Source organism: Peromyscus maniculatus, chromosome 14 (assembly GCF_049852395.1).
Source record: "Peromyscus maniculatus bairdii isolate BWxNUB_F1_BW_parent chromosome 14, HU_Pman_BW_mat_3.1, whole genome shotgun sequence".
NCBI lineage: Eukaryota > Metazoa > Chordata > Mammalia > Rodentia > Cricetidae > Peromyscus > Peromyscus maniculatus.
Genome location: NC_134865.1, coordinates 58,734,083 through 58,853,918, shown reverse-complemented (window position 1 = coordinate 58,853,918; position 119,836 = coordinate 58,734,083). Strand labels below are relative to the sequence as shown.

General features: G+C 45.9%; 1 protein-coding gene and 1 long non-coding RNA gene across 20 annotated transcripts; one reads left to right on the top strand and one right to left on the bottom strand.

The window, feature by feature from the left end:
* Positions 1-57,390: 57,390 nt before the first annotated feature.
* On the bottom strand, positions 57,391-112,980 carry Gpatch2l (G-patch domain containing 2 like). 19 transcript variants are annotated; one of them, XM_076551123.1, is made up of 10 exons: positions 112,885-112,980; positions 110,278-110,949; positions 96,554-96,618; positions 92,756-92,932; positions 91,879-91,958; positions 88,207-88,274; positions 86,766-86,805; positions 84,599-84,684; positions 70,120-70,214; positions 57,391-62,501 (listed from the first exon to the last, which is right to left on the bottom strand). In XM_076551123.1, the coding sequence occupies exons 2-10, from the start codon at positions 110,937-110,939 to the stop codon at positions 62,350-62,352; spliced, it is 1,425 nt and encodes a 474-aa protein (XP_076407238.1). In that variant the 5' UTR covers positions 110,940-110,949; positions 112,885-112,980; the 3' UTR covers positions 57,391-62,349. The 19 variants fall into 19 exon arrangements, 16 of the variants coding, with proteins under 16 accessions (XP_076407238.1, XP_006990363.2, XP_015864089.2 ...); XR_013044425.1 differs by having other exon boundaries at positions 60,414-62,501; positions 84,599-84,625; XR_006063529.2 differs by having other exon boundaries at positions 60,414-62,501; positions 84,599-84,625; positions 112,907-112,965.
* LOC143268471 (uncharacterized) lies at positions 104,756-105,824 on the top strand. Its single transcript, XR_013044423.1, has 2 exons — positions 104,756-105,008; positions 105,496-105,824. It is a non-coding gene; the product is annotated as an uncharacterized LOC143268471 (long non-coding RNA).
* Positions 112,981-119,836: the final 6,856 nt, after the last annotated feature.

Genomic DNA, 119,836 nt, shown 5'->3' with positions numbered 1-119,836 from the left:
AGGCATGTTCTACCCACTGCCTTACAGGGTCTCCCACTGGGTTGAGAGCGGACTGCCTGCCACTCAGGGTTTATGGAGGCTCTGACCCTGCGGGACCCTAGCCTCATGAATGGAAAGGCTGATACTTCCAATGCTCACATATGGGGGTGCCCAGATGTTGTTTAGCAGGCTTGAGGTTTAGGTCAGGCTCCTATGGCCAGAGACAAGGGTCCAAAGCCCCTCTATGACAACATAAATCCCTGAGGTGGCCAGGCCATGACCGGTCCCTTCTTCCACACCTCTCCTTCCACCTCCTGCTCTCTGCTTGTTGTCTTTATTCCTTGCTTGTATTTCCTGGATCATGTAAATAAAGTAGTTGTATTGGGGGCCATGTCGAGATCTGCTTGTGATGGGCTATGACATCTCTGGGAGGGTTAAAATGCCCTGAAAACACTTTTCCTGGTGCACAGAGTGGAAGGGTCTGGTGGGGTCTGGGACTTCATTTGATGAGAATGTATTTCCTGTTTAATAAAATGGGTCGCTACCTTCACATGGGATTGTGTAACTGAATTGGGGGGTTGAGAACAATTTACCAAGAGTAAAATGTTTCTGAATGAACAAAGACCTGACTTAAGCCAAAGTTAAATGTGTAATGAATCCAAGGTATTTCTGGTCATGCTTGCTCAAGCTGCATGCGTAATGAATCCAAAGTTTTTCTGGCCATGCTTGCTCAAGCTGCATCTCATGCTGCCTCATGGCAGCCTTGGGTTCTGAACACACACATGCATGCTTTGCACTGTGCATGCTGCCAACATATACGGCCTGAAACACCTCATTCAGATTGAAGACTATTATATGTTATGAGTTACAGTGTTTTTACAGCATACAACTTTCTCCTCCTTACAGAAGCGTAATAGTTTAATTAGTGTAAACAAAGCCTTTAGAGAGTCTCCTCCAGTCATCATTCCTCAGCGTGATACACCAAATTAGTCCATCTCTGGATTATACTGTATTTAAATATCTCATTTATTGTAATTTAATATTTATTTACTTATTTATTTAGAAACGGGGTCTCTATGTAGCCCTAGTTGACCTCAAGATCACCAAGACCTGCCTCCTTCTGAAGGAATTAAAGGTGTGCACCACCAATATCCGGTTAATTTGTATTTTTAAGTGTGTGTGTGTGTGTGTGTGTGTGTGTGTGTGTGTGTGGTGTGTTTGAGAGAGAGACTGTGGGTTTATGCACATGAGTGCAGTGCCTATGGAGGCCAGAAGAGGGCATTTGATACCTTAGAACAGGCGTTACAGACAGTTGTGGACTATCTGATGTGGGTGTTAGTGATTTAACCGAGATCATCTTTAAGAGTAAGTACTCTCACCAGGTGGTGCACTCGCCTTTAATCCCAGCACTCAGGAGGCAGAGGCAGGCGGATCTCTGTGAGTTCAAGGCCAGCCTGGGCTACCGAGTGAGTTCCAGGACAGCCAGGGCTACATAGAGAAACCCTGTCGGGGAGGGGGGAACAAACAAACAAACAAACAAAAAGAACACTCACACTTAGCCATTTGAGGCACCTCTCCAGGCAGAATGCTTCATTTTTAAAATTGGTTCTCGAGTTGCAGATTTGAGTTGGATGGAAATTCATGAAAGGAATCTTGGCTTGAGATTAGGACAGACTTTCTAACAATTTCTACAACAGCCCTAATCATACCGCTGCCATTTTCGTGCTACGTACTTAAGCAAAGTGATCAGTTCTTTATGCTTTTAAGATTACATTTTTATTTATTTACTTTTGGGGGTGTGGCATGGCACTGGTGTGGAGGTCAGAGGGCAACTTGCAGGGGTCCCTTCTCCGCTTCCACACTGTGAGTCCCAGAGACAGCACTCAGGTTGTCAGGCTTGGCAGCAGGCACCCCTAACTGCTGACCCCAAGATTTATTTCATTGTGAAAGAAATGAATAAACTCATCCATCTCAATAGTCCGCACATTTGTTTCCAACTTTCATAAAAGGTAAAATTGTATGTATACCAAAGAATTTTCTTTTTAATTTCTCGAGTTTTTTTCTTTTTTTTAAAATGTGTGTATGGGTATTTTTTTGTCTGAGTATATGTCTGGAGGCCAGAACAGAGCACTGGGTCTCTCAGAACTGGAGTTACAGAGAGTTGTGAGCTACCATGTGTGTGCTAAGAACGGAACCTGGGTCCTCTGCAGAATCAGCCAGCCCTCTTAACCACTGAGCCATCTCCCCAGTCCCAAAAGAATTATGATTTGCTATCAATAACCGGTTGACTGTATGTCTGTTTTACACACCTGCATTCCTGGGATTACATAAAAATTTCTTGAACATAAAGGGGTTTTGAATGGGAAAGAATACACACACACACACACACACACACACACACACACACACACCAAGTGTGTGTCTCGTGCCTGTGGAGGGATTCCCTGGAACTGCAGTTACAGATGGTTGTGAGCTAACAAGTGGGCGCTAGGAACTGAACCTAGGTCCTCTGCAAGAGCAGTCAGTGCTCTTAACCTCTGGGCCGTCTCTCCAGCGTCCATTGGGTGAAACAGTTTAAGAAGTCCTGCTTTAAGTCACCTTTCTCAATGGGAGGACATCTGTGAATGCTGGGAGCTGCGGCTGCTGCTGCTGCTGCTGCGGCTGCTGCTGCTGCTGCTGCTGCCGCGGCTGCTGCTGGAGGGTAGGTAAAACCCTGTGCCTGGAATCCTGGTGCTTGCTTCTGAGAGCCCTTCCAGCAAGCTGTCTCTTGGGAGCATCTGACACCACCCAACACTTGGGCTCCCTCAAGCCTGCAGAACTGCTCGTTTAGTTGCCATGGATCTTGCTACTGGTAGAGGCTGAGCTCCTGGAAGTCTCGAAGGACATAATTTGGTCAGTGATTTGCAGCTCATGATAAGTGGTTATGAAAGGCTGGGGGTGGGGTTGGTGTGTCCAGCCACTGCTCTTCAAAGCTCTTGAACTTCCCATCTGTGAGATTTCTGGACTGGGGCTCTGGGGAATGAGGACAACCTCACGATCACATTTCCAAGTGTGTGTTCCAAAGCTGAACTTCTGCCATGCCCATTCCAGAGTCTTCAGACCTGCTCTTCTCATCGTGGTAAATGGATAGTCCATTCGTCCAATTCCTGGGCCAAACCCCCAGCCTGTCTTTTTTTCGAGACAGGTTTTCTCTGTGTATTTTTGGTGCCTGTCCTGGATCTCGCTCTGTAGCCCAGGCTGGCCTCAAACTCACAGAGATCCGCCTGGCTCTGTCTCCGGAGGGCTGGGATTAAAGGCGTGCCCCACCACTGCCCGGCCCAGGCTGTCTTTGACTTCCCTCTTTTCCCCACATGTCACCCTTCTGGCTCAGCTGGAGCTCTTCTTTTACACCTGGTCTTCCTACCTAGATGATTTTTGCCAGCTAATAAAGTCTTGTTGTCCATGCCACTGTCCTTCTCTCTGTTTACCACTTAGAGGCTCAAGGTCACCCCTGTACTGAACCCTCTAAAGAACCCCCCCCCAAAACTGCCCGCTTTTCCTCTGACGCCCTCCTCCTCTGCACATGTCTCATCTCTTACTTGAGTCCCTCCCTGCTGGTGACTTTTGCTCTTCCTGTCCCACTCCCCAGATACACTCTTCCCCATATACCTGCAGGACCGGCTGTCCGACTCCACACCACGCGGGTCTTTATACAGTATATGTCACCTTCCCAGGAGACCTTACTTAGCTGTCCTACATAAAATTACAACTTGTTCCCCCAAACATTTCTATTCCCCTTCTTGATTTCTTTTCCTTAGTGATTTTCATTATTTAACATTCTATACATTGTGCTTAACCCTCATTGACTGTCTATCTCTCCCAGTAAAATGTAAGTAACCACGTGCCGCCGTGTTCAGTCACTGTCTAATACTCTCTTCCCAGCTCTGGGACAGCATCTGTAACCTAGCAGATACTCGATTATGATTGCTCAGAAAACGTATGACTGCTAGCCCTGGGCCAGCACCTGCATCATAGTTCCAGAGGCTGTGAAAAAGAGCCCACCTGCGTCCTCTTTTGACTGGGATGGAGTGGCTTGTATCAGAATTAGTGTTCCCACCAAGAAGAAACAGGAACGCTGGATAAGATGCAAAACTACGGGGCTCTGGAGATCTGCCAGGACAGACGAGCGCGGATGAGGGGCGAGGCTTGAAAACACATCAAGCTTCCTGTTGGACGCTTTGAAGAGCTATATCCTGAGCGTAAGAGTAATCTGTGTTGTCTTCAGCCGCTGAGTCTGGGGCAATTTGTTCCAGTGTTAACAAGAAGCAAATACAGACATCATTAAGGAAATGAAAATTCAAGCCACAGGCTGAAAAGAAATCAATCTCTCCAATCTCTCTCTCTCTCTCTCTCTCTCTCTCTCTCTCTCTCTCTCTCTCTCTCTCTCTCTCTCTCGGTATTAAGAATATATAAAGAAGGCTTATAGCCCAATAAGGCAAACAATGCATCTGAAAATACACAAAAGATTTGAACCATGAAAAAAGATAAACAACTGACCCACACGGACACAAATGAAGTGTGTTATCAATCATCAGGAAAAAATGCTAAGTAAAACCATGAAATACTATCACTTGCCACTAGAATGGCTAACATTGAGAAGCTTGTTAAGTGCCCATGGCTGTAGAACCCTGGACCTTGCATCCATTGTTGGTGGGGCAGCAGAGTGGTCCGCCATCGTGGAAACTGTGGGTCTATTAAGTCAACACGCGTTTGCTACCTGTGTAACTCAACAGTTCTGTTCACAGAGGAGCTGTGAGAACACACCTGGGCAAAGGTCCTGGAGAGAAAGGTTTCTAGCAACTTCATTTGTAGTAGCTAAAAACTAGAAATCATTCCCCAATGCACACTCACCAGTGAAGTAAACCGTGACACACGCCACTGAGCAATAAGAAGGAATACGTTACAGGCACAAACCACGCCGCTGAATGGGTTAAAACAAGCTCAGAAAGAGCGTGCTCCAAAGAGACTGCATTTTATGAAATTCCAGGAGAGGCATGGCTGAGCTAGAGCGTCCCAAGACAGAGCCGTGGTTGTTGGAACCAGGAGTGGAGCGGGCAGAGGGCAGGCAGGGGCATTTTCAGGGTGATGGAATATTCCGTTTCTGGATTGTGGCAAGTTAGAGGAGCAAGCCCTTTTCTACAAAGAGCCAAATGGTAACTATTTCTGGCATGGAGGACCATATGATGTCACTCACTAGTGCCCAGCTCTGCCACTGTGGCATGGGAACAACCATAAACAACTGGTATGCCAATGGCCATGACTGAGTTTAACTCAAGGACCAGAGTTCACTGAACCTGGCTTACCTTGGACACTTAGGATGGGTGTGCTTTTTTATATATAAATTAAATCTTAATAAAGTTGATAAAAGAATACAGATTTAAAGTAACAAATACTATTTTTGAAAGTTTCCCCCCCCCCTAAATTTATGTATGGAAAACAGACACAGAACAGCCGGAGTGCAATGGATGAGCCTTATCCTCTTTGGCTTGCACAGTTTTAATTGAATTATTTAGTTTGTTGCTGAGTTTTAGGGCTTCTCTATATGTTGTGAATATTAATCCTTTATCAAATATATAGTTTGCCAAAAATTTCACTTTTTGTTCTTTTTCTTTCCCTTTCTCTCTCTCTCTACACACACACACACACACACACACACACACACACACTCACACACTACACACACACACACACACACACACACACACACACACACACACACACACACACACAGCAGGTTGTTGCTATGGAGCTCATGCTGGCCTGGAATCTGGAATTCACACTCCTCCTATATCAGCTTCCCCAAGCCCCATGCCCTGAAGTTTTTGTTTTGTTTTGTTTTGAAGTCATTATCATTGTCTACGGTACTCTTTTAAAAATGATAACGAGCTGGGCGGTGGTGGCGCATTCCTTTAATCCCAGCACTTGGGAGGCAGAGGCAGGCGGATCTCTGTGAGTTCGAGGCCAGCCTGGTCTACAGAGCGAGATCCAGGAAAGGCGCAAAGCTACACAGAGAAACTGTGTCTCGAAAAACTAAACAAAACAACAATAATAATAATAATAAATAAAATAAAAATAAAAATGATAATGAAGGGAAAAAATAGCTATGTGCATTAGTTACTTTTTTTCTACTATGATAAAATAGCCATGACCAAAGGCAAGTTAAAGAAGAGTTTCTTTAGGTTTAAGGTTCCAGAGGGCTAAGTGACCAAAACGGCAGAGCGTAGGGCATCAGATGTCCAGAGCAGGAAGCTGAGAGATCACATCTTAGGCACACACAGGAAGCATGAAGTGAAGTGGGGCAAGGCTATAAGCCCTTGAAGCCCACCCCAGAGACCTACTTCCTCCAGCAAGGCTACACCCCTACGGCCCCATGACCACACCAAGCAGCGGCATCGACGGGGACAATGTGCTCAGACACCTGCGTCTTTGGGGACATCTCTCGTTCAGACCTCTACACTCAGTGCTGTACAGGAAACCTACCTGCACCCGTCACCCAGCGCCAGCATCCCCGAGACACGGATTCTTACTCTGTTCTTAGTGTTTACAGAGGAGCACTGGGGTCAGTGAGGGGTGGAGCAGATTTAACATCTGGCACTTCCTAACTAGAATCCTTCCCTTTTCTTCAAAAAACACTATGGGTCCCTGCATTGGGTCCCACTATCTTCTCCTGTCCTGATCTCACCTTGCACCTACTTGACTCTCTAGTTGACATTCGCTAGGCACCTACTGTGTGTTTGGCTCTGGGCTAGGTGACTTCTGCATGGGATTCCATTTCTTCTCTTAGTGACAGAGACACACATCCACATATGCACACACACACACACACACGCTTCTCAGTGGAAGTCCCCATGGTGGCTAGGTCAGAATCCACCCACTATCAAGGGCCACCGAGTGCAGGTACAGCAGAGGGGGCCCCCAGGCCCTCCCACCAACACCTCAGGCCTCTAAATCAGAGGCTCCTCATTCTCTCAGCTCACCTGCTCGGCTGCTCTTGGAAGAGGCTGCAAAGGTCCATCTCGGGGTGGATGCTTTGGCCTTCTCCCCTGCCTTTCCATAGGTGTTCAGTCTTGCAGAGAGCATCTCAAGATGGATGGCCGAGGACCCATCCTTCACCATGGGAAAGCGATGCTGCTATTTTTAGGTAACCCACTTGCTCTGCCATCCCACCCTTCTGTGCTCAGGCAGGGCTGCTCTGAGCAAGCAGGTTTTCCGGGACACTCTTTCATTCCCAGCCACTCTGCTGAATGGCATCCTTGGCGTCATCATCCCCAGAGCTCACACCTGGGCATGGCTTCTGAGGTTTGGAGGTCACGGAACAGCACGGCACATCCATCTCCACCTGCTAGAAGCAGCTCCTTCCAGAATGTGGCCTCCACTCATCCCGTGTGGAGACAGAACCTGGACACACACCGGGGTAACGACGGCTCTCGAGTGATGTCACCTTTCCTCAGTGTTCAGCATTGGATACTTAGACACCCAGTATCAATGAGGTATTCAGTGGCAGTGTTAAAACCAAGAAGACATTTAGCAGCAGGCTGGACAAGATCAAGAGGCCTTTCATCCCAACACTTGGGAGGCAGAAGCAGGTGGATCTGTGAGTTCGAGGCCAGCCTGGTCTAGAAAGTGAGTACCAGGAGAGCCAGGGCTACACTGAGAAACCCTGTCTCAGGGGCAGGAGGGAGGAATTCTTACTCTGATCTCGAAAACATCCACGGGACAGTCATTACTCAGAATCCTGGTGCAATTTAAGAGCAGGGGAACACAAAATGATACGACACACAGTCCTTAGCCTTGAGCGACACATGCTGATACACACCCTGCTTGGGCCATAAGGAACCCTTGTAACAGAAAGAAGGGTGTTGCCAGAGAGAATTTTGAGGGTAAGAAAAAAATACAACACTAGACCAGGACTCCCTGAAAGGTAGGCTTGCCTTGGACAATGAGCAGTCAGTGGCCTCTGTCCACAAAGAAAGCACAGTGTTGGTGAACACACACTATATAGAACAGAGAGCAGGCAGGGCCAGGCTCGGGCAGAGCTCGGCTTCGAAACTCAAGCCTTTTCTTGGCTGTGTAATCACGGGCAAGTCAACCAACAGTTCTCAGGCCCAGTTTCTTTACCTATTAAAAAAAATGGCTAACCTGCTTTACCCAGCGTTGGGAGAACAGGTGAAGCAAATAGACACTCATTTTCTGACCTTCCATATACTTGAGAGAATGAATGAATGAATGAATGAATGAATGAATGAATGAATGGGATGCCTCGGGAGACGGTTCCTTTTAAAGTTATGATTACACTTTGTTGTATGTGTGCATGGCGTGGAGAACGCGTGGAGGCCAGCGGACAGCTCGCAGGAGTTGGGTCTCTCCTATCACGTGGGGCCGGGGGGGATCCAGCTCTGGATTTCAGGCTTGACCGCAAGCACCTTTACCTGCTGAACCATCTCACCGGCCCACGAAGATCGTTCCCGACCGATAATCATCAGCACTCAACAAGCCCGCTGTTATTATTAGCATCGTCCAGATCCTAACCCCCACCAATGCCCGTCCTCTCCAGAGATGGAGATCTGCGGGGAAGAGTGAGACGCACTCAGGACAGCGGCTCTCAGCCAGCGCCGTCACTCAGCCCCGAACCCCGCCCCCCGCTCCTCTTTGTGCCTTGGACCCCCTTCTCCATAATCCCAGCCAACCAGCTTCTGAACGGCATCGAGGAGACCCTGCTCTGCTCCTCTAGCTCTGCCTCAGCTCCTCTCCCCTCCTCCCCTTTTATTTTGGTCCAGGAACATGGCCCCAGCATGTCAACAGCAGTGGGATGTAACCTAATTAGTAGCTATTTGATAGACTGCCCACCCTCGAGTCCCACTGGCAATCCAGCAGCCTTTCTCTGCAGACAGGAAAATATTTCCTTGCTAATTAATCTGAGCACAGGGACTTGCGTTCGGGCCGAGGCAGGGAAACCCATCTCCAGGAGTCTCGCTCAATTGCATCTGTTTCTTCTCTAGCCGTCATTTCCTTCCGGCAGACTCCCCCTGCTTCAGCTCAGCCTCCCCAGCTTGTCTGGCGGTATTAAGGCTGGGTACCCCGGGAGCTCTCTCTGTACCCCGACAGTTCCTCTTAGGAAGAGCCCCCCTCACCTTGTTCAGCGCTGAGAGTCCTTTAGCACCCAGAGCGGCCCCCGGGATGGGGACATTCGGCTCTTCGGCTTGTGGCAGATGCCAGGCAATGACTTCTGCTCTGCTCCAGGCCCGATGGGGACAGCACACATCTCACCCAGTGCCCCCTGTCCCTGCACAAAGTGCTCCAAACAAATGCAGGCCTCTCTCGTGCTTTAAATAAGGTTCAGGGTCTGTCCCTGGGCCCTGCCCCGGGGCTCTGTAGATTCATCCAGCTGCATCCAGAGGATCCTCTGAAAGGGGCAACTGTACACAGTATTCCATAGCCATTTCTTCCTCAGACCAGGCTTTCAGATTTAATTTTATTTATTTATTATTAACTCATGCGTGTTTTGTCCGCATGTATGGATGCATACCATATGTGTGCAGTGCCCACAAAGGCCACAAGAGGGCATGGTATCCCCTGGAATTGGAGTTAGATGTGCGTCATGGAGTGTTAGGACCCCAACTCTGGTCCTCAGGAAGTGCTCTTAACTGTTGAGCTGTCTCAACAGCCCCAGATTTTTTATTTATTTATTTTTAGTTCAGGGGTTAGGTGACTTTGAAATGAAATCACTCCATAAGGGCAGAGAGTTTACACTCTCTCCTCATCACATCCCGTCTCTCCTTAGACTCTTTCCAGAACTCTCTCCACCCCTCCTAGGAGCCACGCCAACACAGAGGAGCCTCCTTTCTGTCACTGTCCTTGCTGTTCTCACAGAATGCTTCCCATCTGACCCACTCACTCTGGAGTAGTGGGCCAGGTCAGACAAACGACCAGAGATGACCATTTCTGCCCAGGCTCAAACTGGCAGCCATCCTGAAAGGGGCCAGGGCCCTGTGATGGACATGGGTCCTCCTGGATGGAAGTCCCTTCCAGTAGTTATCTCTGCTAACTAAGACAGAGGGAGGCCACCCGTCTGCTTTTGTCTGCTGGCCCTTCAGGTAGGCACCTGCACCACTCCCCAAAATAGATCAATTTGTGTGGGAAAAAAATCATATGCCAATTGGAAAGGGAAAGTGTTAGAGCCGGGGGTGGTGAGGCACATTTACAATCCCAGGACTTGGGAAATGGAGGCAGGAAGCTCAGAGCCTCCCCCAGCTACATAGTGAGCTTGAGGCCAGACACGGGGAACCTTGTCGAAATAAATATAAACAGTCAAATAAATAGAAAATGGTAATGTTTTTTATGTGTCAGCACGTGTTACCTTTCAGCTAAGATGATGTCCCAATTTATGCAGAACCTTTGCCCTTCCCTCCCACCGGGGTCCTTCCTGCCTCTGGACCCGGGCATCACTGAGGTAGGGTCAGACCACTTGGATACGGGTTCAAGCCAACAGAAAGCCTTTATTCCCCAGCCAGCAACTACACTGGGTGTTCCAGACCCAAGTGCAGTCCCAAGCCTTTCTCCGGGTGAGATTTTAATCATAAAACAACCTTCTGGGCTGACGCATCTCGGTTATCAAGAACAGTTAGCCAGAAGTGGAACCAAAGGAGCCAAAGAACAAGGTGAGTGCATTTAGGGGCTTTTCCAGAAGGACGGACTTGGATGGATTGGGTCTTTGTTCTTGTTTTTGTAAGATGTCTACCTGCTGGTTTCCAAGGCCTGAATGGCACTTCCATCACGGCGGGCGTCAGTTGTGCTGAGGCCTGGAAGCCTGTCACACCACAGCGGCATCCGCGAGGGCCTTTGTTACTCACTGATGGGCCCTGGACTCTGGTGAAACGTTTTAAAAGTGACTTTAAAAATTTGTGTATGTGTGGGGGAGGTGAGAATGTACATGTGGGGGTGGGAATGTACATGTGGGGGTGGGAATGTACATGTGGGGGGTGGGAATGTACATGTGGGGAGGTGAGAATGTACATGTGGGGGTGGGAATGTACATGTGGGGAGGTGAGAATGTACATGTGGGGGTGAGAATGTACATGTGGGGGGTGGGAATGTACATGTGGGGGGTGAGAATGTACATGTGGGGAGGTGAGAATGTACATGTGGGGGTGAGAATGTACATGTGGGGGTGGGAATGTACATGTGGGGGGTGGGAATGTACATGTGGGGAGGTGAGAATGTACATGTGGGGGTGGGAATGTACATGTGGGGAGGTGAGAATGTACATGTGGGGGTGAGAATGTACATGTGGGGAGGTGAGAATGTACATGTGGGGAGGTGAGAATGTACATGTGGGGGGGTGAGAATGTACATGTGGGGGTGTGAATGTACATGTGGGAGTGTGAATGTACATGTGGGGAGTGAGAATGTACATGTGGGGGGGTGAGAATGTACATGTGGGGGTGAGAATGTACATGTGGGGGGTGAGAATGTACATGTGGGGGTGAGAATGTACATGTGGGGGTGGGAATGTACATGTGGGGGGTGGGAATGTACATGTGGGGAGGTGAGAATGTACATGTGGGGGTGGGAATGTACATGTGGGGAGGTGAGAATGTACATGTGGGGGTGAGAATGTACATGTGGGGGGTGGGAATGTACATGTGGGGGGTGAGAATGTACATGTGGGGAGGTGAGAATGTACATGTGGGGGTGAGAATGTACATGTGGGGGGTGGGAATGTACATGTGGGGAGGTGAGAATGTACATGTGGGGGTGGGAATGTACATGTGGGGAGGTGAGAATGTACATGTGGGGGTGAGAATGTACATGTGGGGAGGTGAGAATGTACATGTGTGGGGTGAGAATGTACATGTGGGGAGGTGAGAATGTACATGTGGGGGTGGGAATGTACATGTGGGGAGGTGAGAATGTACATGTGGGGTGAGAATGTACATGTGGGGAGGTGAGAATGTACATGTGGGGAGGTGAGAATGTACATGTGGGGGGGTGAGAATGTACATGTGGGGGTGTGAATGTACATGTGGGGGTGTGAATGTACATGTGGGGAGTGAGAATGTACATGTGGGGGGGTGAGAATGTACATGTGGGGGTGAGAATGTACATGTGGGGGGGTGGGAATGTACATGTGGGGGGGTAAGAATGTACATGTGGGGGGTGAATGTACATGTGGGGGTGTGAATGTACATGTGGGGAGTGAGAATGTACATGTGGGGGGGTGAGAATGTACATGTGGGGGTGAGAATGTACATGTGGGGGGGTGGGAATGTACATGTGGGGGGGTAAGAATGTACATGTGGGGGGTGAGAATGTACATGTGGGGGGTGTGAATGTAGATGTGCCACAGCACACTTTTGGAGGTCACAGGAGTCCTGGGTGTCAGCCTGTCTGGGTCTCTTGTTCTCTACGTCATATGCCAGGCTAAGCTGGCCTGTGAGCTTCTGGGGACTCTGGTCTCTGCCTTCCACCTCGCTGCAGAAGCGCTGGCATTACAGACGTGTCCCACCATGCTTGGCTTTGCTTGGATTCTGAGGACCCGGACTCGGGATCGTACATTTCCACGGCAAGTGCCTTACCCACTGAATCACCCCCACGACCCCTCTGCTAAGCCCTGAAGTTCCACGGTCTCCCCCTGAGGAGCTGGAGGAAGCCCTTCAGTTGACACAAGAACGGAGGGAACGAGATCCTGACGACACATTTGTGTCATCCCTTCTCCTGAGGAGCAGGGTCCCACCATTTAAAGAGCACGTGGGTGAATCTGGACCTGCTCTTGTCATGTCCAGTCCATGGGGCAGCACTGGAGTACACTTCTGTGATAGACAAGGTCCTCCAGCCCCAAGGGGGCCATTCTGGACCAGACTTGCTTGGCCTGGAGGGAGGTCTCAAGGACACCGTCAAAGCCAATTCTTACCTGTTCCCAGTCCCCAACCCCCCGGTGGTACCACATCTCTTTCCACACCCAGAAGCAGCCCAAGAAGGCCCATGTGACTCTGAAGGATGGAATGGAGCCTGTGTCCCTCAGACAGGATTGGATTCACCTGCAGGAGAGACACATCCCAGGAGGCATTGCCAAGTTCCCATCACAGGACACACTTTAGATACATACATACTTATAATTTTTAAAAATTAAGCATGGATGTATGTCTGTGTGAGAATCTGCCACATATTTGCAGATGTGGGCCAGAAGAGGGTATGGGATCCCCTGAAGCTGGAGTTACAGTCAGTTGTGAGCTGCCCAGCATGGGTGCTCAGATCTGAACTTGGGTCCTCTGGAAGGGCAGCAAATGCTCTTAACTGAGAAACCATCTCTTCAGCCCCAACAGGACACACTTCAATCTCACTCAGTTTGTGCCTTGGTCTAAGATAAACGCCAACAGTCACCCCCCACCCCCCACCCCCCGGTCAGACATGGTTCAAGCACACTCTAGTCCCAGAGGGCTCTTTGGGGGTCATGGAATGTGATGTCCATGAGCAAAGGCTCACGTGGACCTAGGTGGGCTGTGTGTGTAGAGGTCAGAAGACAACTTGGAGGAATCAGTTTGTTCTCCTTTCTCCCTATGAATTCCTGGTATTGACCCTGGGTCATCAGGCTTGGTGGTAAGTGCCTTTATCCACTGAGCCATCTCGCCAGCCCAAGAATATTGTTTTGATGCATGTATAATCACACACACACACACACACACACACACACACACACACACACACTCACACACTAGCACTTTCTCCCTTCCTTTATTCTTCTGCTGAATAAGAACACAACAAAGGCATTCATTAGGAAGACCACCATGCTGTCACCCTGAACTCCATCCCTAAATCTGCAAGCAAGGGACACTTCTGTCTATAATCCCAGCCTATGGCGGTGCTCTGGCAGCCTGAGCTGGTGAACTGGGGCTCTTCGAGGGATCTGTCTTCACTGTGGGAGTTGTAGCCCTGCTCCTTCAGACTTCCTACCGCACTCGGCTGCCACATGCTTTCCAAAGTCACCTTCCCCCGCCCAACACCTTCACCTCAGACCGCTTCCTTCCGATTATCCTCATCCGTCTTGTTCTCTAAAACTGGCCTCCCTGACCCCGAATTCGTCCAACAACACAGGGTCTGTCCCTCCTGTCAATCATACTTCCAGTCCCGGGTCCCACCCCTCCACGCTGCCCCCAAAGACATGTCTCCTGCCCTGAATTTACTCCAGGATGGAAGAGAAAAAGCCAAACACCCGGAGAAGAGAAAAGAGAAGGACGGAAATCGAGGTGCCGGAGCGAGGGGAGATGGCGGGCTCCGGGGGGCTATAAATTCCCCTCTAATTCCAAATAATTCCGATTACACGGATGAGTAGTTTTCAATCAGGAAGATAATCTCAGAGATAGATGGCGGGATAATTGTTCGTAGCGCCGACGTAAATATTGTGTCATTTCTATTAATCTCCGCGAATCGGCTGTCAGAGGTGCCACTCATTCATCACAACAAATTAAAAATAAAATTTTAAGAGAGAAAGTCATGCCTGGGGGGTGGGGTGGGGCGGGAGAGGCTGGGGGGGTGCTCCTCGGGAGCAATGAATAAGAGGGAGAGGTGTCGCCAGCAAGCTGTTACCAGAAATAAATTCAGCTTACCGATTTAATGTATTTATTTATGAAAGCAAACGGGAATGAGGGCTGTAGATCTCTATTAACTTCCCCCCATGGGTGTGTGCACACGTGTGAGCATGCTCGTGCACACACGTCCGTGCAGAGTAACCTCCAGCACAGCTGGCGGAGGCTGAGCTGGCACCACAGGCCTATGGAACCAGCTTCAGACCCATATGGGTCTAGATCAGCTACCCATGTTGTGTGCACCCCAGACCCTGGTGACAGGGAGCGGATCAGAACAGTGAAACCCTTGTAGCCGAGCCTGGTCACCAACAGAAGTCACAGCTGCCTTGCAGGGATGTTTCTGGGACCAGCTGGAGATGGTCTGCAATGCTATGGTCTTGCAGGTTCCACAGACACCAAGGAGTTGAGGGGCAGAGTTGAGTCTCTTTTAGAGATGTCTGTAGCTGTGTGGCGTGTGTGCCCAGGGTCTGTAATGCCCGCATTTGGGAAACTACGATTGGAAGATTGAGAGTTTGAGGCCAGCATGGTCTATGTAGAAAAAAACCTGTGCATCTGGAGAGAGGGATGGGGGGGAGAGGAAGAGAGAGAAGAGGGGGGAGAGAGAGAGAGAGAGAGAGAGAGAGAGAGAGAGAGAGAGAGAGAGAGAGAGAGAGAGAATATGCAAACTAATACTTAGTGGTAAGAATAAAAGCTCACTCCTTTGTGTCTCACTTCAGTTCCCTGAGGCAAGATCCATGCCTGGTCTCCAGTCCCTATATCCCAAGCCATTTCCCAGAATCCTTTCTCCAACCCAGTTCCCTAGCAGGGCCCACAGAGGCAGGCACAGCATGCTTTCTAGCCCCACAATAGATGATCGCATCCATTTGCTCTCTATACACAACAAGTTGCACATGTACCTTATCCTCCAGCAATAAGTTGCAAGCCCTTCAGTGGACACTCGAAACCCTGGCTTCCACTGTGGCTCTCAAGAGGAGCAGCAGCTGAGGAGGAGTGGATGTTGTCATAGGCACTCAAGAGACTACATTTCCCAGGCTCCCTTGCAGCTAGGCAGGAGCTGTCAGTGAATTCAGCTTGAATGCTCCCCACCCCGGGTCTCATCCTCTAGAAGGGATCCATTTTCCTGCTGAAAAAAGAAACCCCATTGTGTACACATCTTCTTTATCCACTCCTCTGTTGTTGGACACCTAGGTTAGGCCCGGAAGTCAGCTGTTGTGAATAGTTACATCTGCTTTTCGTAGCATACTTCAGTTCTCCAAAGACAGGTAGATAACGGGGTAAAAGCCACATAGCCAAGCACACTGCTCTTCCTTGACCCCGCGGTGTACTGTGCAACAGTTAGAGGAACTACCCAACTGTAAATGCTCCCCATAGCTTCCTCGAGAATCACTTCTAGAAATGCAAATGTTTATGAGTTGCCTGGGAAAGGCTCAGGGGTTATTTTCCTTAGTAGGAATTTGTCATGCAGATATTATATCGTGTTTCCATTAAGCTCGAGACATATGCCTGGACAATGGGCCAGGTGAGAAATGGGATTAACATTCTCTTAGCAAAATGAAGTTGCTAACTATTTCTCTGCTTGAACAGAAGGGCAATTTTGAGGGCTCTGGTCTAAGGAACTGTGTCAAGCAGGGCCCAGGGATTCCACAAACAATACTCACAGAATCCTCTCTCTAGCTGGTACTGGAAGGGTAAAGGTCAAAAGACAAAGACACAATCAGAAACTGGGGAGAGAGCTCGGGTCACTAAAGTACTTGCCTCACAAGTTGAATTCCCAGCACCTACAAGAGGGAGGGGGAGGGGCAGGGGTTAATCCCAGTGCTGTGGAGTAGAAACTGGAGGGTCCTGGAGCTCACTCATCATACAGCTTTAACAAGAGACCTTGTCTTCATGGAGGTGGACCAGAGAATGACCCAAGGTTGTCCTCTGGCCTCCATACACAGGTGCATACATGTGCACCTGCACACATACCACACATCACACACACACACACTTAGGTGTGTGATTCATCACCTATAGAGTCAGCCATTCCCGTTGCCTTGGGAAGAATCCCTGGTTCCCATGTGAAGGATTTCTTTTCCTTCTCTTCTATCAGTAGGAGTGAAGTGTGGCTGACCTATGCTCTCCTGGACATGTGACCCATCGTTGGCCAATCAGTACCCTGCATTCCTTTGACTGGAGTAACATGTTCAATGGGAATAAGATTGAAGACTTTTGTGAAACTACTGGAAAGAACTGTGTTTCCCCTGGAGTTAGGCTCCTGGCCCAATGCCTGGAGATGCCCCAAACCCTGCTGTTACCTACTGGAAGCACTTTCCTGGGAATTAAGCTCCCCATAGGAAGAAGAGGGGGGAACTTAGTGAAATCCTATCCCTAACAACAACAACAACAAAAATACAAATACAAGGATGGCTGGGGGTGCAGTGCAGAAGGGGTGCAGTGCAGGAGGGGTGCAGTGCAGAAGGGGTGCAGTGCAGAAGGGGCGCAGTGCAGAAGGGGCGCAGTGCAGAAGGGGTGCAGTGCAGAAGGGGTGCAGTGCAGAAGGGGTGCAGTGCAGAAGGGGTACAGTACAGAAGGGGTGCAGTGCAGAAGGGGTGCAGTACAGGAAGGGTGCAGTGCAGAAGGGGTGCAGTGCAGGAGGGGTACAGTGCAGGAGGGGCACAGTACAGAAGGGGCGCAGTGCAGAAGGGGTGCAGTACAGGAAGGGTGCAGTGCAGGAGGGGTGCAGTGCAGGAGGGGTGCAGTGCAGAAGGGGTGCAGTGCAGAAGGGGTGCAGTACAGGAAGGGTGCAGTGCAGGAGGGGTGCAGTGCAGGAGGGGTGCAGTGCAGGAGGGGTGCAGTGCAGAAGGGGTGCAGTACAGGAAGGGTGCAGTGCAGGAGGGGTGCAGTGCAGGAGGGGTGCAGTGCAGAAGGGGTGCAGTGCAGAAGGGGTGCAGTGCAGAAGGGGTGCAGTGCAGAAGGAGTGCAGTGCAGAAGGGGTGCAGTACAGAAGGGGTGCAGTGCAGAAGGGGTGCAGTGCAGAAGGGGTGCAGTGCAGAAGGGGTGCAGTGCAGAAGGGGTGCCGTACAGAAGGGGTCCATGCTTTTCTTTGGCTCTCAGGCTAAATGTCGGTTTCTCAGAGAGGCCTTCCCAGATCCCACCCCAGCCAAACTGGTGCCCCTCCAACCTTTACTCCCCAGCACACCACAGACCCCAGATGACCACTGTCCATTCACCGAGAACCTTCCAGCTCCTGTCACTCACTCTTTGGCCCCAGACTCCACCCAGATGGAGAACAACCACTGTCTCCCCGCCCCCCAGTTTCAACAAACACAAGGCACACCACGCAGCAGGTCAGAGTGTTTAGCACGTATTGGTGAGTGAACAAAATCACTAAAAACAATTCAAAGTTTCTTCTCCCTCAGGCCTCAGGATCCAGAACGCACTCCAGCCGAGTGGGGAGCTGTGAGCCATGAAGTGTTTCCGCACAAAGGCGCATTCACAGAGAACCACTGAAGTGACATTCGTAGGACTTTTGTCCTGGTCTGGGTCCAACCATCAGCTAGCATCTAACAAAAGCATGATGTTACATTCAAATAACTTGTTTCCGTCGGTGGCATATGTCCGTAACAGAGCCTTTAGAAAAAACTCAACAAACCATTCCTGGCATCTTTAATGGAGATTAAATTAAATTAATACGATCAGCTTTTATTGTTATGCAGTTCACATTTTCAGCATTTGTTTTAAAGTAGTTCAAATTCTGTAAAAACTCAGGGTCTTTGAAATGGTCTAGAGTTTCAGGGTTGATTTCTGTATTAACTTAAGCTATAAACATGATTAGGTTGTAAATCTCTGCCATATATATATATATTCTGAAATCAAAGATTCATTTGGGATTATCAGTGGATATGGATTTCCACAGGAAAGGAACACTCAATTAATGTGGGTGGATGTAAAATCGCTATATTTTTGCTAGTTATGTTTTTTTTTTTTTTCCACAAAGGTCAGCTTTTGAAGTTCCATGCACCTTGTTAATTAGGAATTTCCCTTCCTTAAAACCATCCCTGGTGACTCGCTTCTTTCTGGATGTTTTAACTAAGCCCTCTTCAAGAAGGGCAAAGTCAGATACAACTCCTAACCTGCCTGTTCCACCAACGCTCACTGTGGGACACCCTGCTCCAAATCCAGTCTGCAGAACAGAAAAAGGAATAGTCCTCTGCCCACCAGGGAGGGCCTTTGCTCAATGCTCAGTGGCCCTGTCCAGCCGCACTTCTCAAGGTGGTGTTGAGGGAGCTGAGCTGCAGAGGCAGGGAGAGATAGAGTCCAGGATACCACCTCGGAAAGATGCATCCCCTTGCGGATGCAGAGACCATCAAGGCCTTGGGTCCAGATGTCTCTGGGAGTGGTAGGAAGGCTGTGGAGGCCTTTGAAGTCAGAGTTGATGGTGCTTTAGTGTGCGACCGCCTCTGTACCTGTCCAGAAGCCTCTATTCCCAACTGGTAGTCATTTTGTTTTGTCGACTTGACGAAAGCTTGACATTTGAGAAGAGGGAATCTCATCTGAGGGAAAAGCCTCCATTAAATTGGCCTGTAGGCAAGTCTATAGGGTAATTTTCTTGACTAGTGTGGGAGGTCCTAGCCTACTGTAGGTGGTGCTACTCCTGGGCAGGTGGGCCTGGGGTAGATAAGAATTGAAAGTGAATAAATCCCAGTGAGCAAGCCAGTAAGTATTCCTCTACAGTCTCTGTTCCGGGTCCTACCCCAGGTTCCTGCCCTGACGTCCCTCAGTGATGGACTGTGACATGGAAGTGAAAGCCAGATAAACCCTCCCCCTTCCCAAGTTGGTTTTGGTCACAGCAACCAAGAAGCAGAGTAGGACACCACTGTTGTGAGGCGCAGCTGGCTGCCCCTGCCAGTGCCAAGCGTACCCAGCTAGCCTACACCCCGGGGGCTGTCCACCTCTAGCATCCTTCTCTGTCACAGATTTCCAGTTCCACTAAGCCCCTAGTCTTTTGGATTCTGCCTATTGCAGACACTGAGGTCTGATACCCCAACAAAAACACTGCAAAGCCCCCTCCAAGCCCGGCCTCGATTGCGGGAGGGGAGTGAAATCTTCCTCCTTCTACGGTCCCTCAGCCTTCTGCAAAGCAAAAGCCAGAAACCAGCTAGAGAAGCCCTTACACCCGCTACATATTCCCTAGGCATCCAAGCAACTAAGAAGCCCTGGAGACACAGCGCAGAACTATGACGTGATCCATGCGGGAGTTCCTCAGGGACCATAGTGTGGTGCACGGATAACCAACTGGACCAACGGAACCAAAGAGCCCAGAAGCAGGAACTACATCCCCAGGAACACCCAAACACCCACAGGATGACTGACTCACAAAACCAAGTGGGCGATAGGCAGAGGTGGCTTTGGGATGAGTGATGTGGGGTCAAGGCAGTCTCAATAAGGGATTTATAGTCAACAGAGGTGATGGTTGGATTTGGTTGTCAACTTGATTAGACCTGAAATTAACTTAGGGACATGCAAGGTGTGTGTGTGTGTGTGTGTGTGTGTGTGTGTGTGTGTGTGTGTGTGTGTGTGTGTTGCCTGTGAGGGGATTTCCAGGAAGGACTGAGGCAGGAAGACACCCCCTACCCCCTACCACAGTGGGTGACACCTTCCCACTGCTGCCCAGATATGAGAGTTCAGAAGGAAGAGCCAGCTGCTTTCATTCACCTGCCTTCCCTTCCTGCTGGTGCCTGCGGTTACCATGGTTAGGATTACTGTGCCTGCTCCCACTGCTGCCATGGTTAGGGTCAGGGTTACTGCGCCTGCTCACACTGCTGCCATGGTTAGGGTTACTGCGCCTGCTCCCACTGCTGCCATGGTTGGGTTAGGGTTACTGCGCCTGCTCCCACTGCTGCCATGGTTGGGTTAGGGTTACTGCGCCTGCTCCCGATGCTGCCTTGGTTGGGTTAGGGTTGTTGCACCTACTCCTGCTGCTGCCATGGTTCTTGGCTGTTGTCAGAACCGCGCTTCATCCACTTTCCAATGTGACCTGAAGACTCGCTGCGCTCCAAGAATCCTCCCGGCCTTCAGTGCGGACCTGAGACTTCTGAGGCATCCAGTCTCATGGACAGAGCTGATGATGGGATTCTTTTGCCTCTCTAGAGTACAGACAGCCCTTGCTGGGCTACCCAGCCCATATCATGTAAGCCGATCTAATAAATCCCCCTTGGTGACGTATATTCATCCTTGAGGTTCTGGTCCTCTGGAGAACCCTGACTAATACAGCACATAAAACTTCCCCAAAGCAGTCTTAAAGGGGCAAACACACACACAGAAAAAGAGAAAGGGGCAGAAGACTTAAAGGAGCGTTTCTAAAAGGAAGATTCCAAAAAGCCAACAGAGAGATGAACAGGCTGCCCTCTTTCCTACTGGGAGTCCTGCGCGAGGGCCAGAAGGAGTTGCCAGGATCTGCACGAAAACCTGCGTTCCCCAGTGTTAGCCAAGCAGCAGGTACCCCCTCGCACTGCTGGCCGGAAGCCCAAACCAAAGCGCAACACAGGAACACACTTGGACCCGGCAACCCCACTCCTACATTCAAAAGACGCCGCACACGGGAACTGAGATGCGTGCGCAGCGCTGTCTTCCGGACACTCCCCAGTGGCCCCTGCGCACTGTCTTCCGGACACTCCCCAGTGACCACCAACACTAGAGTTGTAGGTTCCTCCCGTTGTACACTCCCCAGAGATGGAAATGAGTGGTGCCCGCTGCAAGCTCCTGTGTGCCAGATGCTCACAAACACAAAGCTGGGATGCAAGAAGCCAGACACGAAAGGAGGCTCTCCCTCACTACCCCGTAGAGTTCCAGCTCCAGCTCGGAACTGGTCAAAACTACCCGGCAGGCTGTTATTCGTGAGAATCGAAAGGGGGGGGGGGGCTCGGAAGGTTCTCCGCGGTGTTGGCTGTGTCTAGATGGTGAAGACACGGGCGTGTGCTGTGTTGGTGATTCGTTGCCCGTGTACAATCCTCCGTCTATGTGCTGTAGTCTACAATATAAAACACTAACCCATGGTACTGGTCAGCTCACAGCCAGCGGAGGAGACAGGAAAGTAAGTAAGCGTAGGTAGCCCAGTGGAACTCACGGCACCATGAGCCAGGCTGCCGGCTTCCTCTGCCGTCTCCACCCCAACCCAGCTATGTGATGGCCAACCATGTCTGCCTCGTGCGCATGGTTAGAAAATGAAATTACTAAGAAGGGGAGTACTACTTGTATATATGATTAACTGATTGATTTGTTTCCTTCTCTCTCTCTCTCTCTCTGTCTGTCAGGCTGTCTCTCTCACACTATCTCTCTCTGTCTCTGTCTTTGTCTCTCTGTCTCTGTCTTTGTCTCTCTCTCTGTCGTCTGGCTAGCTGCCCATCACAGTTATTACCCTTCTAGTCTACCACACCCACACACCCACTCCCCACGGAAGGGTACCATGTCCAGGAAAGAGAAGGTAGAAGCTCCCACATCTTTTCAGCCTTCTCCTTACATCTCCAGCCGGCTGGTGCACCCAGGAAGAAGGAAGCCATCGGGCTGCCCTTCCCTTTCCTCTCCTGGGCTCCTAGAATTGGCTCTGGCCACCTGTTCTCAGCATTTTGCTCAGAATCGGGCAAATAAAATGCTGGAGGAACTCCCAAGGCTCAAGCTCTCTGAAAGCTCCGGTGGCCTGTACATAATAAGTGTTTGTTAACGGACGTAAAATAAGGGGTGTGTGAATAAATGAAAAGTAACAAGGAAAAACTTTTACTGACAGTTATAGAGAGAAAGCAAGGCGCAACAGCCTCCTCCCGGTTTTTTTTTTCAGAGCCCAATCCTGGCTTTTCCCTGTCCTCATCCAGCCCAGACCCACCAGAGAGGTCACACTGTGATTCGCTGAGCCTCCTAGGGCCCCAGTGGCGATGGGAGGGAGTCGCGATTTATCTTTGTTACTGCTGCAAGTGTCCCAGAGAAAACAGCTTCAAAGAGGCAGCCTGTTGGGATAACCTATTGATTTGTGTCACATTTCTCCCAATCCCTGTTTTATTGTTGTTCGAGACAGGGTCAGGGGAGGTCAGAAATCACTCTCTCCACTGGAGGCGACAGAGTCAGGGATTCTAGGAAGAGTTCTACATTCTGTGTGGGCTGGGGAAGTAATGGAGGACCACCCTGCCCTGAAGCCCAATTAGAGACCGGGGGAAGGCCGAGGCTCAGAATGATGCCTATGATATACCAGCTTAGGGAGAAAAGAAAAAAAATTAAGAAAGCTAGAATAGATGTTGACTTATCATCAACCATCAGGATAAATTTTAGGAGAGTTTGCAAGTTGTTTCCCCCGCCACCACCCCCATACAGCGTTTCTCTCCTGGAAACTCACTCGGTAGCCCAGGCTGGCCTCGAACTCACAGAGATCTGCCTGGCTCTGCTTCCCGAGTGCTGGGATTAAAGGTCTGCGCCACCACCGCCCAGTGCAAGTTAACTTTTTTATCCTGGCCAAATCAGTTGGCTAAATATGTCTAAGAATTTGCCAACTGTTCTATGATTGATGACAGAGTTCACATTTCATTAAAAGTTTTTTTTTGTTGTTGTTGTTGTTTTTTGTTTTTTCTTTTGAGATATGGTCTCACTATGTAGCCCTAGCTGTCCTGAAACTTGCTATGTGTAGCCCAGGCTGTCCTCAAACTCAGAGATTCACCTGCTTCTGCCTTCCAGGTGCTGAGATTCAATGCATTCACCACCACGCCTAAAAACAATTTAATTCCATTTAATTATTGGGGGAGAGGCCAGGCACACGGCATGGCACCCATGTAGAAGTCAGAGGAACTTGGGAGAGCCAGTTCTCTTCTCCCATCATGCAGGTCCCATGGTTTGAACTCGGGTTCTTGGGCTTAGCAGCATCTTTTCCCACTGAGCCCCCCCAATGGTGGCAGCATTGTATATTTATGAATGGCAGATCACTTTCCAGAAAGTTCATCCACAGCAGACTTTGGCACACGCCAACCACATCCATCCACTGCTGTTTTTAATCAGTCAAGCTTTGTCGGAGCACACTGGTGCCCATTCACCAATGTGCATGGCCACTGTTGTTTCCCACAATGGCAGTCGAGTGTGGTAATAAAGACGGTTTGGACTGGACAGCCTTCAGAGGTGTGCAATCTGGTTTGTTACAGAAAACTGTTGCCCACCATGCCCTACAGGACCTTAATTTGTATATCCCATTTTTTAATATAAGGAAGATTTCGTGATAAGGGCTAATAATCTGCCCAGGATCGGATTCAAAGATGATGTTGCAATATGGATACAGTCTGCCAATGTAAAAATAAATTTCCAATATGATGCTATGTCCAAAGGAGACATTATGAGCACACTTGGTTTCTAAGCATCTATACAAATCAAGCCTCTATCTACAAGTCAGATTCCATCTAAACACTGTTCAAATATGTTCCACTAAAGCAATGGTCCAGTTAAGTCTTTTTTAAAATAATTATTTTATGTGTATGAGTGTTTAGGCTGCAGGTAAATCTGTGACCACATGTGTGCCTGGTGCCCACAGAGACCAGAAGAGAGTGTCAGATCCCCTGGGACTAGAGTTTTAGATGATTGTGAACCACAATATGGATGCTTGGAATCAAACCTGGGTCTCCTGGAAAAGCAGCTAGTGCTCTTCTTAACTGCTAAGCCATCTCTCCAGCCCAGTTAACAGTCGGTGGATTGTTTGTTTTGTTTAAGATTGGGCCCCTCTAAGGAACCCTAGCTGGCCTGGAAGTCCTCTTTATCTTGTCTAGGCTGGCCTCAAATTCATAGAGATCCTCCTGCCTCAGACTCCCAAGTGCTGGGATTAAAGGTGTGCACCACCATGCCTGGCCATTTAAGTCGTTTTTGAAGTTGGGTGAGATATCATCCCTACATTTAGAACTCTTTTGATTCTACCGAGACTTCAGGCTAAAGTTATTTGTCAGAGTTAACTTGACTTCATTTCATCTTGGTGGCATTGACCACTTCCTTGGTCTTGACCAAGCCGTACCTATTGGCTGAGGGAGCCAATGTGAATTTCCCCATACGGAATGGTAAGCAGAAGCGTGTGTTGTGGTTTGATTTTCCCCCAACCTGAAGCCCCAGGCTCACGTGATTGAACGCTCCATCCACATCTGGCGTTGCTGGTTTCAGAGATTGTAGAAGCTTTGGGACTTGGGACACAGGCTTAGCTGGAAGATATAGACCACTAGTGGTGGTCCAGCTCTTCTTCCTGATCTTCCAAGCTGTGGGAAGCATTGCTCCACCTTCCTGAGGCCACAGACCTGCTCTACCAGTCCTTCTCACCATGATGGTCCTCTACATTCATGAGTTAAAAACTTAACTGTCGCCGGGCGGCAGTGGTGCATGCCTTTAATCCCAGCACTCGGGAGGCAGAGCCAGGTGGATCTCTGTGAGTTTAAGGCTAGCCTGGTCTACAGAGTGAGATCCAGGACAGGCACCAGAATTTCATGGAGAAACCCTGTCTTGAAAAACCAAAAAAAAAACAAACAAACAAACAAAAAAAAACCAAAAAACAAACAAACAAAAAAACCTTAACTGTCAAATTTACATCATGGTAATATCAGGAAGGCTTGAGATCCTGGAGACCCTGGGTATGGCTGACACAGTAGTTAGGTGGATCTGCAAGTGTAATAGGAAGGCAGGAACTTTGGAAATACTGAGAGTGTGGTGCTTTCCATACAGTCTCTGATCCTCTGTGTAGGGCAGGAGGGAAATTCACCATGGTCAGAATTAAAAAGAAGAAGCCATTTCTGGATTCGAAGAGAAAACAGGAAGCGGGTGGTTTGAGGTTGGCCGGTACAGAGGGGCTTGGAAGAGCGTAGCACCACATTAGCGTCTCAATAGAGATAGTTTTAAGATGGGTAGGGAGATGATTCCCACAAATATGAACTTTGAGTAGCTCCTAGTTCCTGAGCGTTCATGTAGGACCCTGTTTCCTGGATCCTGGTGGCTCTGTGACTTTGAACCAACGTACTGTTACAAGTGGGCTGACAGGAACGTAGCCCTGAGGCTTGGGGAGAAGGTGTCTAGAGACTGAGAAATAGAGAACAGTTGTATTAATTTGTTGGATAACATGGGTCAAAATCCACCCAAATAAGTGATGTCTACCTTCCCAGTTGTACCAATCCTAATTCTCAAATACGACAATTTCAGGAACGGGGTGGTTCTGTCCACCTGGGACCTCAGGAGGCATCATGAACTTTGTCTGCCTTTGGAATAGGATCCCCCAGGTAAAACCAATTCTTTCGGAGGTCCAAATTGGACCCAAATTTCCAGGCCTTCTTCTCACTATTTGATCCCGTCCCTTCGGTGACTCTGGAATTCAGCTTCCCATCCATCCCCTGGGCAGATAGGCCTGGTCACATGACCTGACCATGGCCCATCCTTTCAGCTGACCGGAACAGGAGTCCTTGCTGCTGAGTGAAGTCCAGTCCAGCAGACCCCCCTGTCACTATGGAGACACCAGGAAAGCTTGGCTCCAGTGACAGAGAAACTAGAAGGCCTGAGCCTACAGACAAAGTGCAGAAACTGATAAACACACACACACACAGAGATGAAAGAGTGTAACACCCACTGCAGAAATAACCTCAATTTACTTTGTTTCTGCAGACTTCTGACCTTACTGCTAAAGGAGACCAGAGGTTGGGGGGAGGCAAGTAAACAATAGTCAAGATGGAAAATGATGTGTCCTTCCCATCAACCCCGACGTTAGCTTCCTCCCTCTTGGGGCAGCCCTTCTGTGGGTGGTTGGGTACCCAAGGAGCAGAGCTGGTCTCAGGTGAGGCACCTCAGGAGTTAAGCGGGTATTTATTTACAGGTTAAGGAGGCAAGCTCCAGAGTGAGGGCGGGGCGGGGGAGGGGGCGGTGGGGGGGGGGCGCCGCCGCGGAGCACAGCTAACAAGCGGCTCTCTCAGGCAGCATTCTGGGCGATTACTCCCGAGCACCCAGCCATACCAAAATCAATAAACAATTTCAGCGCAGCCCAGGAAACTTTGCCACACTTAATAAAAGTCTCCAGCTGCGGTTATGGCTTCATTTCACCTTAACGTCTTCTTTAACCGTCCCTTCTTTTCAAGATCAATTAGAGGAACATGCAAAGAGAATCAGAACACGCATGCACTCGCAGGAGTGTGTGCGCCAGCAAACGCCCCCTAAACAAACAAGGTCAAAACTAGTTACCTGTATGGAGCCTCCAGGCTGGGCTCCTAATTCATGGCTCCACTTTGAATGGACCAATGGGGGGTGAGGCTGGGGGCAGGGTTGCAGGACAGGAAGGAGGTGAGGGTGCGGCCTCAGTTCCTAAATGTACAGAAGGAATTCTGGTGTGAAATGCACCCTTATTTTCTTCCTGGGTTTCCTGGGGCCTCTTCCTGTCTGCAAACCATGCATATTTAAGAATGACTGGAAGAGGAAAAATGGAAGGCTGGAGAGATAGCTCACTTGGTAAAGTACTTGCCATACAAACCTGAGGACCTGAGTTCGGATCCCCAGGCACCCAAGTCAAAACCTAGTGTGGCAGCTTATGCCTGTAATCCCAGTGCTGGGGATGTGGAGATAGGAGGGTCCCCAGGGCTTGCTGGGCTGCAAGTCTAGCCAGTCAACGAGATCCAGACTTAGATGTGGAGGTGGGAGTGGGGGTGGGGGTGGGGGTGGGGAGAGACCCAGTATGAAAAGTTGCAAGGGGTTGAGGAAGACATAAGACATTGACCTATGGCCTCCATACACACGTGCACACACTTCAACAAACATACATGCACACACACCCATGTTGCACATTTAAAAAAAGAAAGAAAGAAAGAAAAGGGGAATGTATATAAAAGTCGCGGTTGGAGTCTTCACCAAACGGCTGAGGGATACTGCCTGTGCTGGGCAGGTCCTCGATCCACCGGCAGGCTTGGATGGTGGGTGTTGCTGGGTGATTGTGTGCTTACTTCACCTACCATGATGCTGGTTGTAGAGCTGAGACAAGCACAGGGTGTCACATATAGAGAAACCCTGTCTTGGAAAAAAAAAAAAAAAAAAAAACTAAGTAAGAACCTGCTGGACTTCCTCAAAAATGGTGTAAGCTATATTCTATACATTTGCGGGTCCAGGTCTGCATAGGGCTAAACCTTTCCGCCCACTGTGGAAAATGATCAGGCTCTGTGAGATGCGCTGCTCACCATTCAGGACGTCAATATCACTAACTAATTCATCACCTTCCTTGGCTTCTCAGCCACTCAAGTGGTAGGGAAACCCATCTATGAAGAGCAGAAAGATGAAGACCTCCCATAAAACACTTCACACAAGCAAAAGGCAGGGACGGAGAGCATTCTGGGTAAGCAAGAGAATGGTGAGCCTGATCCCTGTCCTTCCTTCCAAAGGAAACATCTCAGATAGAACCGAAAGCTCCGAGAGGGGAAAGAAGCAGGCACTTTCCTTCCGAGGAAAAGGTTCTTATTCAGTAGCATAGGCTGGCCTTAAACTCGCAGCAATCCTCCTGCCTCTGCCCCTCCACAGCGCTAAGACTCCAGGGCTGTGCCACCACAATCACCTTGCTTCATTGTTTTGTTTGCTTTTATTGAGACATGATATTTGTAGATTTTTATGGGGGACAGTTGGATAATTTGATGCATATAATGATCGAATCAAGGTAATAAGCGCTTCCTCCTCCTCAACATTAATCATGTTTATGTGTTGGGGACGTTCCTGGTGACAGATTATCGTGAGCGGTGGCTATCCTGCTGTGCGGTAGGAAGCCAGGGCTCACTGCTGTCTAGGCGTGTTTGGCTGCCTCTAACCTGCTCTTTTCTGTACACACTCGGGTCCCTGCCTTCCACGCCTCACCTAACTGATGCTGTCCCTAGAAAAGCTTTGCCGTGGCACAAGTGAGGTGTGCACATGGAGGAAGCAAGGCTTGCTGAAGGCCCAGAGTCCCAGCATCCTCTCTGCCTCAGATCCACAGTTCTGCTTCAGCCTGCCCAGGGCTGGACTCTGTCATCCCAGCAGCCCCGGGTAAAGCACTTCTCCACCCTCTGTCTCTGGATCCTCTCTCTAGCTCCCCGCCTGCCTCCCCAGTCACCTGGGGGGCCATTTACCGTTCAGTAGAGTTTCGGGAGAATCTAAGTCAGGGAGAAGACCTGAGAGCAGTATTATAGCAAAGTCCCCCTTGTCCTCCCCCTCCAGTTTAGAAAGTGGCTCCGTTTAAAAGTCCCGTTTGTAAGGCACGGGTCAACTTCTATACCATCACAACAGGACAGAGTGAAAAAAAATTAGTTTGTTGGGACAGTGTTTAACAGTTCAGAGTAAAGAACAAAGGCATATCAACACAGCAATAAAACAAGCTCTCTAAGTGGGTCCGGTTTTGTTCCAAGACCAAACCCGGTATATCAACAAGCCCCTGGCAAGGCCGCCCAGGCTCCAGGCTTTTCCTCGGGTTCGGGTGGCCCTCCACTGCTTCCTCCGAGGTGTGACGGGTTCACCACACCTAGCTAGCGCATTAGGTAGGCAATCCCAGCCCCACTGGGAGCTAACACAGACGAAGCCACAGGTCCACCTGCCTTTCTAAAACTGTCAATAAACACATTTGTAAAAATATTCCACAAAATGGAGACAGAGCCCCAGGATCCGGTAGAAAAAGGCAGCTACAAAGGTGTGTGTTCCTGTGCCTTCCTCATGCCTCCATCCTGTTTAATATTTTCATGGTGAGCACAGAGGGAGAAGCTCATGGCTAATTCTGTCTTTTGATTTCCGGCAGGGGCTCAGGATGTACAACCGTCTTTATAAGCAACCTTCACCAGCTGAGAAACACTCGCTTGAAAAAAAAAATCAACTGGGAATCTGGTTAGTGTAATGCTTAGCAAATGAGGGCTAAGAAAGGCCCGGTGAAGATTAATGCAGACTAGATCAGGAGCCTGGAAATGAAAGGCAAGTAAGTGGCCACGTGGGGGTCTGAAGACCTCTTTTACTTTGGGAAATGCTTAAGACTTATAGGATAATATACCATCAAGTGGCAATTCAAACGATATCATTCACCAAATCCACAGGTGAGAAGATCTGCCCTTTATAGGCTGCCTCATCTCTCCATGGCTCTGAACACCACGCGGAGCTTTGAAATATATATTTGGAGTGGGGTGACCCCACTAGAAACTGACTTCAGTTATAAATCAACTCCTAGCTCACTGATGGCTTTTTTCCACTCATTTTTTTTACTAATATATATTCATAACAAAGTAATAGGTTTCACTGCAACGTTTTCCTATGTGCATACGGCACACTTTCATTATCTCCAGCCTCTCCCATCCTTCCTTTCTGTGATCCCCTCTCTTCTTCGCTGAAACAGCACTCCAGTTTCCACGGCTTTTTTGTTTTTTCTTTCTATTTAAAAACCCAGATTACTCATGAGAGAAAATGGGATGCTCCCATGTCTAGGTCTGGCTTCGTTTGCTTATCACGATGACCTCCAGGCCCATCTGTTTTCCTGAAAACGACACAAATTTGTTCTCCTTTATGGCTGAATGAAAGTCCACTGTTTTAACACACTACGCTCTCTTTGTCCACTCAGCCATCAATGGGCAGCAGGCTGTTCCCACTTGGCCCTTGCGAATAGTGCTTCAGTGAATATGGCTGTCCCGACGTCTCCAGCTTAGATTCCTTTGAGCGGCACAGCTGGGTCATAGGGTAGTTCTATTTCTGGGTTTTTTGAGGAAACTCAATTCTGATTTCCATAGTGACTGGACTAATTTATACACATTCCCAAGAATACTGTATAAACTTTCCTTTTTTCTCATGTCCTTTTTTTTGCGTATGTTATTTTCTTTTGGTGATTACCTGCAAACAAACTGCATATAAGCCACACAAGGTGAACAGAAGTCTTGCTGGAGAGCAAAGATGACTAGAAATATACAAACAATGTACTGACCTAGCTTCTCTTAACCCGGGCCACCTCTAATATCCACCATCACCAAGACTGTGACATACATAGTACTTGGTCACCCCCAGTTTAGTCTCATCCAAATGCACGCATCTACAAGAATGCCATGCTCAGTACATCTATGGTTGGCATTCCATTCTGTGGCCATTTGTCCAGGTTGTGCACCTTGAACTCATCCTAGAGATCCCAGGTCCTGCAGGAAGAGTTAAAAACAAATCTGCACGAATAGACCATGTCTTAGTTCCGGTTACTACTGTTACCATGGGCTGGACCCTCCCACATCAATCCCTAATGAAGAAAATGCCCTACAGCCAGACAGAGGTGGCACTCACTCAGGAGGCAGAGGCAGGCGGATCTCTGAGTTCGAGACCAGCCTGGTCTACAGAGCAAGTTTCAGGACAGCCAGGGCTACACAGAGAAACCCTGTCTCCAAACAAAACAAAGCAAAACAAAAGAAGAAAAGAAAATGCCCTACAAGCTTGCCTACAGCCTGATCTTACGGAGACATTGTTTTTCTCAGTTGAGGCTCCCTCCTCTCCAATGACTCTAGCTGGTGTCAAGTTGACATAAAACCAGCCAGGACAACCGACCCCTTGTCAGCTTGACACACAAACATGTCACTGTTAAGCCACGACCTCTCCTTTCTTGTTCATCCTTAAGATGACATACTAATAAAGACATCATAACGTTTTACAAACTTAAAGATAGCACAGCCTTTAAAAATTCAAACACTTAAAAACTCAGTCTCATTAAAATATCTAGTCTCTTAAAATCTGAAGCCTTTTCAAATCTAATGTCTCTCAACTATGGGCCCCTTTAGATAAAAAATAAGTTAACTACTTTCTCACTTCAAGATGGAAGGATCAGGGTATAGTCACAAAGCCAAGCCAAGCCAAACTCCAACAGTGTAAATCACTCCGTGTCCAGTGTCTGGGATCCCCTCACAATCTCCTCCAAAGGGCCTGGTCACTTCTTCAGCTCTGCTCTCTGCAGCACACGCAGCTTGTCCTTGAGCATCGGTCAGGCTGGCTCCACTCCATGACTGCTGCTGTTCTTGGGGGTCCTCCATCCCATGGTCCTGGCATCTCTAGATTGTTGGGTCTTTGCTGCCTGCAACTGGGCTGTGCTTTCACCAGGAGCCTCTCATAGGTTCTCTTCATGGCGCCAAGTCACAACTTTTTTGCATGAGTACCACCTGGGTGACTCTTACATTACCAAATTCAGTTGCCAGCACAAGGTACATTGGCTGCCTCTGGGACATAACTTCTGTGTGTTGACTCTGAGGAAACACTTCTCAGAAGATCTCACCACAATGATGCTGGTATCTTCATAATCACAGCTAATTTCTCAGTTTCAGCTGACCAGCAACAACTGTCCCAGTAACACAGAGGTTTCACTTCAATAGTGCTGGTCTCTTATTAATCATGGCTGATTCTTCATCCCCATCTGACCAGAACCACAGATACTTAAATCTTAATTCAAAGTATGCAATAGCCCTGAGTCTTTGAATGTCTCTCAGACTTCCCTCTGGAACTTCACAAGCCTGTCCTCGATCATTTGCACTTCTCTCAACACTCTTATCTCCCAAGCTTCTACAGGACGCTCACCAAAGGTTGAAGACGCTATGGCTTTTCTAGCCCAAAGTTCCAAAGTCCTTCTACAAAGTTCCCAAAAACACATGGTCAGGTCTGTCACAGCAATACTCCACACTCTTGGCACCAGTTTCTGTCTTAGGGTTACTATGTGATGAACACCATGACCAAAAACAAGTTGGGGAGTAAAGAGTTTATTTAGCTTACACCTTCACATGATAGTCCATCACTGAAGGGAGTCAGGACAGGAACTCAAACAGGGCAGGAACCTGGAGGCAGGAGCTGATGCAGAGGCCCTGGAGGAGTGCATGCTCTTCATGGCTTGCTCAGCCTGCTTTCTTATAGAACCCAAGACCACCCCCCAGGGGGGACCACACCCAATGGGCTGGGCCCTCCCCCATCAATCAATCACTAAATAAGAAAATGCCCTACAGGGTTATGATCTTATGGAGACATTTTCTCAACTGAGGCTCCCTCCTCTCAGATGACTCGAGCTGTGTCAAGCTGACATAAATCTAGCCAGCACAGACCTCTGCTCCTATTTCACTCAGTGAAGAAAGCTTGCTGTATCCCACTGGTGAGTTGAGCAGGGTGCCCTGTTGGGCAAGAAATAGCATGCATCCTTTCTTGGTCCTTAAGAGCAAAGGATAGGGAATCACAAGGGCTTTATCTCTTCTTCCCTTTATGATTAAGGAGTTTGTACTAGTGACTTCCTTGAACAGTGGTTCTCAATCTCCGGGTCAAGACCCTTTTGGGAGTCAAACAACCCCTTCACAGAGACCACATATCGGATAGCCTGCATATCAGATATTAACATTATAATACTTAACAGCAGCAAACTTACAGTTATAAAGTAGCAATGAAAATAACTTTATAACTGGGGGTCACCACAACATGAGGAACTGTACTAAAGGGTCACAGCATTAGGAAGGGTGAGAACCATTGCCCTAGAAGGTTCTTAAGGATGGAAGAGTTCCATGTGCATCGTAAGCTTCCATGACCATATTCCCAAATATGTCTAGGCCAGGGTCTGTTAAGCCATCTAGCGTTTGTGCAAGCTCTCGGTCACGGTAGAGCACCCGCTGGATTGTCTTGCACACATTCAGATTTGCCATCCCTTTGGAAGAGGATACTTTATTGTCAGTGTGCCATTGGGCCCAGTGTTGGTGTGGGGCACTCGGAATGCTCAAGAGTTGTTATTCTTCATTTACATGAGCATTTCTTTAAATGCATGGTTAGTTTGCTATGAATCCTACAGAGTTTTCTGAGGCAGCTGCGCATTTCTATCTGAGGTTCTGTTTTCCCCAGCACTTGAGTTAAAGAACTGTATGTTTGGCATTTACATGGCACCCACCCACACCCTTCATGATGAGAAACGTTCACGGACTCATTCTCCCAGCCCTGTGCAATTTCCCTGAGACCCGAGATTGCAAGCACTGGTGGCAGAATTGAACCTGTGGAGCGGGGCTGTAATCCCAGCGCTAGGAAGGCAGAGGCAAGAGGATCACAAGTTCAAGGTCAGCCTGCAGGACAGAGTGAGTTTAAGGGCATCCTAGACTATGTGGTAAGCCTCTGTCTTTCAAAAAGGAAAAGGAAAAAGAAGCTGGGGATGGAGAGATGGTTGGCTGAAGCCATGGGTTCTGGGCCTTTCCATGAGCATGGGGGTCTTGGATATTAGTGGTTTAATATCAGAGATTTATCATCTGTGAGAAATTATATATTTCTGAACAGCATTACATTTTTCCCAGGAGGCCAATCAAGAGCAAAGCAAATAATATATATTTTAGCATCCTCCTGTGATTAAAAAAATACCCCAACACCACAATGTTTTCTTTTCTGGAAATTCTAAAGATTGATCCTGGTTTTGTGAGACAGTTCATAGAAGATCCGTGTTAATATCACACTGTAGCCCAAGCTCTTTCTAAAGGTTGAATGAGGAAGAGGCATGCAGGAAAAGGTGGTTTGTTGAAAACAAAAATAATTCTAAGAAAATCAATAGCACCTCGGAGACCTTGGCCTGGCAGCTTTTACTAGACAGTTCTCCCACCAAAGATTTTAGTCTCTGCTCCAAATAGCCTAATGTGGGACATCTTCCTCCAGTTCAATGCCGCACAGAGAGGCCTCTGCTCTGCCTGCTTACAGCTTGTCAAATAACCATAGGAGTAAGGAAATTGTAGCAACTTTCAGAACTCAAACTAAAGGTAAAAGCAACTGAAATATTCCTGGAGATGAATCCATCGATAAACCAAATCTCTGATGTCAGATGGAAATAGGTGTCCTTGGCTATTCTCAAAACTTTTTTTTTTTTTTTTTTTTTTTTTGGTTTTTCAAGACAGGGCTTCTCTGTGTAGCCCTGGCTGTTTTGGAACTCTCTCTGTATACCAGGCTGGCCTCAGACTCAGAGATCGGCCTGCCTCTGCCTCCCCAGTGCTGGGATTAAAGACATGAATGACCACACCTGGCCATTCTCGTATCTTTTGAGACCCTGGCATTGTTGGCTTGCTTGATATTTTATTATGCTATATATTCTATATATCATGTGTCATATATATTTTATACACACATATTTGTGTGTGCATTTGTATATGCATACCCATGTGTATGTATATGTGTACATGCAGTCATACATATAGACATACGATGGTGTTATGAATATCTGTTGTGTATATACTTTGTGTGAAGTAAGTTCTTTGAGTGAAAAGAGACAGGAGAGTATGTAAGGACACAAGGAGAAATAAAAAGCATCTGAGAAATCATTTGGAAATAAAGATAGTGAGTGTGAACATGTGCCTACTGCATAGCCCGTCAGTCCATCCCCAAGTGTGTGCATACACACTTACCAAGAGAACGTGTGCTTGCTCATACCAACACTATCGGTAATAGCTCCAAACGGGAATAGTCTGTCAATAGACTATCAATAACAAGCATGGTATATTTATGCAATATTCCAATCCACAACATGAAGAAATTACTGACACATCCAACAAACTGGATAAATCCCACAGATGTAATGATGAGCCAAACAGCCAGGCCAAAAGGCATGTGTATTGAGGTTCTACTTCATGAAATTTGAACACAGCTCACCCTGACCCATGCTCTTAGAAGCAGAATAAGATGGTGTGTGTGTGTGTGTGTGTGTGTGTGTGTGTGTGTGTGTGTGTGTGTGTGTAAAGATTTAAATAGAGAGGTAAAAGAAATTTCTTTTCATACAGAACCTTGGTGATGTGGCTTTCTGTGCACCCCCACCCTGTCTCCCCAAATACAAGGGGTGGGATTTCCTTCTCTTTCCATTCTCTCTCCTCTTCTCCCCTTAATTTCCCTTCTCTCCCTTTCCCCCCTTTTTATCCCTCTCGGGGGGGGGGGGGATCAGACCTTGGACCGTGTCAAGTTAGGCAAACAAACGTTCTTCACAGAGTTGAAGCCTCAGCTCTGTGTCTTGACCTGAACACTGCGGACGGAGGTTCCGTAAGGTTGATAATGTGTGAACATTCATAGTGCTAGAACTTGGAACCATACCTGTTTTGTTCTGTATCTGTCCTGTTTAAGACATTTCCATCTGTAAGGAGCAACAAAGCTCCTTCAACCTACTCTAGACTATTAAATACAAGACTTCATATACCATGAAGCCCAGAGGTAGGTAGTAACAGTGCTGGCTAATTTCTATCTGGACAAAATCATGCAGGCGGGGTGTGGTAGCACACACTTTTAATCCCAGCACTAGAGACAAAAGCAGGCAGATCTCTGTGGGTCTGAGGTCAGTCTTGTCTGCACAGTGAGTTCCAGACCCCAAATAAAAACAAACAAACAATGAGTCTTATGGTCCCCTGTTCTTTCTCTCTTCCACCCTTCCCTTCATTCTTGGGCTATTCTGTTTATACTAATAAGACAGCAATCATGATTCTGGAAATGAAATCCACATTCTGAATTTGCCTGGAGTCCAAGCAAGGCATGATCCCAGAAACTAGCAGACACATTAGGGCAGAGGAAAAGGTGCTGATGCTGAGAGCCCATCGGAAACCAGGGTGCATAGGGATGTCTGATTGAAACTCGAGTAATTTCAGGAGGATGGTAGCTTTGTCTATGGACCAAGAGGATGCAGGAAAATTGAAGAGGCAGGACCCAGGAGCTGATGAAAGTCTGAAAGGTGTTCATACAGAGCACACACTCAGATGTACTCTGTTTAGGGAACTTGAGGGAGATGATAAGGAGGACTGGTCTTCTGAGCTGTGAACCTTTGGTGCAAGTTAACAAGTCACAGAAAGTTTCTTTCAGGGAATGTCACATGATCAAAGTCTTGGCCGTGATGGTATCAAAGTCTGTCTAGTTCTAAGAAGTGTAGTCTATTATCATGTAACCATTTATCACCAAACTTGTGCCTTAAAAGAATTTTATAACTCATGGTTTCTATGAGTCAAGAATTTGAGAGTGACTTTTCTGGGCTGTTCTCTGGCTCATGGTCCATTTGACATTGGAACTGAGGTGTTTCCTAGGGTGGAATCATTTAAAGGGGTAACCAGTACTAGAAGTTCCCCACTCATTCATAGAGCTGTTGACAGGAAGCCTTGGTTCCACACACATGCTTTTCCATAGCTGAGTTTACACCTCACAGGGTAGCTGGTTCCCCAGAGAGAAAGATCACATGACATGAAGAAAGGAGAAAGCTGTCATGCCTTTCAGGACTCCACTTTGGGTGTGGTCAAGAATTGGGCAAACTCTAGGCAGAGAGAAGGCTTAGTGGTTAAGAACACTAGCTGCTCTTGCAGAGGATCCAGGGTTGGTTCCCAGCATCCACAAAGGGTAGCTCACAACAACCAGCTTCTAAAGCTCTGATACCAACCTGTTCCGGCCTCCAAGTGCGTGCGTGCGTGCGTGCGTGCGTGCGTGCGTGCGTGTGTGTGTGTGTGTGTGTGTGTGTGTATGTGTGTGTGTGTGTGTGTTCTGGAGGGTGCATGGTTTTTTTTTGTTGTTGTTTTGTTTTGCTTTTTAAAGAATTGGGCAAAGTAGAATTTCTACAGTGTTCTGTTCACTATAACCAATGGTGCAGCAGAGCCTACAATCATGAAAATCAATTATTGTGCTTGCTTCTTCCAGAAAACTCCAAAGCAAATTAGCAACTGGACACAGTCAGCTTTTGGTGTAAGAGACACATGTTCTCTGCCTTTCTTTCCTGCTTGGTCCTACTCACTTCCCTCGACTTTGCTCTACTTTGCCTTAAGCGGATCCATGTTAAAAGGGGAGGAAAGAGAGGCTCTATGCTCTCCTGAGTGGAGAGGCAGGGGTTCTGTAGGTCACAGGGTCCCCCCAGGAAGTCTCCTGGTGCAGCCAGGCTCGGTCTCAGGCACAGAGAGCTGAGGAGAGCAGTTACTGGTGGCAGAAAAACTCTTTGCACAGATACTTCCTGGAGTTGGGATCAAAAGGAAGTTGAGAGAGAGAGAGAGGGAAAAAAAAAAAAAAAACAACCCTAGCATCTGCTGTCTTGGGAACTGGTCACCTTTGAACTGCTCGCTTTTGAGACTAGTCAGGAGCCACATGGTATCGGCAAGCCTGCCGCAGCATCCCAGATCTAAACTCATCGCCTCACTGGTGTCATGCTCCTGCCTGGGCTCTAACCCACCCTGCTTCTCTCTTGCTTAGAATCCTGGACAAGATGAGCCAGTAGCACCCGGCTGAGGAAGTAAAAGCTCCCAGGAGCAACTGATTCAGTTTATTGCGAACCCCAACAACAAGTGTATTTTGGCTTCCTGTCTCCCTAGTGTGGAACAGGGTTGGCTGGAACGTCCTCGGGTTCCTACGGTGCGTGGCCCCCATTTCAGTGGCGGGTCAGTCTGCCTGGAAAGGAACAGGAGAGCAGCCACAGAGCAAGGCTGCCGAGGCGGGGTGCTCCTCCAGCCCGCCGTCTAGGAATGTTCCCGAGACGGCTGTCAGGACTACAGTGCCAACCTCGACCAGTCAGTCCGGAGCCTCGTCACATCTATAGTGACTCTTCTTCACTGACCCCTGAGAGCATGGCTGATGAGGGAGTTTTATGTCCCAGAGCTGTGAGGGGCCTCTGTCTCGCTCCACTGCAGGAAAAAACCAAAAAAAAAAAAAAAAAAAAAACCAAAAAAAAAACAAAAAAAAAAAAACAAAACAACAACAACAACAAAAAAAAAAAACAAATTCCCAAACAGCTGTGAGAAATCCTTCATTACTCAGCCACAGTCTTACACCACTCTTTCCTTCCTCTTTATATAATGAAAAATGAAAACAGACTAAATGGTATTTTCTGACCATAGTTTTCCAACACTCAGATGGGAGTAGGGGCCGTGGCAGAGGGAAGCCGAGGTCTCTCTGTGGGAGCCCTGGGCCAAGAATACCGCTGGACCTCCTGTGTGAAGAGAAAGGAGGCTCCCAGGGTTTCTTGATCACGAGGTGACCTCACAGGGTCAGCTCAAGGATAGATGTTTTACTTCAAAAGCTTCGCGGGAGCAATTTACAGTCATTCGGAAATCAGATGGGGGAGGCTGTGTGCAGGGGAACAGGGATACCACACCAAAGGCAGGAACCTCCACAGGGCGAAGGAGGTACAGACAGATGCCCAGTACCACCTGACCAGGGCTGCCCAGGGTCCGCAAGATACTGCCAGGTCTATTGAGTAGATAGGCGTACCCTAGGGTAGGTGCTCAGGATGATGCCTGCCTCACCAGAACTTCATCCGAGGGTCCACGGGGTCTCCTGAAGAGGAGATGCGAGGACAGGGAAGACAGAGAAGCAAGTGTTGGCTGTACCACGGTCAGCCAGGTGGGAAGGGGGCTGACCACATTGGTCAGTGATGATGTAGCTCACCAGACCACAGGCCAATGCGGTGGTGGAGTTTAACCTTCTAGTCGGTGGCTAGAATACACATTCAGCTTAAAAAACAAAAAATGAAAAAACAAAATAAAACAACAAAAACCACACTGCGCCTGACTAATTTTTAAGCAGCCTCTCGTTTGCTTCTGCAATCAATCCAGCACGTTTTAGTGAGCGCTACAAAGCACTTCAAACTTGGCAGCTGTAGACAGCGCGTGCTTATCTCCGATTTCTGCAGGTCAGGTGGCTACACCCAGCTAGTCTGATTTATCAGCTTCAGGTTCTCTTGGGGCTGCAAGCCAGATGTTGACCGGGGCTGCAGTCTCATCCAAGGCTCAACCAAAGAAAGATCTGTTTCCAAACTACCAAACGCGGCGGGCAGGATTTAGCCCTGCATTGTCCCACTCAATCTGCCCTCAGCGCGTAGAGACCGCTCACCACATGAGCTTCTCCAGCATGGCCAGGTTCGCCCTCCGCACAGTTCTCTCTTTCAAAGAAGGGAGCAGAGAGAAGGGCTGCTAGCGAAACGGACTGCTATAGAACATAACCACGGGTATGCGTCTTGTCACTGTTGTCGTTTTCTCTTGGTTAGAAGCACATCATAGTCAAGGGGAAGGGACTGCACAAAGATGTGAACACAGGGCAGGGACCATAGGTCTCTCTCTCTCTGCTGCACCAGGGCACGGGGGTCATTGAGTCATGTCTTCAAGGGAAGTGGGGGGGGGGAGGGGGCAGACTAGGCTAAAGGTTAGAAGATATGCTGAACTAAAAAATATTACCTATAAATTGCAAAGAATCTCAAGATCTCTCCCTTCTTTTTTGGATTATTTTAAACACGAAACCCCTGTTATTTATGAGACAATCAGAAATTTTGAGCACCAACTGGACATGACATCAAGAAATTATTTTTGATTTTTAATTTATGAAAATTTTATTCTGAAATTTTAATAACATTTATTTATTTATTTATTTATTTATTTTGGAAACGCACACTGAAATACTAAAAATAAAGTGTCCTAGAGACTTTCTTTCAAAGGACATGAGGAGACTGGGAGGTGGTGGGCAGCAGAGAGCAGGATCCCTGGGGCGGATGGTGACAGTTCTGGGGCGCTGTTGGGACTCATGAAGCTATTGTCAACTTCTGTGGATGACCAGTGTTTTAGCAACTGGAGCTCTTGTAGCCCAAGCTAGCCTGGCCTCCCTACTACGTACTAAAGATGACCTTGAACTTCTGATCCTCTAGCCTCTATTTCCCACATGCTGGGATCATAGGTGTGTACCACCATATTTGGTTTATTTATAGTTTTGGGGAGCACACTGTGAGCTTTGTGGACGCTAGGCAAGGACTCTGGCAGCTCAGCCACACCCCGAGTGCCGACCATAAATTTCTTCATAGTAAAACTTGGTTTAAAAGTTAGAAAGATGGCTCAGTGGTTAGGAGAGCTTGCTGTTTTCCCAGCCACCCAGTTCAATTCCCAGCACCCAGGCCAGCCGGCTCACAGTCTCCTGTAACCCCAGCTCCAGGGCAGCTGATGACCTCTTCAGGCACCTGTATGTATGCCCCACGCAGATACACATAAAGAAATAGTAAAATACAATCTTTTTAAAAAGTAAACCAAAGTATCTGCTCTTCTCAGTAGTCAGAAATGCAAATGAAAACCACGTGAAACTCTTTTGTGCCTACTAAATTCCAGGAAAACTGTGAAATGCTAATCCTCTCCACAGGTGAGGATGGGTACTCTGATCCTTGCTGGGTAGCTGGAAAACGCATCACAACTCCTTGGAATGCATGTCAGTGATGTGTACCAAATCCTTATTTAGGTGTGTGAGTGGACACCTAAAATCCTTAGGAGGCTGGGGTGGGAGGATCAAGTTTGAGGCCAGCCTGGCCGACCTGGCGAGAGCCTGTTTCAAAAGACTAAATAAGAAACGATATGCAGGCTGCTGGGGCAAAATCAAGACCAATAGTCTTGCTCACTGTGGGCCCTGTGCACTATGCTACTGTGGTGATTTGAATGAGAACAGCCTCTGCAGGGTCATGTGTTCGAATGCTTAGTCCTGGGTTAGTGAATGGAACTATTTGGGAAGGGTTAGAGCCGTGGCCTTTGGAGGAGGTGTGTCACTATGGGGTAGGTAGGCTTGGAGGTTTCAAAAGCCCATGCCGGGCCCATCTCCTCCGCTCTTCCTGCCTTGTGCTTTTGAGTCAGGAGGTAACTTCTCAGCTACTACTCCAGCGCCATGCCTGCCTGCTGCCATGCTCCCTGCCATGATGATCATGAACTCACCCTTGGAAACCGTAAGCAAGGCCCCAACTAAGTGCTGTATTTTATCATTTCCCCTGCCCATAGTGTCTTTTCACGGCAATAGAATCGTAACTAAGACAACTACTGCCTGGTCAGGCAAGATGTGCCCACTGGGGCCGTAGGGGCAAGTCTGTTACAGGAGTACCAGCTACTTTCTGACTGGACTGGGGGCCCAAACCATGGGAGGGAATCATGGCTGGTACTGCAAACTTGTTCAAAAGCCCATGCCTGGGGAGGCCGCAGGTCCCAGTATGGAAACTTCTGCCATTGTTTTGCTAAATGGACGTGATATGCCCATCCAATTGCCTCCTCAGTAACTGCACTTCTGTCCCAGGTTAGTGCTGCCATCAGCTTTGGCGAGAGACGCTTCCTTCTTTCAGTAGATAGTGGTTATTACACAGACTCATAACTGGTCAATGTGCTGGGAAAAGTCACTGATGGATGCTCAGCCGTGAACAGGATGTCTCTAGCAATCCTGGATGCTCGGCCATGAACAGGATGTCTCTAGCACTCCTGGATGCTCAGCCATGAACAGGACGTCTCTAGCACTCCTGGATGCTCAGCCGTGAACAGGAGGATGTCTCTAGCACTCCTGGATGCTCAGCCGTGAACAGGATGTCTCTAGCACTCCTGGATGCTCGGCCATGAACAGGAGGATGTCTATAATACTCCTGGATGCTCGGCCATGAACAGGATGTCTATAGCACCCCCTCCACACAACTCAGGGAATATTGTAGAAGAAGTGGCAGAAAGAATGTGGGATCCAGAGAAAGGGGAGAATTAGTGAAACACTGACCTCTGGGTATGACATGTCTGTACAAGACTGGACCATCACCGTCCTGTCATGGAGTGGGAAGGGGCTTCTAGGGCTCCACCCCTCCATGAGGATTTATATACAGTTGATGGTTGATGGGGGAGAAACATTTTCTTCAGTGGTATAGCCATTGCTCAGTCGTCCATATTCCTGTAAACAAACCATCGCGCATCCTGCACACAAGCCTACTGAAACTCATCGGGTCATTAAAAACAACAAAACAAAAGACACAGCGGAGCACAGTGGCGCACGCCTTAAATCCCAGCACTTGGGAGGCAGAGGCAGGCGGGTCTTTGTGAGTTCAAGGCCAGCCTGGTCTACAGAGTGAGTTCCAGGACAGCTAGGGCTATATAGTGAGACCCTGTCTTGAAAAGAAACAAAAACAAAAGACAAAAAAAAAAGCTATCCAAGTAGAAGGGACCTAGTTGGGAAGAAAAACAGTATCAGTGGGGAGGACAAGGGATGAGAACAGGGTGAATATAATTAAAATCTGTTAAGTACATGGATGAAAATGGCATAATGAAATCCATTATTTTGCATAATTAATATATGATAATAAAATATTAAAATTTTATCCCAGTATGAGAGGAAGTTATATAAAGTATCAATACAAAATATTTAATATACAGTATAATTACTATTCAAATGTAGATTTTCTCCTATTTGTCTTTTTGGGACAGGGTCTCTCTGTGTATCTCTAGCTGCCTGGGAACTTGCTATGTGGATGAGGCTGGTATCAAAGTCACAGAGACCCACCTGCCCCTTTCCCAGAGTGCTGGGATTCAATGCAACACTATGTGCAGCCCTCAACTGTAGGGTTTTTTTGTTTTGTTTTGTTTTTAAGAGAAAATGATCCAGGGGAGTTATGTCAAGATGCCCAACAAGAAGCTGTTTTAAGGTGGCAATATTATATAACTTACTTCCTGTGTTGTCTAGTTCTCTAATTTTTTAAAGTGGTCTACAATATGCTAATATGCATGATTTACTTTGTTAATGGTGTCTTAGTCTCATATACATACATGAGACTAAAAGCAGGGTGGCAGACAGGGAGCCCAGGGCAACCACACTGCATGATGGGAGTGTGTACAGGGTTCAAGAGTCACACCAGAGGGGAAACAAGATCAAGAGTGCTGGGAAAAGCTTGAACCCACTTTGTAACAACCTCCTCTTATGGACCCCCTCCCCGTCCCATCCAAGTCCTAGCCCATTATCCACGGATGCACACCAGGGTCACGTAGGGCAATAGCCTCAGTGGCCCGGCTGCCATCCCGGGAGCCCTGCCTGCCATAAAGTCCACCACATCTCAACAGGGCTACAAGAACTTCTGAAGAACAGGCCAGATCCAAACCATCAGAACCAGGAGCCTCTCAAAGCCCAGATCTCACCGTGGAACTAAAAATGACGCCAAAGAGGGAGACAGAGAAGAAACGGGAGGAACTACAAGCTGCTGCAGATGACGCTCTGACAGGCTCAGTCAAAGGCAGCGAGGTGAGGAGTAGAAAAAAAAAAACAAAACAGCACCTGGATCCACCACGCCCAGGCCCACATCTTGCGGCTCTAAGGCCAGCATGGGGGTGCAGCATGAGAGTGCAGCATCTGGGGTGCTGTGGAACAGAACTTCCTGATGATAAGACAGCCATGTCTACAATAGGTCTTAGCCTGGGAGGCCTTTTTGGGCAAGTGCTATATTTTGGACCTAAAATATTTTCCAAAGACTCATGTTTTAAAGTCTTAGTCCCTGACTTGTGATAATTCTGGGAGGTGACAGGTCTTTTAGGGGGCAAGGCCTACCCTCTTCACCTCCTCTCTCCCTTTCTGTTTTATTTTTCTTTAAAAACGAAACAGGATCGCATGTAGCCCGGGCTGTACATCTAAGAGTCACCTTGAGGTTCTGACCTTCCCACCGCCCTAAGTGCTGGGAATAACAGGCATGCCCACCCTGTCCTAATACCTTTTCTCTCTATAAGTTGATTATCCCAGGCATCTGTCATAGTAACAGAAAGCTGATTATCCCCAGTTTAATAACAAATAAGGCATTTGTTTTTTTTTTTTTGTTTGTTTGTTTTTGTTTTTCAAGACAGGGTTTCTCTGTGTAGCTTTGCGCCTTTCCTGGAACTCACTTGGTAGCCCAGGCTGGCCTCGAACTCACAGAGATCCACCTGGCTCTGCCTCCCGAGTGCTGGGATTAAAGGCGTGCGCCACCGCCGCCCAGCAAGGCATTTGTTTTAAGGGTGTCAGAAGGCTGAAGTAAAGAGTAGAGATATCAAACAAGTCATCAAAAGTAGATTTTTAAAATTAAATTGGGGGCAAACAGGGGAAAGAAAGGACACAGGCTACTGTTTAGGACAGTTGTGATTTTTTTAATCAGAAAAGAGGCAGCTCCTCTACACCCCCAGCTTTCCTCCCTCTTTACTGTCAAAGACAATCTTTTACCACGAAATGGGGAACAAAGACGTTGATAAGAGAATTAGAGCTTGGAGTTTAGAGATTATAGACAGGACCCCTTTCTATGGCTATTGTAGTGAATTAAAGTCACTTACCTCGATGAGTTCCTTCCCAGGATGCTGATAACCCTTGCAAATGGGATTGCTACTCCAGAGCAGTGCAGCACGTGCCAGAAGACAAGAATTGGAGTTTTATACAACACACACACACACACACACAACCAGACAGGCGCACATACACACATGGATAGACACACACACACACACACACACACACACACACACACACACACAACCAGACAGGCGCACATACACACATGGATAGACACACACACACACACACACACACAACCAGACAGGTGCACATACACACATGGATAGACACACACACACACACACACACACACACAACCAGACAGGCGCACATACACACATGGATAGACACACACACACACACACACACACACACACACACACAACCAGACAGGCGCACATACACACATGGATAGACACACACACACACACACAACCAGACAGGTGCACATACACACATGGATAGACACACACACACACACACACACACACACACACACACACACACACCCAGACAGGCGCACATACACACATGGATAGACACACACACACACACAGATAGATAGATATATTCTAGATACATCCCTCTAAGTAGTCACACACATTCTTCTTGGTGGGGACAAATGAGAGAATAACTATGACCATAAGTAGTAATATCCATGCACAGGCTTGCAGTTATGGTCTGTGGGAAAGACATAATCACTGTGTCCATCTTATAGCTGAAGAAGCTAGGTTCAAATGGACTCATCCAAGTTATACTGATGATTCATTCTGCAAACAGGAGCTTATTAGTGATCTACAATCCAAGTTTGTAGATTATAAGTAAGCTTTGAACATCAGAAACACAGTGGTGACCACTGAGCAACCTGTACTTATCACACACACACACACACACACACACACACACACACACACACACACAATCAGGCTAGCATCTTCTTTGCCATAATCATGGGCTTCTTGAATACAGGACCCCAGGAGGAGTCCAGAAGGTAGAGAGGCCGAGCTTAGAATTTGTCCATCCCTTGCTCCTGAAGAAAGAGACGCTGCATCTAGAGCTCAGGAGAAGAATGGAGGAACACAGATCCCAGAAGCAATCATTCTTTGTTTGGTTTGGTTGTTTTTTTTATTGAAATAAAGTGGAGGGAACCATCTTTTAGATCTTTTGAGGGTCCATGTTAACCTTGAAGGGACTTCAGAGAAGCAAATCCCCTGTAGGCCACACACTCATCTGGGTAGTGGGAAAGGGAGGGTGCAAGAGGTGGGGGTTGGAAAATGGAAGACTCATGATACCTCCATACCTACTACCAAAGATGGCGGAGGAAGGCCTTGTGAACTTGCAGGAGGAGCCTGCTCCGCTCCCTCCAATGGCCTGCTCTGGACTCTCACTCTCTGTCTTACATCCCTGCTCTCTCTGTGTCCCCTTACCCAGAAGGGAAATGCAGCTCATCCGCATGTCCGAGCCCTCCGAAGTTTCGCACTCCAGTCAGGGATGGAGCCGACATCCGGGTCTGCCGAGCCCCACCCTCTCATGTTTGCCGGGCGAGAAATGACTCGTTCACAACATTTCCAGATTAACCGGAGCTGTGAATGGAAGCGAATGCTTTCAATAGTGGGACCTGATGTAGACAGGGCTCCAGGTGACCCAGCAAAGCTACCCGACCGATATGAAATGTGATGGCAGCAGATGTACGGTTCTCTGTGTAGATCTAGAAGAAGCCAACTATACAGGCGAAGGATGGGAAAGTGTTGCCTCAGATACAGCATGCGCCCAAAATGCAGAGACAGGAGGCTGGGACAGGAGGGTTGCCACAAGTTCAAGGCCAGCCTAGGCTACACGGAGAGTACAAGGCTAGCCAGACCTTGTCTAAAAAAAAAGTTACAAAGAGCAGGGATGGGGGAGGATGTAGCTCAGACAGTAGAATGCTTATCTACCATCTGGGTTCCATGCCTGGAACTGCATAACGCTGGGTAGGGTAGCACACATTTGTAGTCCCAGCACTAAGAAGGTAGAGGCAGAACTATTCAAAGCCATCCTCAGCTACATCTCAAGTTGGAGGCCAACCTCAGCTACATGAGATTCTGTCTTAAAAAGGGAGAAAAAGAAGAGTTTGGGATGTGGCTCAGTGGTATTTACCCTAGAATGCCCAACAGCCTAGGTCCATTTCCCATACTGCACTTCCCCTCTCCCCGGAAAATAATAAATATATGACTTCCCCTTAGAGATGTGAATAAATGTCTGTTCATCTCAGCTAGGGCACCAGCAGCAGACCAAAGGATTCCACCCAAGTGTAGCTGAGTGAAATAGAGAGGTAATTGGGGATGCCTCCAGGAGGGTAGAAAAGAACTCAGAAAGTGCAGCCCGGCATAGGTGGTGCCTCACAGTGCATCCTGGAGCTCCTGCCCGACCTGCAGGCAGCTCCAGCAGTCTCCTCTCCATAGTTCTTTACTACTTTCATACTCTGGGGAGGGGGCTTGTGGATGTTGGAGCTTTCTGAGCTTCTTGACCCTCACAAGTTTCCGTACAAGACACTCTCCTCCCTCCAGGAGGAAGTAGGCACCCAACAAAAAGCAAAGGGACTTTAAACTAGAACTACCTTCAAACAAGTTCCAAGAATACCATCTAAAGCCTTCAGCCATGCGAACACAGATATGGGAAATGGAAGGGCTGTCTCCCACCTTCTTCTGGGCGGAAGGGTTGAGGACCAGACAGAGCAGAGAGGCTATCCCAGGGGTTAACAGAAGAGCCCTGGCATGCTTCCAAGCCAGAGATTTTGACGAACAGAGACATGAGAACTCGATATAAAAGGACTTCATAATCTTGTAAGTGGGAGAGTTAGGCATGGGGAGCCAAGTAGGAACTGGATCAGAGAGGTGGGAGGAAGACTTGCCTTGAAGCAATGCCCCATGGCCTTGTACTGATGGCCAGCCCAGCACCCAGCGCATGGGGGAACACCAGTCCCTGATGAAACTCCCAAGTTAACGCCCATGAATGCCCCTCCTAGGCTACCAAGCTTGTGAGTTAGCTGAGCTGCTGACAGAGTTCAAAGGAACTGAAGTCTTGATTTTCCTGACACCCAGGGAGAGCCGGTGGTCCCCTCGCTGTAGGCTGCAGGCCTCCGGGTGGGAAGCATGTCTGAGTCAGTGCCTCTGTCAGGAGACAGATGCAAGTAGCCACATGACCCCTGGTCTCACATCCATTCCACCAAATGGAGAGACATGACAAGCCTTTTATTTTCAGGACAGAGCATCATTGATTATTCCCCGTTAATGCTTCCCCATCGATGGCAGGCAGGCAGTAGAGGGAAATGGAAGGATGTGATATCCGGCCCCCGCCCCCAGAGGGAAAATCAATGTGATATGGTTTGATATTTCATCCTAGGATAACCCCTCTCTCCAAGTTCCAACCCACAGGCCGCTGCTTCTCCCTCTACCAACTCCACCAGGCATTGTCACACCCCTCCACGCTTACCAAAGGGCAGGGAGGAGGGATGAAATGGGCACCAGGAGCGATGACTGCTTTCACCCTCTCCTAGGAATTCATCGCAATCAGACCATCTACAGGCCATACTCCGCCTTGCTCTGCAGCTTCCGGGTCCGAGGGACCCAGTCTCCCCCCAGAGCGAGCCGAACAAGCCAATGCTTACTGCAGATACATCCCGCTGTCAGCCAGCCTCAAAGGATGACCTTGGGAAATCGACAGACTAGAAACGGCGTGCCCCCTGGCAGAAGTTGACAGCTGCAAAGTTCAGAGCGGAGAGAAGACTTGTAATGCAGGGAGGCGACAGGAGGAAGCGGCCTCTTTCTCTGTACACATATGCGCGCACCACCACCAAAAGGAACCACAAGTTCCTCTGTCCCTCCAAAGGGCGACAGCATTCAAAACAAGACCCTTGAGAATCTTGAATGTGACAAAGGAAAAGTTCTGCTCCTTTGGGGGTCTTGGGGTGAAGAGGAAGTGAACCTCTTACTTGGGAAGGAAAACCAGCCAAATCTAGATGCCTTAGAGCAATAGGTTGGTGGTCTGAGCAGGCTTCCTGTGAGCACTTAACTGTGTCTGCGCTAGTCACATTGTTTTTGGAAAGCTCCAGGGTTGCCACTACCAGATAGCCTGTGTGTGTGTGTGTGTGTGTGTGTGTGTGTGTGTGTGTGTGTGTGTGTGTGTGTGTGTGTGTGTTGGGGGTATTGCTCCAGGAGAAGTAAGTAGGTAGTTTTCCTTTCTCCCCAGAGCCTGGGAATCATGAAGTGAGCCTCTGCCTGGGAAAGGCTGGAGCAGGTGACTTCCTGTAGAGCAGTGGTTCTCAACCTTCCTAATGCTGCAACCCCTTAATACAGCTCCTCATGCTGTGGTGACTCCCAATAATAAAATTATTTTTATTGCTACTTCATAACTGTAAGTTTGCCACTGTTATGAATCATAAATATGTGATATGCAGATGGTCTTAGGTGACCTCTGTGGAAGGGTTGACCCCAAAGGGGTGGCAACCTACAGGCTGAGAACCACTGGAATAGACGTTGGACTGTCAAGCCATGTAGGTCTCCAGAGTTGCAGACCAGAATGCCTGAATCCACTAGTCTGTCTACTGCCTGGAAGGGGAATTAACTTGTATTTACACACCTGCCTACCTGCTAGGGTGTGGCTACAGTTTGGATACGGTTTCAAAGTGTTCCTTAAGTTAATTCCCATTTAAAGTATCAGGAGAGGGAGAAAGCTGAATCTCACCATGGTGTTTAGAGGGAAGGCCTTAAGAGGCGATAGGGTTAGATAAATTCATTAGGTAGGATTCCCCAAAGTTGATTACATAAGAGAAGGAAACAAAACCAGAAACACATAGACACACGCTCCCTGATTTGACATTGATGACCCACACTAGTCAGAACTTTCCCTTCAAGGAAGCCCTCATTAAACATGAGACCTTGTACCTCCAGAACAGTGAGCTGAAACTAATAGCCTTTCTTTGTAAAGTTAGCCCATCTTGGGTATTTCATTATAGTAATGAAAGCTGACCAAAACCACTACCCACCGTGGTATCAATTCTACTAGAGTTCTTACAGGTAATACTTCCACCAATGCATTCCTAAATGTACAGGATGATATCTGTGTTATGAACATGTGCTACTTTTTAATATCTTAAAAGCCTGTGTCTTAGCAAGAACATGATTCAATCCACAAATGACCTATGAGGATGCTGCTATGAGCTACAGAATGTGAACATCCTGTGTGGCCTTGAGAATGTCCCTGCATGCTCCTGAAGTCATCGTCAGAGAATCAGCCTCATGCACAGTCCTCTACCCCATCCGCTGGCAAGGTCACTTCTGCCCGTCTGTCCCCTCTGCTCTGAGGCTCTTTTGGCTTCACCCCCCTTCTGTTACACTCTCCTTCCTGCACTCCACATGATCAGGCAGGTGCTCGGACTCTGGAGATTAGGGAAATGGGTGCTCAAGGTAGCAGGGGACAGCAGCTGATCCCCCATTTTGTGGGAAGGGGGGTATCCCAATCTAGGGAGATGGCGGCGTGATGACAAAGTCAGAATCCCAGCATGACCTCTGCCCTTTGCACACACGACCTAACATCATATATGGTTTCACAGCCTTTCATGAAAGGGAATGTCAGGGTACCTCCAGGATCCCTTAACCATGGTGTGGGGGATCCCCGAGTCCAGAAGGGAAGGCCTCTGTGCAGTGCTTCCTGCCCAGGGCTTGGGCTGTGCTGGACATGGCATCTCAGGGCTCTCAAACATCCCCCTACACTCAAAAACCACCGACTCGTGCTTACACACATTCTGTTTTTATGCGTGTTTTGTCTTGCCTTGTTTGTTTGTTTGTTTGTTTTATGGAAAATAACATACTTCCAGAACAACGCACACTGCCAAGTGTAGCTGCATAGGATAATGCTGTCCATGTGGGCTGCTGTTAAGAGAACACCTCGATGGATAATAAAGAACAAACATTTCCTCACGGTTCTGAAAGCTGGCAAGTCCGAGGTCATGGTGCCAGCATCTGGTGAGGGCACATGGTGGAAGGGAAAGGTGATGAGCTCACCCTACAATCCCTTTGTATAACGGTATTATTAGTTCAGGAAGGTGAAGTCCCATGGCCCAAAGAACTCCATCCGGTCCCATTTCCAACCTGTTACACTAAGGATTGACGGGCATGCTCAGGCCACAACACTCTCTCCACACAAAGGCGTAGAGCTGACAGCACCGTGACTTCCAGGGACCTTTCACCCTCCCTCAGTGACGTCACACTTCCCTAGGCAGGCAGAAGCCAGCTTTGCAACAACAAAGTTCTGTTTTCCTGTTGTGCCAGTCAGCGTCCCATACCTGTGACAAAACGCCCGAGAGGAACAAAGAATAAGGGAAACATGTCCTTGTGGGTTACAGGTTCAGAGGTTTCAGCCCATGGTCACTTGGCCTTGTCACATTGCCTGAGGCAGCTCAGTGCGTCATAGCAGAGCACATGGAGGGAGGGGCCTGTTCTTCTTAAGAAGGAGAGCAGTAAGGTAGAGAGAATTAGGAGCCCAGTCTCCCTCTTTTCTGCTTCTTTGCTGCCATAAGGTAAGTGACTTTGCCATCTGCTGCCTGCCAGGTTATGCTGCTGCAGGCCCGACACAACAGTGCCAACTGATCAGAGTCTAGTACCTCTCAAACGGAGCCTAAACGAACCTTTCTTACTTATGAGCTGATTGCCTCAGGCATTTTGTTATAGCAAAGGAAAGCTAACATAAGCCCTGCCCACAAAGGTCCTACCGTATCTCTTCCAATAAATGCCATGGTTGGCAACCAAGTCTTTCATGCACTGGATTTTGGGCGGACATTTAAAATCTAAACCATGACACCTGGTATTTATTGCATATACGTAGAATTAGACACCATGGGGGCTGGGGAGGTGGCTCAGGGGTTAAGAGCACTGGCTGCTCTTGCAGAGGTCCTGAGTTCAATTCCCAGCAACCACATGGTGGCTCATAACCATCTGTAATGAGATCTGGTGCCCTCTTCTGGCCTGCAGACATACATGAAGACAGAACACTGTACATAATAAATTTCTTAAAAATGAATTAGACAGGATGTTCTCATCTCTGGCTTTCTTTGTTGAAAACTGAATTCCCTGCAGACAACAAATAGTTGGATCTTGTTTTAATCCAATTAGCTCCTTTGTCTACTCTGACTTCTCAGGTGTCACAGACATTTTTGAAAGTTGAAATAATCCTTGTTAATTTTCAAACATTTTGTCTGAACGTAGTATTTCCTGTCCTAATCGCCCACCCCTGCTATTTCTTTGGCTTAATCTAGTCTACATGGAGGAAGAGCCTATTCACCTTATGACGGGAGGGGGGGGGGGGAAGAAGGTAGAGAGTATCAGGGGCCCAGTCTCCCTCCTCTGCTTCTTTGATACCATAAGGTAAGCGACTTTGCCATCTGCTGCTTGCCATGACATGCTGCCATAGGCCCGACACAGCAGTCAGATTAACCTAATCTAACCCGGGGATTCTGTCCACTGTGTGTGTTCAGTTCAACAAGCTTCTCATTTCTAATGTTTGGTCTTTTTGTCCAAATCTAAACTTCCTTGCTCAATTTTTCACCCATGTTGTTTTCTCTTTTGTTTTGCCTATTTTCTTCCTCCTTGCTTCATTGATTTACTTCTTCATTTCCTCTTTGAAGTCACTCATCATTTTTACAAGTAGACTTTTGAATTATTTGTCTACCAAGTTAACCATTCCGGTATTTTTGGATTTGGTAACTAAGGAGTTTGTGTCTTTTGGAGGCTTCATCTTGCCTTGCTTTTTTGTGTTTCCTGTGTTCTGCATGATGGTTTGTGTGTCTGCACCTGTGCGATCTCATTCAGTTTTATTTGGAAATGTCCTTAGTGAGCAGCCTACTCATTGAGGACTCAGTCACCACTACCCCCCAGAGAGAATTCAAACCACTGTGATTATAATGTTGAACTGAACAAGATAGAGAAATACACTTAAAATACACTAAAGCCCACTGGAATGCTATCAATAACCCACGAACAGAAAACGGCAGAGATAATGTAGACTATGCTATGTTTTATTACTTTATGTGTATAGGTGTTTTGCCTATATGTGTGTTTGTACACTATGCGCATGCCTGTGTATCCAGGGAGACTAGAAGGTGTTGGATTCCCTGAAACTGGAGCTGCAGACAGTTGTAAATTGCTATGTGGGTGCTGGGAATTGAACCCAGGTCCTCTGGAAGAATAAGTGCTCTTAACTGTTGGACTGTCTCTCTAGTCCAAGAAAATTTTACATCTATAAAACCAAACCTAGTAATCTCCCCTAGCTTCTGTGCTTTGCTTCATACTTAGAAAGGCCTTCCCACTCAAGTTATAAAGGGATCTTTAGCTAAGTTGGTAAAGCGCTTACCCCACAAGCAGGAGGTCCTCAGTTCAGTCCTCAGAACCCATGTAAAAATACCTGGCACTCTCTAGGCCAATGAGCAGCGCTCTCAGAAAATAAGGCACCTGAGGCTGACCTCTGGCCTCCACACACACAGACCCACATAACCACTCTTTTCCACACTGGACTGTGTGCAGTGTCCTGGTGTGAGAAGAGAAGAATGGCCCTGCTCTTTTTTTTTCCAGAACACTATGGAGCAGTCCCCACCCACTGACTTGAAAGCCTCCTTCATCACAGCCTTAGCTCCCGTGTGCTGGTCTGTCTCTATAATAAATGATTGCCACACTAACTACTGTACACATGTAAATGTTACTGTGGAGTCTCTCATCCCTTTCTTTTTCAAGATAGGGTTTCTCAGAGCCGGGTGGTGGTGGTGGCGGCGGCGGCGGCGGCGGCGGCGGCGGCGGCGGCGGCGGCGGCGGCGCACGCCTTTAATCCCAGCACTCGGGAGGCAGAGCCAGGCGGATCTCTGTGAGTTCGAGGCCAGCCTGGGCTACCAAGTGAGTTCCAGGAAAAGTGCAAAGCTACACAAGAGAAACCCTGTCTTAAAAAACCAAAAACAAAACAAAAAAAAAAACAAAACAAAAAAAGATTCTTATTTTGTATTTATGTGTGTAGGTACACACACACACGTGGATGCCTACAAGGCTAGAAGCAGCAGGCACTAGATCCCTGTGAGCTGAGCTTACAGGTGGTCATGAGCTGCATAATGCAGTGCTAGGAACTGAACTTGGATCCTCTGGAAGAACAGCAAGTGCTCCTAAGTGCTGGGCCATCTCTCCAACCCTGGATATCACACTGAATTGACAGATTAAACATGGGGAAGTGAAAGCTTCATGATGTTCATCATTCCTATGAAAGAACATCATCTTATTTTCATTGGATCCTGTTTGGTCCCTCACTGGTACTTAAATTCTTTCTGTAAATTAAGTTTATACCTAATACTTTATTTTTTGTTTTTCTGCTGCAATTGTAAAAATTCTTTTCTCTTAGGGCATGAAATTGGGTACCATGTATATAAAGATGACTGATTGTTTTCTGAAAATTAATTTTATAAACTACTTTGTTTGTCTTTGGTTAGCCCTCTTCTGTTTCTAGGTAAACAATCCAATCATTTCACTTGAGACTTAGAACTTTATCTTCTCTTCCCTTCTAATTTCTGTCTTTAATTTCCTTCTCTTGTCTAATTGTTTTGTCTACGTCCTGTGGAACAATTTTAAATAATAGTGATGATTAGTAGACATCTTTGTCTTGTTCCTGGCTTTAATGAAATTGCTTCTGGTATTCTCAATTAAGCACGACGCTGGCTTCAGATTGAGATAAATATATTTTATCATATGAAGGAGACACCCAGCTATTCCTAGTATTAAATGATCCTTGTATTCCTGAAATAAGCGTCACTTAGTCATGGTGAATTACTTCTTATCTACAGCCATCTGGCTGGACTCAGCCTAGCTCCACTGCTCACTACTGGTATCCAGAAGACTACTCTACCTCCTAGGACTCCGTTCCCTTCACTTTTAAAACAGGGATGGGGGGTGGGGGAGGGATTGCTCATTGTCATCTGGCTGTATGGAAATCTGAGCATCTCTTCAAATGTTTAAAAGCTATTTTCACTTAAAAAAAAACTGAGCAGGCTGTTCATATTTATTCCCCATTCTTCTGTGGAATATCTTGTTTTTAAAAGTTCCTTATACATTGAGTTTAGCCATAATCAGTGATGTAAATTACAAACGTGCATCCCAGTTATTGCATTTTTGTTTGCTTATGGCCTAAGTGCATGCAAAAGCTTTAGTTGTTTTCTATGGATTTCAAGAGGCAGGGAGGAGGATTCACGTCTCTAATTCCTCGCTCTCCCTGCATCCCCACCCTTTGCCATATGAACTTAGAATCCTCTCCAACAAAGGCAGTTGATGTTTTCCTGCTGGTCCAAGGAGAGCGAGGAACAAAGAGCAGGGCTGACCCAGCTGACCACCCCATCATAACCTGGCAGCTGAACAGCATCCCTGGGAAGCTTGACCCTTCCGGGTCACAGACAGGGCCAACTTCCCTATGAAAAAAAAAGTCTTAGTATTTTGGACTTGCAACCACAGAACATCTCTATCTCATGCTCTTTCCTTTCTTACTGAATTATTTGTGGGGAAAAAAATAACCTAAAACAAACATTGCAGCTCCTAGCAGCCTTGAGATGAGCACTGGGCAAAGTGTAGACCATCAGCCACACCTTGCTGACTCCTGTTATTTTCCCCAGTAACTGTATAGTTAGCTGTAACGTGAATCTTAAAAGTTCTTATTAATAAGATCAAACCCAGAGCTGGGTATTGGGGTGAATGGTGGAAGATTAGAGAAGCAGAACAAGCCACAGCTACCTTGCCTTGCCAATTCCTCAGCTGATCCTATTCAGGTTGGAAGCCTCTGTGTCCTCATCCAGAATGAATCTCAGCTGAACTGCTGCTAGAAGCCTAAAAGCTTAACCAGCCTAGTTCCTGGTCTTCACGCTTTATATACCTTTCTGCTTTCTGCTCTCACTTCCTGGGATTAAAGGCTCCCTTCTTGGGATTAAAGGCGTGAGCTTTAAACTCACAGAGATCCAAATGATCTCTGCCTCCCAAGTGATAGGATTAAAGGCGTGTGTGCCACCATTTTCTGGCCTCTATATCTAGTGGCTGTTCTGTTCTCTGACCCCAGATAAATTTATTAGGGTGTACAATATTTTGGGGAACAAAATACCACCACAGTTAGCGTTGTATAATCAAATCTCTGGCCAATCTGGAAATTATCCTGGCATATAGTATGAGGAACAGGTCCAATTTCCCTTTTCCTGTACAGCCATTTATGGACTTCTATGCAGTTGTCCCAGCATCGTTCAGTCTTCTAGCTCATCTCCACCCACTCCAGCCCTCAACCCACCCCATCACCATGACTGACACCGACTTTACTGCAGCCTGAACTTCCTTCGGCAGCGGCGCCCATTTCTGATGATCTACCCGCCCAGTGCCTATCCCCGGGCTCTACACCACTTTCAGTTAGACTTCCTGTTGATACAGAGGACAGTCTCTCTTCCAAGCACTTCTTCGGTTTCCTCAGGCTGTCTGTCTTCCTTTATTCTTCCAAGTCAATCTTATCATGAACAGACCTTGCTCCAAGCAAAGAACCGATGGTGTGTGGAGCAGGGGTGGACCACAGACCCTTGTACAAAGAGGACGGTCCCAGATTTGAAACCACAATCAGGTCACAGAACTAACTCATCTTTCCATTTCTCCTGATTGCAGGGTTTGGGTAAATTATTTGGGGAGGCTTTCAATTGTACTGGTTAAGGATGTTCACAGCATTACCTTACTAACTTTCGTATCTTGGCTGCATCAGTCACTTCCTACTTGGGTTTATGGCTTTAGCTGCGAGCTCAGTCTCTACATCACCTCACCTGTGGGAGCACTTTGACACCTGGACGGAAGTTTACTCTTGCAGAGTTCTGAGGTCATGTCTGCTAGTCATCTGGAATTATGACAGATTAAGGACCACTGAAAATGATAGGCCACACAAACAGTATACATAGAAACCTATGCAAGGACAACTTGTTCAACATTTTTAAGTGAAAAATGACATTTCTTCCACCAGGGTCAAGATGGAGAAAGGCAAACTTGTGTTTAGTTCAGTGGTTTACTCAGTACTTAGCCCACACTAGCAGATATCACTGATGCTAGGAGGGAGCTGGCTTTGTGGGATCTCAGCTGAGACCCTTGTTCCTTGAGCATCCCGTGGCTGACCTCAAGTGCTCACCTCAGTCTTCATGCCAGAAGCTCACTGGGGCTTGGCGAATACTTTTAGGGTGTTGTCTTATTTGCCTCTCATGGAAGAAATTCCCTCCCTCCCTCCCTCCCTCCCTCCCTCCCTCCCTCCCTCCCTCCCTCCCTCTCTCTCTCTCTCTCTCTCTCTCTCTCTCTCTCACACACACACACACACACACACACACACACACACACACACACACCTTTAACTGCTGTGGACTCTGCTTTCTATTCAACCCGACGTGCATTTAGGAAGATTCTTTTTACTCCAGTGGATTCATGGTAAAATGAATTCTCACAAGCAGAACAAGTCAGTAGCAGGAAATAGAATTAGCATACAAAATCGATACTTTTCATATAGAGAGTTACTAGTTAGAAGATATAATGGCAGAGAAAACATCTTACTGGTAACAGTGCTTTGATTGATAGATTAGCTCGTCACATAATCATTTACTGCATATGTCCCTTCCTATAATGCATCTGGTTTTAATCATATGTACACCCAATTATGCATAGATATAAGATAGTAAATACAGGATGGATTTGCCCTAAAATTCATTTGAGAACTGTTTTGCCTTTGATGAAAAGAAAATCATATTTATTGTGCACATATGTGCCACGGTAATCTGATTAGGACAGAGGGCAGACAACATTGTGAGGGCTGATTCTCTTCTACCCTTTGAGTCCCCAGGACAGAACTCGAGACATCAGGTTTGGTGACAAACGCCTTTTACCTGCTGCACCGTCATCTCTTTGAAAACTTCCAGTTAGTCCACATGTACGTCCAGGGTTAAAAACCCCTGCTTCAATGAAAAACAGAATTCAAAGATAGAGTGGGAGGCATACTTCAGTGGTCGGCAGGGGTCCAGAGTCAAACAAGGGTATTTTTGTTTGAAGGGGAGAAGTTTCTGAGCATATTAAAATGCAAAAATGGCTATGATAAAAGGCTATATATAGCTAGCCTGAGCAAAGTACGGATCACAAGGGCTGAGGGCAACAGTCCTGGGCAAGACAGGTATTCGTAAGAGGAAGTGTGGTTGGGAGGGAGGATGCTCTGCTGAGTAGGTCATGGGTGGGAGAGCATGATTAGTTGCTGAGAGGCTGAGGTTAACTGGATTTGGAATGGCAGCTTTGCAAAAACTGCTAACAGAAGGAGGCACTGGAAGATACCTGGTATAGATTACTATATCAGGGGGGCATCAGTTTGTAGTTAACAAAACTACCCAGAAGCTATTTTAAGATTATCTTCTTTCATTCAATTTTAAACATTTGAAGATTCTACAAGGATCAGAACTACCTTTCAGAGAAAGAAAACATTTGCATTACTGGAACCACAGGAAGCTTTTCAAATGGTTTGTTCAAGACAAAATCTTGATGTAGTTCAGGTCAGTCTAGAATCCTCCTGTCTCTGCCTGGCGATTCTGGGATCACTGGTATGAACTTTTTTTTTTTGTTTTTTTTTTTTGTTTTTTGTTTTTTTTTTGTTTAGTTTTGTTTTGTTTTTTTGAGACAGGGTTTCTGTGTAGCCCTCACTGTCTTAGAACTCACTATGTTGATCAGGCTGGCCTTGAACTAGAGATCCACCTGCCTCTGCCTCTCCAATACTGGGATTAAAGGTGTGTGCCACCCAGCCCAACACTATCACGAGACTTTTGCTAGTTATTTAGAAATGCTGGCATGTTTGGCAACAGGTGGTTTTAATTGCTCTTTAAGATAGGAAAAAGGCCGGGTGGTGGTGGTACATGCCTTTAATCCTAGCAGAGGCAGGCGGATCTCTGTGAGATCAAGGCCAGCCTGGTCTACAGTGCAAGTTCCAGGACAGCCAGGGCTACACAGAGAAACCCTGTCTCGAAAAACCAAACAAAGGAAAGAGAAGTTGTGTAGTGTTTTAAAAGTTTGTAACAACCTCTCGGTTGTTAGCCAACCACATATACAGAGTCTAGGGAAACAGTGTTAGCCAGTTCTCAGAACATCTTCTCTGCAAGGAAGCACTTGGGTTTGTGGGCTTTGGCAGTAAGTCAGGACCCATCTTAGTTACTCTGAATAAAATCATCTTTAACAGCGTCCCTTTCTTTCGAAAGCTTCAAATGAGCTTATCATATTCTGAAATGCCGATGCTATAACTCAACAACAAACCAATGGGGTGTACCTGTTGATCCCAAGCCTTCACAGACAGTTAGCTGGGTATAAAGCAGACATGAGGATGTGGGTGGACTCAGGTACTGAGATTACCAACCTCCACAGATGCTTATTACATGCCTTCGATGTACTTACGGTATTTGTTCTTTTAAGTTTTTCACTTTTTCTCAACTATATATTAAAATGTACATCATTATGCTAAAAAATGTGTAAGGCTTTTCCTTGAAACTGATTTAAAATACAGCTTCTGCTGCTGAGGTATACCCAAGGCATTTGCCCAGGAAGGGGAGAGATAAAAGCACATTGCCCAGAACCACAGCAATGGTGCTAAACTAGAATAAAGACCTTAAACGAGCCACGCATCCTCATAACCCTTTATCTAGAGCCCAAGAACCAACTGCATCAGCCATGATGATGGCGGCCTAGCAGCTCCTCCTAGTACCTATTAACTCTCAGTTCTCAGTGGCTCAGGTTAACACAGAACTTCCTAGACCATGGAAGGAAATTTTAGATAGATGGCTAGATAAGTAGATATAGATAGACGACAGATTGATAGATGGATGATAGACAGATGATAGGTAGATAGATACAGATGGATGGATATGCTTAGTGTCTCTCATCCCCAAATGATTAATCAATCTTTTGAGGACTGATAATAACTCTTTATTCACAATGAATTTTACTTAAAAAAGATCTCATTCATAAGCACCGACTGAGATGCTTTATTCACCTCAGGTCATCTGCTGCTCGTTTAAGAGTCGATGTGTCATCCATAATCTCTTATTGCAACTGATTTCTAAAGAACTCAAGGCCCAACCACATGCCACTCGGAAAAACTATATCCTGCCCCTCCAAATGCAGCACGACATAAATAGCACTAATTCCTCTTCTCAGCAGCTCTGACCAAAGAGCTCTCCAGGGATTTTCATACAAATGAAGTTCTTCCTTTAAATGCTGCGCGTAAAAATAATTTCAAATACCCTCAAATTCCTCAGCAAAGCTAACAGCTTGTGAATGGACTTCATGCAAGTAGAAAATAGGACTTTTGTCCGTTATAGAAAAAATACAACAGTAAAATTCAGAAAAACATCTGTGTAGTCCATAAGGATATATCAGGACCTAGAATTCAGAACTGTGGCACTTGGCTTCATTAACTTCTGATATCCAATGCATGAGCTCAATCAATGGTCATCTTTAAGTCTGTCTCGTGATCTTCAATACTGACAACAAAACCACATCGTCCTTGAGAAGCAGACCTTAATTTATGACATTATCCACTGTGTCATAAAAAATTTTAAATGTAAGGTTTAAAATACAGCTGATACTGAAGTTAGCCCCTGAAGCTGGTTGACAGAGAAATAGGCAGAATAAATGGCTTCCTTAAGCATGCATGCACACCTTAAAATGAGCATAATTTACAACCCTGTATTAGAAAGTATTTGTGCGCTTAATATTCTATTTTCTCAGGTAAATAACTTTATTCTCATTCATTATAGGTAAATACTACAATCTTGGGTGATTCCTGTCAAAAAAAGTATTCAGAAATGTGCAGAAATGCATGACCAAGAAAGATGGTAAACACTCATGAAAAACTTCATAGATGTGGGCCTCAGAATGACTAGGGATACCAATGAGAAACACAGATTATATAACCCAGGGCAGAACAGCATGAAAGTCTATCATTTGTTTGGCTCACCCATGTGCCTGAGTACATATGCAAGTCTGCCTTCAGCTCTGAAAATTGGCATGGCTTCAGAGAGATATTCAAAGTGTAAATAAATATGAATATATAAACTACTTTAAGCCCAGGTAGAAAAGCGGACGGGCCTGGCAATGCCCCATGAAGGAGCGCTCCGGGAATACCTTTGCCCCGAACTGTGGGGGTCTCACAAGCCGTCCTCAGGATCAGTGTCTGCAGGCAGCAGCTTGGACACATTTTCCAAGTGTCATCAGTAGAGCTCTCCCTTGACCCAAGCCAGAGTGTTCGAAATGTGTTCCACAGGCCCTGTGGGACTAGGGAGAGTGCACGACACAGCCCACTTCATCACCGAGCCATGGAACAGCGCCACGTTCCCCATCTTCTGTGGACTTAGCTGCGACAGCCACAGGACAGCCTCTCCTTAAAAGAACTGGGGGGCTCTGGGGACCCCTGCTCTTGTGGTCAGCCTTCCACAGGGTCTGTAAGAGCTGAGCTCCAGGTCCCCCTTTCCAAAGAGACTCCCACTCTGCCCGCCTGCCCCCCTCACGTTAGTTACACGGTGTGGGAGGGACAATTACATTGGGAAAGGGAGGCACTGGACCGCCCGGCACCTGTCTAAGGAAGGTGTTCTGTCCCACGTGACCACAGCAGTGAGCACGGAGCAAACAGCTCCTGTGTCTTTCAGAGTAAAAACACTCATGGATACAAAAGAAGCAGGCCCTGAATGACAGGCGCTCTTGAGAATACTTGAGGGAAGCGTGGCCTTTCCCCAGCAGCTCCAGGCAGTCCCATATTCCTCACTTTGACAAAGTAGCATCCCACTTCAGGCACAACCGTATATGCAACTCTACATGCAGCTGAGCAGTCATAAACACGCCACACAGAGGCATGTCAAAACGACCTTTTTCCTTCCAAGCAGTCATTATCGTACCAGATAACAGCCCGAGTCTCTGCTCATCACTGGCTACTGATCTACAGCACACTAACAGTGAAGTCCCACTTAGGATATAAAGCCTTAGACCAGGATCAGAAATGCTAGAGCAAACACCATCCACTGACTACTCTGCTGCGCACCTAACCACCACCCCCATTTGAGTACACCACCTCGGTGCTTAGATGTGCCGTCGGTCAGCAGAACACAGACCAGGAAGATGACGTCAAGTGCAGTGCAGCGGCTGCTGGTGATCCCCTCAGTCCACGTGCAGGCCCAGTGGAAGAAGTTCCCACCCCACACCGCTGAGGTCTCTTCTGGGTTGGTGGATCTTACTGGCACAGAGTGAATAAAGGAAGGCTCGATGGATGGCCAGCAAGCCTCACTGCATAGACACAACTCCGTTCAGGAATGTGTTGGAACTGGCTCTGAATTTGGGACTTCCTCGGTGATATTGAAAGCTCTACACAGAAGGTATGCAAAAGCTGTTACTAGTTTTCCAGGAACAAAGAAGAGCTGCCAAGGGTACCAGCTCTAGGAAGGCAGCTGGGGAAACAGTGGGCTAACAACAGAGCAAGGAATACAGCAGAAGACGCCCCAGCCCCTTGAAAAAAAACTGCTGCCCTGATACTTTACAAAAAAGATCCCCAAATATGCGTGGGAAGAGGAGTCGGTCCTGGTGGCGCACGGACCAGGACTGCCGGTTAGGACACCCGGACTGTACAATACAAAGTTTCGACACCCATCAGCTATTGGGCTCTAGCTGCATCCAGAAGTCTTTTCATGTGGCGTTTTGAAAAACGTGGCTGGAGCTGGGGCAGTGGCTTTCTCTGCTGCACAGGTCCTGTCCAGCCACTCGGAGTGGGGGGGCTTCGGGCCTGGGGTGGCTGGCTCCAGCCCATCTGGGAGCACTGTGGTTCACAAGAGAAGAAAAAAGGGGAGATGAGTTAGTGTAAGAAGTCAGGCTAAGAGGCACTGGAAATACATTTCTTAATCTTTATATTTCATGCCCTATTCACCACAGTGGCTTCATAAGGCTTACTATTTTCTCCATTTAAAAAAAAAAAAAAGGCGATGGGGGGGGGTACGTCTTTAATCCCAGCACTCAGGAGGCAGAAATAAGCAGATCTATGTGAGTTCGAGGGCAGCCTGGTCTACAGACTGACAGGACAGGTTCCAAAGCTACATAGAAACTGTCTCAAAAAACAAAAAACAAACAAAAAATGAAATTTACAAATCCTTTTTCTAGGAATAAATTTAATGGAAGAGACACAGGAAAAACTGAAACACTTCACTCATGGAACGCACATGGGCTAGGCACACTTCACTCATGGATTGCACATGGGCTAGGCACACTTCACTCACGGAACACACATGGGCTAGGCACACTTCACTCACGGAACACACATGGGCTAGGCACACTTCACTCATGGAACGCACATGGGCTAGGCACACTTCACTCACGGAACGCACATGGGCTAGGCACACTTCACTCACGGATCGCACATGGGCTAGGCACTGTGCTGCCAAACAGGGCATACTGGGGACTCCCTAGCCCACTCTTGCCTCTCCCTCTGCTATGCCCCGCCCCATGTACGTGTGTGTTTTCCTTTCTAAAAATAAGGTCTTACAATATAGACCAAGCTGGCTTCGAACTCATGGTCTTCTTGCCTTAGCCCCGAGTGCTGTGCCCTTATACCTACACGATTACATTTCTTAACAACAACCCTTAGAAGTAGGCACTGTCATCCCCATTTTACGGATCAGCAAACTGAACTACAGAGATCGAAAGTAGCAATTCAAGCTCAAATACCGGGCTACACTTGACCTTCAATACGCTGTGTTATAAGTAAATACAACAAGGAAAATGACAGAAAATAAACAGCACCAAGCATGGTATCTTAAGGAAGTTTCTTAAGACCCTCTGGACTGGATAATCGTTGACGGTGCAGAGCCGTGCTGTGTACTCAGAACCCTCAGCATCCTGAACCCTGTCCACGGAATGCCAACAGCATCCCACCATGGTGCCATCAAACGCTTTTTCACCTTTCCCAAGTCCCCCCGAGTGGATCAGGACAAACCACCCTCACCACCATTTCCTCTGCCAAGGATAAAAACAGACTGGGATATAGTGAAATACAGCACATTTTAGATTGTTCTTTTGCATCCAGTAATTCTACACAATAATATAGCCTTAGTATTTTTCTAATAGTGACTAGGTCACAAAAAACAAATTTAGCGGCCATAACCAGTACTGCTTTTTGCTCAGTATTAAACAAACAAAAACTACCTCCCAGGAGACAAAAAGGCACTCTTATCCTATCTTCTCTTGTATCCACAAATATACTCAAGTACTGTGAATTAACATTAAAAATCCTTGAAAAACATGACTCTACCACAGCTTATATCTAAGTTTCTTAAAACAGGAGCTTTCAAATGTTTTGGTATCTCAACCACAGTAGCACGACACAAATCTGACAAGACCTGCGCACACTCCCATGCATGCACTCCTTCAAGTTGAACTGAAAGGACTTCACAGAACTAACTATACCTATCCTTACTACAGTCAGAAGACCTCAGCGGCGAGTCTATCCTTGAGAAACTGTTTGTTGTGGTTTTCTAGGATGCTCAATGTCCAATGCCTTTGCAAGTGCACTGTTCAACAGCACGAGGCACAGTGGTGAGGTGGAAGGCTGTGCCGTCTCCAGGGAAGCTCCGTGCACTGCCGGCACTAACTCCACCCCTTCCCCTCCCCACCTTGGAGGACCTCTCTGCCTTCTGTTTTCATTACTTTACTATTCCAGGGAGCTCAGTAAAATGGAATCATCCAGTTTGTTCTTCTGTGGCTGGCCGGCCTCGCTCACTGTGTCTTCATCTGAGACAGCAAGATTCTGAGTGCCGAACGCTCAGCAGAGTGACACTCCATGTGGGAAAGAACCATACTTTGTTGCTCACTTGCCTGGCCATGGACAACCGGGCTGTTCTACTGTGACCAATGTCGCTGTGCACATCAGTATAGGAAAACCCCTGCATTAGGGGCTGGAGAGATGGCTCAGCAGTTAAGAGAACTGGCTGCTTTTGCAGAGAGCTTGGGTTCAATCCCCAGCCCCCATATGGAAGTGTACAACCTTAATTAACTCCAGTTCCAGAGTTATCCAACACCTTCTGGCTCCTGTGGGCACTGCATGCGCATGGCACATAGACATACATGCAAGCAAAACAGCTATACACATAAAATCATAATAATGTTAAATTTTTTCAAATTTCTGCTTTTAATTCTTTAGGTGATATAACCAGGAGCAGAGTTGGCAGATAGATATCATGGCCTTTTTATAATGGTTGGCTTCAGAAACTGCCATGGTATTCTAAAGGACGTACAATTTTACATTTCACCAGAAATGTTCAAGGGTTCCAATCATGTCTTTGCCAAGGCCTAGTACTGTCTGGTCTCTGAGACCACCATCAAATGAGTGTGAAGTAACCCAGAAGAATGCTGCATCATCCTTGCCCAGAATACAGTGCTTTTCACACTGTATAAACAGGATGCAATCCAATCCAATCACGATCACTGAGCTGTGGCACAGGCCTCCTCATACAATGGGATATCATGTGCGGTCATCAGAAACAAAGGGATTTTGCACAACAAAACATCCATGAATCTCAGGAACAGAACTGGGTGAAACCTATAAAGTATGAATTCTTTTGTGTAAGGTTCAGAAACATTAAAACACAGACAACATATTCTTTAGAGATATCTCTATCTATTAAAACTACTTTAAAAAACAAAAGTAATGATTGAAACAAAACAAAAAAGTAGGAAACCTGTTACTGCTGAGCAGAGTGGGGAGATTTTCTTGCTAGCTGCATTGTTTTCTTTACACCAAATGTCTCCACTATCAATATTCTTTTGTAGCAATTAGATAGTTTCCAAGGGGTTAGAATAATATGGAGAACAGCTTCGACTTTAAGGTAATATTAATTTAATCGATTGGAGCGAGGCACCCCACGGTCAGCTCTCTCACATTCTCATCAGTTAGTTTTGACAAACTGTACTGGTCTCCATCTACCTGAAAAACACAGCCTCATTGGGTGGGAGCCACACTTCTCTGTGGCTGGAAGCGTAAGTATTAGGTATGCAGTTAGAGATATCAGATTAAGGCAGTGGCAGCAGCAGGTTTGTTCTAGGCTCTGTGGCCTCACCATCCGTGTAGTTGTCTAGGTTTAGAGGACCAGGCATGAATTCCTTCCTATTGGCCAGGCCTTGAGACCAATCAGACAGCTGTTGGCTATTCCCAGGATAAAAGCACCATTACTGCACTGCTGGCGATATCTTGTAGTGGTCACTGTGTACAACACAACCCTACATTGAAGGCTTCGAGACTATCAGGAAGGTGGAAGTGGGGAGGACAGCACGAGCTAGAGGAGCAGGACATCTGCTGTGAGATTACGTCTTCTGGAGAAGAGAAGGAAGCTGCACCCATAAATACCAACAACATGGCTGCCTAAACAAGACCGGAACAATGACAATGCCAACTGGCATGCCAACATGGGCAGAGGAAGTCAGACAAAGGCCCTAAGCCTAGATGAGGAGCTACAGAAAATGAATGACTGCTGAGAGAAGGACAGTCAGCCTCCCCCAGATGAGACCCTTAAGTGGTTATCCAATACCAAGCGATCAGTCCTAAAGCTGGTACATCTGAGCAACTCTAAATGGACTCAACAGGTTATACATAATTATAGGTATTTTATATATGCTACAATAATGACTAAGAAAACCACCTACAAAAGTCAAGGGAGTGCTTAGAGGTAAAGGAGGGCATGAGTGGGAGAGGAGAGCAGTAGATGATAACAGGAGATTGAGGATGATCAGAGTATACTATCTACGTGTACGGGTGTCATAGTGACAACCATTACTCTCATAAATGCCAATGCAAACAAAAACGGAAGTGTGTCTGCTCTAGTGTCGGGTGTCTGTTTAGACGCTGGGAGACCACAGTCAACAACAGATTAAAAACTCCGACCCTTCTGGACGCCGGGCTGGCTCGGTGCTCGAAAGCATGTATTTACACAGCTTCTGAATGCTGGTCGGAAGGAACCCCAGGCTGGGGAAATGCTTTAGGATCAGCCCAACTACGCAGGCTCTGAACAGACTCTCCAGAGGGCCCAGTGCCCCCTAATCGAACCAGGTTTACCTTCAGAAGGAGGAGTGGAATGTCAAAGCTCTGAGGAAGAAAATCACTTCAAGGACACTGGTTCAATGTAAGCCTGAGTGCCTTACATTTCTTACAGCCACTTAGTCTCAAGTCTTGAAGAAAGCATGCACACACACACACACACACACACACACACACACACACACACACACACACACACACACACACACACAGAGTAACATTCTTTAAGATCCTAATACAGCTAGTCACTTCAGTATGTGGCATAGGCTTGCTGGCAAACTCCTGTCCTGGGGTACCAGTCTTGGAAAAGGTCTGCACACTTGCTCACTCGGATCCAGGGAACAGCACTGTGCACTAAACCTCCATAAGCTATAAAGCCAGGGAGGGAAGGGAACAGAGACAAAAACAAGAAAATAACAGTGCTACAGTTTAAGAAGGTTCTACTTAATGACCTTTCCCCAGCCCTTTGTACTGCCCAAACAAACAAACAGCACAAGGAAGCCCTGCATCTCTTCCTTTCTTCACCCTTCTAGCCTTACTAAGATCTTTAAATTCAGTCAATTTCAACTCCAAACTTTCTAGCGGTGGGGGAAGGGCAGAGATTTGTAGCTGCATGCTTAAGAAAGAAGCTGAATTCATCACAGTGACAGGGGAGAGTGTTGGCAGAGATCTGAGCTATTTATTCTTTTAGGAAAATCCTATAAAGAATGACACAAGGAAGCCTCTATCTGCAGTCCTGTTCATCACACTGGTGAAGAGCTGATAACAGATGTATGCAGTGGTGTGATTTAGTGCCAGGAGCTGGCCCCTGATGTGTATTAATACAGCGGCAAAGCGGGCCGCACCTCTCTTCATCACTCATTTCTATAAAAGAGGTGGAATCGGAGATGGCCCGATGGTAGGCAGAGCAAGCCCATTTGTTCTCCTGACTGATGGCGCAGGCTCAGGCTGTGTCCTTCACCTCCACGGGGCACTCAGGTTGTGAGTAGAAAAAAAGAAAGTGCTCAGTGATGCAGGGCTTAGTCAACAAGTGAGGAGAGGAGCGGGCTCCCGTGGGAACCACGTACAGCTAATGTCTTCTTCAATACACTAAACACCTTTCCTGCTTTGAATGTGCAGTCAACTCTTCCCAATGGTTCTGTCCTCATAAAGCATTAAAGCGGGGCTGGGGTTGTAGCTCAGCAGTAGACCATTTGCCTATAGACACGAGGGCTAGGCTTGATCTCTAGAACTGGAAAAAAAATTAAAAGCAAAAAATAGAACCAAGGAGAGGGAAATGAAGAACAAACGCTGAGAGAAAAGGTTTCATTTTAATTCTTTAAGTAGCACAGACTGGCTGAGGAGCTGGGTTTCGCAGTCTGGAATAATCAATCCTACCGTACACACAAAGGACACCTGGGAGTTCAAAGGGCAGATCCAGAGCATCAGGGAAACATCTGACCTGACCCTGTAACTAACACTTGACTTCAGAAGGTGACTTACACCTCAGTTTGCTCATGTATCAGTGGGAATAAGAACTGTATCTACCCTGAAGAGCTGAGGCCAAGGTTAAACGAACTACTGTATGCAAAGTACCTCACTCAGGGCCTATGCAGATGGAAAGCACTATAACAATTCACAATAATCATTAGGGCTGTGATTAAGATTATTCAGGATGAGCCACCAATTAGCAGTCACCTCAGACAGAAGTTCAAAGAGGTCCGTTTCAGAGTATTCGAAAAGCCACTCAGGGAAGGTCAGGGGTGGGGTCCATACTTGTCTGTTCTCTAACTAACTTGGCTAACAGCTAACCTGAGATATGTAATATGTAGCACTGAGTACGTAAGCTTTAGCCAGGATGTTTGGGTCCAGAAACACTTTGGGTTTCGATCCGTTTGTTTCACAATATCTTACATTCCCAGCTGAAAGGCCAGCCATATGCTATTACACTGTGCTTGCCTCTGACTGCAACTCGTCATACAAAGTCAGGTAGAGAATTCTACTTACATGGGCATGTCAGTGTTCAAAAGTTTCACATTTTGAATTGCTTCAGATTTTAGATTTTTAAATTAGAGATGGTCAATCTATAGTTTATCTAAGGAAAGTAATTTACAATAGCCTTGATATATAATATCTCTGATAGCATGTGTAATAAAATACCTGTATCTTAAGTGTACAGCTTAAAACCTTTTACATATATAAACACTCATGTCATCCCTGCTTGGTTTGTGACGTAGAACATTTCCAATGCCCAGATTTTTCTCATCTTCTCTTGGTCACTCTCCTACCAAAGATAGCCATTATTTTAGCTTCTATGAAATGGCATAAATTTTATATAGAAACTAAAAAAGTTTAACCTGAAAATGTTTTTAATCAGACATTTCATGATGAGTAAAAGTGGACACGCTATTTTATATAACTAGTGAGAATACACTGTTGTAGAAATCAGTTAAGAAAGTAAACAGAGCCAGGTATAGTGACGCACACCTTTAATCCCAGCACTTAGTAGGCGGAGGTGGATGGATCTCTGTGTGTTGAAGCCCAGTCTGGTCTGTAATCTATCTACATAGTGAGTTTCAGGACAGCCAGAGCTATATAATGAGACCTTATCTCAAAATAACCAGGGCGGGAGGGAAGGAGGGAGGGAGAAAGGGAGAGAGGGAGAAAAAGAGGGAAGGAGGAGTAATAGGGGCTGGAGAGATGAGTCAGTGCTCTTCCAGAGGACCCAGGTTCTATTTCCAGCAACCCACATGATGGCTTATAATCGTTTATAACTACAGTCCTAGAAAATCAATACCTTTTTCTGGCCTCCATGGGCACCAAGCACACACATGGTCTACAGATATACATGCAGGCAAAACACTCATATATGTAAAATAAAATAAAAATTATTATTTTATTTTTATTTATTTACCTTTCGTTTTGTTTTTTGAGACAGGGTTTCTGTGTAGCCCTGGCTGTCCTGGAACTCACTCTGTAGACCAGATTGGCCTTGAACTCAAAGAGAGCCACCATCTCTAGTCCATACAAATGATTTTTTAGAGGAGAAAGTAAATGAACCCAGGTAACCACTGCACTGAGTAGCTGCTATCCAGCTGGATGTTCATCAGCATGGACTTCACCTCCTGTCTGGGCTACGACAAAGGTCCAAATGACTGAGAACAGCCGACAGAGGATATAAAAAGCCGAGTGACAGGATGAAAAAGCAGACTCCACTGTCAGAGAGAACTAGGAAAATTACTTCTCAGCATCTCCATTTTCTCATGTAAAACAGGAATGAAGATCCCTTATCACAAAGATTCCATGGGAAGGTATATAAACACGTCTTTAGTGTTTAGTACACAACAGGTGCTCCATGAATGATAACTGTATATACCTGTACTAGAGCTAGATAAAGATGCTGAGGCCACAGGTTTCCGCTTCCTCTTAATGTCACGTGAACATGGTGGTCCCCAGTGTACCTTTGCCTGCCTGCAGAAATGAGGGGAGAAAGAAGAAGAAGAAGATGACGTTTACTTTGTGGTACTTGTTGGAAGGCACTGTACTGTCCAGATGAACTCTCTGACCCATTATAGATACATGGTAACAAAACAGGCACCATCTTTTGCCACTCATCATTGCAGCCTCTACCCATACTCAGAATTATGCATACAATACATGGCACTCTCAACTTGTTACCAGATTTCAGAGAAACAGACATTCAAGTTTCAATAAATAAGTGTTTCATTACGTGATTTTTATACAATACTTTTACATGAAAACTCTAATTGCAACTGAGCTAAATTCACTAATGAAATACCTATTCTCACATGATAATGCATCAAAAGGGTTAATGCCCTGTGAACAGGGACATTTACATAGAATTATAATAAGTTTAACCCTGCTGACACTGGATAATCTAGATTTTTAAAATTTTTATTTTTTGTTTTGTCTCTAAGTATGTATGTACATCCTGTGTGTGCTGATGTCTGTAGATGCTGGAAAAGGGATTTGGATCCCCCAGAACTGGAGTTACAGACAGTTGTGAGCCATTCTGTAGGTAGTAGGGACTGAAACTGGGTCCTCTTCAAGAACACCAAGTGTTCTTAACCATTGAGCCAACTCTCCAACCCTGATCTGGATTTTTAATATGTGTTTATATCACAAGTTAAATATTTCGTTTTCTGTGACTTTCAAAAATATAAATTACGTGTCAATAACATGTTCCATTGTTAGGATATTCAGCTTATTTCACAAATAATACACCTAAATGCTCTAACCTAGAAAAACAAGATTCTCTGGAAAATGATAGACTTAACACTGAACAGCTGACAGAGTATCTTAGTTCCCCAAATCCCTGACTTCCTCCTTTCTGCAGTTTGGACAGGCTGCCCCGGTAAAGCTGGGTGTCACTTTTACACAAAGCTTTCCTTGAACACTGCAGGGCTTACGTGCCACGAATCATTATCTGACTGGTGAACATACATCATGCTTCCCTAATGAGGCTTAATCTCCTTGAGATTAAGATCAGTGGTCCTGAGAGCAGGGGCCATATTTACACTTCTTTCATAATTATCCAATGATCTACCAGCCTCAGCACAGGGCAAGAGATGATCCTCATTAAGTATATGGTAGCCAGAACTTACAGGAATAAGAATTTTAAAAATCAAATGGTAGAATGAATGAACCCTGAAAGATAGCTAAAAATAGTAAATTTTATGTTATTTATATTTTATCACAATTGAAAAAAATAAACAGCTATAATCCATTTAAAAAAAAAGAAATCTAGTATGTGGAGCTGGAGAGGGAGTTCAGAGCATCTGTTCTTGCAAAGAATCAAAAGTTCTGTTCCCAGCACCTACATCACACGGCTTATACCTGCCTATACTTCCATTTCCGGGGATCCAGTGCCCTCTTCTGACCTTCATAGGTGCCCACATGTATACGCGTACATGCGCCTGCACACACACCTGGTGTGACAGACCACCAAAGATACACTGGACTTCTGTCTGGAGGGACAGACAAATACTTTAATGCCAAGACTTAGGCAGAAAAGAAAGTGACACAATAGTGTTGTGTTCCTGATCCAGAGACACGTACAGATCTGTCCCGCCTTTTACAAGCAAGGGCCCTAAGCACATGCTTTTGCCTACTCCGTCATGCTCTGTCTGCCGCAGGGACTTCAGGTGTGTATTAGCCATCTTTTCTCTTCACTGTAAGCTTAGTAAGAAACAAACATGATAGTGTACATAAGTGACCCCAAAAATTCTACAAGGGAACTTCTCCAGCTGATAAACACCTTCGGTGAAGTGGCTGGATTCAAAGTAAACTCAAAAAAAAAAAAAAAAAAAAAAAAAAAAAAACAGTAGCCCTCCTATATACCAACAATAAATGGGCTGAGAAAAAAAAATTAAAGAAACAACACCCTTCCCAATAGCCACAAATAATATAAAATACCTTGGTGTAACTCTAACCAAGCAAATGAAAGACCTGTTTGGCAAAAACTTCAAGTCTTTGAAGAAAGAAATTGAAAAAAATATTAGAAGATGGAAAGATCTCCCATGTTCATGAATTGGTAGGATTAACATAGTAAAAATGGCCATCTTACCAAAAGCAATCTAAAGATTCAACAAAATTCCCATCAAAATTCCAACACATTTCTTTACAGAACTTGAAAGAGCAATACTCAACTTCATATGGAAAATCAAAACACCCAGGATAGCCAAAACAACCCCGTAAAATAAAAGAACTTCTGGAGCTATCACCATCCTCTCTGATGTCAAGCTGTTCTACTGAGCAATAGTAATAAAATTCACATAGTATTGGCATAAAAAGAGACAGGTTGATTAATGGAACTGAATTGAAGATCCAGACACAAATCCTCATACCTATGGACACTTGACTTTTGATAAAGAAGCCAGAAATATATAATGGTTTTAAAAAAGAAAGCATCTTCAACAAATGGTGCTGGTATAACTGGATGTCAGCATGTAGAAGAATGCAAATAGATCTGTACCTATCACCCTGCACAAAACTCAAGTCCAAGTGGATCAAAGACCTCAACATAAAACCAGACACACTGAACCTGATAGAAGAGAAAGTGGGGAATAGCCTTGAAATCACTGGCAGGGGAGAAAACTTCCTGAACAGAACACTAATAGTGCAGGCACTAAGATGTACAATTAATAAATGGGACCTCATGAAACTGAAAAGCTTCTTTAAGGCAAAGGACACCATCAAAAGGACAAAATGGCAGCCTACAGAATGAGAAAAGATCTTCACCAACTCCACATCTCACAGAAGATTGATTTCCAAAATACATAAAGAACTCAAGAAACTAGACATCAACAAACCAAATAATTCAATTCCAATAGCCCAAATCCAGTAATTCAAAAACAGGGTACAGATCTAAACAGTGAATTCTCAACAGAGGAATCTCAAATGGTCAAGGAACACTTAAATGTTCAACATCCCTAGCCAGGAAAATACAAATCAAAATGACTCTGAGATTCCATCTTATCCCTGTCAGAATGGCTAAGATCAAAAACACAAGTGACAGCTCATGCTGGTGAGAATGTGGAGCAAGGGGAACACGCCTCCATTGCTGGTGGGAATGAATGCAAACTTGTACAGCCACCTTGGAAATTACTATGGCAGTTTCTCAGAAAATTGGGAATTGACCTATCTCAAGACCCAGCTATCCACTCCTGTGCATATACCCAAAGGATGCTATACCACAAGAACACCTGCTCAACTATGTTCATAGCAACTTTATTTCTAATAGCCAGAAACTAGAAACAACCTAGATGTCCATCAACTGAAGAATGGATTTAAAAAAAAAAAAAAAGTGGTACATTTAGACACTGGAGTATTACTCAGCTGTTAAAAACAATGACATCATGAAATTTGCCGGCAGATGGATGGAACTAGAAAACATGATCACGAGTGAAATAACTCAGATCCAGAAAGACAAACATGATATGTACTCACTTATAGGTGGATATTAGTCATAAAGTAAAGGATAACCATGCTACGGTCCATAGACATAAAGAAACTAAGTAACAAGGGCGGACTCAAGAGAGGGCACTGTAAAGGGGAAATAGAATAAACGTCACAGGTGGAGCGGGGAGGATAGTTGTGGGGGTGTGGGCATGGGAACAGGAGAGATCAGGTTGGGGGAAGATGGAGAGGGAGTATTGGGAGAGATAAGTGGAATCAGGGGATCTTTGGGATGAGTTAGAAACCTAGTGCAATACAAACTCCCAGGAATCTATAAAGGTGACCCCTGGCTAAGATGCCTAGCAATGGGAAACAGAGCCTGAACCAGCCATCTCCTGTAGCCAGGCAAGTATTTCAATGGAGGGATTGAGACCCTCAACCCAGTCACATAATCTTTGCCTTGCTTTCAAGATACGCTGGGGTAAAGGTAGTGCAGGAATTATGGCAGTGGCCAACCAATGATTGGTCCAGCTTAAGGTTCATACCATGGGAGGGAGCCCACCCCTGACACTGCCTTCAGGGCCAGAACTCAGAGGCTAGACAGCCCAGAGCCCTATGATAGAAGCAAACATGACTGGCCAAAAAATAAAGGTAATTTTGAAGTGATTCCTAATGACACTCTGCTATCCTCATAGATTGTGGTGTAGCCCAATTGTCATCAGAGAGGCTTCATCCAGCAACCAATAGGAACAGATGCAGAAACCCACAGCCAAACATTAGGCAGAGCTCGGGAATCCTGCGGAAGAGGAGGAGGAAGGATTGTGAGAGCCAGAGGGGTCAAGGGTACCACAAGAAAACCCACAGACTCTAACTTGGGCTCACAGAGACTGAACTGCCCACCAGAGAGCTTGTGTGGGCTGACCCAAGTCCTCTGCACATGTGACAGTTGTGCAGCTTGCTCTTCTTGTGGGACTTCTAGCAGTGGGAGCAGAGACTGTCTCTGACTCAGTTACCTGCTTTGGGGACCCTTCCCTCCTACTGGGTGGTCTCCTCTAGCCTTAACAGGAGAGGAGGTGCCTAGTCTCACTGCAACTTGGTATGCCATGGCTGCCTGGTATACAAGGGAGGCCTGCCCTCTTCTGAAGAAAAAAGAGGAGTGGATAGGGGAGGGGAGAGGTTGGGGGAAGGGACTGGGAGGAGAGGAGGAAGGAGGGGAAACTGTAATCGGGCTGGGAGAAATTAATTAGTTAATTAAAAAAATAAAATAAAGTTTATTTCAATCAATAAACCCATCTCTGATAAGAAAAAACAAACAACACCACCACCACTTCCCCAGCTTCCTTCTCAGAGTGAGTGTTGGGAGTGGTTCTTAGATAGGACAGTAGAAATGGAAAGAGGGACAACAGAGGACAGTGTAGGGGATTCGGGGCTTCTTCCTGGCAAGGGTCACTTTTTAAATCTTGTTTTCAAAAGACAATACAAAAAAAAAAGAACCTAAAAAACCAAAAAACCATTACTTTAAAAACTATTTACAGCTGGGCGGTAGTGGTACACCGCCCTTAATTCCTCACCTGGGAGGCAGAGGCAGGCAGATCTCTGAATTCGAGGCCAGCCTGGTCTACAAGTGAGTTCCAGGACATCTGCTGGGAGACAGATGTGAACTTAGCTAATGGCTTTTATTTATACTGTATCTATGACTTTCCAAGCTTTGCATGTTTGATTTATGTCTGTAATATGGTGAAAGGCCCAGATTCTCAACCTCTTTATGTATGTACTCACACTTTTCAAGGAAAATGCTTTAAGTAAAAGTATGAACTTGTTAATGTACCAAAATGTTTAAATTCTAACCACTTTAAGTGAAAATATAGCAGTTCTAAAATACTTTTTGTAGCAAATGGAATTAAGTAGCACACATGACAGTACTTACTATCATGTGCATCATCTGTCCACAGAGGGCTACTGGGGGCTGGTGGCAGATGTCAGAGGGGCCCACCCTCTCCTTCCCCACACCTGCCAAGCAACACTCAAGACGTGAGCGTGACTGCTCCTGCACTAAATGATCTCCAACATCCAAAGCCATCATCTCTTTGTTTGTTTTATTTCTTGTTTGTTTTTCCAGACAGGGTTTCTTTGTTAACAGCCCTGTTTCTACTAGCCTATTCCCACTTCCAACTGCTGCCTGGAACAGTTAACTCCTTCAACTTTTGGAACTCTCTAGTTACAGCTGAGGAAAAAACTGAAGGATTCCTAAGCAAACTAAGCAAAAAGTTGTTAGTTGATCATTTTACTTGATTATAAGTTTGTTATTTCTTTATGAATTACTTCCTTTTAACTCAGCACTTGTTTTGCGTCTTCCAACATATGCTAAGTTCTTACTGAGCACCTACTATGTGCCACACACAGTACCGAACACTGAGAATACAGCAGACCACCTCTACTTTTACGAGTCTTCCAACCAAGTCTGATCTTCGGCTTTTCTGGGATCAGAAAGTGAGTAACAGAGAGACTGGAGTGCTGAGAACAAGAACATGTGCAGTCTTAAATCTCAGTGTAAACATGCTCACCCACTTACAACACTGAAGCCCAGCTCCAAACTGGAGAACTGTTTCCCAGGAGGTAGGCTGAAAACATGAGAGAGATTTTGTTCTATAACCCTTCCTTGTCAGGAGTTGAGGGAACAAGTAAGGGTCAAACTATGACAAGAGGGACAGCATGACACATTTCTCCCTCTCTGGTGTTGGGGGCACACTGGCACCGGGTTCCAGTGCTTGGGAAGAACCTGGAGTAACCCAAGCACAAAGAAGAACAAGGACCCAGAAGAAGTCTGGGGAAAAGGAGCTGAGTGCCCTAAACACAGGAGACCAGACAGGGAAGCAGACACAGCTGTGCACATTTGTGGGGTGCTTGGGTTACTCCAGAGACTGCCGACAAGTGGACAGGCAACTTCTGCTTCCCACCCAAGCAGTTCTGATTTGTGTGTATCCCAAAATAATTAAAGAGTGGATATAAAAAAAATATTTTAAGGAATGAAATAAAAAAAGAGAGACTGAGCTCCCACCCACATTCACTTATGGAGATCTGATTCCTAGCTTTTCTTTAATGTGTTGCTTATCAGTGTGTGTTATTTCACTGTGATGATCCCAGTCACTCACAACAACAACACAACAAAACCATTCAGAGAGGAGAGGTAGGAGTCAAGTCATCAGTCTGCAGGGCCCTCCCCTAGTAAGGGAGCAGAAGACTTACAAGACCTAGCCAGAGACAAGAACGTTCTTTCACTAGAACAATGTGCATTGGTCCTGGCTACAGACAGCCTGCACTGGGGAAAGGATCATCCCAGCTACTCTCCAGGAGCTAGGCCTGTGTGTCTACCAGGTTAAAACATCACTCTTGACTGTATGACAAACGGTTACTGGAATTATGTAAGTTTCTATTAAAAACACACACCTGGCTAAGATCTGTATTTAGTATACAGAATCGGTAAAAATTTTATTTTGAAATGTGCTCTTAGATAATTCTGATAGCACCTGATTACTGTGATAACCTAGTCAATAACAAAGGTCTAAATGCTAGGTCTAAATAACTTAGGCTATTAAATGCCACTTAATAAATATAGGTTTAAATAATAAAAATATTGTTCCCAGTATATAAGCTAAGAACCCAAAGAGAGAGACTGACTCTGCTCTTGCTTCACTTGCTCTGGCTGGGTCTCAGGACTATCTACCCACAGGTCAGTAAGTACTGAGGCAGGCAGCCCTTTCACAGTGGGAATGCTGGCGTCGGTATTTCTCCTACTGGTGCCACAGTCCACTGTGAACTGTGATGGCATTTGCCAAAGACTAGGGGTTAGGGGCTGGGGAAATGGTTGAGCCGGCCACGTGCATGCTGCCTATGAATGAAGACCTGAGTTTGGATCCCCAACACGCACATAAAGACCAAGTACAAGAGCACGCACTTGCAATACCAGCACTAGGGAGGGGGAGACAAGCGAATTCCTAGAGTTCACTGGAGGGCAGGTGAGATGGCTCAGTGGGGAAGGTGTGTGCTGCCAAGCCCGATGACCTGGATTTGAGCCCTAGGACCCACTGGTGGAAAGAAAAAACCAACTCCCACAAACTGCCCTCTGACCTTAAAATGAGTGCTGTGGCACAGGTGTTTCCCATCACTCCCACCCCAGACAAGTAAGTGCAAATAATAATAATAATAATAATAATAATAATAATAATAATAATAAGGTGGAGAGCAGCTGCAGAAGACAGTGATTTCTGGCTTTAATGTTCAAGCAAGTACACACACACACACTTAAAGAAGGGAAGGAGTAGGGAAGGGAAACAATTATTAATAATAATACACTTTAAAAATATATTCCTTCATAAGCAGCCACTGAATTCTTCTCCGTGAAGGTGAATGGGTGAAGATTAACAATTAATGAAAAGAGAACTCTTTTATATCCTCCTGTAAACACTACATTTCTACTTTATTTTTACTGCAGAGAATGAAGGATCAGGTGAGCTGCCCAAACTGTGGTGTTACTTAGGAAACTGGGCGGATTACTATGTCCCAGGGGCAGGAATGTACTTTTAGGGGAAAAACTACTTTGAGAGAAATACATGCATGTTTAATAGAACCAGTGCTGGCAAAAAAAATAACTCAAGTGGCTGCTTCTGGTTTAGAACAAAGATACTGAAAGTCACTCAGAGGGAGCGAAAGCAGTCTTTGTCTGCCAATGGCAAGCTAATCTAAGGAATAGTTCACCTTCAAAACAGCTTGTTTTTAAAAGCTATGAAAAATTCCTTTTTGGTGCTTAAAACAACAACAAAAAGGTATTTATTTGCTATATTTTCTCCTTATGTAATACCTGAGGGAAAAATGGATGTTGGTAAGGACCAAAGGTCATACATAGCACATATCCTAATTATTCTCCTTAATTACAAATCCATTCACCTCAATTTTTTTCAACAAAAATTCATGAAGACTTGTCCTGTATAAAACCTTATGCTTGAGGCACATAGAGCAGAGCCATGGTGACTGTGCCAGGAGTCTGTTCCTAGCAGCTCACAGCATGGCGGGAAGCCCGATTCATAAACAGAGCGAATACTTTGAGACAATACACTGTAATCAAGGAATGAGTCATGCACTGGTCAAGTGAGGGAGAGGAGGATTACATGTTGAGAAGCAGAAAGAACCCTGCCTTATCTGGGATCGCATCTTCAGGGTCCTGGCATTTATTAACCACCCAGTGAGGGAAAGACCTTCCACCCCGACCTGCACAGGCCCGTGACACGAGAGGAGAAACACATTTCACAGTTACACAAGGGGCAAGTGCTCAACCAGCAAGAAGAGACCCTGACCACTCCCTGATGGCCTCCTCCTTAAACCTCACCCTTCGCAGCCCGGGGCAAAGGGCTCACAGTTTAAAATGACCTTTAAATTCCTCCCTTGGTGAAGTCAAGGCAGAATGGCACCCACAGAAGCAGAACTGCTTGGCATCCACTGGGAAGATGTATATTATTAATGGAAGGACAGACAGAAAGTGCTTTCATATTCCACACAGGCAGCCACCCAAGAGCCCCTGTAAATTAGCGCCTTCGAGAGAAGCAGAAGGGTCAAGAAACGTGTGCTGTACGACAGGAGGTTCCAACAGGCACGGACAGCCTGAGGATCTATATGGACACCATTACAGCAAAACCCTTCCTTGTGCTCGGCTGAAACCAAGGCACTAAAGGGTCGAGCGGGGGGCTGCTGTGTGTCACAGCAGCCCAGACAGAGAGGACTAACAAAAGGTTCCTTCCCCCAAGCCCTGGGGTAAAACCTGAGGCTGTTTATTATGGCTCCAAAGGTCAAAATGAATAGCATGAATTGAGTCGTCTTCTTGCTCTTTGAAACTCCTTGTCAAGTGGCACAGCCAGCTGGGCACACAACTCTGATATGCAGATCATAATGCTGTGAACGGATAAAATGAATTACAATGAGCTAGGCCCATCATAGTCCAACTCTCTAATGGGCAGAAAGGTCTCTCTCTTTCTACCCAAGCACTGTCCAAATGCCTCTTCTTAGAGTCAATTTGAGGCCATTTAAGGCCCTCAAGAATCTGTACAGCATCTCATTAGTAAATAAGTCTGGAGCCATCTCAAAGGTCTTAAAATTGAAATTATCCTAAGGATAGGATAGGGAAGTAACCCAAAAATAATGCTGGTTGCCAGGCTGCTGAATGTTTACATATATCCTTTCACTTCGATCCCTGCTAATCCAGTAAGAAAAGTTTTCCACTTAAACAAGTAGACACTGGGGAACAAGGAGGCTAAGTGTTTGTCCAGGTAAACCCAAGATTCTGGCTGGAGTCTCCGTGCATTATTAATTCCCACGCCCACCATCTCATGAGCACTGACAACAACAGGAGACGCTGAGACTTTTGTGCTCTCGTTAAAATCCATGGTTTTTATATGAATACATGCTTGGGAACCTGCCATCCTTACTCAGCCGAAAATAAGATTTCACAAATTAAAAAGCTTATTTACAAGGAAACTGGCCAACTGGGGGTGGGGGATACTAGAACAGTGTTTTCCTATGTCTGAACTTGAAGAATAATTGGAAATCGAGACATTTCTAAATCACCACCCCAAACAGGGGGAGGACAGAGGAATTAGAGAAAACTGAGGACTGCCATAAAGCACTTAACAATGTCAGCCAGTAACATGGAGAAGAGAGACGCAGCAACTGGTAGTCTCTACTTGTTTTCCGTAGGTGATAATGGTAAGGTTTTTCCTCGGGTCAGTCTCATTTTGGGGAAAGCTGCCTGCAGCTCTGGTCTCACTGTGACTTTGCCTACAATACCACGGCCTCTAGCAGAACATCAACCACCCCATCTGCTGTTTGAGTAGCAGCAGTTCTGAGTACTGCACATTACCACTTCAACAGCAAATGCCAATGCTGGCACGCTAGCAAACAAAGCTAAACTGAAACGGCGATATAAATTTCACCCGGACACCCAGCCAAATGTGTGTGCAGCCCTCCACACTGTGCCTGCCCTCGCTCTCCAGCTATGTGCTGCCCGCCATGCTAGATAGCGACTCTTTCACCTGGAAGAGTCAGTTCCTCTGGAGCTAAGGAATCCCAGTGGTCTGCCTCCATGCAGAATGATGCTCACAACAGCAAAGCATGGAGCCTGAGCCTGTTACACAATAGGTGCCCTGCTAAGGGCCAGTCATGGAACCACCAGGACTCAGGGCAATAGCTCTTAACTCTGGCTGCCTACTCGTCACCTCAGAAGCTCTAAGATCACGTTAATGTCCGGGCCTTTCCCCACACCACCAGCAACTGATCCGTGGAAGTCAGACTCAGCTTGGATGGTCATTACTATTGTTTTCGTATGCATGTGTGTGTTCACAGATTTGCTTTTGTCTGTACATTTGCATGCAGGTGCACATATATGAGCACAGAGACTGGAGGTTGGTATTATGTGTCTTCTCAATTGTTTTCCAACTTTTGAGACCGAGTCTGGTGCTTCCTGATTTGGCTAGAGTGTCTGGCCAGCAAACCCCAGGATCCTCTTGTCTCTGCCTCCCCAGTGCTGAGATTCTAGACACACAAAAAGGAAAGAAAAGAAAAGAAAAGAATGGGTGCTAGGGATCCAACTCTGGTCCCCAAGCTCGTACAGCAAGCACATTATCAATGAGGCCCTCTCCCTATGCCTATGATGCATTTTTTAAGGCTTCTCAGATAACTCGCAAGCAGAGTCAGGGTTGAAAACTACCACTAAACTGAAGCATTTCTAGAGAGAACCTACAGATTTATTGAATGGTACAATGACCACTAAAGTCTCCCTCCTGCCCCCTCCACCTGCTAAATGACACATTCATCGAGTGTTACCTTAAATTAGGTCTCATTGTTTATTGGCTTATCGTGAAATGCTAAACTACATACTTGAGGTCACTCACCATACCCCAGTGGCCTCAGCTTATTCTGAAATCCCAAGCTGTCTGTGGTTTTTGAGGTGGCCATGTTCGGATGTTGAAGTCGAGCAGAGTGCAGCCGGCAGTGTCCAGCAAGGAAGTAGCTCAGCTCAGATTCCTGACAGGAGGGAACCTTCAGAGCCCAGGCATGATTATCAGACTCTTTGTGCTCTTAAAGGAGAGTAATTATAGGCATGTGAAAAAAGGGAAGCACTCCCCGAGGAACTCTCCCTCACATGCTTCCCAAGAGGCATGAGGGCCATTAAAAATTCCATGATGAAGAGGAAAAACAGCCTGGGAACAGCCAGGAGGCAATACAGCAAATTAATACAGCAGCCCTCCTCAGGGAAAGCTGTGATAAAACAGGAAACACTTCTCTCTTTGCAAAATAAAATTATACCACTAATGATAACACAGTCACCACACACGCGCACAAATCGTTCTAATGATGGGTGTAAAATTCCCAGTGCTGCCCAGATGCTTTGAAAGAAATTTCTTCTTACTACAAATAAAATGGGACAAGAAAAAGATAAAATCTCCATTCGAAACACTGTTTAATGCAGTCATTCAGCTGCCTGTCTCTAGCACTCTGTTCCTTTACACCCTCTGCTTGATGCAAGGCTTCTGCTAAATGGTCCACTCTTCTTACAACTCCCTGCATGGTTCCAAACCCCATCGTACAAGTCCCCCAACTGGAGCTAGATAGGCCCTGCTCCAACGACACCTTGCTGCATGGGGACGCCATCAATCTAAAGGGTTGAGAGCTATCCCCAAGAACTCAGTGTCACTCATATTTTCTGAAACCTGCACCGAGAACACCACCTCTGATCATTCCACAGAGCAGCACCTTCCAAATCTTCCTGTGTCCTTCAATGAGTGAAAACTGAGAGGAGCAGGAGATGAGATCTATACACTACACAACACACACACACACACACACACACACACACACACACACACACACAGAATGAGCACACATGTGGTACTAGGCCAAACAGAGACATATAATTTAAAACAAAGAACAACTTAAGCATAAAATAATGAATGTTAACTCAAACTTTTTCCCCCCAACTTCACAGAACCTGCATCCAGCCTTCTAATCTGGGACTGCTACCTAACTAAAGACAAGACAAAGACAACTGGTAATCATCTCCGGTCTCTCTCCTTTGCTTCCAGCAAGCGCTCAAAGCAATAACAGCGCTCCCGAGCCACGTGCACTAGAAGCTTGGCTGAGACTTCTTAATGTTTCCGAGGCCAGCCACACAAGCTACCAGTCAAGAGAGCAGTAATGACAGAGTAACAGGACGCACAGAGTATCGTGGATCTAGCTCTGGGTACTGGCCACAGGAGGATGGAAGACAAGAGAGGTGCTGATGCTGCCCAAATACAGCCCCAGGGAGCGGCCATGGAGGAAGGAGAGCAGAGCAATCCACTCTCTGTGCTGAATTTATGTGGTGCTGCTCATCTGGTCTTCCCAAAGAGCATACACAGCTACTACTTTAGCATCAAGACAAAAGACAAACAGAGGCGTGTTCTTCTAGGGACTGAAATCTAGAAAACCCCATGGGCCTGCATTAGAAGCCCCGCCTCTGTCTTACAGCTTTCAGGTGCAAGCCTTTATCATAGCTGCCAGTTTCCATATCTGATTTTCTCATGAGAGCTTCAGTTCTAAAGGAAGAGCCTCGCACATAGTAGGGAGTGAGCAAATGCTGAGTGAGTGCATGACAAACAGCATGACAGTGGAGTAAAGGCCTACAGTGGAGGTTCTGTCACCCCCAAGTCCACATTCTTAGCAACACTATTTACAATGGCCTCTCTTCTCAAAAGACTATCCTTCTCAAAATACTACTTTCTCAGCAGAAATATCTAGCAGTAGGTTATGCAACAAGGCTCATTATCCTAACTCTTTGTAACTATTTCAAAGAACAACACAAGTCTACGAGCACCACATTTACTTAAGAGCTGACTAATAAAAAAGCCCCAGAAGCTGGGTGTATTGGCACACCCCTTTAATCTGAGCACTTGTGAGGCAGAGGCAGGCAGATCTGTGAGTTTGGGGCCAACCTGGTCTACATAGTTCCAGGACAGTCAGAGCTACATAGTGAGAATGAGACCCTGTCTCAGAAAAACCAAAACCAACCAAAAACAAAACAAAATGCATCAGAACCTTGGAAAAGAAATTCCTCATGCTACCATAAATAACAGGAGTTCTTTGGTCCAGACTGTTAGCTGTTCTATGCACAGTAACACTGCTAAGAAATGCTGTCATGAAACCATACCCAGGTCCATGTCTCCTGAATTAGGAGACTCCATAATGAGAAATGTGACATACACATACAGAATGCCTAGTAAGTGCCAGGTGCACATGCTGGGATTTACCAGGGGACTAGACAAGGTCTCTACATCCTAGTGAGAAAGACAGTGAGGTAGGGGTGAATTTTAAATGAACAGTACACATATTCATTATAGACAATGGTAAGCACTATGGAGGAAACAAATAGAATAACCAGATGGTACTGCAGATGACTTCTTAGTTATCCAGGAGCTCAAAGAGGTTTCCAGACAAGGGGAATGAGAGCAAAGGCCCAAGGCAGCAAGGGCTGCCATTTTTAAAGAAGAAAATGGAGCTCCCTAGTACTGCTAGATCTTCCTGCTCAGAGAAGGGACAGGACTGTATGAAAGGAAGCTGGCCATGTTGGCAGAAATCAGATTATGCAGCACTTTGCAGGTCATGGCAAGGGACATTAATAATGTTCTTTGAAGATGAACTTTTAGCAGCAGAAATAATGTGAAATATGAGCCAGAAGACATAGTCATGGGATCACAGGAAAAATTCCTCCACCCTCAGCCTGTTTCCACATCTGTGCAACATCGACTTACCTCTGAAAGTTGTTGTTAGGATCAAATCGGATCCTGTGCACATATATCATACAATCTTAAGTGTTATGAAAAGGAACATAGCTCTTTCCACCGGGAGTCAATTACCTGGCAGAGCAGTGTGCAGGGGAACACCTTCGATGAGAAGCGTCAGCAAGAACATCCAGGGAGTAAAGGGGAGAGAGAGGATTAAACTGTGGGGATAAACCAGATTGTTTTAGTGTGGCTTAAATGAAAGAGACCTGATTCCAAAGAGCAGCCTACATGCTCTCTTTGACTATGTCCAACCCTTCTGCCATAAACACTGGGACCATTCAATAACGTTGTGCACAAAGAAAGCAAAACTATTCCTTGTCAAACAAAACTTTTATGCAATAACCACTTAAATAGCCAAACACAGTACTTCTTAATGGGCAGTCCAGGAACTTACACCTAGTGATTATCCACTATGTATCAGACTTTTCCCAACAGGACTAGCATGAAATTACCTTCTCAAGGACAACTGCACACCCATCCCAGTACACAGTATAGTACAGTGTAACCGGAAGGCGCCTAGCGTTAGCGTGCCTAACTGAATGCACCACTGAGTTGCTTCTGTTTAAGTCATGTCACTTCTGAACTTCGCTGGCCTTCTCTCCAGGGTGCAGCACTGGCCACCTTACTGTCTTATGATATAGCAGGGCTAGCTCCAGCACTGCTTTTCAGGTCATAAAGTCATTTCAGTGTCTCACCTACTGACCCTAAAGGTGACTGTGAGGGGAGAGTACAGTGCACATGTCAGCACGCCATCCTTAGCACCAAAATTACAAAACCAAACAGGGAGCTGGGTACAAAGCACCTCACTCTGTTTGCTAGCCTTCTCTGAAATTTCCCCCCAAAAATGGGTAACTTACGGACTTAAGACGAAAAGCACTTGAGCGGTAACTTCAAGCATACTTAAAAAGAACAGGAACTTAGCTAGTACACACAGCTCTGCAACTTCAGGAAACTAGCTGAAACCCACGATGCACTGTTTCTCACTTGTACATAACAGATGTGGAGCAAACGATGCCCGTAAGTCCTGCCTTTGCATGCTCTGAAGCAAATACAATCCACACTCTAGCTTAACAGTCCCCAAATCTCTTGCATGCCACCTTCGTGACCCTTTCTTTATCTGCCCACCACCTGCACAACTATTTATCCAGAATTTTCTTTACACCAATTACATACACTCAGCTTTGTCCTGTTTCCACAAAGTCAGTCTGACATAGTAATTACATTTTTCTAATGTACATTATAATATATAACTTAAAATACATCAACTAAGTCATCTCATAAACATACACTGGTTTTATCTTCCACTGTTCTAGTTAATTGTGAACCTAGTAATCTGTTCTAGTTAAAAGTTCCCAGGGAACTTTGCAAATGTAAGATGTGTGACATAATAAAATGCTAAGTAGTCCCCCAAAATAATCAACCAGCCAACCAAGAAGCAAGAAAAGTTTTGCCCATCGGTCTCCATCAAACTCAGGACTAAGGTTAAGTAACCCTCATCTCTAAACTGAAAGAGTTTCAAACATCTATAAACATAACAACCACCATGAGTCACTGTCAAATCATGGATCCCACTCAAGGCCTGACTATATCCAGGTCCCCCTAGAGGGGAGCAAGGGAAAAGACTAAGAGCAGAAAGCTCCATGGCATTGATCACTTCCCCAAAGGCGGAGCCTTCTGCTTCCTGTGCTCAGAATGAAAAGCTAAACCAGAGGCGATACAACTCACTTTACATTTTTAATCAAAGTTCAAAACTAAAACAAGGGGCTTACTGGTTAAGAGCAAATACTGCTCTTCCAGAAGACCCAAGTTCGGTTCTCATTAGCACCCATGTCAAGTAGTTCCCAACGGCCTATAACTTCAGCTCCAGCAGATCTGATGCCTTCTGGCCTCTGCAGGCCCCTGAGTCACATGCACATATATAAACATGGACACATTAGTAAAAATAAATCCTGGGGGGTGGGGAACAAAAATAAAAGCAGGCTTCCCTTGCAATGTGTTACTAAGAAGCAGCTCACAACTGCAGCTGAACCTAAGAGGGGAACTGGCTACCATTCTTACAGATGAGCACAGGGCAGTCTTGGAACACAGCTCTCAAAAGTCAAGAGTGATTGATGGGGAAGTGATCTTACTCACCTCATGTGCACAAGCAGAAATGTGGGGAAAATCAGAAGCCAATGCTTTATTCTTTCTAAAGAAAAGGAAATTAAATGATAAAAGATGACCCAAAAAATTATCTTACCTGCTTTCGCTCTCTTTTCCCAGCTGATGGTAACCAGAAACTAAAGAGAGAGAATAACAGGAAAGAGACCAATAAAAGAGGTGATAGGGAAAGTATGAGGGAAGAGGAGAAAGGGTAGGCTACTAAGGACAAAGAAGGACCTGGGAGAGACGCAGCTGAAGGAGAAGGACGCCAGCTAAGTGTGCACAACAGTCTCGTGAAGCAGCTCTTCAAAGGAGAAGGCAGACAATGCAAAGTAAAAACCGGACAAGGGAGAGCAAAAAGACTACAGCTTTCTCTCGGCTGTGTGGTGAGAAAAGGAGTCCAACTCCAAAGTCAGGCGAGTTACATATGTGTAGGACTGCCACTGGGCTGACCATGATGACTAAGGAATAAATCATACAGGTTCTTTAGCATATGCAAATGTGGGCCTTTTTTTTTTTTACATCTGTAGTTCCGTATGGTATGTGTGCATGTGTGTATGTGTGAATACAGGAGTGTTAAGTTCATGGGTACACGTATGTGCACGCCAGAGGTTAATGTCTGATGTCTTCCTGGCTCACTCTCCTTTACTGAGGCAAGGTCTCTCACTGAACCTAGAGCTCCCTGCTGGCCAGCTTACCCTGGGATCTACTTCTCACGGGCAGACATTACAGGCAGGCCTGCCACAGCTGCCTGCTCTCTTATGTGGGTGCTGGGGATCCAGACTCTGGTCCTCAGGCTTGATCCACTGAGCCATCTCTCCAGCCCCAACATGTATGTATTTATTCAGCAGATATTCAAATGTTTGCCACGGAAGACCCGGGGAAGGCAAAGCACAGAGCAAAGGCAAGTGTTCAGGAGATGAAGCTGTTAGGAGAGAGGCAGATGACCCCTGTGGAGCTACATTCATGCTTCCTACTGCATTCACCATGGTCACAGGGACAAAAAGATTTCTCCTTAAGGAGGGCTGAGGGAGAACAGAGGCAACCAGCCACCTGGAATGACCATTTTTAAAAAAACTGAGAAAAATGCATTTAAAATATAGTACCTTGGTGGTGGGTAGTAATATAACATGTAGAATTACAACAGGGGACAAAGTAAAAACTACTCTAGAAAGGAAAAGAAAAGCACTGTCATGATCTAAGACTTTAGCCATCTTCAAATTTTCTTTCTAATTTCTGTGTGTGCCATAGCACCCTTGGGAGAGGAGAGGCCAGCTCTGTGGAGCTGGTCCTTCCTTTCCTCCACCTGAGCGTAGGTTCTGGGGACTGAACTTGGGTCATCTCACACACACAACAGGCGGCCAACACTTTCAGCCACCAGCCATCTTGCCGGCCTGACTTCAGCCCTCTGAGCCGCCCGGAAGCACTACTCTTTCGGCTCTGGGGTCTAACAGAAAGGTTGCTTTAAAAAAGCCTTCTTTCTCTCCCTCCTTCTCCAGGGAGCAGGCTAGGGCACCAGCAGGCACTCAGGCACTTACTCTTTCTGCAGGGAGTCACTGATGACATGGCTGATCCTCTCTGTCCCCAGGCTGCTTATGCTGGTCTCCTGAAAGGTAAGAACAAGAGTGTCATCAAACCACAGAATCAAATGTATACAATGCAAACTGTCACCAAGCTCAATTCTTCTCTCACTATGCCAGCCACGCAATCTCAAGGTTGTGTCAACCTTAAAATCCAATAGCTATTTTTTTTTTAAGTGTGAGTCCATCTTAGAAGTATCATCTATTACCCATCTATTCTCTGCTGACCCAAAAAACTCTTAAAAAGCCATTATAAATACTGGTTTTTGGACTTGGGACTTTTTTCTGTTTTAAATTTAGTTTTACGTAAGTGTGCACACAGGTACACATGTGTGGCAGGCATAAGTGTGCACACGAATGGAAGCCAGAGCCACCTCAGCTGGCAATCTTCAGGCACTGTCTATGTTTTTTTGAGACAGCGTATCTCCTGGCCTGAGCTTACCAAGTAGGCTAGGCTGTCTGTCAGTGAGCCTCAGATATCTTCCTGCCTCCTCCTCCCGAGTGCTGAAATTACAAGCGTGCCCTCGAGCCTGAGGAAGTTTCGTCCTACGTGGTTCTGGGGAACAAACTCAAGTCCTCACAAGCGCTTCACCAGCTGAGCTTTCCCTCCAGCCCTGTTTATTTTCTAACGCATAAGTGAAATATAAAACTAATCCCAAGTAATGTTTCAACATGTGTATACACTGTTTATTGTTTAGATGTGTGTGTAATTTTAATATAGTCATACTTCCTGGAGTATTAATAGAAAAATGAAATAATACTAGAATATAGAGTATAAAGAAGCAGAAAAACTTTTTCAGAAGATTCAACACTTTTTTTTTTTTTTTTAATTTTATTGAGACATGGTTTCACTGTGCAGCTAAAGCTAGCCTCAAACTCCTGCTCCAGCTTCTGGAGTGTTGAGATTGGAGGTGTATGTCACCACACCCAGCAACAGGAGCCAGGTTTTAGCAGAAGAGCACACTAAGCTCCATTTGACTGAGGTTCAACAAGTATCACAGACAAACAGTGACTGAACCCTCACCGAGTACCTGCTGAATACATGTCTATGTGTTAAAGAACTTGTGCTACTTAGAAAAATAAGCAGTCTGGCTAGATACATACAGTTCAGTGGTAGAGTGCCTGCCCAGCATGCACAAGGCCCTGAGCACCACAACAAACAAAAACCACAAAATTGATCACTGTGTTCTGTCCCTTGAATATCATTTCAAAGTAAAAGCACCAAGCTGCTTCTTAAATTCGGTGCTCTCGGGACTGCAGTGGGAAAGCACAGCCGTAAGGCCACGGCAAACCAGTCATCTCCACCGGAGAGCGGCAGAAGGCACACCCTCCCCAATGAGCACATCCACAATGCTGTTGACCACAGCAACCTGCACAGAAACAAGCCACACCCAAGAGGAAGTGCCAGGGTGAGAGGATAGTCAGGGGCCTGAGTGTCAATGCTACTCAAACACATCGGTACCTTGGCATTTGTACTCAACTACGGGTACGAGTGGCCTGAAGATAGGAAACACACTTTAACAGAACCACCAGCTTTAGGAAAATTAATGTGAGGTCAGATTCTAAACAGGGTGGAGCTAAGTGGAGGGTTCACATATTGCATTCCTCATATTTTTCATCCCTCTGGCTATGCCTCCAGATCAGAGATACAGAACTAGAGAGGCCAAGGGAGAAGATGGGTGAATAATGAGCTATTTGTTACAGCAGAAAAATTATTAACCTAAAATGCCGTAATATTTAAATTTACAGTTTATTACTGTGTAAATTACAAGCAGTACTTTGCGTAATTAGCAGCTTGCTGGCAGGGAGCTGTGAATGAAACTCATTATTTATGATTACAGTTTAGAAAGAGTAGAGAGGGACTGGGGAGAGGAGCAGGGGGAGCAGAGCAATGACCTCTGCTAGAAATGACACATCTCCCTTTAAGGTGATGAAGACGAATTTAAAAAGTACATCTCTCCCTATCCACTTGAGATCATTAGCTGCACATCCAATAAACCCTAGATTCCTCTCAAGCACACTGAAGATCGCCTTCAAGATGAACTAACTCCTGTCCTTGGAAGCGGAAAGCTCTTACTTTGTTGAGCTTAAAGAAGGCAGCAGACAGTGGAGAGACCATTCTCTACATACTCAATAGAAGGGGAAGGAAAACCTCACTGTCCGCCACTCTCCAGCTTCTGCTTCCTTAACTCATCCACACAGGAGTCCTCCCCATCAAGAGTGAGCTCCAGAACCATCAAGGGTGTTGGGCCAGGGTCTATAGATGGAGTAAGGCAAAAGGGATATGGAGCGTGATTCTTCCGAAGGTCAAATGCCTCTCTCGTCAGACTAGGATGAGATTTAAAGGTAAGAAGTAAGACTGGCTGCAGGGAAGGCTCAGTAGGTGAGGCCCTTGCTGCCAAGTCTGATGACCTGAGTTCAATACCCAGGTTCCACAAGACCGAAGGAGAAGTGACTCCTGCAAATTGTCTTCTGCGGGAAACACAAGTTAATTAACCTCACCTCTTGTTTGTTTCTTTCTTCCCTCACCCCCCCCCCCCCCCGCCCTGCCCCCCAGCGCTCCAAACTTCAGAAAATAGATCTCTGGGTAGACTACAATATAAAGCAGGAGCCAGATGATCGAGACTGACAACCATCACATGCTTGGCAAGTACTGCCGCCGGCATTCTAAACGCTTGGTAAACTCTTCTCAAAACCGTCTTCCCTCCCAGGCTAGGGAGCCTTTTCCTGAGCCGAGCTCTCAATCTCAAAGCTGGAATAATTTAAATCAAGAGCTAGGTGCATGCCTATAGTCCTAGGACTCAGGAAATTAGACAGAACAATTTCAAGTTGAAGGCCAGTCTGGGACACAAAGCAAGAACCAGGCCAGTTCGGACTTCCTAGAGACCCTATCTCCAAAAGATAAAAAATAAAAATAAATTTAGTTTAAAAAACAAACAAACAAAAAACAGTTCCCATAGGTTCAAGTCTCTCTTCTGCTACTTGGATGCAGGGAATGCCACACACTTCTTATTATTTGAACCTTACTTCTCCTTATGGGCTAAAGCAACAGCTGGGAGGAATCATTGGCCCAGGGCCCAGCACAGGCCCTGGCAAGGACAGAACTGAAGAAGCAGTAGCTGTCCCGGGGGGCCAGGGCAAAGATCCTGGAGGACGGTGAAGCAGGCTCAGTGTTATTTTACGTGTGAGAGAAGGCATTGCTCATTTGGTTCAGTTTGTTGTTATGTAGCTTTCTCCTTTTAAATCAATTTTAGGATAAAAAGTCCAGTTAGGAAAAAACACATCCTGAATTCAGGAGTTATAAAGAAGCCAAAAGAGATTTTAAACTTATACAACAATATAGGGGTAGTCACAAGTGCAGAAGAGAGACCAAGCCAGCGGCCTACACACAACAGAGGTTGATGTAAGTGCTTGGTCTGAACTTCTGCGTGAATAAAGTGTTTCTCTTTCAGTTTGTATCCATTCAAATCCCACACAGCATCCATTCACCCTTCTTAGCTCCCAGAGCATTTCAGCTGGCTTCATTCACTCCAGAGAGTCCTGTGATGCCTTCAACTGTCAGTAGGGTATGCAAATCCCATGGGGACTACCACCTTCCCACAGCACCGGAGAAACCATGAGATCTGTCACCTTCCCAGCCAGCCTTCTCCGCCCCTTCCTGAGGCACCGAGCTGTAGCTCCTGGCAATCGATTCAGACGAGCATGGTATCCTGTAGAAAGAAGAGGCCTCAGTTACAAGATCCTTAAGCACAGATGTTCTAGCACACTGGAGCCCTTAGCCCAGCATCTTCACAAAACTATCTGCCAGACTGTGCCCATACCTTTGTCCTGAGCTATGATCACAGATGTGCTCCTCTGAGCACCAAACATCAACCAATACCAGATGACTGGCTAAATGGTTGATAGCTACTTCCCTGAGAGGCCTACATTTGCAGGACTAAAGAAACTATGAAACAGTCCTGTTCATTGCCATACATGTAGGCAATGGCCCAGACATTCCAATACGGAACCAACTAAAAGAGAAGTGTCCTGTTACGGGCTCTTTCCACTCCATTCTACTCCTTTAGAACTGAAGTAAAGCAAAGGAACAGATAATGCATTTGTGTCAAAGTACACAATAATAAGATCATTAAAACAAATACATTTAAAGAAGTATTTTAAAACCATCCACTTAGAAATGCCCCAATTTCTTGTATGTGAATGTTCCTTGTAAGTCAATCTTTCAAGCTTCCAAGGAGCATTTGGGAGGAATCACATCAATTTTACAAAAGGATGTGTTGCTGTGATGTGGCTGATGCCAGGCTTCCTAAACGTGGCACAAACTGGGGATGTGTCCCAAGAGCCTATATGGACTGATTAGGAGTGGGAGGACCCTGAGCTAACTCCAGAGTTTAGAGGGCAATGCATGGCCAGAGGCATGCCAGTGACTGAGCAGGGCAACCGTGGAGTCTTCCCAAAGAGAACCATAAAGCCATGACCTTGACGTTTTCATCTTCTCCAAACTCACCTCTTTGAGCTGGCCGGGAAGGTAAAAGGAATGTGGGATCTGAGAGTTTATCCAGTCCGGAGTCCATTCTTTCTACTTCAGTGCAGTGATCAGGAGTCCACTTGGGCAGAAGGTTATGGACGGTGAATCCAGGGACACATTCTCCTTCATAAAACCAATCACTTTGCTCATCATCCCCTAGAGTAAAGAGATCATGTCCTGAGCTGTCATGTTAAAATCCAAATGCCAGAAGGGTTTTTTAATGCTACAGTTATGACACTACAAATAAACCAAAGTACAAAAGAACATGTCCAGTCCCTCTTGGGTCACACTAAGATGAAACCTGATGCATCGACCTAGTTCCACGTGAATGTTGGACTGGTTTTCACCACTTAAATAGTAAAATCTAAGATCTAGCCTTACGGCCCTCTTGAATTCATGTGGAAAACCTGAAAATATGTTATCTCTTCCAACACACAACAGCTCTAACTTATAGTGAAGCAACTAATGCCCCGAAGTCAGGGTTAAGCCAGTAAATGAAGTCAGAATTTGAACCCAGAACCTGACAAAGCCCAAGTGTTTTCCATAAAAAACAAACTGACTTCCTTACCATTATCCACGTGTAGACAGAGTTCAAAGCCATAAGTGTTCCTCAATTCAAAAATTAGCTTTTATTGCTGGGGGATTTTTACATATTTACATTTTATCTTAATAGGTCAGTAAAGAATTTATGCCCACACTTTGTTTTGGTTGGTATCTCATTGATGGGACAGAAAATCATTTTGAACTAGAAATCCAAGCTATCAAGAAAACAAAAAAACAAAAACCCCACAGAAACAAGCAATAAAACTCTTTCAAGAAACTATGACATTTGCCCAAGGCCACATTGTTCATTAATGGTAAGGTCCCAACGACCCCATACGTCCAACCTCTTGGTTTGAACTACCTAATAACAGCTCAGTTTCTACTAGAGTGTATTCCTGCCAACAAGACAGGTAAGAAAAGGGCATCTTCATGTCTGCTACTCATCCCCTTCCCAACTGCAGGAATAAACTATGACAACAGCATCTAAAGAGCACGAGTCCTCCATCCCCCAGCATATACTAGGTCCCACCTGCCAAACACATGAAGCCACTAACACGCAGGATAACAATGACTCTTACAATTAATGTGGAAATCTCCAAGGGGGCAATGAAGCCTGCACTCTGCAAATAATAGCTATTACCACCAAGCACCAAAGAGGATGCTCTTTGGTAAATATTGGTATCTGGCTATAAACAAACACTGCAAACAGCTGTCTTGGGAACAGGGGTTCTCAAACTTCAGCAAGCATCCGAAGCACAAGGAAGGCTTGTCAAAACCAGGATGTGGAGAAGTGAGGAGATGATGACAGATGGGAAAGAAGATACATCAGCGGACACACAGACACTAGCAAGTTTCTTCCATGAAGCTGAGCAGGCCTGGGGAACACAATCTGAAAGCACTACTCTACATGAGGAGCACAATCTAAGAGCACTACTCTACATGGGGAGCACAATCTGAGAGCACTACTCTACATGGGGAGCACAATCTAAGAGCACTACTCTACATGGGGAGCACAATCTGAGAGCACTACTCTACATGGGGAGCACAATCTAAGAGCACTACTCTACAGGGGTCTCACCAGCCAGTGACATGGGTGGACTAGTTCCTATGCACTATGACATGCTTATTCCATTCTCAGGCAGAAGCATTTCTCAAGACATGCACTATAACAGGTAAACTCCTTAGATCATATTCTCTGACAATGAATTAATGCTGAATGGGAATTATAGTTCTTACAATTTACTCATGATCCAATAATAAAAGTTTTTAAAAAGGACTTGTAGCTGGGCATGGTGCCACACTCCTTTAATCCCAGCACTCAAGAGGCAGAGGCAGGCAGATCTCTGTGAGTATGAGGACAGCCTGGTTTATAGAGCGAGTTATAGGAGCCAAGGCTATGTAGAGAGACCCTGTCTCAAAAACCAAAATAGTAAGAGACTTTTGTGAGACTGTCAGATAAAATCCTGTCACTTTGCCTCTCTCTGCCACCTCTCCTAGAGACAGCCTTGGCAGTTTGATCCCCAATAACCCTTTTTCTCTACACACATTAGGTCTAGTTTGGGAGCTTCACTGCGCCCTTGCTTACACTTACCTGGGTTTATCAACCTAATAGGGGCTCTTGCATTCCAAGCAATGTGTAAGGGGTCATGGTTACAAATGATTCTAAGGGCTGGAGAGACGGCTCGGTGTTAGGATCACTTACTGTTCTCGCACAGTACCTAGGTTCGGTTCCTACATGGTAGCTGACAACCATCTATAATCCTAGTTCCAGGGGATCTGATACCTTCTCTGACCTCTTCAGGGTCATGCACCCTCATGGTGCACACACATACACTCAGGCACACACACATACACAAAAAAATAAAAAATAAAAATAATAATCCCTGGCTGCGGAATGTTTCAATGGAAAGCACATAACACAATAGGTGATCTTAAAAAAAACAGAGTTTGGAGAGATGGCTTAGTAGTTAGGAGCACTTGTTGCTCTGGCAGAGACCTGGGGTCAGTTGCCAGCACCCAAGTAGGGACTCATGAGCATCTATAACTCCAGTTCCAGGGATCCAATGCCTTCTTCTGACCTACGAGGGTACCAGGCATACACGTGGGACACATTACATAATACATGCAGGCAAAACACTCATTCATACACCAAAATTTAAAAGCATCGAATAACAAACACAATCAAAAGGCAACAGGTACAAAGAACAAAATCAAAAGGCAACATGTGTGTGTGTGCGCGTGCTCATGCATACACACACACACACACACACACACACACACACACACACACACACGTAAGGGTTCCTTCAGGGAAAAAAATGCACATTTAAGTGGGACGCTTGGTGACTTTTTAAGACACTTATTAAATATTCACCCAGGACACTACAGGGTTTATTCACATGACTCTGTCATATTCTTCAGTCATTTAAACTTAAATAAGGTAAAAGTTATTCCTTAGTATAATAACATATCAACCTTCCCAAAAAGAATTATGTATGAGAATATTATTGGTTATAATTAAAAGAAACTTTCACAAGCTCCAGCCTTGATACTCTGACCCCATGGACCAAAGATTCTCAAGCTATAAGATACTATATAAGAACCACTTCAGGGGCTTGTAAAAACTACAGATTTCAGGGACCAACTCCAAATCTATTTGATTTGTAGCAGTTCAGAAAATCTGAAATTTTCACAATTCCCCAAGTGGCTCTCATATGCCTTCAATAAGTTACTCCACAGTCACTGGAATCAACCACTGCGACAAAGTCCCAAAGCTGGAATCAAGATTACTCTGCCAGGGAGCTGGAGAAAAAGGTCAGCAGTTAAGAGTGTGTACTGTTCTTCCAAAGGACCACAGTTTGGTTTCCAGCACCCATATCAGATGGCTCACAACCTGTAACTCCAGCTCCAAGGGAATCTGGTGTCCTCTTCTGGGCTCCATGGATGACTGCATTCACATGCACATACCCACACTCAGACACACATGTATACACATAATTTAAAAATTAAAAATAAAGAGTCTTTTAAAAAAAACTTCTAGATTTTTAAGAAGATTACCAGCTGGGCAGTGGTAGTATACACCTTTAATCCCAGCACTCAGGAGGCAGAGCCAGGTGGATCTCTGTGAGTTCAAGGCCAGACTGGTCTACAGAGCGAGATCCAGGACAGGCTCCAAAGCTACACAGAGAAACCAAAAAAAAAAAAAAAAAAGAAGAAGAAGAAGAAGAAGATTACCTTGCCGTCCTTCATCATTGGTGAAGAGCCCTGTGTCGCTGCTGCTGCATACACTGCTAGTTTCACTGGAAGAAAATAAAAGAGAACTCAGCAATTCCAGTCAAAAACCATTTTCAAATGAAAGCATCCCAATTGTCTCTCTAACCACTTCAGACCATTAGCCAATCTGATCTGTCAATTTCACACAGAAGACACAGGTGAAGTTTGCTCTCCTCCCCTCAAAAGGTAGGAGAAAAATGTTAAAACTCTTCCATATTAGACTAGTTTCAACATACTTAAAGTCACTGTTATGAAAGGCCATAGGAATCAGCAACCGACTTCTCATTCTCCGACTTCTCTCTTCTTTGGTATGTCCTCTGAAGACCTTGTGGGCCATCCATTCTCTGTTGTAACAGCTTACCTCTGCAGATGAGTGCAGAGGCCCTCAAATGGTTTCTACAGTTTTAAGTGTTTGGAAGAAAAACTCCAAAAATGTAGACATTACATAAAATTCAAGTTTCAGTGTACATAATCGAGTTTTATGGAACACAGTCATGCTCATTCATTTACGTCCTTGGGGCTTACCATCTGCAAAGGTAAGCAGCTGCAACAGAAAATAGACAGTCGACAAAGTCCTCAGATACTGGCTGTGTGGCTCATTACAGAGAAAGTGTGTGGATCTCTGTATTATAAGTTCTACTCTAAGATGACCTATGTTCCCATTGTTTTAATGTTAGAAGATTAGAAGAGGTGTTTTATCATAAAGTCTATCAAGTCTCTTTCCATTAGACACAAGTCACCAGCAACACTACAACAAATGATGCCTCTGATTATTTTTATTTGGAATCTATTCTCTCCTTATATTCTAAATTCAAAGGGCAGGCTCAAAAAATAGCTGTTGATCAAAAAAGATGATAGACATTTTCTCCTACTGTGTCAACAGCATTTCAAGAGAATATTCTTGAAAGAACTTGGACTGAACTTAGCTTAAGAGTTTCCTATATGGAGTCTGTAATGACAATGATGTCATGAAACCATCATCAGGACTCTAAGATTATGACCAAGGGAGGTATGTATATTCTTGATTTAAAACATTATGTCTATAGGATACTTATTCCATTAAAGTATCCTTATTCTACTGGAAATGAGTGTATTATCTGATGACATTTTCTAATTCTGTGTATTCCCTTAGAGTAATTTGCATTGTGAAGCTGTAAATACATGTCAAAAAAAAAAACTGTGAGCTGGGCAGTGGTGTGTGTGTATGTGTGTGTGTGTGTGTGTCTGTCTGTCTGTCTGTCTTTAATCCCATCACTCAGGAGGCAGAGATGTGTGTGTGTCTTTAATCCCATCACTCAGGAGGCAGAGGTAGGCGGATTTCAGTGAATTCAAGGCCAGCCAGGCTACACAGAGAAATTGTCTCGAAAAACCAAACAGAAAAGAGAAGAGAAGAGTTAGTACACTTTGCTAAGAAGAAAAAAGTGGGGGCTGCACAGCACGCTCGCACACAGGAACTAAGAAGCAAGTTGCCAGAATCAAGTCCTTGCTAGAAAGGTAACTATGTCCCTTTCTGAACTAGGCCAAGGGTGTCCAGTCCTACAGTCCTCCTCACTCACTTCTTGCTCAGAGATTTTTGAAAATTAGATTTACTTTATTTTATGTGTATGAGTGTTTTGCCTGCATGTATGTGCCTGGCATCTTCAGAAACCAGAAGAGGGTGTCAGAGACTCTCAAAGTGCAGTTATAGATGGCTATAAGTCACTGTGTGGGTGCTGGGAACCAAACCCTGGTCCTCTTGCAAGAGAAACAAAAGTGCTCTTATCTGTTGAGTCATCTCTCCAGCCCTGGGATTATGATGTGTAACAAATCAGACCTATAAGAATCCTGAATAATTTAATCAACTATAAAATATTAAATATTGGAAACTAACTCCTAAGAGACATAGCTCAATGGGGAGAAGGCTTGCCTAGCCTACATGAACCCTGGGTTCAATCCCCAGCCCTGCAGAGACCAGGTGCAGGGATGGACACTCAGAGTCTCGGCACTTGGAATTCAAGTAGGAGGGTCAGAAATTCAAAGTCATCCTCTTAACAGCCAGCCTGCAAACAAGATACCTTGTCTGAAACAAACCAAAAACAATTAGAAACAAGAGGTGTGGGAGGAAGGCGCAGGCAGGCAGCTTTGGTTTTGTTTTGTTGAGACAGGGTCTCTCCACAGCCCTGGCTGTCCTGAAACTCAGAGATCCCCCTGCCTCTGTCTCCCCAGTGCTGGATATGCACCATCACACCTGGCTAAGGCTGATACCTTTCAGTAAAAGCAATTTTCTTTTAGCACCTTGTAGACAAGCTCAAGAATGCACGATGTCAGGCCCCTGCATATTCTTTCCCACCCCCAAGCCTTCCAATGTTTTTCTATCTTTGTCAGGAGCCTTCTGACTGGACAAGGAAAAAGGCGCTGTTCCTCCTTTCTGCTCAGAGAAACTGATCCCACCTCTGTAGCATCCATCCCACATGTGGTCATCTGAAGCTCAATAGAACCTAGCCTCTGACTCTTCAGATGAAAAGGAAAATGAGCCTACAAAGGGCAGACAAGGCAGCGCCAACCTCTTAGAGTGACAGCAGCCCGAGTGGCCTCTGTGCCTCCTGCTTTTGGCTCTGGAATGGTCCCGTCCTCCCCATTCTCATGGACTTACGAGATCCCAACCTATCAATGGCGCACATACAAACACCTCCTAGACTAGCTCTAAAATAATGGAGAGAACTACATGACTTTGCACATAAACCCCCCAATCCAATCCTAAAGTGGGAGAATAAAAATGTTTCTAACAGAAAAGTGAAGAGAAAACACCCTCTTCCCATTAGCCCAGAGCCTCGCTGAGTTACCTGTTTACCAGACTCTGCTGGGACCCGCACTAAGACTAGCAAGAATCATCTCAATAGCAATTAAATGATGCACTTGATAAATCCTCAGCTGGCGATAATGGGAGAGGAAGATGAAGAATTAGGAGAGAGCTTTCCAAAGACAAATATTGTTCCATTAATAAGGGATAGTACAGGTCTGGAGTTTAACCTTACAATACTAGGAAAATCATCCCCTTTTAACAGCTGGAAAATGTCAAAAAGATTCACAGGAGGGAAAAAGAAATTTAGTAGAAGTCTGAGAACAACTTGGAGAAGGTGAGTTCTCTGATTCATTTATTTGTGTACGTGTGTGTACGTGTGTGTGTGTGTGTGTGTGTGTGTGTGTGTGTGTGTGTGTTCATGTGGTGGTCAAGAGGAGTTGGTTCTTGTCCTCCACCGTGTGGGTCCCAGAGATTCAACTCAGGTCATCAGGCTTGGCAGCAAGCACCCCTACCCACTGAACCATCTCACTGGCCCTATGGGTTTTCTCCTTTCACAATGTGTGATCCAGAGATCAAACTCCAATCATCAGGCTTAGCAGCAAGCACCTTCACCTACTGAACCATCTAACTGACCTCATATTTCTCCACAATGCTTTCCACTTAAAAAATGTTTCCATATTTCACTGATCAGCAGGATCACCATTTTAAATAAGAGACAAAATTAGAGCCTGGATTGTAGACCACCAAGTATATTATCTAATTACTACAGCATTATTGGAAAAGCAACTGAAGTACATCCAAACGAAGTAACAGAGTGTAAAGAAAGCCACCTCAGCTGGCACCTCTAAAAGACCGATCCTCCCACCCACGTTCTATTAGAAGTCAAAGAAGGTGCTCTGCTCTGCAAGTAGTATTTTGCTTTATCACACATCCATCCAGCCCACACATCTAACCTTCCCACCAGAGCTTCTTTATAATTAGAGGCTCTCTCAGTGGAGCAGATGATTAGGCACAGTATTCATATCCACATAAGCATGGATCACAGGAATGAGCCCCATAAACTGCCCCTCATACCTAGTCTACTGCAACCATCTTAGTCAATCACTTAACGGCCCAGCATTATAACCCTCAGTAGTGACTCAACTGCTTTTGTCTCTAAAACGTTCTTTCCAAATTCTGAAAATGAATTGTATGTACTTTTAGGAGATTAAAGGTTTTAATTTCAAATGAACACAAGGTCTCAGTTTTAAAACTATGGTATCTTTCTTCTATAGGAAAAATTGATTGTTTGGTTTTATTCGTTCTCTCAATTTGAAATTCATGCTTATTATAGAAAGCTGAGCCAATGAAGTGAAAACCCAATCTCAGGAGAGAACATCTTCAGCAGTCATTCTCAACTAGCAGCAATTTGCGTCCCTCTCAGGGTCATTTAGCAATGCCTCCAATCTTCTCCCTCCTGCACTGGGGTAGAAGGCGGGGCCTCACCACTGAGTGTGCATATGCCATCACAGTCCTTGGCAGCATTTTTCATAACTATGGCACACAGGGTGAAGAGAGAGACAGGAGTACACTGGGGCTTGCCATCCAGACAGCCCAACTGAAAACCAGTGTCAGTGAGAGACCAAAGGCCTACGGTGGACAGTGATAGACACCAAGGTCCTCCTCTGGCCTCCACACAAAGTGTGCATATCTGAGTGTGCGCATTCATACAATACACACACACAAAACAACAACAACAACAACAAAAAACCAACTGAACTACAAAGTTACCATGCAGGTTTGTTGCTCCCATTTATTAGCCAAGAAGCTTAAGAAATTATCTCTTCCATATAATTTTTATATATTTAAAACTAAACAGAATTTTATGGCTGTTGGGATTATTACAAAAATAAAAAGCTTTTAGGTTAATTTTTCAAACTAAGTAATAATGTAGTTAACACAAACTTCAAACATATTTTAGAATCCAGAAGAAAGAAAAGTGTCACTTCTACGTGCATTGACCAGAGACACCCCGGCTCTCCCCATCTATTTTTTGCCCCACTTCTGGGTAGAGGTGGAGGCTCTGCAACTGTGTGTCATCATGAACCTGGACCCACACACTGGAATACAAGGCCACTCAGAGACAGCTCTCCCGGGTCGTGAGTCTGTGTTCAGTTTCATCTAGATGGCACCGAGAATGCGGCCAGCAGCCTGCCCAGTTCACATGACCAGAAAGGGACTAGGACAACTGCGTAGTTTGCTGGGTCCACTAGGCTGATGGCTGAGCTCAGAGAAGCCCACCCATCTTTTTAATGCACTGTCTATTTGCAGGATTTATAGCAATTCACCTGTAGGAGAATAAGGAACCATTTTTAAGAGGCCTACATTTCTGAAACTTTCTTTTAGAAAAACATCTTATTTTTTATGAGTGTTTTGCCTGTATGTATGATGTGTACTATGTACATGCCGATACCTGCAGAGGTCAGTAGTGGGTGTCGGATGCCCCTGGCACTGGAGTTACAGGTGGTTGTGAACTACCATGTAAGTGCTGGGAATCAAACCTGGGTCCCCTGAAAGAGCAGCCAGTGCTTTTAAACACTGAGCCCTCTCTCTAACCCTATTTCTGAGACTTCCTGTTGCCTTTCCACATGAAATTTATCCTTTCTATATATAAGAAGGAAACAATGCTTTTCTCCTCAAAAGTCTGCCAGCAAATACAGCCCCTCACATTTATCACTGAGGATGAATGCCATGGTATTGTCAACCCTTTTAGGATCTGTCTTCATACCTTTTCCACCCAGACTGCCAATGCAGAACATGAAATATTGCCAGGACATGTATGGGAGAGAACTGTTTTCATTAGCTCTCCATTTTAAACTTAGGTTTAAGTTTTTCTTCAGTTTAGGAATTTTCTCCCGTCAGTTGTATCTCTTAAACCCTTCTTTTCCAGTACCCTGGTCTCTTCTCTGGGAGAATGTACGCACAGATTGGGCCTCTGGTCTCTTGTCCTCCAGACCTGATGTCCTCTTTTACCAGTATCTCCGCCATCTGTATTCTGGGAAGACTCCAAAGTTTTCCATATCATCAATTCAATTTCTGTCCTTCATTTTGTAATTACAATTACACCTTAAACGTCCTTGTGCATTTTCCTCCCAAATACTGGTTGTCTGAGCAGTCACCTTCCAGTTCTCTGTTTCCCATTTCAAAATGGGTCTACCTTTTTGTATCCTGGTGAATATTCCTAAAATATTCTTCTGATTCCCACTGCAGTCTTCAAAGGGCTGTTCTGCCTCTGAAGCTTGAGAACAATGTCCCCTTTCCCTTACTCTACAGAATGTGTCCAAAAGCCTCTTTTGTCTTTTCTTTTTTCTTTTAGTGACCATGTCCCAAATTATTTGTAATAGTTCTCCTTTAAATAAATGAAACTCGACAGAATTTAATTCAATTCCTCTGACTTCATGTTCTAGTATGTTTTTAGTCATGTATCACTGTGCAAAATAGCATATTTCATTATGGTATCTTCATAACTGCATACCACATCCCTAGCTCCGATTCACCCCTTCCATATAAGAAAGACCACATGCGATATTTGTCTTTCTGAGCCTGGCTGACTTCATTTAGCATGACCTCCGGTAACAGCCATTTTCCTGCAAATGATATGATTTCATTGTTCTTAATAGCTAAATAATATTCCATTATTTCTGTAAACAGTATTTTCTTTATCAGCTAGGCTGAGGCTGTAACTTGACTAGTGTGAACAGTGTCACAACAAGCATGGACATACAAGTGTCTCTGTCCAGTGCTGGCATGAATTCTTTCAGGTATCTAACCAGGAATGCCTTAGCTAGACCATGAATTTCTCAGGAGCCTCCATACTGATTTCCACTGGGGCTGCACCGATTCACATTCCCAACTGCGTAAGTGCCCCACCCCTTTCTTGCCAGCATGTGCTGTTGTTTGGTTTCTTGCTGACAGCCATTCTGACTGAGGTAAACTGAATCAATGTCAATGTAGTTCTGATTTGCATTTGCCTGATGGCTAAGGGTAATGAACATTTTTCACATATTTATTGAAATTTTGTTCTTCTTTTGAGAACTGTCTACTCAAATAATATGCCATTTACTGACTGTATTATTTATTTTGGTGTTTAATTTTCTGAGTTCTCTGTAGACTCTGGATATTAATCAGATGAATAGATGGCAGAATTCATCCCATCCTGAAGGCTCTTTCTATTCTGGTAATTATTTCTTTAGCTGTGTAGGGGCTTTTTAATTTCATGTAATCTTATTCGTCAAATTTGGGGATTATTTCCAGTTATCCAAAGGCCACTGGTTCCTATCTGTCCACAGAAAGTATACATATATGCCCTCAGACCCACACCTGACCAAAAGGCATGAGGAGGCCTTGACATACCTCCCAGGGCTACTGGGGTTTTCAGTTCACACAGGTCTCAACAGACACTGGACCATCTCCTACCCTCACTACCTGACTCTCACCCCACCACACCCCGGGAATTTGTAACAAACTAAGGCATAGGAAACACTACAATCTCTAAAATGCCCTGCCAAGAGGGATTTTTTTCCTTTTCTGGCCTTACAATACTAAACTGTGTGCCTGAAGGCTCAACTTCCCATGACTGCCTCTTAGACACAAACACAGAACACGGAGAGAGCCAGCCAGACTTCCCTATCCAAGTACACCCCAAACAGGAAATCCAGAGTTATGGTTGGGAGTAAAGGGCAGAGCAACATTCCACCTAAGAAGTTCTAGCCATCTTTCCAATTCTGAACCCAGGGCTTCCTGGCGAGAATGCACAAAGGCCTTGCCTTTCCAGGGCAGACTGACAAGATTACATTCCACAGTATACCAGCCTGCAGCAGAGGAAACCTTGCTGATAGGCCAACGCTGAGTCCTGGATTCTGGTAATGTGGGTGTACAAATGTTTCATTTTTTCCTGCTGTTTTAACTTTTATTACATTTGTTTGATTGACTGATGGGGGGGCAGTGAGTGCCACAGGGGTAAACAAGTACCACAGTGCATGTGGAAGTCAGAAGACAAACTGTAGGGCACTGGTTCCTTCCTTCCACCACAGGGTTCCTGGAGACTGAACTCACATTGTCAGCCTTGATGGCAAGCACTGAGGCATCTCGCTGGCCCAAATGTCTAATTTTTCATAAGCATTTTAGTAGGTAGTTGAAGCTGTTTGTTGGATGTCTTTTAAAATACAAATTCATAAAAGTCACAATAGCAGGTAGACTAAGAAGCACAGGATCTCATGTGTCAGGGGTCATTAGAAGTGTTCCAGCTTATTTGTTTCAGCTCTGTGATGATGGTAATGGTCATCAGGCCACGCTGGAATTCCTAATCATTGAAGTAACCTAGAACTTGGAACTCAGTGAAACAATCCACTTCATTTTCAGAGTTCTGCTCTTTAATATTATATATTTACTATTTAGCTCTGTACTTTCTAGCAAAGCTCTTTCTGGGAGGGAGACTCTAAGAGACAGACCTTCAAATACAGTCATATCACACGTGCCTCCTAATGCATCTTCTGGCTGTTTCTAAGGATGCATTACGAGAACTAGACAGCCTATACAAGCAGTCTGTGCTAGTCTTCCAATACCTTTTGGTGAATGTTGCCAATTGCAAAAAAGGTAAGCATGTACTTGGTCAGCATCTCTGTTTACAGAAGGGAAAAACAGAACATCCAACACTACATATATTCTTTCCACTGCCCCAGTAACCCCTGATTAATGACCTCCACTTGCAAAGGAGACTACTTACCTTAACCATGAAATAATGAATGCTATTGATCCAACAAGCTACTGCTATAGAAGGTTATTGATCACCCAATCTTTGGTTAAAATGGTCCTCATTTAGCAATTTCACTGTCACAAACACCTGGAGCAAAGCACACTCATAATTAAAGAGTTTGGGGCAGTTAAAGTGAGAGGTGATGGACAGAGATCTCAGCTTTCTCCCATTTATTCCTGCTTCTGAGCTATTGTTTGTGTCAGAAGGGATATTGATTTTCTATAAAAATAAGAAAACAAGAGGCACCAAGGGGCTGCAGAAGGTCAGCTTGGGCTGGGGAAGGAGGGGACAGGTCTAGCACTCCATCTCTGTCATTTGCCTTCCAAGACAAGGGACTATTTTCTTTCCTGTGAGACTGGCCTCTAATCCATCACCTGAAGAAGGCTCCTGATGGGACTTTAGGCCATCACCCAAGCAATTTACTCATAAAAGAACTAAACTACATTCAAGAGGAACAAACAATGTGCTGCTGAAGAGCAGAGAAAACCAGGCCGAGCTCCATCACCTAATGAGTAAGTGATAGTCAGAAAATCTGAATGAAGATTGGAAGGAAGGAATTTTACAGGATTTGTATTCACTCCCATAAATACACAGAAGACATTACAGTAATAACTTGATCTTTATGCAGCATAAATAAAGCTATTATGTCATACCTATTTCTACACCCTCACAATTCTTGGCTGGAACACAACTGAAGAAGAGAGAAAGAAAAGCAGAAAGAAACAGCACCAAGGCTTAAAACTGTTAACAATTTTAAGTTATTAGCAGTAAGTGAATTTAAGTAAACTAGAAATAAAGCCAATTAACATATACATTACCAAATCCAAAACACTTAATACATAGTTTCTTAAAACACTACCCACAGACTAGGCTAAGGTTAATAATCAGCTTCTCATCTCAGTAATTTTACAAGGTGGATCAAGGTTAGTAAGATTCCCTGGCTGATGGGGAGAACCCTCAACATGACAGACAGGAAATAAAGTCAACACTTTGATCTCTATGTGACTGAACCATGGCACAGCCAAGCAGCTTCATTAAAGAATAGCCACAGGGATTCTTGAAAGGACTTCTTTTAAAACATGGGTAGGGAAATTTTAACATGATCAACTCACCAACAGAGAGTAATACACAAATCATAACTATTTTCTATTTGCAGTCTAATGTTAGCCCTGTTTATAAAATATGCTTAATACCAGAGGGTGGGGTTGGGTATGAGGCTCAGTTTCAGAGTACCTGCCCACAATGCACAAAGCTCTGAGATCAATTCCCAACACCAAAGCAAAACAAATTACAAGCCACAAGTCTGTAATTCCAACATTTAGGAAGTTGAGGCAGGAGGATTGCAAGTTAAAGGTCATCCTGAGGCAAAGACTCTATCCTAAATAATAATCTAGTAATAATGAGTAAAAATAAAAATAAAAAAGTCATAATAAAGAGCAGCCGTTGAGGAAAGTTTGAACATATTCTGATGCCAGAGAATAAGAAGCATCCTTCTCTTCACAGAATGCATTTAAGGAGGAAAATACAAGGGCATTTCTATTTGTAAATGGAGTCAAGTCAAGGAGTGATTTCACATTTCTTTAAAAATTTGATTCTACTTATTTATTTTTAAAAACAGGGTATCGTACAGCCCAGGCTGGTTTCAAACTTACTAAGTAGCTGAGACTGATCTGGAACTCCTGCTCTTCCTGCCTCTACTTGCCAACTGCTGGGACTATAAGAAAGTGCTACCATGCCCAGCAATTCAACTAGAACTTTTCAAAGACTTTCTCAGTGCATGTCCACTACTATTACTGTAATCCCACCACCTAGTTTGCCTGTGTTTTAAAAAAAAGTGGGAAACAGGAACTGATAAATAAAAATAGAATTATTTACAGTCTGGCCAAAATCACGGAAACTCCAGGGGTCTCCACTCCCTTCCTGTAACAGTGTTACCATCTTGGATGAAATAACCCTGGAAATATACACGTTAACTTAACTGTAAGATAAGCTTTCCAGACCGTGTGAAATCTCTTCCCAGAAGGCAAGTGCCTCCTCTGGTCAGTACTAGGATTTCAGCCTCTCCCTGCTCTAGCATGGGACTCCTGAGAAAATTTTACTTCTTTTGGGTCCATTGTTTCAATAATCTTAAAAGTGGGAAGTGAGGGCACAAGGGTCTCTTTTTTTAAGGTGTGTGTGTGTGTCCATCCACAAGAGAGTATTGATCTCCTTAGAGCTGGATTACAGCTGTAAGTCACCCAATGTGGGTGCTAAGAACTGATCTCAAGTTTTTTGAGAACAAGTACTTTTAACTGCTGAGCCCTTTATCCAGCCCCCATGAGGGTCTCCTTTTAGAATGCCTCCTCCAGTCCTGGCTCTTATAGGATCAATGTCACACTGCCACTTCACCCATTATTTCTTCAGTGACAAGGACTTTGGCATCCCTATCACCACAAGGCTCTGAAGTCCTAGCCAGGGGGAGGGCCCACTGGGGAGAACCAGGTCTCCTCAATGTGAAAATAAGAAGAATTTCACAGGAACTCCTGTCAACTTCGGTTTCTCCTGGCTCTCCGATTAGAATTCAGAGCCTGACAGCCTGGGGTAGGAAAGGCGGAGGACAGAAGCCCTGTGCTGGGAGCCGCACTTAGAGAAGACAGCTGACGACTGTCTCTAGCACACACAATACCTTCAGTTTAACCAGAGATTCTGGGGAGGAAAAAGACAGAAGCAACATTCTAAAAGGTTATTTTAATTCTCCATTCTCAATTGTAAGTCTAAGATGTAAATGCTTGATCTTACAGCTAACTTGAATGCCTCAACAGAAGGTTTCAGAATCATAAAACGCTACAAGTTGGCTAAGCAATTCTTGTTTGATTAAAAATTGTATGAGTAGGGCTGGAGAGATGGCTCAGTGGTTAAAAGCACCGACTGTTCTTCCAGAGGACCTGGGTTCAATTCCCAGCAACCACATGGTGGTTCACAACCACTTGTAATAAGATCTGGTACCCTCTTCTGGCCTGTAGGGACACATGCAGGAAGAATACTGTATATATAATAAATAAATAAATCTTAAAAAAAAGTAATATAAAAAAATAGTATGAGTAAGGGGGAAGAGTGCCTTTATAATCCAAAAACTACATATAAATTGGATAAATAGGCCTTAGAAAGAATCAAACTTAGAAGAAAATTTCAAGAGTCAAATTGTGAGCCTACCTCAACACAGCTGAACACACTGGCAAAATACAGTTAGTAAGAAAAAGTTCGAAAGTTAAAGAACCATTCAGAAAAAGAGGAGGCATGCAGACCTACAGAGCTTGTCCTGTTACCAACACAGGCTTACTTGGTGGACTTAAGCTCTATGTCTTTGAGGGCAGAAACTTCAGAAGAACAAGAGGGCTACTTGTGCTACAGCTATAAAACATAACAGGCGGCCAAGCCTGGTGAAGTGTGAGTGTGGAAATCAGGTTGGACTCTCAGTTTGGACAACAGGTGACCCCGGCAAATTACTCAAACTCTAAACTTAGTTTTCTCTTCTAAAAATACACATAATGAGGTTCTACCATACAGTAGAATGTGAGGAATAGTAAGAACACCCAGCAGGCATGCAGTACAGTGCCTACCACACAGAGTACTTAGCAAACCTGCAGCGCTCAACCCACCTCATGGCCACCACTGCCAGCATCTGAAGGGATACAGGAAGAGGGGAAGAGGGCAGACCATCCTGCAGTGTGCCACAAAACACTGCCCCAAACACCAAAGGCATCCTCACGGAGAGGTCACACCTTAACTCTAGTGATAACACTCAAGTAGCAAGCTGCCGAGTATCCATGTTTTCAGGGCGATCTGACATGGAGAGAAGTAAGTTATCAAAACCACACTGACATTTTAAACACGCATCCTTCGGAGTACTTTATCACATGTGATACAAGATTAAAGGGGCTCACACTGTCATTTTCAAAACTCACTATATATGCATACGACTTAAAACGTCTGCCATTGGAAAACACCCAAGGACAGATTAAGATGGCTCAGTGAGTAGGTGAAAGCACCTGCCGCCAAGCCTGACGACCTGAGTTTGGACAGACAGACAGACAGACACACACACACACACACACACATAAGGAAGAGAGGAAGGAAGGAGGGAGGGAGGGAGGGAGGGAGGGAGGGAGGGAGGGAGGGAGGCAGGCAAGCCCTAAAGAAGCTGATGAGATGGCTCAGTGAGTAAGGCGTGAGGACTTGAATTTGGACCCCTAACGCCCACATACAAGCCGGGCCCAGCAGTGCAGGTCTGTAGTCTTCCTGTGAGAGCTGGGACAGGTGAGTTCCTGTTTTATTTACTGACCACCTAGTCAAGCCAAGTGGTGAGCTCTGGGTTCAGTGACAGACAATTCCCCAAAACAAGGTGAAAAGTAATAGAGAAAAACACACACACCCCACCTTGGGCCTCTACATGCACTTAATTATAGTCCAATTATAACTAGAAGAAAGCAGAATTATAGTCCCAAAGTATATAAAGTCATGATTCTTTTTTTTTTTTTTCTTTGTTTTGTTTTTTGTTTTTTTGAGACAGGGTGTCTCTGTATAACAGTCCTGGGACATGCTCTATAGACCAGGCTGGCCTGGGACTCACAGAGATCCGCTTGCCTCTGCCTCCTGAGTGCTGGGATTAAAGGTGTGTGCAACCACGGCTAAGCCATGATTCTTAAAGAGCACACATAGCTTCCCTTCATTTACAAACTGCCTGGCCCTGGCACCTGCAGGCCTTCTCGGTCACAACTGTCAACACTAGCCCTTGCTAATATCTTGGCTCTAAACAACAGTAGTTTTGTATGAACTGAATGGTATAGAAAACAGCAGATTATTTTTTAAGATAAATTCTTGGTTATGCATTTAAAGTCCATGTTTGAAGTTATTTTTAAGATGAAATTATTTCTGTTACACACAAAGCGAACTAGATTCATGAATGACACTTGGCAAACCAGGGATCAACCACCAGCTGACTACAAGAAACAACAAGACAACACTAGTGTGGCTAGCTTAGGAGAGGGTGGAACTCATGGCAAGACTGTGGGTTTGCACTTCGGCCGAATTCACCAGGGACACCTTTCGCTTTCGGAAGGGCGAGCTCACCATTCTGACATGTTCTCATCGGAGCCCTGCTTCTGCTCCTCGGCCTCACACTCCATCCTTTCTTTCCTTCCGGTTTTGCTTAGGAAAGTCCTGCTTTCTGCCGATTCGCACAGCCCGTGGCCTGACGAGGTCCAGGGAGTGTTCTCCTTCCAGCGCGACAGGCGCTGCTTCTTGGCAGACTTGAACCTGCAGCCTCTCTCATAGCTCCAATCTGACACTTTCAGCTTCTGCTGCAGACTGGCGGCCACCTCTGACGTCACTCTCTTCACCTTCCGCCGACGCCTGAGTGGCCGGCAAGGCGCATTTTCTGTAAAGGAGTCAGATTCGTGCCACGAGTGTTGCTTACTCCTGATGATGGCACTGAGGGCTGGGTGGCGTTTGGCCACCGCTGTGTCGTCAGAGTCACTGACATTGGTGAGCGGCGCCACTTCTCGACAGTCCTTGGCGGCCTCATCCAGACTGGACTCTGAGGCCTCACTGAAGCAGCAGGCGTGCTCTGCCAGGTGAGAAAAGTCAGACCTGCGCTTCCGGCCTCTGCGCTTCCGCAGCTGCCGCCTCTGCTGCCTGGGGCTCAGGGCCATCTCCTCCCATAGCTCACCAAGCTTACTCTGCTCAGAGGTCTGCTCCAAGGCTGAGGCTAAGTCGTGTACCAGCTCATCCATGAGGCCACATCTGCCCAAAAAAAAAAAAAAAAAAAAAAAGGAAAAAGAAGAAGGCGAGAAGCTTGAAAAGACCTGCTGTTTTCCAGTAATTTTATAGAGCAATTTTATAATGGCAGTGTGGCTCCCTGCCTGGCTATAGAAATAGACTCTTTTAGTCCAGCTACACTTACCACTCTGTTTCTAACATCCACGCACCCTTAAGCCACAAATATAAGGTTTCTGGCCCTTGTTAAATACCTGAAATCAACATATTCAATGGCTCACCAGATGACAACTGGGACATTAGCAAAAACAAACAGAGCTTCCTCTTTTCTCCAAGTAAATGTGTCCCTTGGTTGCTTGATCCTGAGCAAGTATCTGACCAGAGAGGAACAGCAAATCACACAACTTCAACACTATGGTAGAGCTAAGGGAGCATCCAGTCACAATGGAAGGCTAGGTGGGCTGTGGTCTGGGATACCTCCTGAAAATGCTTGCAGTAGGGAGGAGACAAAGAGCTGAGTGGCACCTATTGGGAAGACTTTGCAGTGTTCATAGTCAGAGAATCTGTGGTTACCCAAGCAGGAAAAAGGGAAAGCCCACATCTGGTGACTACCATGGTAGGGACTACTACCTGGAAGTTCCTAGATATAGAATACTGTAGAACATGACCCTTTTATTATGGTTATTACTTTAGTATAGGACTTTGAGGTTACTCCTCCTGGTCACCCTAGTTATGTGCTTTAGTGCCGACTGCACAAAAGCACAACATAAATGAAACTAAAATGGATATGAAGGGTAGAGCAAGATTTCTGGCTACCAGAATCGACCCTTTCAAGGCATGAATAGTAGAGGCAATTTTCAAATTTTCATTTTCAAAAGAAATGTCTAACACCATCCATACAACACCTCAATTTTGTATACTAAAATAGCACCTTCTCCCGAGCTCTTGTTAAGCACAAAGTACACCTGAGCCGTAATTCGAGCTTAAAAGCTGAGCTCAGACCATAGTTCCCTTCATGCAATTTACATTTTGCAAAGGGCTTTCTAAAAACTGTTCTCACGGGGTCCCTAATGTCAACAAATTCAAAGGCAGAAAAAGTCTTCTGGAGTATGTGTCGACATCTGTGAGAGCAATGGGGCCACCTAGCTCCAAAACTACCACCCAAACAAACTTCCTCAAAGTGTCAAAAGCCTTACAAAAGCAGATACACAAGGGGCGGGGGGGGGGGAATAGCGATCTAATAAAGAACTACGGCTTTGAAACTCGGGCAGAACTGCACAAAACTTTAACGTGGGACAAGTGTCCTAAACAGCGTGTCCTCAAACGCTGGGCGCAGAATCCTTGCGCCTCAAAGGGGACAGAGAGGGGGGACCCTGGTACACCCGCACCTCCAGGCTCACTCTCAGCAGACCCCAGATACCCTGCTCTGAATCACCCACACTGGTGGGCCGCAAAGCAGCGAGCGAGCCTCCCAATCAGCGACGGGAGGAGGGGGAGGCAGGAGGCAACTTCTCCCGGGGATTCACCCGCGACCGGGGGTCAGCTGTCTAGGGCAGACACTGTCTCCAACCTCGTCCTAGCGACTGGGTTCCCTCTGCGATGGGGAAGAAGGGAGGGACGGGGGGGTCACGGTACCACCACAAAGGTGAGAAGAGCCAGCCGTGTCTCCGAGGACTCCCCACCATGCCCAGCCCCTCCTCACGGGCCAGGGAGACCCCTGCTCGGGATGCCAAGCCCGAGCTCTCGCTGTCGCCCACCCAAGGGCACTGTCGCCGCGGAGGCGGCCCGACCCTCGGCGCCCCAGGCTCGGGAGACGCGTCTAGGGCAACAAGGCCCCCCCGCCCCGCCACCCTCGGTCACTCGCCGCAGCCCCGCAGGGCCCCGGGCCACCCCGCCGCAACCCGGAGCCCGGAGGCCGCCCGGCGCCGCGGGCCCAGCCTCACGAACATCCCTTCCCCTCACCGGCTGCCGCAGCCGCTCGTACCCGGCGCCGCCTTCGGGGCCGAAGCTCCTAGCCCGGGTTTCCCTCTCTGACCTCATTTCCGGTCTGGGCCGGAGAGGTGGGGCTGCAAGCAAGGGAGGGGCGGGCTATAAGAGAGGGCACACGCCCCGCCCTGCGCTTCCGCCCTGCGCGGCGCACACTTCCGCTCCGCGGTGGGCGGGCCGCCGGGAAACTAGGAAGTGGGGCTGGAGGCAAAGGAGGACGGAATGGGATGGATAGTATGGGGTGAGAAGCCCCGTTAGACCTGAGACAAGACCTCCCTCCCTTAGGATGCTGATGTTAAGGGGAAGTGGGTCACCTGCCTTCGCATTAAGTTACTCAAGACGTAAAAGTGTACATGGCTTGAGCAAAAAGCAAGTCCTGGTGCATTATAGCTCAAAGCCTAAAAGAAACACTAATAATCCCATACTAAGTGAATGAACAGTTAGTAAATAGAGAAGAGATAAATTTCCTGTAGAAGACATATCGTATCTTGAAGGATAACCCCCGTTTCCTCTCGAGCTGTGCATAGCAACTTCCTCCAGAATAAGGAGCCCAAAAAGGAGTCACTTGATGGTGGAGAGCCTAGCAAGCATTACTCTGGCTAGGATCAAGGTTAACATCTGTTGTACCCGTTTCTCGAAACCCCCAAAGACCACCAAGGGGCTGGTTTCCGATGCAAGCACGTAAGGGTCCTTTTATTCAGGTTCAAACTGGGCCACTGTACAGCAGATGGAAGGACATGTGGCAGTGGCCATGAGCCCAGGTGTAGAGAGTTTTTATAGGGGAAAACCACAAGCTGGGAATTGGCAACTTGGGACTGGGTAGAAGGGGTATGGAGCAAGGTGGTTTTTTTTTTAAACTATTGGTCTAGACTTTCAGCACGGAGCCACATTTGAAACCATTGGGTTAGACTTTTGGCGGGGAACCACAACCCGATGAACAGGATTATCTGGACTGCTCATCAGGATTATCTAGATATCTTCAAGGGCCATAAACTGCAGACAGAATGTCTGCAGGAGCATACTGCCCTTTATCTGTAGCATGAATCTAAAAGATCTTATTAATAAAAACAAACCTGGAGCCAGGTATTGGGGTGAATGCTGGAAGGTCAGAGCAGCAGAACAAGCCACAGCTAACCTCACCTTGCCAGTTCCTCAGCTGATCCTGTTTCCTCAGACTGGAAGCCTCTGAGTCCTCATCTGAATGGATCTCAGCTGAACTGCTGATCAAAAGCCTAAAAGCTTAACCAGGCTCTAGTTCCTGGTTTTCACCCCTTGTATACTTTTCTGCTTTCTGCCATCACTTCCTGGGATTAAAGGCATGAGTCACCATGCCTGGCTGTTTCCAGTGTGGCTTTGAACTCACAGAGATCCAGATGGATCTCTGCCTTCGGAATGCTAGGATTAAAGGTGTGTGCTACCACTGCCTAACCTCTGCGTTTAATATTATGGCTGTTCTGTTCTCTGACCCCAGATAAGTTTATTAGAGTGCACAATATTTGGGGGAACACAATATCACCACATATATCTGTTTGAGTTGTCATGGCACATTCCTGAGGCCTTTCCTGGAACTGAGTACAGCAGGTGGTATAAGATGCTGACCCTACCCTTAGATGGGGTCTTTATTGCCTTCACACATTAACAATTATGGTGATAGCACATGAACTTGATGTATAATGTAAATGACCCATAGCCCCAGTCTAATCTCACGAAAGGAAGGGAGGGAGGGAGAGAGGGAAAGAGGGAGGGAAGCAGGGAGGAAGAAAATCAGTGAAAGAAAAAGTATTGGCTCAGGACCCCCAAGACCACGTTCTCAGCACAAAGGAGATTTATTTGCCCCAGAGGGACAGAGGGCAGGGAATAAGAGACTAAGACAGGAGCTATAGGATGATAGAGAAGGGAAAGGGAACGAGGGAGAGAGGGCAGGGATATTTGTCCCGGAGGGACAAATATGACTGCCTCTGGATGGAGAGGAGACAGATGTGGCCCATAGGCAAATGTTGGTTTATAAAGGTAAAATGGGAACCCCCATGTTAGAGAGAGGTATTTAATTTTAATTGGACATGTTAATTAGATGAGCCAAGGGGGGCTTTTGATTGCTGAACTTCAATACTTTGATAGTTGGACCTTGATAGTCAGCCTCAGGAGGAGGAAGTGTACAAATAAGGGAACAGACCTTGGGGCCAGCTTCAGGAATGTAAGGGTTTTTAGCAAGGCAGAGGGAATGGAGAGAAGGCCAAGACCATGGTTGCCATGCCCCAGTTGGCCGGAGTCCTTTCAATCAGACCAACTACGGTTGAAAACTAGTCTACAGAATGCTTCACCAGTATGCCTCCAAACTGTTAAGGAAATCAAAGATAAGGAAAACCGTCTAAGGAACTGTCAAAGCTTAGAGGAGCCCAAAGTGAAACATGACAACTGAATGCCATGTTGTATACTGGAGGGATACTGGAATAGAAAAAAGGAGAACTAGATGTAAAGTAAATCTGGACAAAGGATAGATTTTAGTTAATACTAATAATGAGGTAAAAGTTGATTAATTACCTGGGTGTTCTGGATGGCTTTATGTCAGCTTGACACAAGCTAAAGTCATCTGAGAGGAGGGAACCTCAATTAAGAAAATGCCTCTATAAGACCAAGCTGTGGGCAGGCCTGTAGGAAATTTTCTTAACTAGTGATTGATGGGAAGGGCCCAGCCAATTGTAGGTGGGGCCATCCCTGGGCTGGTGGCCCTGAGTTCTATAAGAAAGTAGGTTGCCCTGATGAGTAAGCAGCACCCCTCCATGGCTTCTGCATCCTGTGTCGAGGTTTCTGCCCTGTTTGAGTTCCTGTCCTGCTTCCCTCAGTGATGAACAGTGCTGTGGAAGTGTAAGCCAAATAAACCCTTTCCTCCCCAGGTTGCTTTTGGTCGTGGTATTTCTTCACAGCAACAGAAACCCTAAGACCCTGGGTACGGTGGAACATGCCTATGATGCCAGCACTTGGAGGGTCAAGAAAGAATTGCCAGTTTGGGGCCAGTCTGAATTACATAGCAAGTTCCAGCCAGCATAGCAAGACCTGTGTAAAAATGTATTATATACGATGTAAACAAAGGAAACAGGTTGTGTGTGGTTTGTATAGAAACTTTAGAATCTTCATAATTTTCCATAAACCTAAAATTATTCCAAAATTAAAAGGTTTTTTTTTAAAAAATGTACATGAATTTTGGCTCGAAAACTCTTCTAAGACTTGTTCTAAGGAAAAATTAAAGTGGACTTTTAAGAAATGCTAAATATGTAAATTCATTTCTGCGGTATTCATTGCAGAAGAAGGACAATGTACTAGCTAGAAATAGAAGTATATGACAGGGATTAGTTAAGGAAATATATCTATGAAACAGAATTCCTTGCAGCCTCTCAGAATTGAAGTCATGCCAATGGGTTGTCCTCAGTGGGAAAGCATGTGCTTAGCATGGACAAGGTCCTGAGTTCCATGCCAACAATATAAATAAAAATTGATGTTGCAGTAGATTATTTGATGACTTGAAAAGGTACTGATTTAAGATGGGCATAGTAATATATGCCTTTAATCCCAGCACTAGGGAGGCAGAGGCAGGTGGATCTCTGTGAGTTCGAGGCCAGCCTGTTCTACATAGAGAGTTCCAGGACTGTCAGGACTACATAAAAAGACCCAGTCTCAAAAAAAAAAAGTTACTGATTTATGACCATATATATTTCTATATGATATTATATCAGGTATGCACATACTTTTAATCCCAGTATTCATTAGGCAGAGACAGGTTGATCTCTGTGAGTTTAAGGCCAACCTGGTCTACATAGAGTGTTCCTATATAGGCTAGCCAAGGCTATATGGTGAGACCCTGTCTCAAAAAAAATAGTTTTGTAAAAATATCTGTATCTCCAATCTCTTTTTGTGGATTTCCAGAATTATCTGCTGGTAAATTGTGTAAAGAAGAACAGGAGCTGGAGAAATGGCTGGGTGGTTAAGGTGCTTGCAGTACAAGTGTGAGTCCAGACCCTCAGTCTTCACATCAAAGACCAGTGTAGTGGTCTGCTCCTGTATTCTCAGTGCAAGGTACAAGTACCTCGGGGCTTGCTTGACGACCGATATATGAAATCACCCTCTGTACACACACACACACACACACACACACACACACACACACACACACACACACATACACATGCTTACCCACCAAGAGTTAGGGGAGATGATGAAGATAACAAATTTGGAGCCAGAGTGACACAGAGACTGATCAGCAAGAGAAGTCGAAAAGAGAAATGGACCGGTGGGAAAATGGTTCATTCTGTTTTGAACTTGATGAATTTGCGACTCTCGCAGGACAGGAGATATGGAAATATTCACCAGGTATGCACGGCCATCAGACCTCTGTTCTGCTCAAGTGAAAGTTGCCTCCCAGGGGTCTCATCTGTTCCTGTGCTGTCAGTTCCCTCCATCTACACTGAAAGCTCCCATTGTCTTAAATTCAGGGTCTGCTCTCTGCTAGAGGCCATGTGTACACCCTCCACCGGCACCTATAATTTAAGATGTCAAACTATAACTTCGTTTCTTCCATCGTTCCTATCAAATCTGTCCCCGTTTGGAGAAATGCCACTGCCACCAAGGCCCTAACCTTCCAAGTATTTCCAGTTCTTGCTTCTTCCTTCTCCCGTTCTAGCTAGCCTGCTACTCGGTGAAAGCTCAGCCTCGGGTTGCCACCATCACCGGGTCCTCAAACCCCAGCCATCCTCTTTGTTTGTTTGCTCTTTGCCGTTGACAGGTCCACTCAGCTGAGTGACACAACAACCACCTTGCTGGTGCCAGCACTTGTCACCCCTCCAGAAAAGCCATCGTTTGCTTGCACCCCAGTGAACTTCCTAAAACACAATTTGGATCGCGTCGATTCATCCATGGTCTACTGCCTCCTGGGTCACGCTTGAGCACAGCAAACCACTTGCTGCTTCCGGAACACCCTGGGGACTTGGGGGTGATTTAAAGGCTCAAAGCCAAAGTCACCTCCATGAAGAGTTCTCCTTGCTTGTCCACTCCTCTGCCCCGGCTCTCAGCACTTAGCAGGATCTTTATTAGAGCACGCTCTCTTCATTCAACCTTGAATGAGAGGCAATGATGAGCAAGTGAGCCTCCCCCAACTAAATCACTCAGCAAGCAAATATTTACCGAGCACCTTCAGCTTCCCTGGCCCCTGGCTGAGCCCTGGAGATGTGGCTGTGTAAACAAAACAAAGCCTACTCCACCTCCCTGAGGCCCAGCCCCATTCATCATACTGGTGTGGCTCGGAGCTGTGCGCGTGGGGGCAGGTGCTTGATAGATTCAAAAGTCAAATAAGTATTTGCTTACTAAATGCTGGACCAGGAAATTAGAAGACCTTGCCACCATCCTAAAATAAACTGTTAATGAAAACTCCATCTTTGTGAAAAGATGGAAGCCATGAGCAGGGAGTCGGGATAAAAGAGCGAAGGAGGCAGCTCATTTGACATCGCCTAGCATGCAGGAGGAGGGGAAGTTCACGGTCATCCCTGGCCACACAGCGGGCAAGCCTGGGATACAGGAGACGCTGTCTCTAGGGAGAGAAAGATGGAGGAGAGAGGGAGACCACCGAGGGGACAGAGAAGGAGGAACAGAAGTAGGGAGAAGAGAGGAGTAGGCATGGGGAAGAGAGAAGGGAGGAGAAAATGTCTCACTGCTTTCCCAGCGGGTCACAATCACAGCTGGCCCAGTCAACACTGGATGACTGAATTCTTCATCCTCTCCTCTCTACCGTTCTTTTTCATTTCCCCCGTTTCCAGCTCAGATCTTCTCTAAACCAATCCCAGACACCCTGGAACATTTCCAGAAGTTCGTTGTCGTTAACTCTTGTTTCCGGCAACCAAAGAGGGCAAGAGTGTGAGTGTTGAGATGGAAAACAAGTGATTCCTCCCAGCCACGCAGCCTCCTCCCCTGCCCCCAGAAATCTGGTATCCTCTATGTACAAGAAACCTCCCCAGCGGCAGGGACTCAGAAACAGGGGCCGTTGATTAGTTCTTGGCATCAGTGGTGACAGATACAGGATTGCCTTAGGGCATGTCAAGAGAGGTCTGTGCTGTGGTCCAGAGCTTCTCTGTGGCCTCCTACGCCACATCTCTCACTCTGTCTGCCTCTCTTCAACTCTGTTGGGTTTTGTGGGTTTGTTCAGGCAGTATTTACTAAAGCCGCCTAATAGACAGACCTCGTGTGAAGGTTTCAAAGTTATTCTTTTCTTCAGCCCTCTTGTTGTGGAGCGGCTTGAAACATCCCTCCCTGAAAAAGGAAGGGGGCTCCTTAAGACTCAGGAAGTAGAGGAAACGTAGAAGGCCAAAGAAGGACTCAAACTGTACAAGTGTCAGGAAGAGTCACAAGGCCCCTTCCCAAGTGTGTGTAAGCAACGATGTAACCATTAGAGAGAGGAGACTCTCCCGCTGGCCTGCAATATCTTCAGTGAGCTTTAGGAATACAGATTTACCCATGCAGATGTAGGCTTTTCTGGACAAAGCAGCTGCCTTGGGGTCATCCATGTTCCTGTAAGCAGCCCTTTGCCTGGACTCCTATAAGTAGCCACAATACGTACTGGGTCACTAAGCTAGACTTGGGTGGAATCATGTCTTTGGTCTGTTATCTGGGCCCTATCTGAAGTAAATAGACATTTGCTCACATCTCCGCAAGTAGAAAATTGTTCACACCATACCTCTCAATAACCATTTGATGTCAGTGGCTTTCCATTTCCTATGGCCGCTGTAATGAGTCACCACACATTGAGTGGCTTAACGCACTAGTTTATGTCCTTATAGTTCTGTATGAAATTGGATGCAGGCCCTACTGGGATAAACTCAAGGCATCTGATAAACTATGTCCCTTTCTAGAGGCTCTGAAGAAGAGTCCGGATCCTGGACTATCA

Bases quoted from the DNA above. Each gene is read 5' to 3' on its own strand.
- Gpatch2l (XM_016008602.3), bottom strand. From the start codon at position 112,962: ATGAGGTCAGAGAGGGAAACCCGGGCTAGGAGCTTCGGCCCCGAAGGC. The intron at 110,950-112,906 runs GTACGAGCGGCT...TTTTTTGGGCAG, and splicing joins GGCCCCGAAGGCGGCGCCGG to ATGTGGCCTCATGGATGAGC. The intron at 86,715-88,206 runs GTAAGTGCCTGA...CCTTTTCTTTAG, and splicing joins AGTGACTCCCTGCAGAAAGA to AAAGAATAAAGCATTGGCTT.